Raw genomic sequence first — 144,179 nt, 5'->3', positions numbered from 1 at the left:
ATCATATATGTGAATTATGCACCGCCATGGAGCCATGCATCATATATGTGAATTATTTCATGCCATCTTTTTTTCATTACGTATTCCATTTGTCGACAATCTGTGTATATTGAACTACTCTTCATGTGTATCAGCCATTTGAGCCGGTTATGGAAAAATCTGGAGTGAAAATAAGGTCTTCAGAGCAGGCAATGGTACCTGTTGAAGCATATATCTCGATGGTTACAGGGAGCTCCTCAGAGGAGAATTCAGAGACAGATGACCAGTCCTATATCCCACCTGAGGTGTATGCTCTAAGTTGCAATGTTTATATTTCTCATATGATGCATATGGTGTCTTGCATTGCTTAGTTTATACATCATATGCAAAATATTGAATTCTATCTGCTTAGTTTAGAGATCATACATGCGAGTGCCAGCTGCTTAGTATATGAATCAATTATGTCAATTATATCATGCCATCTTGTATACTTAGACAACATGTATGTGAATTATTTCATCCCAACCTATTTTAGAAAGACATCATATAGTTTTGTCATGTCATCCTGTTTAGGTACTCATCATATGTTGAATTATGCCATTATATCCTGTTAAGTTATCCATCATATATCTGAAACTGTGTCATGCTATCCTGTTTAGTTAGGCATCATATATGTGAAATTGTGTCATGCTGTCCTGTTTGGTTAGACAACATATATGTGAATTACCACATCTGTCTATCATACAACATTTGTACGTTCAATTTCTTTTCTTGTTTATCAGCCATTTGAATTGGAGGGGGTGATGGCAGTATCTAAGGGAGCAAAAACCCGTTCTTCACAAAAGATAGTGCTACCTGTCGATGCAGATAGAACCATGGTTGTACTGGCCCACAAACTAGCCCCACCACACATAATCGAGACTCTTCCAGATTGCACACTTACACCTTTGGGCAGAGAACCAGCTACAACCCATCTAACCGCAACCCCAGTGGATAGTAACCCACTTATAGTTGATAAAGCACCATGTCCACCACAGAGTACCCCCACACGAGCAGTTTGTAAAGCTACTGCAGTGCCCAAAGCATGAAGACCACCACAGCTAACCCAAACTCCACATTTAAAGCAGAAGAGCAACTGTTCTCAGGCCAGATTTCGTAGCTATGGTCCATACTCCTTTGCTGTTGCATCACTGTATTTACTCATACCAACTGCTTTAGAATTTGAAGGATCCAATTGAAACTCCAATGGCGCAACAGGTATGTTTTAAACCTATTTCTTTAACTGGATTGTTGTTCTAACTTCTTGGTCTATGTTGATTTCACTTTAAGTTGTATAAACAATTATGTTCTTATGTGATGCACATTACAAGTGCTGCCAATGTTGTGTAGTTTCTCACACTTATATTCTGTCTATGCTGTTGTGTCTTAAAAATATATGAGTTAAACTGTGTCTCTATCTTGATTAGGGAACATAAACTAGAATGATATGGACAATATAGTGACCATAGTACATAGATATATGTTTGTTTCATGTTGTTATCCTGTCCACCTTACTACTGAACCGGTTTACCAAAATGAGTTTGGTATACTACAAGCTAAACCTGTGATGTGTCTGCTTGTTTCTCTTGTAGTATGCAAACAGAATATTGGAGAAGAGCACCCCACTATGCAATGGTAGAGAAAGTAATGCAGATAAGGTTCAAGATAGTGAGATAACCCTGTTGGTCTCCAAGAACGGTGATAAAAACGATCTTGTAGACAGTGAGAAAACCCCACAGTCCTGCGTTGATGTAGTGTTCGAGTTACTGGCCAGTATCGCTGGCACAAGCTCTTCGAACTCGCTGCCTGAATCACTTCGGCTTCTTCAGTCTCAGCTACAAGCTGAAAGGCATCAGTCAGTTGTGCTGCGGCAAGAAGCCAAAGGACTGAGGAAGTCCCTGCAGAATTCAGATGCGTACTTTCTTGTGCAACAGCAAGCGCTGGAGGATTTAAGCGCCAAACAAGAGAAAGTTAATAAGCTTGCTAAGCATCTTGCCAGCATTATGGGTACCCAGGATATTGTTTCTTGAACTCTTCTGAAGTGGTTTCAGTTCTGGACTTGTTTTGCTGCGACATTTATATGCTGCTGTGTTCCCTATATTTGCATTGGTGGTGAACTTTGATGCCTAGTGGATGTAATATGTGTAATAGCCGTGATAGCCTAGCATAAGTTGCTTGCTTATTTATTTCCTTGTTGTCTTGTTTATTTGTTTGCTTGTAGTCAGTGCAGTTCTTTTTCCGCGGTTTGCTGGTGGTTGCAATAACCTATTTTTTAAAACTAGGGTACAATAACCATGGGCTAATATTTACTGTAGTGACACTGGGCCTCCTACGGGCCGTAGAAACAGTGGGCCTTCTACGGGCCGTAGAAACAGTAGGCCTTCTACGGGCCGTAGAAACATTGGGCCTTCTACGGGCCGTAGAAACAATGGGCCTTCTACGGGCCATATCATCAATGGGCCTTATACGGGCCGTATGATCGATTGGCCAAACATGGGCCAATAACAGGCCGCATTATGGTCGTAAACGGGCTAGAGTTGGAATCGTCTGTTCATGGGCCGACCATAACGGGCCATCGTTAATAGGCTGTATTTGATGATGCTATGAAAATGGCCCAATGTATTAACGGACCACAAACGGGCCGACTATAACCACAGGCTGAATTTGGCCCACAAGCAGAAAATGACAGTAACGGGCCGTAAGTAAATGAATGCTCGAAATGAGCCCAAGAATAAATGGGCTCTGAGAAGGCCGAAAGATAACATGGGCTGGAAACGGCCCAACTGAATAACGGGCCCTTAATGGGTATAAAGTGATACACTATTCATTACGGGCCAGTTTCACCACGGGCCGTTAATGGGTCTAAAGTGATACACTGTTCATTGCGGGCCAGTTTCACCACAGGCCGTTAATAGTCCAAGAGTTACATAGAGCCTCATATGGGCCGAAAGATGTCATGGGCCATACATGGGCCAGAAGTGAAAACGGGCTGGAATCATATTGGATGGCCCAGATGCGCTACTGGGCCTAATTCAGATAGGGCGTAACGGGCCTTGGGTTAGCGGGCTGTAAATGGGCTATATGCGAACAAGCCGTTAACAAGCTTTTCATGGGCCGGCCCATCACCTTTTGACCAAGTCAAACGGGCCGGCCTTTTCACAGGAATGGGCCTCTGTTGGGCCGTGCCACGTGTCGACGTATCATAGGCGCCTTCTGTCCAATGAGTGGACGACATCTGTCCCAACAACGACCCGACACGTGTTTCCTCCAGCCAATGATGATTTTACACGTGGAAAATCCCCATTGGTCGGGGCTGTTAACGGGTTAACGGATCCAAAACCCGACCCGATAGCTTAACGGCGTTCCGTTACGGTGGATGCCACGTGTCAGTCACCCTTGACAAAAGCACTTCTGTGACGCGCGATTTATCGTCATGGAAGTGGACACTTCCATGATGATAATTTTGGTAATGTCATGGAACACTTCTACGACAGCACAGGTATGACTATCTTGATTCTGTCATAAACTTGTCATGGATGTACATGCATGACAAAAAACGCGACCTACAGTGACAAACACGTATCATCACGGAAGTGTATTTTTTTTGTAGTGATGCCTTTCTTGATCCGCGGCGCTGAAGCGCCATGTGCCAAAGGTCTGCTCAACCCCGGCGATGACGCGCATCACGGTGTCGTCCATCGCGTTGCCAGGGAGCGCCTTGGCCTCAACGGGCCGTGGCGCTTGCTTGTTTTCCTCGTCGACGAGGTTGATGGCAGAGGCGGTACTTTGGTGGGTTGGCATGCTTGGAAAAGGTGGATGTGCTATAGGCTGCGCTTGTTGCCCCCGTGTGTCGTGGGCCGCCTATGCGCAATAGAGCAGGGTGGTGGGAAACAGGTGAGGAAATGACGAGAAACAGTGGTGTGTTCATAAAACGACATCAATTAATGGAAACTTAGCATAGAAGGAACATCTAGCTAGCACAAGAAGTAGATGATGATCAGATGAACACGGACCACACTAGGGAACCTGTTTGTGATGAATTCATCAATCCCAAATGGTTGAATACTAGCAAGCGTTTGCCCATAACACACACGGCCTATTCCATCACAAACAGGTCGGATGGACCAACTGTATGCCACGTATCGCACATTGTCAAAAAGTAATGCGGTAGACCTTCTTTAACATGTGTTAAAAAATAAAAAAAATAAAAACATCCTATCAGTTAATTTAACATCAACACAACTTCCCATCGAGTCACCCATTTGATGGCTGCTCCAGCCTGAGCACACCTAACTTGATAGTTTTCTTACATGAGCTACTAGTGGAACAGCTAGTCCTTGCTGGTAGGAATGCCTCTTGGCATCCTTATGGCGTATCCGGATGACCTCCCGTCCCACAATGGCCAAAAGATGTTTTGTAGATAGAGCATATCACATACGTCATATTAGAAGTAATGGTCTGTGTTAATATCTATCTTCACAAACATTTCTGATTACAGATCTGTTTGCCATGTATCACACACATGTTGTTATATTGAACTGTTTCCGTTCTCTTGCCTAATCACAAACAATTCATCCGAGTGAACCGTATGATGTACATCGCACACACCTTGATCGGGATGACCGTTTCTTTTGTGTTGCCTAATCACAAACAGTTCATCCAACTGAACCATATGATGTACATCGCACACACCTTCATCTGGCCGCCTGTTTCTTTTATTCCTCCTCATCGCAAACAATTAATTGAGCTAAACCGCATGCCCTGCATCGCACACGCAACTAAAATCTGAACCGTGTTTGATGAATCCTCCATCGCAAACATTTTGCACCTTTTTTGACAGGTTTTTTACACCACTGTTTGCGATTATGGCATCGCACACAGTTTCATCGATGGGTCTCTGATCGTAATGTCGTGTTAGCAGCATCCTACAGCAGTGGATCCCTCAGCAGGGGCGCGGCAAGGAGGTCCGGCGGGGCACGGCCGGCAATGGGACCTCCAGCAAGCGAGAGAGCAGAGGCGGGCGGCGAGGCGCCGGATGAAGGGCGGCAGCACGCAGAATGGCTCAGGGGCGGTCGCTGGACATGTCCGGCCATCGGCGGACATGTCCGGCGGCGCGAGGAGGAAGGGGCTAGGGTTTTACCCGAGATTTGTGGAGGGGGTGGCTTATTTATAGGTAGAGGAAGCTAGGAGAGGGATATTGAGGTGTGGTTTTCGCCCACATGATCGTGATCCAATGGCGTAGAGCATGGAGGGGGTTTAGATGGGCTAGTGGGCTGTTGAGGAGTTTTTTGGGCTGCAAGGAGAAAGAGTTCCGACGGTTAACGCGATTAACCATTGGGCAATCAAACGAACTCCAAATGGAAAGAAATTGGACAAGCAGTCTACCGGTGATGTACCAAGGCCACATGTCAACTCTCGTCCCATTCTGACAACGTTTTTATCCCGCTCACAAAACAAGATCTGGGAGGTGCGGTGGGTGAGAGTGAGAGTGTCGAATTCTGAAATGGACAACGAAGAATGAAACCGGATTCAAGATTTGAAAACATGAGGATGCAATGCATATGATGACCTGGAAAAATGCAACACACAAGCAAAAGACATGGCAATGACAGCGAATAAACGGAAGACACCGGGTGCAACGGTCTCGGGGCATTACAACTCTCCTCCACTAACAGAAGATCTCGTCCCGAGATCTTAGGAATGAGATGGAAGAGAAAGAGGATAAGGTAAAACAAGAGCGCAAGAGAGAAGATGAAAAAAGTCAAGAGCACTCAGGTAGAAAATAGGAACGACGATTGAGGGAGTCCTGGACTAGGGGGTGTCCAGATAGCCGAACTATCATCATCAGCCGGACTCCAAGACTATGAAGATACAAGATTGAAGACTTCGTCCCGTGTCCAGATGGAACTTTCCTTGGCGTGGAAGGCAAGCTTGGCGATACGGATATGTAGATCTCCTACCATTGTAACCGACTCTGTGTAACCCTAGCCCTCTCCGGTGTCTATATAAACCGGATGGTTTTAGTCCGTAGGACGAACAACAATCATACCATAGGCTAGCTTCTAGGGTTTAGCCTCCTTGATCTCGTGGTAGATCTACTCTTGTAATACCCACATCATCAATATCAATCAAGCAGGACGTAGGGTTTTACCTCCATCAAGAGGGCCCGAACCTGGGTAAAACATCGTGTCCCTTGTCTCCTGTTACCATCCGCCTAGACGCACAGTTCGGGACCCCCTACCCGAGATTCGCCGGTTTTGACACCGACATTGGTGCTTTCATTGAGAGTTCCTCTGTGCCGTCGCAATCAGGAGGGATGCCTTTTCCTGTCTTTAAAGACGGCGCCGTCGCCAAGGGAGGTTTGGCCACCGGCCAAACTATCCGGCGAGGTGTTTTTCTTATGACCGCCTGTTCGGCCACCGCTCCGACAATGACCTCTCAGGTCATCAAAAGCGATCTTCACGTCAACTCGGAATTCGCCGAGCAGCTAGATCCGATGGAGCTCTCCTTCGTAAATGAGCTCTTGGATCGCATCGCCGCCCTGGGAGTCGCTACAGACTACGATCAGATTGGGCTTAAAACCGATCTGAGGGAAATTAACTCTCCCCAGGCTACCCACCACGTCGCTGTGGTAGAGGAACAACGCGGCGACTCTTCTTCTATGTTAAAGACCAGTTATGTCCGGATTCCCGATCCCTCCATGCCGGATTCCCGCGGAGGGACGGACGCCAATCAAGTACTGAACCTAAAGTCAGGCATCGGACCAGATTTGTTGGATAACATCCGGCAATCCAAGCTTCCAAATCCGGAAACTTCTCCGCCTTTGAGCCTCAGATTGGGCGGGGTTCTGAATTTAATTCCGCCCGCCCACCCAAACATAAGCGATTTATCTCAAATACGGCAAGAGCCCGATGAAACAGTACATCATTACTGGTCCAGATTCCTCCTGGTTATGGACGGGATAAAGGACTGCCGTGAGGAAAGCGCAATCTCAATTTTTTGCAACAATTGCACGGACAAGGGAATCATGAACGCCATAAGTCATCGCGAAGTTACACGCTTCGCCGACCTGGTGACCATAGTACAAAAATACTGTGCGAGGGAGAGTGCCTGGAAAACCGAAACTAGGTTTTGGGACAATTCGGCCCTGAACATAACCCTAGTTCGAAATAAAAGGGTGCGTCATACTCAAGCACCTGGGTCAAAAACCAAAAAGCAAAACCCCCCTAAAGGGCAAGGAACCGTACTGGAGGGATGGCTCAACGGACCCTGTAAAATCTATAGTACAGAGGGCGCCACTCCAACACATAGCCTTCGAGCATGTTGGATACTACGGCAGGTGGCCAAAAGTGGCGAAGATTTTCTAGCCCCGGGTAACCAGCCCAACAGTACCAGTACGGTATTAACAGTCTTCGAGACTTTCACATCAAATAATATGTGGAAACGGACAATCCACAGCCTCGCCGAAGTCTACCAAGTAGCAACAACAAATCCATGGAGTGACACGGCTACCACCTTCAATGCCAGCGACGAACCTAAATTCCGAACAGCCCGAGCACCAGCCGCATTGGTCCTCAGTCCGATAGTGGACGGCTTTCGTCTTAGCAAGGTACTCATGGATGGCGGCAGCGGATTAAACCTCATCTACAAGGAAACCCTCCAAAAGATGGAAATAGACTGGAGCCGCATTGAGCGAAGCAGCACAACCTTTAGAGGAATAATCCCTAGTCGCGGAAGTACGCTGCAGAGGAAAAATCACACTAGATGTAGTGTACGGCTCACCGGACAATTACAGGTCCGAGGAGGTCACGTTCCAAGTGGCCCTGTTCGGCAGCGGATATCACGCCTTGTTAGGGTGAGAGGTATTTCAATTTTCCAAGCTATACCCCATTAGGGGTACATGAAGCTTAAAATGCCCGGGCCCAATGGAATCATCACTCTTTTTAGTGATCCAGATATAGCACTAGCCCTAGAGGCACTATCCGAAGCCCTAGCGGCAGAGGAACTCACTGCGCTGCGCTCCATGGTGAATAGGGACGATGTGATACTCGATAGGAGATCTAAGTCCACCTCTTTTAAACCAGCTGACGAAATAGTCAAATTCCAGGTCCATCCAACGGACCCCACAAAGACGGCCTCCATTGGGGCACAATTAAACCCTGATGTAGAAGCCGCACTACGAGAATTCCTTCGGGAAAATTGGGACATTTTTGCCTGGCACCCTTCAGATATGCCAGGATCCCACGCAGGCTGGCAGAACACAGCCTAAATATCCTAAAAGGATTCAAGCCAGTCAAACAGGCTCTTCGGCAATTTTCTGAACCCAAAAGACAGGCAATGGGAGAGGAGCTAGCCAAACTCTTAGAAGCCGGATTCATCAGAGATTTAAAACATCTGGACTGGCTAGCAAACCTGGTAATGGTACCAAAAAAGGACAAATCATGGCGCCTCTGTGTCGATTTCAAAGACCTTCACAAGGCCTGTCCAAAGGATCCTTCCCCCCTCCCCCGCATCGACCAAATCATTGATGCTGCCGCAGGGCACGATTCATTGTGCTTCCTCGACGCATACTCCGGATACCACCAAATCAAGATGGCGGAAACAGACCAGGCCGCAACGGCATTCATTACTCCATATGAACCATTCTGCTTCAACACAATGCCCTTTAGACTCAAAAACGCCGGCGCAACATATCAGCGCATGATTCAGACATGTCTGGCTACCCAGATAGGCAAAACAGTGGAGGCATACGTAGACGATGTGGTCGTTAAGAATAAACACGTCGAAACTCTAGCAGACGATTTGAGGCTTACATTCGACAACCTCCGAGCATATGAAATTAAGCTCAACCCGGAAAAATGTGTTTTCGGCATACCAGCCGGAAAGCTCTTGGGCTTCATTGTATCCGGTAGAGGAATTCAAGCAAACCCAGCCAAGATCCGAGCTCTGTCACAATTGGATATCCCAAAAGACCTCAAACAAATACAAAAACTAACTGGATGCGTGGCGGCTCTAAGCCGCTTCATCTCCCGTTTGGGAGAAAAGGCACGGCCCCTCTATCGCCTCCTCCGACGCACCGAACACTTCGAATGGACGGATGCTGCCACAGCCGGACTCGAAGAAATTAAGGCCATATTGGCAACAAATCCGGTCCTGGCCGCGCCCAACCTGGGCGAACCGATGTTCTTATATATCGCGGCAACACATCAAGTTGTCAGCGCGGTACTCGTCGTCGAACGAGAAATAGAAGGGCACAAATTCCCTCTTCAAAAACCAGTGTACTAAGTATCCACTGTCTTAACTCCCTGCAAGTCCCGGTACCCACATTATCAAAAGATAGCGTACGCGGTGTTCATGGCATCCCGAAAGCTGCGACACTACTTTCAAGAGTGTTCCATAACAGTGGCCTCCGAAGTACCTCTCAACAACATTATAAACAACCGTGACGCGATGGGCAGGATTGCAAAATGGGCCATTGAGCTCTTACCATTTGACATAACCTACAAACCACGGCGAGCTATAAAGTCACAAGTTTTGGCTGACTTCGTCGCCGAATGGACCGAAGCCGAACTCCCTAAAGAGTACGGCGCATACTCCAATTGGATCATGCATTTCGACGGCTCCACAATGTTGGCCGGCTTGGGGGCTGGCGTCGTCTTGACATCCCTAACCGGAGACACAATCCAATACGTACTTCAAATAATGTACACGGACTCCAACAACGCAGCCGAATACGAGGCCCTTCTACATGGTCTCCGGATGGCAATCTCCATGGGTATTCAACGCCTAGAGGTGCGTGGGGATTCAAACCTTGCAATATCCCAAGTAAATGGAGACTTTGACGCCAAGGATCCGAAAATGGCAGCCTACCGTAATGCCGTCCTAAAAATGTCAGCTCGGTTCGAAGGACTCGAATTCCACCATGTAGCCCGGGATAATAACCAGGCAGCAGACGTGTTGGCACGCATCGGCACAAAACGCAACACCGTCCCTCCAAACATCTTCCTGGAGCGGCTCTTTAAGCCATCCGTATTATGGGAAGAGGAGTCTGGAAATAACAACCCGGAACCAACTGCACCACCCAACACGGAACATTCTGACACAATCAGTGGCTCATCCAATGAAATAACACCTTCATCCCACGAAATAATGGCAGTAATTGCCCCGTGGACAGAACCATTCCTAGCCTACTTAATTAGGCAGGAACTTCCCGAAGACCAAAATGAGGCCCGCTGCATAGTTCGGCGATCTAAACCCTACAAGGTCCATGAGGGAGAACTTTATAAGAAAAGCTCAACCGGAGTCCTTCAAAGGTGTATCTCCAAAGAGGAAGGGCGAAATCTCCTGGCTGAAATTCACGCCGGACTCGGCGGGCACCACACCGCAGCCCGGGCCCTTGTAGGCAAGGCCTTCCGTACAGGATTTTATTGGCCGACAGCCCGGGCAGATGCTCAGGACTTAGTCCAACAATGCATCGGTTGCCAGCTCTTTGCTAATCAAAGCCACATGCCACCCACCGCCCTCAAAACTATGCCCATCACTTGGCCGTTCGCGGTCTGGGGGCTTGACATGGTTGGACCCCTTAAAGGGGGAACCCACAAGCAAAAATACTTATTGGTCATCATGGACAAATTCAGCAAATGGATAGAGGCCAAGCCAGTTAAAACGGCAGAATCCGGACCCGTGATAGAATTCATATCCGGGGTAGTACATCGTTTTGGCGTCCCCAATAGCATCATCACTGATAACGGCACGAATTTCACGGTCGACGAGGTTAAACTCTGGTGCAAAAACATGGGCATCAAGCTCGACTACGCTTCAGTCTATCACCCTCAAACTAACGGTCATGTCGTACGAGCAAATGGTCTAATCATGAGCGGCATTAAACCCAGATTAGTGCGGTCCCTCATGGAATCTAACACGCACTGGGTAGAGGAGCTCGACTCCGTACTCTGGGGGCTGCGGACCACGCCAAACCGCACTACCGGATTCACACCATTTTTTATGGTATACGGCGCAGAGGCAGTTTTGCCCTACGATATAATTCATGACTCACCTCGCATGCGCATGTACGAAGAAAGAGAAGCCGAGTTGGATCGGCAGGGAAGTTTGGACGCCTTAGAGGAGGAGCGTGACGTGGCAAAATCCCGTTCCGCATTCTATCAGCAGCAGGCTCGAAGATATCAAAGCAGAGAAGTACGGGCCAAAACTTACAATGTTGGCGAGCTAGTTCTACGCCTGCCGGACAAGAAAAAGGACAAACTTAAGCCCAAATGGGAAGGTCCCTTCATCATCGACCAAGTCCTTACCGGTGGTGCATACCGTCTACGCAACGCATCTGACAACCGACTCGAGCCGAACCCATGGAACGCATCCCGTCTCCGAAGATTCTACGCCTAGCGCCGGACTCAGAGTCCGTCTCCTTCCTCCGTCCACCTTTCATATTTTTTCGCTATCTTTTGTTTCCCTCCTTTTTCCTCCCTCTTTCAGTAAAAGCCTTTGAGGGCTGATCTACGCATTGTTCGCACACACTTTATGTGCTACTCGCACTCGTTATACCCGGGGGCTTCTTTAACAGAAGCTTATTTATACGGGCTTCATGCCCAACACATGTGTCATACTTCCGCATGTACCTTTTACTCACCATTATATGCATCGATATGACTTAAGTTTTGGCCAAGCTGGGTTGCCTGGCTCCTGTGCTTACCCCTACATTCCTGATTGTTCGGCTAGGCGATAAAGGGAGCACCTCTGCGATTGTTACTGCCGGGTCAGCTGGATGTGTACCTCAGACTAGGTGAAGCCGAAGGCTAGCGTTCTTAAGGGAATATTCGGTCGGTGACTTGAAAGATGATTTATTACTTATTTATTTATCTGCCCCCGGATGCTTTTTCTGCTCTTTTCGCAGTCCGGACATGCACTTTAGGGCATGCCTCCCAGGGAAAGGAACCCCTAACGGAACTATTCTCCCTGTAAGATGTTTCTTACTAACCATGTAATATAACATAGCTAGTTGGGCACTTGTCTGATAAAGCACTTATGACCCCTACGCCTGGTCTCCATGCATGCCCCGGTTTTTGTATAACCGTGAGGGTATTCAGACACACTCCGGACTGTTGGGTCCCGAGGTTGAAGCGAAAAGGTCCGCAAAGACAAACGATCTACAATCCGGCTAGAAGGCATTTTACATGTCATTTTAAATTACATCGCCAAACTGACTGATTGTACTCCTCTTCAATCACATCTAACAGGCTGTCTAGTTTACAGTCCCGTTGGGAATATTTCGCGGCCAACTCTACTTGGCCGTACATCAGGCTCACAGGGATCTCCTTCCCATCGGGCCCCACAGGTCCGACCTCGGCCATGTGGTTTGGATCAGCCTTCATGTACCGCGTCTTCACCATGGCCCAGGCCTCCCTGGCACCTTGACGGCAGGCCGATATCTTCCACAGACGGAAGCGCTGCCGTACTCCCTGAAGCTTCTCAACAAGCCCTCCAAGACCCTTGGGTAGGGAGACGGACGGCCATAAGGCATGAACGACGCCGCTCATCGACTGCCGGACATGTTCGTGCAGTTGCAGCAGCTCGGGAAGAAGGTCACCCGTGGAACCAGGCATTTCCTCCGCCGGACGACCCATGAGCACACCTACAAACACATTTCTATCAATCGACATCCTGGCCGAACTCTTCTTTTCAAAAGAGTTTGCTCAAGCACTTACTGTAAATTCCGCGACGAAGCCGCCGATTCTCCTTTACGGAGTCAGACAACTAGACCCGAACATCTTTTAGTTCTTCGCCCAGTTGGGTGTTGGCATCTTGGAGTTTGTTCCTCTCCTGCTGCACCCTCATAAGCACCTTCTCGCCGGCCTTCAGCTGGCGCAGCAGATGTTGCTTGTCCGGATCTAGTCCGGCACCCTCTGCAATATTATTGTCAGACTAAACACACACGCTGCACTTCATAAACTACTTATCTTTTCGAAATATGTATTACCAGAGGGGGTCTCTGTGGCTCCCCCGGTGGCGGCTAGTGCGGCCTCAAGTTGGGCCTTGCATTCTTGAAGCTCCTGGGACAGGTGGGTATTCTTCTCTGTAAGATCCTGCATAACAAATGATCCTTAAATCAGTTAGTTTAACTATTTTAAGTCTCGAGGCTACTGGCATATATAACTATTAAAATTCCTCACCCGTATGTCTTTCACATACTGCTCCGTGGCTCTGGTTAAACCATCTTAAGCAGCACGGAGGTGTGCGTCTCCCGCATTAAAGGCATTCAATGCCTCTGGGGAGAAACACGCGTCACGAAGAACTGTCCGACGGCGCCTGTGATTCATGGCACTCTCCACCTCAGACCTGGTGGTGGACAGCCTGTCGGCATCCTCCGTTGGAGGAGCATCCGGCTCGTGCCTTGCGCTCGCCTCCCCCTCCGGACCAAGTGTTGGAGCCTGGCTGGCGGAGGCTGGGTTGGCAACCTCTCTGGGCACAGTCCGGCGAGCGCTTTTTCTCCTGGAAGAATCATGAGCATTAATATACCTCCCAGGAGTCTTTCCCTTAAAGACAATGGTGCGCCATACCGTTGCGGCGACGTTTCGATTCGCGCCGCACTCCTCTTCCGCCTGCTGGGCCGCGCTGACCCTGGTTGGTCAGTCGCCGCGGGCTCGGCTTCCCGCTGCAAAGGCACCTCCTGCGAAGCACCGTTGGTGTACGGTGGTCAGAAATAAGCATTAAAAAAGTAATGGTGTCAGGACTTCGGTCGTACTCACCTGGGAAGCCGGAGATAAACCGGGGTAGTCAGCCGTAATGGCGACTAGAGCATTGTCTATGCTGAGTTGGTGGAACACCCCGTCAATCAGTTCCACCTTTATGTCCGGATCCTCTCTAGAGGCCGGATCAAGGGATCTTCCCGGATCCTCGGGTTGTGGAGTCGGGCTTTTTATGCCCTCCACATCCCGGCGCAGTTCTTGCGTCGAAATCATAAAGTAAGACACTTAACTTTGAAAGCACGAATCGGATATATAAATGCCCGCTTACCCAGCTCCGAGGGTTATTCATGGAGAATCCATTCAATGGACTCGTGCGGAGGAAGTCCTCCTTCTCCCCCTTGTACAAGCCGGACATGATCTTCACCAGATCGGCGGTCGATCCCGGCCCCTTGCGGCCATGACGGGTGGCGTCATTCTCCCTATTGAAATCCCACATGGGGTGGCCCCTATATTGGAGTGGCTGCACCCCTCGCATAATGCATGTGGCCATGACTCCAATCATGGTCAATCCGGAATGGGCCAGTAACCTTATCCAGCCCATCAGATATTGGACGCTCCTATCATCTTCCCGTTGAGGGCTCCGCGGGCGCCAACTCAGGCGTTTCTTCAGAGGAGCATTGCTAAACTCCGGGAGGCCGATCCGAACTGGATCCGGCAGCGGGGCGTCTTCCATATAGAACCATTCCGAAGGCCAGTCTTCGGACGCCTTCTTCGGGGTTCCGGATAGATATCCGGTCCCGGCGATGCGCCATATTTCAGCTCCGCCCACTTGTATATCGACCCCTCGTAAGAACGGGGTATGAGGCAAAACAATCTCTTCCACAACGCAAAATAGGGCTTGATGCCCAAGAACAGCTCGCAAAGAGCTACAAAGCCCGCGATGTGCAAGATGGAGGCACGTGTGAGGTGGTGAAGTTGGAGTCCATAGAACTCCAGGAGCCCCCGGAGAAACGGATGTATGGGAAATCCGAGTCCCCTTATTAGGTAGGGGACGAAGCATACCCGCTCTCCTTTGGAGGGATTGGGGACGCTCTCCGCCTACTTCCCACCCTTGTAGGTGGCCAGTCCGGCTCGAATCGGAACCATAAAGGCTGGGGGAAGGTATCCCTCTGCTTGGAGCATCACTAACTCACTATGCGGGACTGAACATCTCCTCCAATCTCCTGGCTGAGGACTGGGAGCGCGAGAGGAGGAGCCGCGTCGACTGTCCATGTTGGAATGGATTTTTGTCAGATGCGCTTTGATGATTACTTGCGGAAGGAGGATGGTGTGATTCAGATCTGGACCCTCGCCTCTCTTATAGGCAGCTTATTCGCGCAGCTAGGGGGTAAAACGTAAAAATACCCTGGCTTTTCGCATTCATACGACACGTGGAAGAGGGCCATTATTGGACGTAGAAGCCAAGGAGCGCAACATTTATAAGGAAACCGGACACTATCTGGCAAACACATGGAATATGGAGGAGAACCCGCCTTGCAAACGCCAAAGACAATATACGCGCCAGACTCGTCGTCATTGAAGCCTGGTTCAGGGGCTACTGAGGGAGTCCTGGACTAGGGGGTGTCCGGATAGCCGAACTATCATCATCAGCCGGACTCCAAGACTATGAAGATACAAGATTGAAGACTTCGTCCCGTGTCTGGATGGGACTTTCCTTGGCGTGGAAGGCAAGCTTGGCAATACATATATGTAGATCTCCTACCATTGTAACCGACTCTGTGTAACCCTAGCCCTCTCCGGTGTCTATATAAACCGGATGGTTTTAGTCCGTAGGACGAACAACAATCATACCATAGGCTAGCTTCTAGGGTTTAGCCTCCTTGATCTCATGGTAGATCTACTCTTGTAATACCCACATCATCAATATCAATCAAGCAGGACGTAGGGTTTTACCTCCATCAAGAGGGACCGAACCTGGGTAAAACATCGTGTCCCTTGTCTCCTGTTACCATCCGCCTAGATGCATAGTTCGGGACCCCCTACCCGAGATCCACCGGTTTTGACACCGACAACAATTATGACGAGAATCAAAAGCTCTAGGAATAAGATGGACTCCAAAGCCACTCCGGTTAGAACAAGATAGAAATGGAATAAGAACGAAAGAATTGTGATAGCATCCCGGTAGAACATGGAATGGAATAGAACATGAACTTGACAAGATGGAACGATACTTGACAAGAGGAAGAACACAATGTGTCGTGGAATAGTCACGTCAGATGTCCTAGTGAAAGGACTTAGTCGTGGAGCCATCGCAACTAGGAAGCTTAAAGGGGTTAATCGGGACAAAGGACACGAGGTTTATACTAGTTCGGCCCCTTGCGGTGAAGGTAAAAGCCTATGATCCAGTTTTGAGTGGGATTGCTTATGTCTCGATTACCAGGGAGCGAAATCGCTTGACCTAGCTTTCGATCTTATCTTACCTGCCTTGAACCGCCGCCCAGTCGTCCCTTTATATACAGAGGTTGACGCTTAGCGGCTCTCAGAGTCCCGGACGGCTCATAAACAGTGTCCGGCTCGGTATCTACCTTATTCTTGTCTTACAATACAAGTCATGTACATATGGCGGTTTATCTCTACGGGCCTTAAGTCGCCTCTGGGCCTTGGGCCCTTAACTGAACCGCCATCTTCAACCTTGTTCTTGGGCTTCAAGAATACTTGTAGGTATAACCCGGCCCCTCCTGGGCGGGTCATACCAATAGTTATATCCCCAACATTAGGCCCCAGATTGATTTGAACTGGTTCATGTCAATCTTCAACACTTAAGAAAAAATCTTCTGCTCTTTTCTTATGAATTTTTTGTAACCCGCCATGACGTCATCCTTTGGATTTGCGGTAACCCGCCATGACGTCACCTGCCATAAATACACATTTTGTCCAACGGATCTCAACAGATCTTTATCTTAATGAGCTTTCTGAAAATCGAGGCGTCCTCATAGCTGGATAACTTATGTTTTCGGCCTCCTCATTTTTTGAACCCTTTTAGCGGTCTTTCCTTATAAGTAGACCCGACCAGGTCTTTCTTCATTCTTCCCCGTTGTCTTCTTCTTCCTCTCGCACCCGAACTGTCGCTCGAGCTCGACCGCTGCTGCAGCGCACCTCGTCTCCGTCAACCTTGGCCGCTGCATCAACCTGAATCTGACCAGAGAACGGCGGCGCCCCTCCGCAACAGATCTGCCGCTGGAAGTTTTCCCTTTTCTGCATCTTAGATCCATGCTAGGGTTTGCGAGTTCTTATGTATAGTATGCAGTTCATCTCGGTTTCTTCGTGTTTCTTCTACTGCGGCCCCTTTTGAAGAGCAGCATAGAACTCATGTGGTAGCTGTTTCACATCCATTTTAGGCACTAGCAGATCCTTTTTCTTTGCAAAGAAGCCTCATTAGAATGCATGAAGTCCTCTGTATCATGTTTTTAGGTCTAGAAATTTTTCTTTTCTGAACAACCATTTGATCCAAAATAGTAGCTGTAGTTTGTGAAACTTGTTTATGCAACACTTAGGCAAAAATATGTATCTGTTAGATCCACCTAGTCATGGTGACTCTTATCACCGGCTTAAAAGGGCAATGCTCAATTGATAGCCTTGACCACCCATGGCGGTTTAAACAACTTTATCTGCTTATGGAGCCCATGGCGGCTTAAATAATTTTGACATAATTATCCTTAAACCATTAGGCCCCTTCATAAGCCGCCATCTTGAATATGCACTGTAATATTTTCCCCTCCGGCTTAAATTTGAACCGGTAATTTTTATTATATATTAGGATTTCATCACAATGGCACTGAAAGCACCCACTTCCTGCAACTGGGTCAAATCCATTATCACAGACAGCACACTTGACGATTTTGTGAAGACCGGCTATCTGCCGAAGAAGGAGATCAAGTCCTATCGTGCTCCTAAACCGAGGAGGAATTTCCTCAGCCCAAAACGGGGGAGGTTATTGTTTTCACAGATCACATGAACCGGGGTTTCTCTCCACCCGGCTCGAAATTCTTCAGAGATGTGTTGCACTTCTTTGACCTCCACCCTCAAGACATCGGACCCAATTCCGTGTCAAACATCTGCAATTTCCAAGTGTTCAGTGAAGTATATCTTGGAGAAGAATCCAACATCCTAATCTTCAGAGAGCTTTTCTATTTGAACCGCCAGAATGAATGCGCCAACGGCCAGAGCTTGAGCTGCAAATAAACATAACACGACCTCGCCATGAACTTGGCATAAGCCGGCCGCCCAAACATGGCGTGATACGGGCTTCTGATTTTGACCACCTCAAAGGTTAGCTTCTCCGCCCTAGAATCATGTTCATCTCCAAAGGCCACTTCCAGCTCAATCTTACCCACTAGGTATGCCGACTTACCAGGAACCACTCCATGAAATACAGTGTTGGAAGTCTTGAGATTTTTGTCAGTCAAACCCATGCGGTGAAAGGTCTCATAATAAAGGATATTGATGTTGCTGCCTCCGTCCATGAGCACTTTAGTGCACTTGTATCCACCAACCTGAGGTGCTACCACCAAGGCCAAGTGACTTGGATTATCAACCCAGTGAGGGTGATCCTCCCTACTCCATAAAATAGGTTGCTCAGACCATCTCAAATAACAAGGAACTGCCGGCTCGACAACGTTCATAGCCCTCTTATGAAGCTTCTGGTCTTGTTTACACAAACTGGTGGTGAACACATGATATTGCCCACAATTCAACTGCTTTGGATGGCTCTGGTATCCACCCTCCTGATGCTGCTAACCACCCTGGCCAGATTGCTGGTTATAACCACCTTGATTATCCTGAGAATTGTGAAATTGGGATTTGAACCACCGCCCGGGCCATGAAAGCCGCTGCCACCTGAGCCGTCGCCCTGCCCATGATTACCGTCGAACATGTTGGAATTCTTGAAAGCCTTCATGCTCGTACAGTCCTTTCATAGATGAGTGGCTGGCTTCTGCTAAGTGCCACACCTTGGACAGGGCTCATTCAGTAACTACTCAAGCGTTGGGCTTGAGCCGCCGGACCGGGAGGTGGTCTCCCCTTACGTTGTTGATTGTTACCCTGCGCATTGGTGTTAGCCACAAACTCCAAGCTACCATCAGCCTTACGTTTATTATCTCCTTGATTTGCCGGGTTATGCTGAGGGCCCTTGTTGTTGCCATTTTTCTTTCCCTTCCATGTCTTTTCATCATCAGACTCAGGATCCTTGGTACAGTCAGAGTCGGTGTACTTGACCAGAGCTGCCATCAACATACCCATATAATTGCAATCGCGCTTGAGCCGCCCAAGCTTCATCTTCAGAGGCTGAAAACGGCAATTTTTCTCCACATTAAGACCGCAGAGCCGGCATCCATCTTCTCAGACGAATGTATTATGGCCTTGACCTGGCGCACCCAATAGGTTGTGGACTTGCCCTCCTCCTGCTTGCAACTAGTCAAATCCACAGTTGACATGGGCTGCTTGCATGTATCCTTGAAGTTCTGAATGAACCGGGCTTTTAACTCTGCCCATGAACTGATGGAATTAGGCGGTAGCCCCTTCAACCAAGTGCGGGCGGTGCCATCCAACATCATGGTGAAGAACTTGGCCATCTCGACGTCACTGACCTCCAGTAACTCCATAGCCATCTCGTAGTTTCCAATCCATGCCCCCGGCTGTAAGTCGGCCGTATAATTAGGCACCTTCCTATGTCCTTTGAAATCCTTGGGAAAGCGCTTGTTACACAGAGCCGGCACCAGACAGGGGACACCTCCGGTCCTGGTGGCCACGCCTGCTTCAATAGAAGTCGTCGGATAAACCGGAAAAGGCTGGTAAGCCGTCAGCTGAGACGCTTGCTCAGCCGCCTGCTGAGACACCCGCTCAGCCTCTTGACGTATTCTGTCCTGATCCACGAAGTTAAAGGCTCCATTGCGCGCCGGGTCATGCCCGCCTGGCTGGTTACGATGCCGGGCGTTGCTTGAAACGGCCGCTGAGTCCATGTGCCTGCTATAACTCGGGCTTCGGCTTGGACGAGGGGTTGAATGAATCCTGTCCCGATTATACGAATATGCCTCCTATTGTGCTAAAGCCGTCTGAAGAAGTTCTCTGACCCTGCGGGTTTCAACCGCCGACGGAGAGTTGCCCTCCACCGGGAGAGCCGCCAGGCGTGTCGCCGCAGCGATCATGTTCTCCAACGGGTTAAAATAATGACTCGGAGGTGTCGGTACATACTGAGGTGGAGCAGTATTCATACGGGGGGGGCATCACCTGTGGTTGAATCGGTGTTCCAACCCCGGGTGCTGCAACCCGGTCTATCTCCGGTGGGTTACTGGGCCCTGCACCATGTGTATGGAAGAGGTTTCGAGGATCATAAACCAGAGGGAGCCGAGACTGAGTCTTCTGGTATCTTCTCCTCATGACCTCATTGGATGTGTTCTAATCCATCGTGAGCCTGAAAGTTTGTGCCTGAATAAGCTGAGCCTGAGCGTCCAGAGCCGCCCGCTCTTCTTCCGCTGCCAGATGTTCCTTAGCCTGCACTATATCTAGTTTCAACTGTGCCACTTCCGCATCATGTTGAGCTTGATCCGCCGGGTTGACCGCGATGGTTAACAGATCGATCATCTTATCTGTGATATCCATTAGCTACTGAGCCGACGAGCGCATAGGGCCTCCTGCCCCGGCTGCTGCTGACCCGGAGGTTATTGATGCCGCAGTTGTGGAGTCTTGGATAGGTTGTGGGCCGACCATGAAGATTCTGACCCTGCTCAGCGGTTCAAGGAGATCCGGAATACTGTTGCCATCGAAACAGCCCCCAAGCCCGCCGTCTTGTAGTTGGTACAACGAATCCGTCTCGCCTGTGGACGACTCACCATTAGAATAGATGGCCGTGTCACCGCCAGATGCAGATCCTTCAGAGGGTTCTCCGTGGATGCATCCCACGAAGGCACGCTTCACGGTAGGCAGAGCCCGGGCGGGTCTCACACGCTGAGCCGTCTCGACGAGGTCGGTGCAGATGTTCGGCTCAGGGCCCGACTCACCGATCTTGCCGATGAAGACATGGATTCCGCCGAAAGGGACCCGGTACCCGCAGTCAATTGAGCCGGCGTCGGGGCCCCAGCCAGCATCATTGATGTAGATCTTACCGCGATGACTCTTGGTCCTCCGGCCCACAGCGTATCCCTTGAGCCCTTTGAAGCTACCCTTCAAAAACTCAAATCCACCATGCGCTGGCCCCACGGTGGGCACCAACTGTCATGGAATAGTCACGTCAAATGTCCTAGTGAAAGGACTTAGTCGTGGTGCCATCGCAACTAGGAAGCTTAAAAGGGTTAATTGGGACAAAGGACACGAGGTTTATACTGGTTCGGCCCCTTGCGGTGAAGGTAAAAGCCTACGATCCAGTTTTGAGTGGGATTGCTTACATCTCAATTACCAGGGAGCGAAATCGCTTGACCTAGCTTTCTATCTGACCTTACCTGCATTGAACCGTCGCCGGGTCATCCCTTTATATATAGAGGTCGATGCCCAGTAGCTCTTAGAGTCCCGGCCGACTCATAAATAGTGTTCGGCTCGGTCTCTAACATATTCTTGTCTTACAATACAAGTCATGTACATATGGCGGTTTACCTCTACGGTCCTTAAGTCACTTCTGGGCCTTGGGCCCTTAACTGAACCGCCATCTTAAACCTTGGTCTTGGGCTTCAAGAATACTTGTTGTAGCGACCAGACCTCAAACACACTGATCTCTGTGCATCAGTGTCATCCCTGGATCGGTAATGCTGACACGCACAGTACTCGAAGGATTTATAACAGAGTAGCAATCACACACTTACTACATCGAATGTCTCAAAAGAGAACTTATTACAATAAATATGTCTTAAGGCCATCTAAAAACAATAACAGCGGAAGGCTTGGAAGATAAAGTGAGTCCATCAACTCCAACGGCATCACTGAGTGAAAGATCACGACCTAAGGCACCTTACTCGTCGTCTAAAAAGTGTGCAACATGAACGTTGCAGCCCGAAAACGGGTCAGCACATGGAATATGCTGGCAATGTAACACATAGAGAGTAATGAACAGAATAATGCTATCACTACATGCATATAAGGCTGGTGGAAGGCCCTATGGTTACTGTTTTGCATAAAGCCAATCTTTTCCTACAACAAAGGAATGAATTTTATTTAACTATCATGGTGGTTGTTAAACATTGAGAAGGTAATCCCCCTCTCAGTCCCAATTAAGCATCAATTAAACCCACAAATTATATTAAGAGTGATGAGATCCACATGATAATCCAAGAACTAGATACTCAAAACGTCCATAACCGGGGACACGACTAACCATGATTAGTTTGTACTGCATAGGTTTGCGCACTTTTCCCCACAAGACTCGAATACATCCATGATCAAAGAAACAAGACACAGTCTTTCTGAAACAATAACTCTTTACTCCGAGTGGACAGTTACACCTACTTTCCCCTACATCTGCTAGCCCACCACTGAAAGAGGTCTTGCAACATACTCAACTATGCTAGAGCCCATAATAGCTTGTGGCTGCACATGGAAGTTTCTAGCATGAATAATCTTATGATCCCTTTGAGCCTGGGTGGCGGTCCATAGGAGAATCACATGGTACCCCGGGGTTTCCAAAAATACAGGCAACACTAGGTTCCCCAGGTGCCTCAATCCACCCAGATGTGAATTAAAGTAGCCATCTTAAGTTAACCATTAATTAACAACACTCACATCTATCAATGGACACACTCACCCAATCCACGTCTACAAGCATAGCATAGAAATGTAAGCAAATGTAGAAGTAACTCCCAAAGGTTTGATAATAAACAGGACAATAGGTACTACCTCATCTACTTCCCAAAACCCACATGTTAAACAGATCCTAGTCATGCAATAGTTTGAGGATTGATCTAATGCAATAAACTGGGTAGTAAAGAGGTATGATCAAAGTGTTACTTGCCTTGCTAATGATCCGCGAAACCTAGAGACTCGTAGTAGCACGCTTCACACTCCGGGTACTCTATCGCAAACAAACAAGCATACAATAAGCAGTCAACTACAAGCACGGGTAAAACTCAAATAAGAGATCTAACTAGAAAGTTCAACTTAAGAACTCCGGTTTGCGAAAAGAATCAAATCAAACGAAGCAACAAAACTCAAACTGCGAAAGAAACAGGCTTCGTTTACTAATCTGGACTGAAGTCAAATTTTACAGTAGCAAAAACTTGTTCGAGTTGGTTAAACGGAGAGAGGGTTTCGAGACGAAACACTAGGTGCTTGAAACGCCTGATTCCGATAAACGAGCGAAAAGATAAACTAAAACGAAAATCAGGGCAAAAATCACGATAAAAAATAATCGCAGAAAAACCATGGAAAAAGAGAAACTGACGAACAGGCTAACGAACGAACGTTCGCTGTCTGTGGCTAAACGGTGAACAACATTCGTTAAAACGAACGAACGAGTGGATGCTTGCTAAATAAATAAACCGGAAAAACCGACCGATCTAAAAAAATAAAACTAGTTTATTTTCGAAAAAAACAAATCGGTTTTTCTCAAAAAAGCGACGAACAGCGGCGGCGGCTTCGGGTACCTCCGGCGAGGTCCGGCGGGCGGCGAGGCTCCGGCGCGGCGTCGGTGGGGTGGGGCGGCGATGCGAGGCGGCGGTGCAGCGCGGGCGACGGTGCTAGCGGTGGCTGCTGCGGCTCGGGGTGGGCGGAAGTGGCGGCGGGGCGGCGGTACTTAAAGGGGACGGGGGGTCCGACTTGGGGAAGGGGGCACCCCCGGGCGATGGCGGCGGCGCTGGCCTGAACTCCGGCCACAGTCTGGCTCGGCGACACTCGGGCGAGGCAGCGCGGGCATGTGGGCCGGCTGGGCCTTCGACCCATTTCGGTCCGCGGGAAAACTTTTTTTTTAAATAATTCCGTCGAAACTTAAATAAATCATAGAAAAATAAATAAAAATCTGAAAATGCCAAAACAAATTTTCACCGTCTAAATAAAATATTTAGAACAAGATGAACATTTTCTTTGCCCTAAAATGCAATTTTGAAAACGTGCAATTTTTCTAATTCGAATAGAATTGCAATAAAAACCAAATAAAATAATTAAATTGATTTTAATATTTTCCCTCTAATATTTCATTTATTTTGGAGAAGTCGTTTTATCTCCTCTCATTTATTTTGAAATAATAGGAAAGAAAAAATACTAAACCAAATGATCCCCTTTTCAAAATTTGAGAAAAACTCAAATATGAAAATAACGAAATCCCTAACTCTCTCTGTGGGTCCTTGATTTGCGTAGAATTTCTAGGATCAAGGCAAAATGCAATAAAATATGATATGCAATGATGATCTAATGTATAACATTCGAAATTGAAATTTTGGGATGTTACAAACCTACCCCCCTTAAGATGAATCTCGCCCTCGAGATTCGGGCTGGCTTGAAAATAGGTGAGGGTGATCCTTCCGTAGGTCTTCCTCTCGCTCCCAGGTTGCTTCATCTTCGATATGGTGGCTCCACTGAACCTTGCAGAAGTTGATAACCTTGCTGCGTGTAACTCGGCTGGCAAACTCGAGAATCTTGACTGGTTTCTCCTCGTAGGTCAGATCGCTATCCAACTGAATCGCTTCTAGTGGCACTGTATCTCTTAGTGGAATATCAGCCATCTCTGCGTGGCACTTCTTCAACTGGGAAACATGGAACACATCATGAACTCCTGACAATCCTTCAGGCAACTCCAGCTTGTAAGCAACTTCTCCCATATGTTCCAAAACTTTGTATGGTCCCACAAAATGTGGCGCTAACTTTCCCTTAACTCCAAAATGTTTAACTCCTCGAAGTGGGGACACTCAAAGGTAAACTCTATCTCCGACTTCGTAAACTGTCTCCTTGCGTTTAGAATCCACATAACTCTTCTGCCTGGATTGGGATACTTTGAGTCTATCATGAATCAACTTGACCTTCTTCTCAGACTCTTTAATCAAATCTGGCCCAAACAACTAACAGTCTCCAACTTCATCCCGCAACAACGGTGTCCTACACCTCCTTCCGTACAAAGCTTCGAAAGGGGCCATCTTCAAACTGGATTGATAGCTATTGTTGTAAGAGAACTCTGCATAAGGCAAATTGTCATCCCAACTAGATCCATAATCTAGCGCACAAGCTCTCAACATGTCCTCCAGAATCTGATTGACTCTCTCGGTCTGTCCATCTGTCTGTGGATGAAAGGTTGTACTGAACTCTAGCCTGGTACCCAAAGTTTCGTGCAACTAATTCCAGAACTTTGAGGTAAACTGGGCTCCTCTATCTGATATAATGGTCCTCGGAACTCCATGCAGACATACGATCTTGGTCATATATATCTTTGCCAACTTAGCACTGGTATAAGTGGTCTTCACTGGGATGAAATGAGCTACTTTTGTCAAATGATCGACTACAACCCATATCGAGTCATAGCCTGAACGAGTCTTGGGCAATCCGGTGATAAAATCCATGCCTAGCTTATCCCACTTCCATTCGGGTATCAGCAATGGCTGTAACAAACCTGCTGGCTTCTGATGCTCTTCCTTTACTCTCTGACATACATCACAAACTGCTACATACTCCGCAATATCCTTCTTCATTCCGGTCCACCAGAAACTGTCCTTCAAATACAGATACATCTTGGTATTTCCTGGGTGAATCAAATACGGCGAATCATGGGCCTCCTACAAAATCAACTTCCTGATCTCCGGGTCATTAGGCACATAAATGCAGTCTTCAAACCATAAGGTATCGTGTTCATCCTCACGAAATCCCTTAGCTTTTCCTTTAATCATCCTTTCCTTTATCTCAGCAATCTCCTTGTCAGTCTTCTGAGCTTCTCTGATCTTTTCCATCAAAGTAGACTGAATCTCCAATGCTGCTACATAGCCTCTCGGAACTATCTCCAAACATAGCTCGCGAAGATCCTCGGCTAACTCCTTGGGTAACTCTCCGGTCATGAGGGTGTTGACATGGCTCTTGCGGCTCAACGCATAAGCTACTATGTTAGCCTTTCCAGGATGATAGTGTAATCTCATATCATAATCCTTAATGAGATCTAACCATCTCCTTTGCCTGAGATTCAACTCCTTCTGCGTGAAGATATACTTCAAACCCTTGTGATCCGTGTACACCTCACAATGGTTTCCGATGAGAAAGTGTCTCCATGTCTTCAATGCATGCACTACGGCTGCTAACTCCAAATCATGTGTAGCATAGTTCAGCTCACGGGGTTTAAGCTATCGTGAGGCATGAGAAACAACTCTTCCCTCCTGCATAAGCACTGCTCCAAGTCCTCGTCGTGAAGCGTCGCAATATACTTCATAATCCTTGCACTGATCTGGAAGAATCAACACTGGTGATGTAACCAAACGTTTCTTCAACTCCTGGAAACTGGCCTCACATTCCTCAGTCCATTTGAATTTGGTGTCCTTCTTCAACAACTCCGTCATGGGTTTTGCAATCTTCGAGAAATTTTCAATGAAACTCCAGTAGTATCCAGCGAGTCCCAGAAAACTCAGGATCTCTCCAACTGACGTGGGTGCTTCCCAGTTTGTCACATTGACAACTTTGGTGGGGTCTATAGCTATTCCTTCTCCGGATATAACATGTCCGAGGAATCCAACTTCCTTCAACCAAAACTCACACTTGCTGAACTTGGCATATAACTTATGTTCTCTGAGCTTCCCAAGTACCAAACGCAAATGCTCCTTATGCTCCTCTTCATTCTTCGAGTAGACTAGAATATCATCAATGAACACCACAACAAACTTACCCAAGAACTCCATAAACACCTTGTTCATCATGTTCATAAAATAGACAGGTGCGTTAATCAGACCAAATGACATAACGATATACTCATATAGCCCGTACCTTGTGGTAAAAGCTATCTTAGGTATATCCTGCTCTCGAATCTTCAACTGGTGGTATCCTGATCGCAGATCGATCTTGGAAAATACTTTAGCTCCTTGCAACTGGTCAAATAAATCATTGATCATCGGTAATGGGTACTTGTTCTTGATTTTCACATCATTCAACCCTCGATAATCAACAACCATCCTCAACGATCCATCCTTCTTCTCCATTAGAAGTACTGGTGATCCCCAATGTGACAAACTTGGGCGAATATAGCCTTTTCCAGTAACTCCTTAATATGCTTCTTAATTTCCTCCAAATCCATTGCGGGCATCCTGTACGGTCTCTTAGATATTGGCCCTATGCCTAGCAAAAGCTCAATCAAAAAATCAATGTCTCTATCTGGTGGCATGCCTGGCAACTCCTCTGGAAATACATCAGGGAAATCCTTCACCACTGGTACTTCCTCCTGTACAACTCCTGATAAGGAATTCACTTGAGTCCTCTTCGACTCATGCCGGGATACATACTTTATCCTTCTTCCTTCTGGGGTGGTGAGCAAAATCGACTTACTGGCGCAATCGATGTTTCCTCCATACATCGATAGCCAATCCATACCCAAAGTCACATCCAAACCTTGTGACTCCAAAATTATCAGGTCTAAGGGGAAAACATGCCTACCTATGGTCAATGGCACCTGAAAACATCCTTGACTTGCCATATACTCCGCTTCTGGCGAGCTTACTAACATAGGTGTTCTAAGAACTTTGGTGGGCAGTTAATACTTATCCACAAATCCCCTTGATATGTATGAATGCGATGCACCAGTATCAAAAAGAACGATTGCAGTAAATGACTTAACCAAAAACATACCTATTACTACATCTGGCTACGCTTCAACCTCCTCCATGTTAACGTGGTTCAACTGTCCCCTGTTGAAAGGGTTCGGCTTCTTCCTAGAGCTTCCATTGCCATTTCCATTTTAGCTTCAAGACATTCATTGGCATAAGGTCCAATCTTCTGGCACTTGTAGGAAGTAATGTGGCTCAAATCCTTCATAGCCGGTGTTGCTGGGTTGGAACGGTTCTGTCCATTGCTTCCTCCATTACCATTTCCATTCCTGGGGCCACTATGGTTGTGCGAACTTCCTCCATTGTGGTTGTGACCTCCATGGTTATGCTGAAAAGGTCCTCCCGAGTTCGGGGTAAAACGAGGCCTCTGCTGAGCTCCAGAATTGTACTTCCCTTGTCCATACTTCCTTTTGAGGTTGTCAATCTGCTACTGCTTCTCTTCAATCATGAGAGCTCTATCTACCAACTCCTGGTAGTCGTTGAAGGTTGCCACCATCAACTGCATGCTCAGCTCATAATTCAGTCCTTCCAGAAACTTCTCCTGCTTAGCTGCATCCGTAGCAACGTTGTTTGGGGCATAACATGCTAGCTTACTAAAATCATCCACATACTGGCCAACTGTACGTCCTCCTTGGCGCAAGTTGCAAAACTCACACTTCTTCATGTCCATAGCTCCTGCTGAAACATGGGTAGTACGGAAAGCCTGCTGAAAATGGTCCCATGTGACAGTGTCGATGGGGTAAGTGGATGTGAAATTCTCCCACCATGATGTTGCGGGTCCATCAGGATGATGTGCGGCAAACCGCACTCTCTTAGCATCTGTGCATCCTGCAGTAGTCAACTCCCTTCCAATCTTGCGGAGCCAATCAACTGCAACTATTGGCTCGGTGCTACTAGAGAACACCGGCGGATTGAGCCTCAGGAAACGAGCTAAGTGATCAACAGGTGGTGGTGGTGGTGGGTTGTTGTTGTTATTGTTCTCCTGATTCTGATTCTGTACTAGTATCTGCATAAGTGCATTCTGCTGCTGGATCAACTGAGTGAGCTCCAGTGGGAAAGCAAATCCATTGTCGCGTCTCGGAGGCATCTGAGGGTTTTAGAAAAGATGAGAATATAGAATAGAATGAGGTCTAGAGAGAAAACACTACCCATATGCACATGAGACAAACACAATCATATCACTTCAATCAATTCAAACAAGGGCATACAACGGTCTAACTATCGTTACAAAAGTTCTCGGACTATACTATATACATGGGGGAATACTACTACTGTTATGGTGGTCGACTAGAAAAATTGATCGGTTGAAGACTCCATGATATCTGCTCCAGCTTCATCAACAAAGTCATCATCACTATTGTCAGGGTCCGAGTCGGTGTCGTCGATCATGATGTAGTTCTCCGGACAGGTGGAATCATCGTTTTCTCCTCCTGGCGCGGGGTATCCCATGAACACTCCGAGCTTCTCTATCAGGTCGTCATTCTTCTCCAATAATGTTGTAATTTCCTCCTCATATCCATCACGTGTAGTCTTGAGTTCTTCTTCTAGCTATGTGATCCTGGTCATTGCCTTCTTCAGATCTATCATGCCTGCGCACATCTGGTTTTCCTGGCGACGAATGTGCTGGTTTAACTCCTGGATGAAAGCTGCAATAGATCTATCCTTCCTGGTGCTGATCATCTCCCATTGCTCATCTCGGCGCCCACAAATCTGGTAGATAGTATCCTTGAGATCCTTGTGGTAAACTTCTCCAATGCGTCCCATGCTGATGTGGGCTACCATGCTCTTTCCCAAACTCCAGGTTGGTGCATCAAAGTTAAACTCTATGGGCTCAGTGACGGGCATGAACGTCCTTCCTAGAACTTGAACTTGAATCATCCAGCGCTCCTCTTCTGGTAAAGTGGCGATGTAGGTCCCAGTGAAGCTTGGTACTCCGATGTTCAGGTATCTAGTAACTTCCTTCAAGTGGCGTCCAAAAGGGGTATCTTCATCCGCTTGCGTGAACTTGTTCCTTGCATCCGCCATCCTAAAGAGTAGAAAGGGAGAGAGGTAAGAAATGAGAAGAGAGTAGTGATCTAGGGTTTTAGCTTAGTTGTCGTGTCCTACAGTCAGCGTGTGCTCTGATACCATCTTGTAGCGACCAGACCTCAAACAGTCTGATCTCTGTGCATCAGTGTCATCCCTGGATCGGTAATGTAGACACGCACAGTACTCGAAGGATTTATAACAGAGTAGAAATCACACACTTATTACATCGAATGTCTCAAAAGAGAACTTATTACAATAAATATGGCTTAAGGCCATATAAAAATGATAACAACGAAGAGCTTGGAAGATAAAGTGAGTCCATCAACTCCAACGGTATCACTCAGTGAAAGATCATGACCTAAGGCACCTTACTCGTCATCTGAAAAGTCTGCAACATGAACGTTGCAGCCCGAAAATGGGTCAGCACATGGAATATGCTGGCAATGTAACACATAGAGAGTAATGAACAGAATAATGTATCACTACATGCATATAAGGCTGGTGGAAAGCTCCATGGTTACTGTTTTGCATGAAGCCAAAATTTCCCTACAACAAAGGAATGAATTTTATTTAACTATCATGGTGGTTGTTAAACATTGAGAAGGTAATCCCCCTCTCAATCCCAATTAAGCATCAATTAAACCCAACAAATTATATTAAGAGTGATGAGATCCACATAATAATCCAAGAACTAGATACTCAAAACGTCCATAACCAGGGACACGGCTAACCATGATTAGTTTGTACACTCTGCAGAGGTTTGCACACTTTTCCCCACAAGACTCGAATACATCCATGATCGGAGAAACGAGACACAGTCTTTCTGAAACAATAACTCTTTACTCCGAGTGGACAGTTACACCTACTTTCCCCTACATCTGCTAGCCCACCACTGAAAGAGGTCTTGCAACGTACTCAACTATGCTAGAGCCCATAATAGCTTGTGGATGCACACGAAAGTTTCTAGCGTGAATAATCTTATGATCCCTTTGTGCGTGGGTGGCGGTCCATAGGAGAATCACACGGTACCCCGGGGTTTCCAAAAATACAGGCAACACTAGGTTCCACAGGTGCCTCAATCCACCCAGATGTGAATTAAAGTAGCCACCTTAAGTTAACCATTAATTAACAACACTCACATCTGTCAATGGATACACTCACCCAATCCACGTCTACAAGCATAGCATAGCAATACAAGCAAACATAGAAGTAACTCCCAAAGGTTTGATAATAAATAGGACAATAGGTACTGCCTCATCTACTTCCCAAAACCCACATGTTAAACAGATCCTAGTCATGCAATAGTTTGAGGATTGATCTAATGCAATAAAACTGGGTAGTAAAGAGGTATGATCAAAGTGTTACTTGCCTTGCTGATGATCCGCGAAACCTAGAGACTCGTAGTAGCACGCTTCGCACTCCGGGTACTCTATCGCAAACAAACAAGCATACAATAAGCACTCAACTACAAGCACGGGTAAAACTCAAATAAGAGATCTAACTAGAAAGTTCAACTTAAGAACCCTGGTTTGACAAAAAGAATCAAGTCAAATGAAGCAACGTAACTCAAACTGTGAAAGAAACAGGCTTCGTTTACTAATCTGGACTTAAGTCAAATTTTACAGTAGCAAAAACTTGTTCAAGTTGGTTAAACGGAGAGAGGGTTTCGAGATGAAACTCTAGGCGCTTGAATCACCTGATTCCGATAAACTAAAATGAAAATCAGGGCAGAAATCGCGATCGAAAATAATCGCGGAAAAACCCTGGAAAAAGAAAAGCTGACGAACAGGCTAACGAACGAACGTTCGCTGTCTGCGGCTAAACGGTGAATAGCGTTCGTTAAAACGGACGAACGAGCGGACGCTCGATAAATAAATAAACCGGAAAAACCGACTGATCTAAAGAAACAAAACTAGTTTTTTTCAAAAAAACCGAATCGGTTTTTCTCAAAAAAACGACGAACGGTGGCGTCGGCTTCGGGTACCTCCGGCGAGGTCCGGCGGGCGGCGGGGCTCCAGCGGGGCGTCGGTGGGGTGGGGCGGCGGTGACGCAACGACGAGAGGCGGCGGTGCGGCGGCGGTGCGGGCGGCGGCTGCTCCGGCTCGGGGTGGGGCGGAAGTGGCGGTGGGGTGGCGGTAATTAAAGGGGATAGGGGTCGTCCGACTTGGGGGAGGGGGCACCCCCGTGTGGTGGCGGCGACGCTGGCCCGGACTCCGTCCGGTGTCCGGCTCGGCCACGCTCGGGCGAGGCGGCGCGGGCAGGTGGGTCGGCTGGGCCTTCGGCCTAGTTCGGTCCGCGAGGAAACTTTTTTTAAAAAATAATTCCACCGAAACTTAAATAAATCGTAGAAAAATAAATAAAAGTCTAAAAACGCCAAAACAAATTTTCACCGTCTAAATAAAATATTTAGAACAAGGTGAACATTTTCTTGGAACTAAACTACAATTTTGAAAATGTGCAATTTTGTAATTCAAATAAAATTGCAATAAAAACCAAATAATTAAATTGATTTTAATATTTTTCATCTAATATTTCATTTATTTTGGAGAAGTCATTTAATCTCCTCTCATATGTTTTATTTTGAAATGTTAGGAAAGAAAAAATACTAAACCAATTGATCCCCTTTTCAAAATTTGAGAAAAACTCAAATATGAAAATAACGAAATCCCCAACTCTCTCGGTGGGTCCTTGAGTTGCATAGAATTTCTAGGATCATGACAAAATGCAATAAAATATGATATGCAAGTATGATCTAATGTATAACATTCCAAATTGAAAATTTGGGATGTTACACTTGTAGGTATAACCCGGCCCCTCCGAGGCGGGTCATACCAATAGTTATATCCCCAACACAATGCCTCCGGAAGAATTGAAAAAGCGGAATGAAAAGAACGAAGAAGAAGATGACAAATTCTTCCATGAATGAATTTGAAAACATCCTTAGAAGGAAGGATTGAACGGAGTTGTTGGAAATTCAACAACGAAAAGAATAAGCTTGTTGTGGACTTATTGAGAACACAACAAAATTAGGAGGTGATATTATGCCACAACCAAATGCATGAATAGCTAAGAAGAACAGACATGCAAAACTCCACTTCAAAGGAATACGGAGAGTTAATTGCACTTCAGGATGCAAGAAGAAAAGAAATCTTGTGCTTCTCCAATAGGAATCTTGATGAACACTTGAAGAATGAATTAAATCATTACAAACCACCATGAAGAACTCACGTAACAAAAGGGTGGTGAGATAGAATTGGAGGATGAAAAGAATAAGATTAAAGCCTTGCGATGATTTAGACGGGGGTTCCGATGGGACGACCGAGGAAACTTTGAACTTCGGAAAAGAAAAGATGAAAACACTTTGAACCAAGAATGTGATATCATGAAAAAAAACTCTAAAAAGAAGAGATTACTCCACTTGATGAAAGTAGAATAAGAATTATGTTATGCTTATCCTCCACCAATTAAATTGATGAGAAGAAATGGATTGCATACAACTTATTCACGTAGGAAAAGATTAAGGGGAGATATAGCGCAAAACTTGGGAATGTCTTCATGAACCACCGGTATGATTTGGAAAGAACGAATTAATTGATATGATAACAAAGGAAAAGGAATGTTGAATGAACCATCGTAAGAATTTGAAAATGAAAGAAGAAAGAGAATGACTCTCTAGAAAGCATTACAAACGCACGAAGATACTTGAAGGAATTTAGATACAAGAGAACAAAGAGATCGTGAACTAATTAATGAATACTTGATAGACGCACCGGGGTAATTGGAGAACGAAAGCTGGAATGTGAGAATGAATAATTCTTCTGGAATGATGGCCTCCGGTGAAACAAAACAGGAAACAACTCCTGGCATACTCTGGATGGGTAAGAAAAAGAATTACTGACAACCGAATTTGAGAGGATAACATGAAGCTAGAACCACGAATCTTCGAGAGAATGGACAAGATTTAGAGGAAACTCTTATTCAGTCTTCAAATGTTGAGAAGGACGACAAGGAACACCACCAAAATTCTTGAGATACTCCGGGAGAATGAAAGCGATGAGGTTGAGCCAGCAATGAAAATGATTTGAAATCGATCTTGGAGAGGCATCTGACTGATGAAATTCATTCTTACGTCAAACTTCAAAAAGAATTTGATAATAACTCCGGGAAAATTAGAAGAGTCAGGTAAGATCCTGGGAAAAGACCTGTGGGTTAGGGCCCACTGAAAAGAAACACCGTTGGAAAGGATTGTTTGAATGAGAAATGACACACCGGAACGATTGAAAGACTCGAATGAGGTGACACCCTAGAATTAATTTGAACACAAACACGAATCTTCTGAGATGTCTTCGGAACTCCAAAATGATTAAATGGCGAGAGGCGAACAAGCAAAGGGAAATACTTGAGCAATGTGAAAGTATATGATCAACACCGAATACTTGAATTGAAACCATCGGAAAACAAAACGAGATGAACAATGATGAACTAGACGAGAATTCACCAGTTGAGACAATTGAGTAAAGGCTGAAGAGGCTCCGCACAAATGAAACTGATTCTTGAATAGAGGCTCAGACTCTGGGAAGAAAAGGGGTGGGAGGGCAGGTAAAACAAAGGCAACTTGGATCGGGGAACCGACGAATAACTTGAAGAGAAAAGCACCGATTGAAATAATTGAGGAAGGAATGCAAAGACTTCGCACAGTAGGTTGGATACTCGATTACGGACTCCGGCTCCGAGAAGAAAAATGGTGGGCGGGTGGGAAAAAGAGACAACTTCACATGGGGGAACAACGTTGTTGAGAAAAAATTCAGGATTGATCTCGCGAAAGACGACGAGGGTCGAATGACTCAAAAAGAAGTGCGCCAGATAAAAGAGCTGACATCACAATGATCGGAAAACTAACTGCGTGATCCTAAAAAAAATTGAAGGGGAAGAGGAGTAATTCAAATCACCTACGTCATGATTTCTCACGAGAGTGACGAAGGGGCTGAGGAGTAAAAAGAAATCCTACTCTCTGATATAACTAGATTCCGAAAAAGTTGTTTATTCTAGGCTCGACAACGGCCAACTACGATCAATCAAGGGGGCTCCTATGGTCGGTTGAGGCTCTGATACCAACTTGTCATGCCCAATATGCGACCCTATCCTAAAGGAACTCGAAGGTCCCACCAAGGATAGAACCGCATATTGAAACACTTTTGCAAGGTGGATATCATTACATCGTACCATTACATAATAGATAGGGATACATACACAGGGCATACGAATGCCACAAGAATACATCAAACATCATACATAAGAACAACATCTGACTACAGATGAAACACAAACAGAAGCTCAAACGACATCCACCCTGCTAGCCCAGGCTACCGATCAGGAACCTAACCCAAGATCAACGAAGAAGAAGAAGAACTCCAAGACAAGTAAACATAGCTTCCACATCATGATCATCGCATTACCTGTACCTGCAACTATTGTTGTAGTAATCTGTGAGCCATGGGGACTCAGCAATCCCATTACCATGGGTATCAAGACTAGCAAAGCTTAATAGGTAAGGAAGGGGTAAAGTGGTGGGGTTGTAGCAAGCGACTAAGCATTGTATGGTGGCTAACTTACGAGTACAAGAGTAAGATGAGAAACTATGCAAACAGTCACAAACTAGTAATGATCAAGAAGTGATCCTGAACTACTTACGTTCAAACATAAACCAACCTTGTTCTCTTCTCGAATGCACCCGAAAAGAGACAGTCACGGTTACGCACGCGGTTGGTGTATTTTAATAGAGTTTAGTTCGAGTCCACTACAACCGGATATTAACAAATTCCCATCTGCCACATAACCGTGGGAACGACTCTTGAAAGTTTAAACCCTGCAGGGGTATCCCAACTTAGTGAAGGAAATATGCCCTAGAGGCAATAATAAAGTTGTTATTTGTATTTACTTATATCATTATAAATGTTTATTATTCATGCTAGAATTGTATTAACCGTAAACTTAGTACATGTGTGAATACATAGACAAACAGAGTGTCCCTAGTATGCCTCTACTTGACTAGCTCGTTAATCAAAGATGGTTAAGTTTCCTAGAAATAGACATGTATTGTCATCTTCTATATCTAAATAGGAGCCCCCCATTACCTGATTTTCCTACGCTCTCGTGCGTCCACGTCACTACAATTATTTCAGTCGTTGGATTGTGTATGTATGGTTCAGATTTGCGGTTGATTCCCCCGTGCTTCTTGCCCCTTCGTTTTACTCCTCCTTCCTCGACCTGCGGAAGCAGAAGTGGAAGCGAACATGCAATGGAATCACTCAATCCCTCCTCATTAACTGGTCGCCCGTCTCTCCCGTTCCCCGTGTCTATCTCCCCAAACGACACCCAAGCGGCGATGGACGCATCCGAAATCAGCTACGAAGGCGATGGCGGGCAGGGGAAGGAGCCCAAGGCAATTGATCTGAAGGATGGGTGGAACTTCAAACAGAAGGGCATCATCTACAAGCTCATCAACATCCTTGAGCGGAAGCTGGAGCTGCAGTTCAGCTTTACACGTAAGTGTCGTCCATCCCGCCTCCCTCCAACCATGCATAGGGTAGGCCGGCCCGATTTGATCTGATTTGTTGCTGGTCTAGGGTTCTGCCCCTGTTTGTCTCTTTTTCTCATGCAGCAAAAATCTGGAGCCTCGTCATGGCCGCCAATATCCATCTACGGGTACAAGATACATCTTCCTCCCTTGCCAGTTGCTCAATATTCTAGCCTAATAATACGTTTATTAATGCCCAATCCACAGACTCTTGCTTCAAGGGGCAATTACCTCACTCATCTTGATCTGCCATCTCCTTTTTCTCTGTCAGGTTTGATGAAGATTTGGATAACTAGCTAGATTTATGTGAAAATTCTGTACACTTCGCCCAAGGTTGTTTGTCGGCAGGCCATTTGCTACAGATGTAACCAAATTAATTTACCATGTATGTTCTACACATTTTCATTTAATGGTTTTTATGTCATATGGAGCAATGATTTCCTTGTGATATGAATGCTTATGATGCGATTGTGTCAGTTTGTAAATGAGCATCACGAATAATGGGCATAGTTGAATGAAAGTTTCAGGTATGAGGTGCTACATGTTTTTTGGCGATACTGCTCTATGTCTTATGTAGATTCACTATATTGCTATGTTTATGCCAAGTGAATATTCAGTCTGCCTTGATTAATCTTAAGATGCAACATGTGCTTTATGATCCAACTAGGGATTGGACAAGATCTTTTTTTATTGGTGATGGTTTTTCTCAGTTTTGTGAAGATGTGAAATATTTAGCATGCGTTTTTCGTAGTTACAATTTCAAGCAATGCAATATCTAGCAGTCCCATTCAGAGAACTACTTTCCCCTTGAAAAAGAGCCATTGTATTTGATAGGTAAGATTAGACACAGTTTAGCATCTAGTAGATGTGAACCCTATTTCACTTTTGCCAAATGTCTTTGGAGTTTCAGTCATTCATGTTCATTAACCCTTTTTATCTCCATATAGGGCCATATCTGTCAACATGTTCAACTTATGAAACCGGCATCCTAACATTCTTCTTTATTAATGAAAATTGTGAAGCCTATGTTGAAGAATTGCCACCGACCGCATGTGTATGAATTGTCGCCGACTTCAAGTTTACTGGTGGTCATCTCAAGATCTCACCCATGGAGCACCATCAGTTTTCTATATCGCTGATCACCTATGCCTTAGGAATTCCAGTTTATGTATTCTCACCGTATTAGTTCTCACACTGGATATTCAACTTATGGTCTATCTTCCTTCATGATTAAACATTCCTAGACCGTATGTGACAGTTTATACAATCATATGCTGTTCTGAATTAACTCCTGTGTATAGGAACGTGGATCATGGGAGAATGCAGCAGAACTGAAAAATAAGTAGTAGCATACTTACACTTAGCCACCACTTACCAGCTTAAACCTGAATGTTTAAATATTTTTTGCAGTTTCACAAGGCACATACGTACTATATGCAGTTTAACATGGTTGTCATACTTCATTATTGGCCGTGAAGGTCACAACTACGTACAACTGATAAATGAACTTGCTGGGTAATATAGATCTTCCATTTAACAAAAAATGTTGAATTTAAATGGAAACTGAATATGGTCCACATTTTACATTACTTATTATTATATGCTTTTCTAGATTTTTTTAGGTCTACGTTTGATGACTGTGCTAAATATTGCTTACCATTTTTGTCCTTCTTTTGGTATCTCACACATGTAATCTTAAAGGACTGGAATGACACCATGTCATACCCGTTTCACCACAATAGCATTCACTGTGGAGTATATAGAATAGTAACTCTTTGTTAGATCGTATTGGTCTTTGTCCTTGCACACTAACGTGCTAAATATTGCTGCCGTTCACAAGCTTGAGCTATCCATTTTGATGCTATGTACTCTCACATGTTATTTGATCTTTAAATAAAATTCATAGCATACTTTACCGTAGCAACGCGCGGGGTATCACCTAGTTTGGTGAACGGGGTCACATCATTAGAGAATGATGTGATGGACAAGACCCATCTGTTAGCTTAGCATAATGATCGTTTAGTTTTTCTGCTATTGCTTTCTTAATGACTTATACATGTTCTTTAGACTATGAGATTATGCAACTCCCGGATACCGGAGGAACACCTTGTGTGCTATAAAACGTCATAATGTAACAGGGTGATTATAAAGATGCTCTACTGGTGTCTCCGATGGTATTTGTTGAGTTGGCATAGATCGAGATTAGGATTTGTCACTCCGAGTATCGGAGAGGTATCTCTGGACCCTCTCGGTAATGCACATCAATATGAGCCTTGCAAGCAATGTGACTAATGAGTTAGTCACGGGATGATGCATTACGGAACGAGTAAAGAGACTTGCCAGTAACGAGATTGAACTAGGTATGATGATACTGACGATCGAATCTCGGGCAAGTAACATACCGCTGACAAAGGGAACAACGTATGTTGTTATGCGGTTTGACCGATAAAGATCTTTGTAGAATATGTAGGAACCAATACGAGCATCTAGGTTCCACTATTGTTTATTGATCGGAGATGTGTCTCTGTCATGTCTACATAGTTCTCAAACCCGTAGGGTCCGCACGATTAACTTTCGATTTTGTATTATGAGTTATGTGATTTGATGAACCGAAGTTTGGTCGGAGTCCCGGATGAGATCACGGACATGACGAGGAGTCTCAAAATGGTCTAGAGGTAAAGATTCATATGTTGGAAGGTTACATTCGGACACCAGAATGGTTCGGGTCATTTCGGATAAGTTTCGGAGTACCAGGGGTTACCGGAACCCCCCCCCCCCCGGGGAGGTTAATGGGCCCTCATGGGCCTTAGTGGGGAAGGGAGAGGGCCGGCCAGGAGGTGGCGCATGCCTCCCCATGCCAATCCGAATTGGACAAGGGGTGTGGGCGGCGCCCCCTCCTTCCTTCTCTCCTCTTCCTCCTTCCCTCCTCCTAGTTGAAATAGGAAGGGGGACGAATCCTACTTGGACCGAGAGTACAAGTAGGACTCCCCCCTTGGCGCGCCCCCTCTAGGGCTTGCCTCCTCTTCCCCCTCCTTTATATACGTGGGAGGGGGCACCCCAAAGGCACACCAAGTCTTCTCTTAGCCGTGTGCGGTGCCCCCCTCCACAGTTACACACCTCGGTAATATCGTCATACTGCTTAGGTGAAGCCCTACGCCGGTAACATCATCATCACCGTCGCCACGCTGTCGTGCTGATGGAACTCTCCCTCGACCTCAACTAGATCAAGAGCTCGAGGGACGTCATCGTGTTGAACGTGTGCTGAACACGGATGTGCTGTACATTCAGTACTTGGATCGGTTGGATCGTGAAGACGTTTGACTACATCAACCGTGTTACTAAACGCTTCCGCTTTCGGTCTACAAGGGTACGTGGACACACTTTCCCGTCTCGTTGCTATGCATCTCCTAGATAGATCTTGCGTGATCATAGGTAAATTTTTTGAAATATTGCATTCCCCAGCAGTGGCATCCGAGCCAGGTCTATGCGTAGATGTTATATGCACGAGTCGAACACAATGAGTTGTGGGCGATAATAGTCATACTGCTTACCAGCAACATCTTACTTAGGTTCGGCGGTATTGTTGGATGAAGCGGCCCAGACCGACATTACATGACCACGTTCATGAGACAGGTTCTACCGATGTGCTTCTCACACAGGTGGCTAGCGGGTGTCTGTTTTGTCGGTGTTCTGGGAACGGGGGTCCCCGGACTTGCCTACCCACGGCCTGCAGCGTGGCTCAAGTGGAGGCCCAGTACGACCCATCTTCATCAACACAAGACTCAAGACCCTCACGAGGGGCCAAGCCTCGCGGGGCGGACGACACAAGGCTTCCTCAAGAGCAGCCCTGCCAAGCAGGCTCGCGAGGAGGCGGAGAGATCAAGGCAGGGTACCTTGCGAGGTGCTCGTGATGCAAGCCATGATGATCGAGACCAGGCGGGCGCCAGGCGGGCGCCGGCCTGCGCAGTGTCCTTGTTTCCTCTTTGGTGCAAAGGGGGCAAGCACAGGCGTGGAGTACCGAGGCATCAGACAAAGGTTGCCGTTTCAGTGCAACGAGACCAAGACCAGCGGAGCAGCAGGATGGAGGTCACCATGGAGCCCAAGACGGCGTCATCACCAGTGCTTTTGGCAGCCGAAGACCAACTTTAGTCAGGATAACTTTTACTAGCTGTTCCCCTTCAAAATGGCCGTTGTTGGTGCCCTTCCCGCTCAATATTTGGGAAGAGGACCAGGGCCTCTATAAATAGAGCTAGCCACCACAGAGTAGGGCATCGGTTCAAGACCTAGGAAAGACAGAGAGAGAGGCGATCGAACTCACCCAAGCAGTTCATCGCACCATCTCAAGAACACCTCTCGCGAGGCTGTTCTTCCCTCGTACTATTCATCATCAGCCCCTGAGGCAATCCACCACACCACACACTGGAGTAGGGTATTACACCACAACGGTGGCCCAAACTAGTATAAATCTTGTGTCCCTCGTGTTGTTCATCGTTTTTAGCCTAGATCTCACGAGACGATCGGACGTAGGTCAGTAGGGGAGAGATCTTCGTGCGCACCCCAGAGTTCGAACCTTAAGGGTCTGCCAGAACCCAACATCCGACATTTGGCGTGCCAGGTAGGGGTGCGTCGGAATCTTTCTTTCGCCGCTTCGCGGTCGATCTTTCATCGTGTCCATGGCTGATGCTCGTCGGGCTCGCGCCGAGCGTCGGGCTTCCCTCACCGCCCGCGTCGCCCAGACATCCCCCGTCGGTGGGTGTCTCCACCGTTCCCCGTCGCCTGCCGCCAATGCCGCCACCGGCCCGGCGGGAAACAAGCAGCAGGCCTCGTCGCTGCATTCTTTGGTGCGGCAAGAAGGACGCACCGCCACCCCGTCGCTGACTCCAGCTGGTTCGTCCTCCCACGCCCGTCGCGCCCCCGTGGACGCGCACGCCGCATTGCTCCTGGTGCGTGAGCTCCTCCACTACCGCCCCATTGACAATCTCTACGAGGAGTGGCTCGCTCGCATCACCGAGCTCGTCAGCGCCGTAGGGGGCTCCCCTGCGCCATCCCTCTCGCTGCCTCGCCCTCCATCCTGCGCAGGAGGCGCAGATCAGGAGGTGCCTCCGCCACCTCCTCCCCAAGAAGGCACCCTGGCTCCAATGCGCGTGACCCCAGGACAAGACCCACCGTGTCCGGCGCCCGCGCGACAAGAAAGGAGCTGCCAAGAAATCCCTCGTCCCAAAGAAGGTGCACACATGCTCCAGGCACCGGCACACCATGACCGCATCCCTACACCAGCACGTCAAGACCCCGCACTGCTTTAGGCAACGACGCATGGGAATCTCCATGAGCAAGCCCTGTATCAGCAGAGAGCTCCGGTGGCTACCGCAGGCTGCTGCGCCTTCACCACCGAGCTGTGAAGTGTCGCCTGGCTGGGCAAGTTCAAACCCGACCTACCTCCCCACTATGACGGTACTGCAGGCCCCGCGGAGTTCCTGCAGCTCTACGAGTTGTAGATCAAAGCTACCAATGGGGACGAAAAGGTCATGGCGAACTGGTTTCCCATGGAGGTCAAGGACGGTGCCCGCACCTGGCTCCTGAACCTGCCTCCCGGCATGATCTCCTCCTGGGACGAGATGCTCACTCGCTTCATCGCCAACTTCCAGGGCACTCACGACCGTCCACCGACTGTGGGTGACCTGCGCCGCATCAAGCAGCAGCCTGGAAAGACCTTGCAAAAGTACATCCAGCGCTTCAACAATGCTCGCCTCAAGATCCCCAGGGTGACTGAGGAGGCCATCATTTCTGCGTTCTCTGATGGCGTCTGCGACGTCAAGATGAAGGAGGAGCTGGCGATCCATGAAGACCTGTGTACATCTCTGGAGCTGTTCAATCTGGCGACCAAGTGCGCAAGGGCTGAGGAAGGGCGCCTCTCCCTTCTTGAGCTCCCAGCAGCAGACCCAAAAGAGAAAAAAGCCAAGGCCAAAGATGTGAAGCACAAGGGAGTAGTTGTTCTCGCAGCAGAGCCGGACACAAAGCGCGGCAGGGACCAGCCAGATTCGTCCAAAGGCAGCCGATACTGTGTGTATCACGATCTCCACACCCACAACACCAACGAATGCCAAGAACTCAGGGTCGTGCGAGAAGGCCGTGTTGATCGGCGCCCCGAGCGCAACGATCGGGGCTATGGCCGAGGCGGAGGAAGAGGTGGAGTATGATGGGAAGAACGTGGCCCACGCCAAGGGTGGCGTGACCGGCCTTGCGAGGACCGCTGGCATGACCAACCTCGCGAGGGAGCTTGGAAAGACCAGCCACGTGAGGATCGCCCGCAAGGCAACGCAGGGCTCCGTCCTCTACCGCCACCCCCAAGAAGGAATGAAGACCATCATCAGGACGAGGGGGCTGGGGGCTTCCAGGAGCCTCGTGCAATCGCTTGCATCTTGGGCGGCGCCCAGGCCCCAGCCTCTCAGCGCATCTTCAAGCAGTTTGCTCGCGAGGTGAATGCAGTCCTCCCCAAGCTTGAGGCCACGCGCCCTCTCAGGTGGTCTGCGTGTGCCATCATGTTCAGCTCAGCGGATCAGCTCAAGTGCGCGGCAACGGCCGGCGTCCTACCGATGCTCTGCTCCCCAGTCATCAGCAATGTGCAAGTCACCAGGACCCTCATCAACGGCGGGGCAGGGCTCAACGTCTTGTCCGTTGAGACGTTCAACAATCTCCAAGTGCCATATGATCAGCTTCAGCCAACCAAGCCCTTCTCAGGAGTCACTATTGGTTCCACTGTGCCGATAGGGCAGGTCCGCCTCCCTGTCACTTTTGGACAGCGCAACAACTACTGCACCAAGCTCATTGACTTCGACGTCGCTCACATTCGCCTGTCATACAATGCCATCCTCGGGTACCCAGCCCTGGCTAAGTTCATGGCAGTAACTCACCATGGCTACAACGTCCTCAAGATGCTAGGAAGTGGCGGGGTCATCACGGACCCCTGTGAAGAGAAGGACGCGGTGTGCTCCCTCGAGCGCGCCTTCCAAGCCACGTCAATCGAAGACCCAGACAGCAAGAATGGAAACCTCCCTGGAGCAGCTCCCAAGAAGAAGAAGAAGACATCACTTGGCTCAAGGCCTCAGGAGGAAGGCCCCACCGGAGGCGTCGCATCCGGGCCTGCGCCCATCCAAGGGGCGCCACCCTCCATCACATAGGAAGGCGCGCCCGGCGCCCTCCTCGGGCAGGGCTTGGGGGCTCTCTCCTAGGGAGCCACCGACTTTGCCAGGATCACGAGGGAGGCCCTCGGGCACCATTTGGAGGCGTGCTTCACTGCATGTTTCCCTCAGGAAGACGTAAGGCAAGGAGGGACCGACCCTCAGGAGTTCATCACCAAGGTCGCTCAGGAATTACAAGAACCAAGAGTTATGTGCGGCAACCGCTGCCTGCCCAGAGTAGCTCCCCATCCAGGCGAGGATGGCAGGCTGCGTGTCTGCATCGACTACCCAGGGCTCAATCGAGTCGCATCTCAGGAGTGCTTCTGGCCTTCTCGCGTGGGGCGTTGCGCAGGTCCACCGCACAACTATGTTCGCATGCCCTTCAGCTTGCCGAACGCGGCTGCAGCCCACCAGCGCTTGATGAGAAGCATTCTTGAAGCTCAGGTGGCCAAGCATCATGCGTTTCAGGAGGAGATGGAGATGGACCTCACCGAGCCTCCCGGACCTCGCGAGCCTCCCTAGGCTCAGAGCCTCGAGGGCTCGTGAGGATAGGCTTCTTCACCTTGCATCGTCAGCTACTCCGACACCCGCTCTACAATGGTATCAGGTGACCTCTTTCAAGTTTCAGTTCAGCTGGGAGCGCCCTCAGGGCCACATCATTCCCAGGTCATGTGGGTCCGTCCCTGCGGCATGTATCCGTTTTGCTTCTGTCTTCAGCTTACCTTGTTGGGGCCGCCCCTCGGGCTGCATCATCCCCAAGCCGATCGGGCCAGGCCCAGCAGCACTTGCTTTTCTCTGCATCTATCTAAGTTGATTTTCTTCTTCATGCCTAACCTACTCATGATCATCATCTGCTGCCTACCGCGGGCCTCTCTGCTATCATGCAAAGTGCTTGCACATTAAAAGGGGGGCGCCTGAGCATCGCGACTCATGGGCTCTTACTGGCTCTCCAGCCCTCACCCCCTGGCCTTGACCCACGGCATCGCGACCTGTCATACCAGCGACGTCTGAGCTAGCTCGAGGGCCGGGACCTGAGGACATAGAGCATTTGCATTCTAACCACCTTGCAGGAACATACCACCGATAAAGGCCCAGAGCCAGGCGCAACCCGCCTCGAGGTAGGCGCCCGTGGGTCCCACGCTGGCTCACGGGTGCCCAGATACACCTCTCCTAGCCCTACCGTGTCGGCCACGTATCAGGGCGGGGCTGTACACGCCCCGGGGGCTCCTCCTGGAGGGGATCCCCTTCCCACGCACCAGTGGAAGCACCATGCTCCATGCTGGCTGACGACACTGCCGAGGAGCAGCTATGCCCGTACGCATACGGAAGCGCTATGCTCCGCGCTGGTGATAAACAACTGAGGGCAGCCCATGGCTGTGTCAACCTCAGGGAGCCCAGAGCTCGGTGTCTGGCTTCATCGCAACGCCTCCCCTCAGGAGTGCCGCGCGAGGGGGCTGGACACAGGGGCTGCTCCCGGGTTACGCCCGAGCACACGCCACCTAGCCAGGTCCCTCGAACCTGGTCGTCGCACGTCCCTCCCCGAGAAGAGCCAAGGTATGAAGACCCGTTTGAGCATCAAGGGGGACTCCTGAGCATCGCGACTCAAGAGCCTAACTGGTCACGTAGCCCCTCACTCCTTAGTTCCGAAAGGCTAACGGCGGTTGAGGTATGCGCGGGGCCGGGCCCTGCCGACGTAGAACGGCCAATCCTCTCTTCCGCCCACTCCCTATTTGTTGTTCGCGCGTCATGGGGGACTCCTGAGCATCGCGACTCATGAGACTAACTTGTCACGTAGCCCCTCACTCCTTAGTTCCCTCCTGGTGATCCGGTCGGTGCTAACGGCGGCTGAGGTATGCGTGGGGCCGGGCTCTGCCGACGTAGAACACAAGCAAATAGGAAGGAAATCGCGAAATCTAGCAAATCCAGAAGCAAATATTACAGACCATAAATTGTTCTCACGATACCAGACACAAATTTAAACGCCTCCATGAGGCATGGTGCATGTTGCAGGAATCAAAGCAGGAAAAAGGCCGCGAGAAGATCACCCCTGGGCCACGCCACCCCTCGTGGTAGAGTCGCGCCTGGCAGCCCCGCCTCCTGGAGCTGCGGGGCCGGCAGCGCCTCACTTGGGCGCGGTGTTGAAGGCGCGGAACTTCGACAGCAAGGCCTCCGCTCGACCCTTGACGGCTTCAGCAGCAGCGGCGGAGCGCTTGGCGTCCACGAGCTCCATCAAATCATCAAGGTTGGCATCGGGGTTGCGGAGGTAGACGTGGCTGAGGATCTATGTCAGTGCTGCAGAGGAGAGGACACGAGCGTCGACTTCAGCCATGGGGCCGATGCCGACCACGACTTCTTCAAGTGCCTCGATGAGGAAGGGAACCAGCTTAGCGGGGCCTTCCTTGTCCCCGGCCAGCGGTTTCTCCAGCCCCCGTCATAGAGCGTCTTCAGCGCTATGCGGGCCCTGTCCTCGTAGAGCGCGAAGGCCGCATGGTCTTCGACCAGGATCTTTGCCTCGGCGTCCAGTTCGACCCTCTCCACCTTCAGCGCCTGCTCCAGCGTCTTCAGCTGGTCGTGGTCGGCTGACAGTTTGACGCCGCGCTCCTTGACAGCAGCCTCCCGAGCTCTCATCTCCTCCTCCTTCACCTGGCGGTCACGAACCTCCTTGGCAAGCTTAGCACGCCGCTCTCCCAGCTCGCCCTCCAGCTTCTTGCAGCGGCCCTTGACGGTTGAGGCATCCTTCAGCGCTGCGTCACGAGCGGCCATGGCCTGGGAGCTGGCCTGCTTCCCCTCCTCAGAAGCCATCACCGCCTGGCTCAACGCCGCTCGGACGGAGGCATTAGAGCGAACCCAGTCGGAGACCAACTCCAAGCGCCTGGCCACCAGGCGGGGATCCGCGTTCTGGAGATCCTCCCGTCGCCGATTCAGCTCGTCAGCAGCACGATCCAAGGCAATGGAAGAGGTAGTAGAGACGGGAGCCGACGGAGTAGGAGGAGAAGACAACAGCGTAATCACAACCTGGGAGGCAGGGACCTCCTGAGTCTTGGCAACCTCGGCGACAACGTCAAGCTCGGGCGCCTCCAGAGTCAACGGAGCCACGAGGGCTGACTCCTCACCGGAGCGTTCCTGCTGGCCTCGCGAAGATGATCGGGCGGGGGACGCGGCCACAGCCGACGAGCCCGTTTCAGGCAGGGTCACCGCCTCCCTTCAGCCTCTTCGCTGCAGGTAGCAACCTACCCAATGGAAAATGCCAGGCTCTCACTGCAAAGGATAAGGGCGAGGCGAAGTTCGGATACTTACTTGTTGACCGCCGCGGGATCCCACGAACTCCGTCCAAGCTTGAAGCCCGAAAATCTCCTGCGGGACTCAGCCTCGGGAGGCCCGGCCGTAGAAGAAGGCGTGCTTGAAGAGCTAAGGTTGGCCTCGGCCGACGCGCGGGCTGGTGAAGCCCCTCGGGAGATCAGCCCAGACCTGTCCTTCCTCGGGACCAGGGGCGCGTCCTCCCCTCCCCGCCTAGCGCCGGCCTCGTCGCCGTCAGGCATGGAGCGGAGAGTGCTCGCCCTACACCGGGGAGAAGTCTCCCCCGTCCCCTCGAAGGTCACCTTGGAGTCGCGATCCTCGTCCTCGTCGTTGTCTCCCTTCTCTTCTCCGCTGGACTCGCCGGAGGACACGTTCACAGTCGTCGTTGCTGCCTGGCCCTCAGGATCCTCCGCCGGCACCAGGCCGACCCCGTCGAAGGTGGGCATGGATTCCACCACCAGCTTCCAGTCGTCGCGAAGGAACAAAGGCACCGGGGAATCCACCGAGCCAGCCACTTCCTCTCCAACCAAGAAGCGGAGGGACGCGGTCAGATCCTTGTCGCTCAGGGTGTCCAAGGTCAGGCGGAGAACGACGTCCGCATCGGCAAGCCTCCACAGCGGACGCGAGTGCGCCTGAAGAGGGGCCACCCGGTGCGATAGGAACTCCCTTAGGAGCGAGGCCCCGGTCATCTTCACCGCCCTCAGGCTGCCCGGCCTCAGGTCGGTGTTCATCTTCTCCAGTATCGGCTTCGCCCGTCGGTCATCAAGCTTCGTGCAGGACCACGCCTCAACAGCTTCTGGCTGCTTGGTAGGCAGCTCCAGTAGGGGGTTGTGGCACCCGGCATCCACCATAACCCACTTACTCCGGAAGCCATCGACCCTCTTCCCGACCTTCGAGATGGCGTTGGACTTGGAGTATGTGACAAAGCTTGCGCACACCGAGATGTTGCCGCTAGAGACCCGGAGGGAGAAGAAGTGGCGCAGGAAGGCCACGGAGGGCACCACCCTGACGTGCGCCTCATAGTAGTAGGCAAACATTGACAGGAGAAGAATGGAGTTGGGATGGATGTTTAGAGCATGCAACCGATACTGGCGAAGGACAGCAAGGAAGAACTCGGAGAAAGGAGGGACCAGACCAGCGATAACAGCGCCATTAAGATGGGGTAGAAGGTGCTCCCCTTGTCTTCCGGCCGGGCAGAGCCAAGCCGGAGCACAGTCTCCCCCATCTCGTTGATTTGCGACGCCGCCATTTGGCGTGTGAGGGCGAGATTCTTCTCTGTCACATTGGGGGAGACTAGGGCCGGCGAGTACCAGGCCGATGCAGCCCCAGCCGGAGTCTTGCAGGGAGCCATCGTTCGCCGGAGGAAAAGAATGCGGCAGATCTGGAGATCTTGGAGGCAGGAAGGCGAAGAGCAAGAAAGGGGATCTGGAGCAAGGAGGACGAGAGTAATGAGGTAAGGCTAACCTAGAGCCAGCCTTTTGTCAATCGAGCGATTGCCGAGGCAGCATGGGCAAGCGGAGACGCGCACGTCCAATCAACTGCCATGCGGCTCCCAAGGCCGCAGGCTGATGGGGCCTGCGGCGCTCCGCACTTGCCCCTTCGCTTCTCCGCTAAGCCAAGTCCGAGCGCGCCTTGGGCCCGGGGGCTACTATCGGCGTTCTGGGAACGAGGTTACCCAGACTTGCCTGCCTGCAGCCTGCGGTGTGGCTCAAGTGGAGGCCCAGTACGGCCCATCTTCATCGGCACAAGACTCAAGACGCTCGCGAGGGGCCAAGCCTCGCGGGGCGGACAACACAAGGCTTCCTTAGGAGCAGCCCTGCCAAGCAGGCTCGTGAGGAGGCGGAGAGGTCAAGGCAGGGTGCCTCGCGAGGTGCTCATGATGCAAGCCATGACGATCGAGACCAGGCGGGCGCCGGCCTACATAGTGTCCTTGTTTCCTCTTTGGTGCAAAGGGGGCAAGCACAGGCGTGGAGTACCGAGGCATCAGGCAAAGGTTGCCGTTTCAGTGCAACAAGACCAAGACCAACAGAGCGGCAGGACGGAGGTCACCATGGAGCCCAAGAAAGCGTCATCACCAGTGCTTTTGGCAGCCGAAGACCAACTTTAGTCAGGATAACTTTTACTAGTTGTTCCCCTTCAAAATGGCCGTTGTTGGCGCCCTTCCCGCTAAATATTTGGGAAGAGCACCATGGCCTCTATAATTAGAGCTAGCCACCACAGAGTAGGGCATCGGTTCAAGACCTAGGAAAGATAGAGAGAGAGAGGCGATCGAACTCACCCAAGCAGTTCATCACACCAGCTCAAGAACACCTCTCGCGAGGCTGTTCTTCCCTCGTACTATTCATCATCAGCCCCTGAGGCAATCCACCACACCACACACTGGAGTAGGGTATTACACCACAACGGTGGCCCGAACCAGTATAAATCTTGTGTCCCTCGTGTTGTTCATCGTTTTTAGCCTAGATCTCACGAGACGATCGGACATAGGTCAGTAGGGGAGATATCTTCCTGCGCACCCCAGTGTTCAAACCTTAAGGGTCTGCTGGAACCCAACATCCGACATGTTTCTCCAACTTTAGTTGAATCGAGTTTGACTACGCCCGGTCCTTGTTAAAGGTTAAAACAGCACACTTGACGAAAAATCGTTGTGGTTTTGATGCGTAGGTAAGAACGGTTCTTGCTAGAAGCCCATAGCAGCCATGTAAAACTTGCAACAACAAAGTAGAGGACGTCTAACTTGTTTTTGCAGGGCATGTTGTGATGTGATATGGTCAAGACATGATGAGATATAAACTGTTGTATGAGATGATCATGTTTTGTAAAGTTATCGGCAACTGGCAGGAGCCATATGGTTGTCGCTTTATTGTATGAAATGCAATCGCCATGTGATGTCTACTACACAACCTTCTTCCTGTAGACGTTGTTGGGCCTCCAAGTGCAAAGGTCTGTAGGACAGTACCAAATTTCCCTCAAGTGGATGACCTAAGGTTTATCAATCCGTTGGAGCCATAGGATGAAGATGGTCTCTCTCAAACAACCTTGCAACCAAATAGCAAAGAGTCTATTGTGTCCCCAACACACCCGATACAATGGTAAATTGTATAGGTGCACTAGTTCGGTGAAGAGATGGTGATACAACTGCAATATGGATGGTAGATATAGGTTTTTGTAATCTGAAAATATAAAAATAGCAAGGTAACTAATGATGAAAGCGAACACAAACGGTATTGCAATGCTTTGAAACAAGGCCTAGGGTTTATACTTTCACTAGTGCAAGTTCTCTCAACAATAATAACATAATTAGATCATATAACAATCCCTCAACATGCAACAAAGAGTCACTCCAAAGTTACTAATAGCGGAGAACAAACGAAGAGATTATTGTAGGGTATGAAACCACCTCAAAGTTATTCTTTCCGATCAATCCATTGGGCTATTCCTATAAGTGTCACAAACAGCCCTAGAGTTCGTAGTAAAATAACACCTTAAGACACAAATCAACCAAAACCCTAATGCCACCCAGATACTCCAATGTCACCTCAAGTATCCGCGGGTATGATTATACAATATGCATCATACAATCCCAGATTCATCTATTCAACCAACACAAAGAACTTCAAAGAGTGCCCCAAAGTTTCTACCGGAGAGTCAAGACGAAAATGTGTGACAACCCCTATGCATAAGTTCACAAGGTCACTGAACCCGCAAGTTGATCACCAAAACATACATCAAGTGGATCACATGAATATCCCATTGTCACCACAGATAAGCACATGCAAGACATACATCAAGTGTTCTCAAATCCTTAAAGACTCAATCTGATAAGATAACTTCAAAGGAAAAACTCAATCCATTACAAGAAGGTAGAGGGGGAGAAACATCATAAGATCCAACTATAATAGCAAAGCTTGCGGTACATCAAGATCGTGCCATATCAAGAACACGAGAGAGAGAGAGAGAGAGAGAGAGATAGAATGATCAAACACATAGTACATACCCTCAGCCCTGAGGATGAACTACTCCCTCCTCATCATGGAGAGCGCTGGGATGATGAAGATGGCCACCGGCGAAGGATCCCCCTCTGGCAGGGTGCCAGAACAGGGTCCCGATTGATTTTTGGTGGCTACAGAGGCTTGCAGTGGCGGAACTCCTGATCTAGGTTTCTTTTCGGGGGTTTCTGTATTTATAGTAATTTTTGTCGTCGGTCTCATGTTAGGGGGGTCTCCGAGTCATCCACATGGCAGGGGGCGCGCCCTCCACCCTTGTGGATAGCTCAGGACTCTTCTAGCCCAACTCTTTTACTTCGGGGGCTTCTTTTGGTCGATAAAAATCATCAAAAATTGGCATGTCAATTGGACTCCATTTGGTATTTCTTTTCTGTAAAACTCAAAAACAAGGAAAAAAACAGAAACTGGCACTGGGCTCTAGGTTAATAGGTTAGTCCAAAAAATTATATAAAATAGCATATAAATGCACATAAAATATCCAAGATTGATAATATAATAGCATGGAACAATCAAAAATAGATACGTTGGAGACGTATCACCATGTAATTGCTTTACTTTATCACTAAGCGGTAGCGATAGTCGTGGAAGCAATAGTTGGCGAGACGACAATGATGCTATTATGGAGATCAAGGTGTCAAGTCGGTGACGATGGTGATCATGATGGTGCTTTGGAGATGGAGATCAAAGGCACAAGATGATGATGGCCATATCATATCACTTATTTTGATTGCATGATGATGGCAGTAGCATTATAAGATGATCCCTCGCTAAATTTCAAGGTACAAGTGTTCTCCCCGAGTATGCTCCATTGCTACAGTTCGTCGTGCTGAGACACCATGTGATGATCGGGTGTGATAAGCTCTAAGTTCACATACAAAGGGTGCAAGGCAGTTTTGCACATGCAGAATACTCGGGTTAAATTTGACGAGCCTAGCATATGCAGATATGGCCTCTGAACATTGAGACCGAAAGGTCGAACGTGAATCATATAGTAGATATGATCAACATAGTGATGTCACCATTGAAAACTACTCCATCTTACGAGATGATCGAACATGGTTTAGTTGATATGGATCACGTGATCATTTAGATGACTAGAGGGATGTCTATCTAAGTGGGAGTTCTTTAGTAATATGATTAATTGAACTTTAATTTAGCATGAACTTAGTACCTCATAGTATTTTGCATGTCTATGTTGTTGTAGATCAATGGCCCGAGCTACCGTTCCCTTGAATTTTAATGCGTTCCTAGAGAAAGCTAAGTTGAAAGATGATGGTAGCAACTACACGGACTGGGTCCGTAACTTGAGGATTATCCTCATTGCTGCACAAACGAATTACGTCCTGGAAGCACCGCTAGGTGCAAGACCCGCTGCAGGAGCAACTCCGGACATTATGAACGTCTGGCAGAGCAAAGCTGATGACTACTCGATAGTTCAGTGTGCCATGCTTTACGGCTTAGAATCGGGACTTCAACAACGTTTTGAACGTCATGGAGCATATGAGATGTTCCAGGAGTTGAAGTTAATATTTCAAGCAAATGCCCGAATTGAGAGATATGAAGTCTCAAATAAGTTCTATAGCTGCAAGATGGAGGATAATAGTTCTGTCAGTGAACATATACTCAGAAGGTCTAGGTACCACAACCACTTGACTCAACTGGGAGTTAATCTTCCTGATGATAGTGTCATTGGCAAAGTTCTTCAATCACTGCCACCAAGCTACAAAAGCTTCATGATGAACTATAATATGCAAAGGATGGATAAGACAATTCTCGAGCTCTTCGCAATGCTAAAAGTTGCGGAGGTAGAAATCAAGAAGGAGCATCAAGTGTTGATGGTTAACAAAACCACTAGTTTTAAGAAGAAGGGAAAATGGAAGAAGGGGACATCAAGAAGAACGGCAAGCAAGTTTGCTGCTCAAGTGAAGAAGCCCAAGTCTGGACCTAAGCGTGAGACTGAGTGCTTCTATTACAAAGGGACTGGTCACTGGAAGCGGAACTGCCCCAAGTATTTGGCGGATAAGAAGGATGGCAAAGTCAAAGGTATATTTGATATACATGTTATTGATGTGTACCTTACTAATGCTCGTAGTAGCGTCTGGGTATTTGATATTGGTTCTGTTGCTCATATTTGCAACTCGAAATAGTGGCTACGGATTAAACGAAGATTGTCTAAGGACGAGGTGATGATGCGCGTGGGAAATGGTTCCAAAGTCGATGTGATCGCGGTCGACATGCTACCTCTACATCTACCGTCGGGATTAGTTTTAGACCTGAATAATTATTATTTAGTGCCAGCGTTGAGCATGAACATTATATCCGGATCTTGTTTGATGCGATATGGTTATTCGTTTAAATTAGACAATAATGGTTGTTCTATTTATATGAGTAATATCTTTTATGGTCATGCACCCTTGATGAGTGGTACATTTTTGTTGGATCTCGAAAGTAGTGATACACATATTCATAATATTGAAGCCAAAAGATGCAAGGTTAATAATGATAGTGCAACTTATTTGTGGCACTGCTGTTTAGGTCATATTGGTGTAAAGCGCATGAAGAAACTCCATACTGATGGGCTTTTGGAATCACTTGATTATGAATCACTTGATGCTTGCGAACCATGCCTCATGGGCAAGATGACTAAGACTCTGTTCTCCGGAACAATGGAACGAGCAACTGACTTGTTGGAAATAATACATACTGATGTATGCGGTCCGATGATTGTTGAGGCTCGCGGCGGGTATCATTATTTTCTGATCTTCACAGATCATTTGAGCAGATATGGGTATATCTACTTGATGAAACATAAGTCTGAAACATTTGAAAAGTTCAAAGAATTTCAGACTGAAGTGGAAAATCATCATAACAATAAAATAAATTTCTACGATATGATCGTGGAGGTGAATATTTGAGTTATGAGTTTGGTCTTCATTTGAAACAATGTGGAATAGTTTCACAACTCACGCCACCTGGAACACCACAGCGTAATGGTGTGTTCAAACGTCGTAATCGTACTTTATTAGATATGGTGCGATCTATGATGTCTCTTACTGATTTACCGCTATTGTTTTGGGGTCATGCTTTAGAGACGGCTGCATTCATGTTAAATAGGGCACCATCTAAATCTGTTGAGACGACACCATATGAACTATGGTTTGGCAAGAAACCCAAGTTGTCATTTCTTAAAGTTTGGGGTTGCGATGCTTATGTGAAAAAGCTTCAACCTGATAAGCTTGAACCCAAATCGGAGAAATGTGTCTTCATAGGATACCCAATGGGGACAGTTGGGTACACCTTCTATCGTAGATCCGAAGGCAATATATTCGTTGCTAAGAATGGATCCTTTCTAGAGAAGGAGTTTCTCTCAAAAGAAGTGAGTGGGAGGAAAGTAGAACTTGATGAGGTAATTGTACCTGCTCCGAATTGGAAAGTAGTACATCACAGATCAGTTCCAGTGATTCCTACACCAATCAGTGAGGAAGCTAATGATGATGATCATGAAACTTTGGATCAAGTTACTACTAAACCTCGTAGGTCAAACAGAGTAAGATCCGCACTAGAGTGGTACGGTAATTCTGTTCTAGAAGTCATGTTACTTGACCATGACGAATGTACGAACTATGAGGAAGCGATGATGAGCCAAGATTCCGCGAAATGGCTTGAGGCCATGAAATCTGAGATGGGATCCATGTATGAGAACAAAGTATATGGACTTTGGTTGACTTGCCCGATGATCGGCAAGCCATAGAAAATAAATGGATCTTCAAGAAGAAGACTGACACTGACATTAATGTTACTGTCTACAAGCTCGACTTGTTGCGAAAGGTTTTTGACAAGTTCAAGGAGTTGACTATGATGAGACCTTCTCACCCGTAGCGATGCTTAAGTCAGTCTGAATCATGTTAGCAATTGCCTTTTTTTATGATTATGAAATTTGGCAAATGGATGTAGAAATTGCATTCCTTAATGGATATCTTAAGAAGAGTTGTATATGATGCAACAGGAAAGTTTTATTGATCCAAAAGGTGTTAACAAAGTGTGCAGGCTCCAGTGATCCATTTATGGACTGGTGCAAGCCTCTCGGAGTTGGAACATACGCTTTGATAGTGTGATCAAAGCATATGGTTTTATACAGACTTTTGGAGAAGACTGTATTTACAAGAAAGTGAGTGGGAGCTCTGTAGCATTTTTAATATTATACGTGGATGACATATTGTTGATTGGAAATAATACAGAAATTCTGGATAGCATAAAAGGATACTTGAAGAAGAATTTTTCAATGAAAGACCTCGGTGAAGCTGCTTATATATTGGGCATCAAGATCTATAGATATAGATCAGGATGCTTAATTGGACTTTCTGCTACCTCTTGAGCATGTGTTGGTTTTCCCTTGAAGAGGAAAGGGTGATGCAGCAAAGTAGCATAAGTATTTCCCTCTGTTTTTGAGAACCAAGGTATAAATCCAATAGGAGGCTACACTCAAATCCCTCATACCTGCACAAACAAATAAGAACCTTGCAACCAATGCGATAAAGGGGTTGTCAATCCCTTCACGGCCACTGGCAAAAGTGAGATCTGATAGAGATAATAAGATAAATATTTTTGGTATCTTTACGATATAGATTGGAAAGTAAAGATTGCAAAATAAAATAGATAGGAAACTTATATGATGGAAAATAGACCCGGGAGCCATAGGTTTCACTAGTGGCTTCTCTCAAGATAGCATAAGTATTACGGCGGGTGAACAAATTACTATCGAGCAATTGATAGAAAAGTGCATAGTTATGAGAATATCTAGGCATGATCATGTATATAGGCATCATGTCCGCGACAAGTAGATCGAAACGATTCTGCATCTACTACTATTACTCCACACATCGACCACTATCCAGCATGCATCTAGAGTATTAAGTTCATAAGAATAGAGTAATGAATTAGGAAATATGACATGATGTAGAGGGATAAACTCAAGCAATATGATATAAACCCCATCTTTTTATCCTCGATGGCAACAATACAATAAGTGCCTTGCTGCTCCTGCTGTCACTGGGAAAGGACACCGCAAGAGTGAACCCAAAGCTAAGCACTTCTCCCATTGCAAGAAAGACCAATATAGTAGGCCAAACCAAACTGATAATTCGAAGAGACTTGCAAAGATAATAAATCATACATAAAAGAATTCAGAGGAGATTCAAATATTGTTCATAGATAATCTTGATCATAAACCTACAATTCATCAGATCTCGACAAACACACCGCAAAAAGAATTACACCGAATAGATCTCCAAGAAGATCAAGGAGAACTTTGTATTGAGATCCAAAGAGAGAGAAGAAGCCATCTACTCACACATCATCGAAGAGGCTATGGTGTTGATGTAGAAGCCCTCCATGATAAATTCCCCCTCCGGCAGAGCGCCGGAAAAGGCCCCAAGATCGGATCTCACGGGTACAGAAGGTTGGGGCGGTGGAAATATGGTTTTGTAGTGCTCTCGAATGTTTTCAGGGTATATGAGTATATATAGGCGAAAGAAGTCGGTCAGGGGATCCACGAGGGGCCCACGAGGGTGGGGCACACCTCCCTGCCTCGTGGCCGCCTTGTTGCTTCCTTGACATCCACTCCAAGTCTCCTGGATTGCGTTTGTTACAAAAACGATTCACCCGAAGGTGTCATTCCGTTTGGACTCCGTTTGATATTCCTTTTCTGCGAAACACTGAAATAGGCAAAAAAACAACAATTTTGACTGGGCCTCCGGTTAATAGGTTAGTCCGAAAAATAGTATAAATTGTATAATAAATCCCATTAAACATCCAAAACAGATAATATAATAGCATGGAACAATAAAAAATTATAGATACGTTGGAGACGTATCAAGCATCCCCAAGCTTAATTCCTGCTCGTCCTCGAGTAAGTAAATGATAAAAACAGATTTTTTGATGTGGAATGCTACCTAGCATAATTCTCAATGTAATTTTCTTTATTGTGGCATGAATATTCAGATGCGAAACATTCAAGACAAAAGTTTAATATTGACATAAGAGTAATAATACTAAATACTTCAAGCATACTAACAAAGTAATCATGTCTTCTCAAAATAACATGGCCAAAGAAAGTTATCCCTACAAAATCATATAGTCTGGCTATGCTCCATCTTCATCACACAAAATATTTAAATCATCCACAACCCCGGTTTTAGCCAAGCAATTGTTTCATACTTTAGTATTCTCAAACTTTTTCAATCTTCACGCAATACATGAGCGTGAGCCATGGACATAGCACTATAGGTGGAATAGGATGGTGGTTGTGGAGAAGACAAAAAAGGAGAAGATAGTCTCACATCAACTAGGCGTATCAACGGTCTATGGAGATGCCCATTAATAGATATCAATGTGAGTGAGTAGGGATTGCCATGCAAAGGATGCACTAGAGCTATAAGTGTATGAAAGCTCATCAAAAGAAACTAAGTGGGTGTGCATCCAACTTGCTTGCTCACGAAGACCTAGGGCAATTTGAGGAAGCCCATCATTGGAATATACAAGCCAAGTTCTATAATGAAAAATACCCACTAGTATATGAAAGTGACAACATAGGAGACTCTCTATCATGAAGATCATGGTGCTACTTTGAAGCACAAGTGTGGTAAATGGATAGTAGCATTGCCCCTTCTCTCTTTTTCTCTCATTTATTTATTTATTATGTTATTTTTTTGGTGGGCTTCTTTGGCCTCTTTTTTTATTTGGGCTTCTTTGGCCTCTTTTATTTTTCATAAAGTCCAGAGACTCATCCCAACTTGTGAGGGAATCATTGCTTCCATCATCCTTTCCTCACATGGGACAATGCTCTAATAATGAAGATCATCACACTTTTATCTACTTACAACTCAAGAATCTTAGAACAAAATATGACGCTATGTGGATGCCTCTGGCGGTGTACCGAGATAATGAATCTAGAGTGACATGTATGAAAGAATATGAATGGTGGCTTTGCCACAAATACGATGTCAACTACATGATCATGCAAAGCAATATGACAATGGTGGAGCGTGTCATAATAAACGAAACGGTGGAAAGTTGCATGGCAATATATCTAGGAATGGCTATGGAAATGCCATAATAGGTAGGTATGGTGGCTGTTTTGAGGAAGGTAAATGGTGGGTGTAATGTACGGGCGAAAGTTGCTCGGCACAAGAGAGGCTATCAATGGTGGAAGGTAAGAGTGCTTATAATCCATGGACTCAACATTAGTCATGAAGAACTCACATACTTATTGCAAAAATCTACAAGTTATCAAAACAAAGTACTACACACATGCTCCTAGGGGAATGGTTGGCAGGAGTTAACCATCGTGTGATCCCGACCTCCACACATAAGGAAGACAATCAATAAATAAATCATGCTCCAACTTCATCACATAACGGTTCACCATACATGCATGCTACGGGAATCACAAACTTTTAACACAAGTATTCCTCAAATTCACAACTACTCAACTAGCATGACCCTAATATTACCATCCTCATATCTCAAACCAATCATCAAGTATCAAACTTCTCTTCGTATTCAATGCACTTTATATGATAGTTTTTGTTATACCTATCTTGGATGCTCATCATATTAGGACTAAAATTTTAACCAAAGCAATTACCATGCTGTTCTAAAGGACTCTCAAAATAATATAAGTGAAGCATGAGAGATCAATAATTTCTATAAAATAAAACCACCGCCGTGCTCTAAAAAGATATAAGTGAAGTACTAGAGCAAAATTATCTAGCTCAAAAGATATAAGTGAAGCAGATAGAGTATTCTAATAATTTACGATTCATGTGTGTCTCTACCAAAAGGTGTGTACAGCAAGGATTATTGTGGTAAAATAAAAATCAAAGACTCAAATCATACAAGACGCTCCAAGCAAAACACATATGATGTGGTGAATAAAAATATAGCATTAAGTAAAGTTACCGATGGACGAAGACGAAAGAGGGGATGCCTTCCAGGGCATCCCCAAGCTTAGCCTTTTGGTTTTACTTGAATTTTAACTTGTGGTGCCTTGGTAATCCCCAAGATTATGCACTTGCCACTCCTTATTCCATAATCCATCAAATCTTTACCCAAAAGCTTGAAAACTTCACAACACAAAACTCAACAGAAAATCTCATGAGCTCCGTTAGCGAAATAAAACAAACCTCCACTTTAAGTTACTGTAATAAACTCATTATTTATTTATATTGTTGTTAAACCTAATGTATTCCAACTTCTCTATGGTTCTTACCCCGGATACTAGACATAGATTCATCAAAATAAGAAAACAACACACGAAAAACAGAATCTGTCGAGAACAGAACAGTCTGTAGCAATCTGTAACTTTCGAATACTTCTGGAACCCCAAAAATTCTACCAAAATAGTAAGTCCTATATAATTTGTTTATTAATCCTCTGCAAAAAGAATCAACTAAAAGTCACGTTTCTGTGATTTATTAAAATTATTCTCGTGTGTGCAAAAGTTTCTGTTTTTCAGCAACATCAGATTAACTATCACCCAAGAAGATCCTATAGGTTTTACTTGGCACAGACACTAATTAAAACATAAAACCACATCTAACCAGAGGCTATATGAATTATTTATTACTAAACAGGAACAACAATCAAAGGACGAAAATAAAATTGGGTTGCCTCCCAACAAGCGCTATCGTTTAACGCCACTAGCTAGACATAAAAGCGAGAATAGATCTAAGTATTGGCATCTTTGGTATTCAATTCATAGGTGGCTCTCATAATAGATTCATAAGATAATTTGATTTTCTTACTAGGAAAGTGTTCCATGACTTTCCTTAATGGAAATTGGAATCTAATATTTCCTTCTTTCATATCAATAATTGCACCAATCGTTCTAAGGAAAGGTCTACCAAGAATAATAGGACATGAAGGATTGCAATCTATATCAAGAACAATAAAATCTACGGGCACATAATTCCTATTTGCAACAATAAGAACATCATTAGTCCTTCCCATAGGTTTCTTAATGGTGGAATCCGCAAGGTGCAAGTTTAAAGAGCGATCATCAAATTCACGGAAACCTAACACATCACACAAAGTTTTTGGAATCGTGGAAACACTAGCACCCAAATCACACAAAGCATAGCATTCATGATCTTTAATTTTAATTTTCTTAGTAGCTTCCCACTCATCATAAAGGTTTCTAGGGATAGAAACTTCTAATTCAAGTTTTTCTTCATAAGATTGCATTAAAGCATCAAAAATATGTTTAGTAAAAGCTTTATTTTGACTATAAGCATGAGGAGAATTTAACACGGATTGCAACAAGGAAATACAATCTATTAAATAAAAATTATCATAATTAAATTTATTGAAATCCAAAATAGTGGGTTCATTGCTACGTAAAGTTCTGACCTCTTCAATCCCACTTTTACCAATTTTTGCATCAAGATCTAAAAACTCCGAATCATTGGGACGCCTCTTAACTAAAGTTGACTCATCTCTAGTCCTATCATTATCAAGATTCATATTGCAAAACAAAGATTTAATAGGAGACACATCAATCACTTTTAGATCTTCATCCCTATTATCATGAAAACTATAAGAACCCGCTTTTACAAAGCAATCTTTTTTGCATGCATTCTAGCGGTTCTTTCTTTGCACTCGCCAATGGAAATTCTCATGGCTTTGAGGGACTCATTGATATCATGCTTAGGTGGAATAGATCTAAGTTTCAAAGAATCAACATCAAGAGAAATTCTATCCACGTTCCTAGCCAACTCATCAATCTTAGGCAATTTTTCTTCAAGCAAAGCATTGAAATTCTTTTGAGAAATCATAAACTCTTTAACACTAATCTCAAAATCAGAGGGCAACTTATTAAATTTCCATAAGAGTTGTTGTAGGAATTACCATAATTATTAGAGGAATTACTAGGGACGGCCTAGGATTAAAGTTTCCTCTATAAGCGTTGTTACCAAAATGGTTCCTACCAACAAAATTCACATCCATAGATTCATTATGATTCTCAATCAAGTGGATAAAGGCATATCATTAGGATCAGAGGAAACACTCTTATTAGCAAACAATTTCATAAGTTCATCCATCTTTCCACTCAAAACATTAATCTCTTCTATTGCATGAACCTTTTTACTAGTAGATCTTTCGGTGTGCCATTGAGAATAATTAATCATAATATTATCTAGAAGTTTAGTAGCTTCTCCTAAAGTGATTTCCATAAAAGTGCCTCCCGCGGCCGAATCTAAAAGATTTCTAGAAGCAAAATTCAATCCGGCATAAATTTTTTGTATAATCATCCATAAATTCAAACCATGTGTAGGGCAATTACATATCATTAATTTCATTCTCTCCCAAGCTTGTGCAACATGTTCATGATCAAGTTGCTTAAAATTCATAATATCGTTTCTAAGAGAGATGATCTTAGCGGGAGGAAAATACTTAGAGATAAAAGCATCTTTGCACTTATTCCATGAATCAATACTATTTTTAGGCAAAGACGAAAACCAAGTTTTAGCACGATCTCTAAGTGAAAACAGAAATAGCTTCAATTTAACAATATCATTATCCACATCTCTCTTCTTTTGCATATCGCACAAATCAAGAAAAGTTGTATACATGTGTAGCGGCATCTTCACTAGGAAGGCCAGAGAATTGATCTTTCATGACAAGATTCAACAAAGCAACATTAATTTCGCAAGATACATAATCGGTAATTGGAGCAACCGGAGTGCTAAGAAAATCATTGTTGCTGGTATTGGAAAAATCACACAATTTAGTATTATCTTGAGCCATCGTGACAAACAATCCAAGACACAAGCACAGAAGAGGCAAGCAAAAAAGAGGCGAACAGGAAAAAGAGGGCGAATAAAACGGCAAGGGTGAAGTGGGGGGAGGAAAACGAGAGGCAAATGGCAAATAATGTAATGCGAGGGATAAGAGTTTGTGATGGGTACTTGGTATTTCTTGACTTGTGCGTAGACTCCCTGGCAACGGCGCCAGAAATCCTTCTTGCTACCTATTGAGCATGCGTTGGCTTTCCCTTGAAGAGGAAAGGGTGATGCAGCAAAGTAGCATAAGTATTTCCCTCAGTTTTTGAGAACCAAGGTATCAATCCAGTAGGAGGCTACACGCAAACCCCTCGTACCTGCACAAACAAATAAGAACCTTGCGACCAACGCAATAAAGGGGTTGTCAAACCCTTCACGGCCACTTGCAAAAGTGAGATCTGATAGAGATAATAACGTAAATATTTTTGGTATTTTTATGATATAGATTGGAAAGTAAAGATTGCAAAATAAAATAGATCGGAAACTTATATGATGAAAAATAGACCCGGGGCCATAGGTTTCACTAGTGGCTTCTCTCAAGATAGCATAAGTATTACGGTGGGTGAACAAATTACTGTCTAGCAATTGATAGAAAAGTGCATAGTTATGAGAATATCTAGGCATGATCATTTATATAGGCATCACGTCCGCGACAAGTAGATCGAAATGATTCTGCATCTACTACTATTACTCCACACATCAACCACTATCCAGCATGCATCTAGAGTATTAAGTTCATAAGAACAGAGTAATGCATAGGCAAGATGACATGATGTAGAGGGATAAACTCAAGCAATATGATATAAACCCCATCTTTTTATCCTCGATGGCAACAATACAATACGTGCCTTGCTGCCCCTGCTGTCACTGGGAAAGGACACCGCAAGATTGAACCCAAAGCTAAGCACTTCTCCCATTGCAAGAAAGACCAATCTAGTAGGCCAAACCAAACTGATAATTCCAAGAGAGTTGCAAAGATAACAAATCATACATAAAAGAATTAAGAGGAGATTCAAATATTGTTCATAGATAATCTTGATCATAAACCCATAATTCATTGGATCTCGACAAACACACCGCAAAAAGAATTACATCAAATAAATCTCTAAGAAGATCGAGGAGAACTTTGTATTGAGAACCAAAGAGAGAGAAGAAGCCATCTAGCTAATAACTATGGACCCGAAGTTCTGAGGTAAACTACTCACACATCATCGGAGAGGCTATGGTGTTGATGTAGAAGCCCTCCGTGATCAATTCCCCCTTCGGCGGAGCACCGGAAAAGGCCCGAAGATGGGATCTCACGGGTACAGAAGGTTGCGGCGGTGGAAATAGGGTTTCTTCGTGCTCTCGGATGTTTTCAGGGTATATGAGTATATATAGGCGAAAGAAGTCGGTCAGGGGAGCCACGAGGGGCCCACGAGGGTGGGGGCGTGCCTACCGCCCCTAGGCGTGCCTCCCTACCTCGTGGCCGCCTTGCTGCTTCATTGACGTCCACTCCAAGTCTCCTGGATTGCGTTTGTTCCAAAAACGACTCTCCCAAAGGTTTCATTCCGTTTGGACTACGTTTGATATTCCTTTTCTACGAAACACTGTAATAGGCAAAAAACATCAATTTGGACTGGGCCTCCGGTTAATAGGTTAGTCCCAAAAATAGTATAAAAGTGTATAATAAAGCCCATTAAACATCCAAAACAGGTAATATAATAGCATGGAACAATCAAAAATTATTGATACATTGGAGACGTATCACTTTCACAAAGCACATACCTTGATGAAGTTCTGAAGAAGTTCAAAATGGATCAGCCAAAGAAAGGGTTCTTGCCTTATTTACAAGGTGTGAAGTTGAGTCAGATCAATACCCGACCACTGCAGAAGATAGAGAGAAAATGAAAGTCATTCCCTATGCCTCAGCCATATGTTCTATCATGTATGCAATGTTGTGTAGCAGACCTGATGTGTGCCTTGCTATTAGTTTAGCAGGGAGGTACCAAAGTAATCCAGGAGTGGATCACTTGACAGCGGTCAAGAACATCCTAAAATACCTGAAAAGGACTAAGGATATGTTTCTTGTTTATGGTGGTGACAAAGAGCTCATTGTAAATGGTTACGTCGATGCAAGCTTTGACACTGATCCGGATTACTCTAAGTCACAAACTGGATATGTATTTAAATTGAATGGTGGAGCTATCAGTTGGTGCAGTTCCAAGTAGAGCATCGTGGCAGGATCTACATGTGAAGTGGAGTAAATAGCTGCTTCGGAAGCAGCAAATTAAGGAGTCTGAATGAAGGAGTTCATATTTGATCTAGGTGTAATACCAAGTACATCGGGTCCAATGAATATCTTTTGTGACAATATTGGTGCAATTGCCTTGGCAAAGGAATCCAGATTTCACAAGAGAACCAAGCACATCAAGAGACGCTTCAATTCCATCCGCGATCAAGTCAAGGAGGGAGACATAGAGATTTGCAAGATACACACGGATCTAAATGTTGCAGACCCGTTGACTATGACTCTCTCACGAGCAAAACATGATCAACACCAAGACTCCATGGGTGTTACAATCAATACTATGTAATCTATATTAGTGACTCTAGTGCAAGTGGGAGACTGAAGGAAATATGCCCTAGAGGCAATAATAAAGTTGTTATTTATATTTCCTTATATCATGATAAATGTTTATTATTCATGTTAGAATTGTATTAACCGGAAACATAGTACATGTGTGAATACATAGACAAACAGAGTGTCCCTAGTATGCCTCTACTTGACTAGCTCATTAATCAAGGATGCATGGTTAAGTTTCCTAGCCATAAACATGTATTGTCATTTGATGAACAAGATCACATCATTAGAGAATGATGTGATGAACAAGACCCATCTGTTAGCTTAGCATAATGATCATTTAGTTTTGTTGCTATTGCTTTCTTCATAACTTATACATGTTCCTATGACTATGAGATTGTGCAATTCCCGAATACCGGAGGAACACCTTGTGTGCTATCAAACATCACAACATAACTGGGTGATTATAAAGATGCTCCACAGGTGTCTCCGATGGTATTTGTTGAGTTGGCATAGATCAAGATTAGGATTTGTCACTCCGAGTATCGGAGAGGTATCTCTGGGCCCTCTCGGTAATGCACATCAATATGAGCCTTGCAAGACTAATGAGTTACAGGATGATGCATTACGGAATGAGTAAAGAGACTTGCCAGTAACGAGATTTAAGTAGGTATGATGATACCGATGATCGAATCTCGGGCAAGTAACATACTGATGACAAAGGGAACAACGTATGTTGTTATGTGCTTTGACCGATAAAGATCTTCGTAGAATATGTAGGAACCAATATGAGCATCCAAGTTTTGCTATTGGTTATTGACCGGAGATGTGTCTCGGTCATGTCTACATAGTTCTCGAACCCGCAGGGTCCGCACGCTTAACATTCAATGATGATTTGTATTATGACTTAAGTGATTTGATGAACCAAAGTTTGTCGGAGTCCCGGATGAGATCACGGACATGACGAGGAGTCTCGAAATGGTCGAGAGGTAAATATTCATATATTGGAAGGTTACATTCAGACACCGGAATGGTTCGGGTTGTTTCGGATAAGCTTCGGAGTACCGGGGGTTACCGGACCCCCCCCCCCCCGGGAGGTTAATAGGCCACCATGGCCTTAGTGGAGAAGAGAGAGGGCCGGCCAGGAAGTGGCACACGCCCCCCTTGCCAATCCGAATAGGACAAGGGGTGGGGGCGGCTCCCCCCTCCTTCCTTCTCTCCTCTTCCTCCTTCCCTCCTTCTCTTAGTTGAAATAGGAAGGGGGGGGGGGTGTGAATCCTACTTGGACCGAGAGTCCAAGTAGGACTCCCCCCTTGGTGCACCCCCTCTAGGTCCGGCCTCCTCTTCCCCCATCCTTTATATACGTGGGAGGGGGGCACCCCAGAGGCACACCAACTCTTCTCTTAGCCGTGTGTCGTGCCCCCCTCCACAGTTACACACCTCAGTCATATCGTCATAGTGCTTAGGCGAAGCCCTGCACCGGTGAAATCATCATCACCGTCGCCACGCCGTCGTGCTGATGGAACTCTCCCTCGGCCTCAACTAGATCAAGAGCTCGAGGGATGTCATCGTGCTGAACGTGTGCTGAACACGGAGGTGGCCTACATTTGGTACTTGGATCAGTTGGATCGTGAAGACGTTCGACTACATCAACCACGTTACTAAAGGCTTCCGCTTTCGGTCTACGAGGGTACATGGACACACTCTCCCGTCTCGTTGCTATGCATCTCCTAGATAGATCTTGCGTGATCGTAGGTAATTTTTTTTGAAATACTGCGTTCCCCAACACTTAGCCCATGACAAGCTCAAGATCCACGGAGACAATCCTCCATCGCGGGACCCTCCGATCAGACTTGAAATCCCGATGGACAAGACATTTCGACAATGGTAAAACAAAACCAGCAAGACCACCCGGTGCATCGATACCCCGATAGGAGCCGCGTGTATCTTGTTCTCAGGACAACACTGTCTATGAAAATAAACCACCACTTTAAGGTACTGTAATTAACTCATTATTTATTTATTTTTGTGTTAAACCTACTGTATTCCAACTTCTCTATGGTTCATACCCCCCGATACTACTCGCAGATTCATCAAAATAAGCAAACAACACAAGAAAAACAGAATCTGTAAAAAATAGAATAGTCTGTAGCAATCTGTAATGTTCGAATACTTATGGAACTCTAAAACTTCTACCAAATTAGGAAGACCAGGGTAATTTGTATATTAATCTTCTGAAAAAGAATCAGGGTAAGAGTTCTTATCTGTGATTTATGAAAATTATTCTCGTGAGTGCAAATTTTCTTTCTTTTTTAGCAAGATCAAACAACTATAATCCAAGAAGATCCTAAAGGCTTTACTTGGCACAAAACACTAATTAAAACATAAAAACAAGATAATAACAGTAGAATGATGAATTATTTACAACTAAACAGTAGCAAAAAGCAAAGAACAAAAATAAAATTGGGTTGCCACCCAACAAGCGCTATCGTTTAACGCCGCTAGCTAGGTATAAAAGCAAGAATAGATCTAGGTATTGTCATCTTTGGTATGCAATCCATAAGTGGCTCCCATAATAGATTGATAAGGCAATTTAATTTTCTTCCTAGGAAAGTGTTCCATGCCTTTCCTTAATGGTAATGGGAATCTAATATTTCCTTCTTTCATGTCAATAATTGCACCGATCGTTCTAAGGAAAGGTCTACCAAGAATAATAGGACATGTAGGATTGCAATCTATATCAAGAACAATGAAATCTATGGGCACATAATTTCTATTTGCAACAATAAGAACATCATTACTCCTTCCCATAGGTTTCTTAATGGTGGATTTCGTGAGATGCAAATTTAAAGAACCATCATCAAATTCACGGAAACCTAGCACATCACACAAAGTTTTTGCAATCGTGGAAATACTAGCACCCAAATCACATAAAGCATAGCATTCATAATCTTTAATCTTAATTTTAATAGTAGGTTCCCACTCATCATAAAGTTTTCTAGGGATAGAAACTTCTAGTTCAAGCTTTTCTTCATGGGATTGCATTAAAGCATCAATGAATGTTTAGTCAAAGCTTTATTTTGATTATAAGCATGAGGAGAATTTAACACGAATTGCAACAAGGAAATACAATCTATCAAAGAGCAATTATCATAATTAAATTACTTGAGATCCAAAATAGTGGGTTCATTGCTATGTAAAGTTTTGACCTCTTCAATCCCAATTTTATTAATTTTTGCATCAAGATCTAAAAACTCTGAATCATTGGGACGCCTTTTAACAAAAGTTGACTCATCTCCAGTCCCATCTTTATCAAGATTCATATTGGAAAACAAATATTTAATAGGAATCTCATCAATCACTTTTAGATCTTCATCATTATTGTCATGAAAACTAGAAGAACATGCTTTCACAAAGCAATCTTTTTTAGCACGCATCCTAGCGGTTCTTTCCTTTCACTCATCAATGGAAATTCTCATGGCTTTGAGAGACTCTTTGATGTCATGCTTAGGTGGAATAGATCTAAGTTTCAAAGAATCAACATCAAGGGAAATTCTATCCATGTTCCTAGACAACTCATCAATTTTAGGCAATTTTTCTTCAAGTAAAGCATTGAAATTCTTTTGCAAATTCATAAATTCTTTAATACTAATCTCAAAATTAGAGGGCATTTTATTAAAATTTCCATAAGAGTTGTTGTAGGAATTACCATAATTGTTAGAGGAATTACTAGGAAATGGCCTAGAATTAAAATTTCCTCTATACGCGTTGTTACCAAAATTGTTCCTACCAACAAAATTCACATCCGTAGATTCCTTATTATTCTTAATTAAAGTGGACAAAGGAATATCATTAAGATCCGAAGAAACACTTTTATTAGCAAACAATTTCATAAGTTCATCCAACTTTCCACTCAAAACATTAATCTCTTCAATAGCATGAACTTTTTTACTAGTGGATCTTTTGGTGTGCCATTGAGAATAATTAACCATAATATTGTCTAGGAGTTTAGTAGCTTCTCCTAAAGTGGTTTCCATAAAAGTGCCTCCTGTGGCCGAATCTAAAAGATTTCTAGAAGCAAAATTCAATCCGGCATAAAAATTTTGTGTAATCATCCACAAATTCAAACCATGTGTAGGGTAATTACATATCATTAATTTCATCCTCTCCCAAGCTTGTGCAACATGCTCATGATCAAGTTGCTTAAAATTCATAATATCGTTTTCTAAGAGAGATGATCTTAGCGGGAGGATAATACTTAGAGATAAAAGCATCTTTGCACTTATTCCATGAATCAACACTATTTTTAGGCAAAGAAGAGAACCAAGTTTTAGCACGATCTCTAGGCAAAAACGAAAACAGCTTCAATTTAACAATATCATTATCCACATCTTTCTTCTTTTGCATATCACACAAATCAATAAAGTTATTTAGATGGGTAGCGGCATCTTCACTAGGAAGGCCAGAAAATTGATCTTTCATAACAAGATTCAACAAAGCGGTATTAATTTCACAAGATTCAGCATCGGTTGTAAGAGCAATCGGAGTGCTAATAAAATCATTGTTGTTGGTATTGGAAAAGTCACACAATTTAGTATTATCTTGAGCCATCCTGACAAACAATCAATCCAACACACAAGCACACAAGAAGCAAGCGAACGGAGATGAATGGAAGAGGGCGAAGAAAAGGCAAAGGTTTTCGAAAATTGTTTTAGAAGTGGGGGAGAGGAAAATGAGAGGCGAATGGCAAATAATGTAATGCGAGGGAGAAGAGTTTATGATGGGTACTTGGTATGTCTTGACTTGGCGTATATCTCCCCGGCAACGGCGCCAGAAATCCTTCTTGCTACCTCTTGAGCATGCGTTGGTTTTCCCTTGAAGAGGAAAGGGTGATGCAGCAAAGTAGCATAAGTATTCCCCTTAGTTTTTGAGAACCAAGGTATCAATATAGTAGGAGACAATGCACAAGTCGCCTAGTACCTGCACAAACAACCAAGAATTTTGCAACCAACACGATAAAGGGGTTGTCAATCCCTTCACGATCACTCACAAAAGTGATATCTAATAGAGATAGTCAAGTAAATATTTTTGGTATTTTTGTTGTATAGATTGGAAAGTAAAGATTACAAAATAGTAAACGAGATGCGATGTAAATAAAAGAGATACAATATAATAAGAAAGAGACCCGGGGGCCATAGGTTTCACTTGTGGCTTCTCTCTAGATAGCATGTATTACGGTGGGTGAACAAATTACTGCCGAAGAATTGATAGAAAAGCGCATAATTATGAAAATATATATCTAAGGAAATGATCATGAATATAGGCATCATGTCCGTGTCAAGTAGACTGAAACGATTCTGCATCTACTACTATTACTCCACACATCAACTGCTATCCAGCATGCATCTAGAGTATTAAGTTCATAAGAACAGAGTAACGCATTAAGCAAGATGACATGATGTAGAGGGATAAACTCAAACAATATGATATAAACCCCATCTTTTTATCCTTGATGGCAACAATACAATAAGTGCCTTGCTGCCCCTACTATCACTGGGAAAGGACACCGCAAGATTGAACCCAAAGCTAAGCACTTCTCCCATTGCAAGAAAGATCAATCTAGTAGGCCAAACTAAACTGATAATTCAAAGAGACTTGCAAAGATATCAAATCATGCATATAAGAATTGAGAGAAGAACCAAATAATATTCATAGATAATATTGTTCATAAATCCACAATTCATCGGATCTCAGCCAATACACCATAAAAGAGTATTACATCGAATAGATCTCCAAGAACATCGAGGAGAACTTTGTATTGAGAATCAAAGAGAGAGAAGAAGCCATCTAATAACTATGGACCCAAAGATCTGTGGTAAACTACTCACGCTTCATCGGAGAGGCTATGGTATTGATGTAGAAGCCCTCCATGATCGACTCCAGCTCTGGCAGATCGCCAAAAAAGGCCCCAAGATGGGATCTCACGGGTACAGAAGGTTGTGGCGGTGGAAAAGTGGTTTCGTGGCTCCCCCTGATGTTTCTAGGGTATAAGAGTATATATAGGCGAAAGAAGTACGTCGGTAGAGCTACAAGGGCCCACGAGGGTGGGGGTGCGCCTACCCCCTGGGCGCGCCCTCCTGCCTCGTGGACGCCTTGTTGCGTCTCCAACTTCATTTCCAAGTCTTCTGGTTTGCTTTCGGTCCAAGAAAGATCACCGCGAAGGTTTCATTCTGTTTGGACTCCGTTTGGTATTCTTTTCTGCAAAACTCTAAAATAGGCAAAAAAACAAAAACTGGCACTGGGCCTCCGGTTAATAGGTTAGTCCCAAAAGTAATATAAAAGAGCATATTAAAGCCCATTAAACGTCCAAAACAGATAATATAATAGCATGGAACAATCAAAAATTATAGATACGTTGGAGACTTATCAGCGAGGCGCACGACAAAGGGCGGCAGCGCGTGGATTGGCTCGGGGGTGGTGGCTGGACGTGTCCGGCCATTGGCGAACATGTCCGGCAGTGCAAGAAGGAAGGGTCTAGGGTTTTACCCGAGATTTGTCGAGGGGGAGGCTTATTTATAGGTAGAGGAAGCTAGGAGAGGGATATTGAGGTGCGGTTTTCGCCCACAAGATCGTGATCCAACGACGAAGAGCATGGAGGGGGTTTAGATGGGCTAGTGGGCTGTTGAGGAGGGGTGTTGGTGTAGGATCAAAAGTATGTCTAGAGGGGGGTGATTAGACTACTTGACCAAATAAAAATCTAGCCTTTTCCAATTTTAAGTCTTGGCAGATTTTAGCAACTTAACACTGGTCAAGCAACCAACCTACATATGCAAGACTAAGAGTATAGTAGCAGAATATAAAACATTTCACATGAAGGTAAATAGAGGAGTTTAGAGGGAGCAAATGCAATGTAGACACGGAGATTTTTGGCGTGGTTCCGATAGGTGGTGCTATCGTACATCCACGTTGGTGGAGACTTCAACCCACGAAGGGTAACGGTTGCGCGAGTCCATGGAGGGCTCCACCCACGAAGGGTCCACGAAGAAGCAACCTTGTCTATCCCACCATGGCCATCACCCACGAAGGACTTGCCTCACTAGGGTAGATCTTGATGAAGTAGGCGATCTCCATGCCCATACAAACTCCTTGGTTCAACTCCACAATCTTGACGGAGGCTCCCAAGTGACACCTAACCAATCTAGGAGACACCACTCTCCAAAAGGTAATAGATGGTGTGTTGATGATGAACTCCTTGCTCATGTGCTTCAAATGATAGTCTCCCCAACACTCAACTCTCTCTCACATATTTGGATTTGGTGGAAAGATGATTTGAGTGGAAAGCAACTTGGGGAAGGCTAGAGATGAAGATTCATATGGTAGGAATGGAATATCTTGGTCTCAACACATGAGTAGGTGGTTCTTTCTCAAAAAAAATATGCTGGAAATGTAGGCATGTTCTAATGGCTATCTCCACGAATGAAGAGTGGGTGCAGGGCCATAAATAGCCTCCACATAAAATCTAACTGTCACACACAAATCACCAAACTCGGTGGGACCAAATCATGAAACTTGGTCTAACCGATTCAGTTCAAAATGTGAACGTTAGGATTTTCGGTGGGACCGACATGTCAACTCGGTGGGACCGATTTCATTAGGGTTAGGGCGTAACGTAATTTTGGTGAGACCGATTACACAAACTCGGTGGGACCGATTTTGGTAATAAGCTAACAGAGAGTTGGTCAGGCAAACTCCGTGGGACCGATTCGCTCATCTCGGTTAGACCGAAACGTTACGAAAGGGAAACAAAGAGTTTGCGTTGCAAACTCGGTGGGACCGATCGCTCATCTCAGTTGGACCGAAACGTTACAAGGGAAATAGAGAGTTTGCAATCCCATCTCGGTGAGATCGAGATCCCTATCGGTGAGACCGAAGTGACTAGGGTTTTGTGGCAGTGGCGATGACAACTGAACTCGGTGGCGCCGGATAGGAAGTTTCAGTGGGGCTGAGTTTCACTTCTGGTTTGGGACATATGTGGATATGAAAAAGTGGTTGAGGGTTTTTGGAGCATATCACTAAGCATTTTGAGCAAGTAACCCATTAAGCAACACCTCATCCCGTTTTAATAGTATTGGCGTTTCCTATGGACTCAATGTGATCTTGGATCACTAAAAGCAAAATGTAGAGTCTTGAGCTTGAGCCAATATGTGTCCTTAGCATTTTGAGGGGTCCACATTCCTAATCGATGACATGCCAATCATTGAGCTTTCCTGGAATATTTATCTTGAAATAGCATTAGCTGAATGAGATATATGTTGTTAGGAATTACCAAAACCACCCAGGGATAGTTGCACTTTAGATCTCCCCCTTTTTGGTAATTGATGACAACATATTGATCAAAGCTTCAACAAATGATAATAAGATTGAAGTACATTGTCGCTTGAGAAGTATGTGATAAGCAAGAGCTCCCCCTAAATTGATGCATTATTAAAAATTTGCTTTTGAATGCAAATGCACAATCGATTAATATCATGGGTCACTCTTCCATGTCACATACATCTTGGTGGAGCGCTCAAAACGATAGAAATGAAAAGCATGCGCTCATCACCAAGCAAAGTGAATGATCATATTAAAGATATAAGAGATAATATCATCCAAGCAAGCATTAAAGTAGTATATGATCAAACACATGATCAAACAAGTATCTCACACGGACATAGAGTATCAACCAAGCACACAAAAAGTTCAACCAAAAGCAAGAGAAACAAAGAGGCAAAACACTCTCTCTCGAAGCCTATGATCTATACACTTCTCCCCTTTGGCAACAAGTTACCAAAAAGTCTGAAAATACATAGTGCTATGCGTCTCTCAGGCTTGGTCTTCGGGAGGTGGTGTAGAGAGAACTCCAAGGACGAAGGCATCTATTGATGTAGTTGGAGCCGGTGGAGTGGCTGCTAGAGGTGGCACTGAAGCTGTAGCTGTTGGTGCTGACAATGTAGCTCTAGCATCTCGTATTGGCACTGCAGCAGACCTCTGACCTCTAGACACTCACTGAAAAGCATCAGTAGTAGCCTTCCCCTTCTTCTCTTCTGCTTCCTCCTGGAGCTGATCAACTGCTGTTTGTATCTCAGTAACCTTCATATCAAGATCATACAATTTTGTCTCTATGATCCTCTCCAAACTCTCCTGATTCTGAGGCAGGGTGGCCAATCCCTTCTCAATCCTCAAAGTAGCTTGAATCATATATCCAAGGTGATCGTGTTTGCTCTTCAGGAAAACTTGAGATGCTTCCTCAACACTTGGCATCCTTGCAGCTTTCTCTGCCTTAGCTTTAGCTCTCTTCTCTTGTGCTTGAGCTGATGAAGGTTCATTCTCCTTCATGACAACTTCATTATCTTCAAACTCAAGGAGCAAGAGCAAATGCTCTTTGTCCAACAAGTATGTTCCTGTGCCCATCTTAGAATTGATGAGCTCCTGAATATGTGGAGCATACCCACAACTCCTCTTTTGGTCAGCAGTTGTCCTCTTGATTGTCTCTACAATCACCCTCATGACTTTAAACTTTTGAGGGACATCAAAGATTTGCAACATGTTGATGGAATGTCCTCTGACCATCTTTTGATCTCCTGAGTTGGGTAGTAATGTGTGCCTTAGGATGGGGTTGATGGTAGGCAAACCAGACAACAAATAATGTACAGACCCAAGCTTGTGTGTTTCCAAAGCTTTATCAAGGATCTCTTTGTACATGTTAGCCATAGTGTTGTGGTCTTTCTTCTTCTTGGCATACACATCCAAGTCATCCTCATGTTCTTCTAGAGCATTGATAAATCCAGCCCATTCTTCAACAGTAGATTGGTACCTTGTATCTTCAGCTATCCATACTATCTTCCCATCTGGATAGAAGTGAGCAGTGGAATAAAACTGTATGATTAGCTCATCATTCCATTTTGTGAGCTTCTGCCCAACAAACTTATCTGCTCCACATGCTTTGAAGATGTCATATACTCCTGGGAAGTGGTCTTCATTCTCCTTGATGAATTCTCAATCATCCCATCTCATGTCACAAACAATTGGCTTATTTTCAAGCAGAATGGTCTCATAGAAGTCTTGCTATTCCTTTGTATGAAACCTAACTGCAGTCCTCCTCCTCACAACATAGGGATCAGACTATCTCCACAATCTCAGTCTAGCATCTTTTCTAATGTGCATGTCCTCAGCCATTGGATGAGCATCATTGTGGTCTGGAATCTTGGGTTTCAGCTTTCTCAAAACAAGAGTCTCATCATCCTCTTCTTTAGCTTGAGGCACTGGGGCCTTGTTTTTCTCTTCTGCAGGAATGTTTCTAGTATTCCTCTTAGGCTTAGTGGGCTTCTAAGCTTGAGCTTTTGCTTTGGGAGCAGTCTTGGGCTTTGATGGAGCAGCCCCTGACTTGATAGCATCTCCCATAAGCTTCTGAGCTTTGGGTGCTGGTGCAGCATCCTCTTCTTCTTCTTCTGAATCCCTAACCATAGTTGACTTTCCAAGAACTTTTGCAGTAGTGCTTCTTGCCCTCTTCTTTTTCTTGTCATCTCCTGCTGCTTCACCATCATCCGATTCTATGGTGAATTTCATTGTCTCTCCTGTTGGAACCTTCCTTGGCTTTGACATTGGGATTCTCTTGGCAGGTGCCTTCTTGTTCAACCCTGGCTTTGTTGTAGTAGCTGTGCCAAACTCCTTCTTCAGCACTTTCTTCTTTGAGGTGGCCTCATCCTCAACAGCCACATAGTCCTCATCCTCTAAATCTGAGGTCTCTTCTTCCTAGCTCTAGTGGCTAACTTGGGCAAGTTACTAGGTGTGCTCTTGCTGCCCTCATCATAGCTGCTTGAGGGATCTGAACCCTCACTCAGTTGCACTTGTTCCTCTGATTTGTTCTGACTGTCACTCTGGTCAGACATCTTAGCAAACTCACTGACAGAAGACCCTGTGAATAGATGTAAATGAGGTAGAGTGGATGAGCATCACAAAGTGCAGAGTTTTTACAAAACAGATGACTTAAAAACTTAGTTTTAGTTCTCCACAGGAAGCATCTCGGGGCTACCGATTTGTCAAACTCGATGATACCGAAGCAACTTTTGGAGGCTAAACTAGTGAAATCGGTCAGACCGAGTCACAGTTCGGTGCCACCAAGATTGCTAGGGTTTCATAGAGAGTTGAACTCGGTCACACCGATTTGCAATTTTCGGTCGGACCGAAAATGCATGTGCAATGGCCTAAGCCAAATCGGTGAGACCGATTTCTCCAACTCGGTCGGTCCGAGATGAGTTTGGCGGAGACCTAACCCAAAATTTTCAAATCAAATCTAAACTAAGGGATGTTTTCTGTGGATAGATTGTTTGCATCCATGGTAAAGATCGTGGCAAAGCAATGTGCTATGAATTGGAGTTAAGGAATTAGCACATAGAGTCGAACCCATACCCTAGTTCGGTGGAGGTTCGCTACGGCGATAACGGCATAGCAGATTCCCGTTAACGGTGATGGAAACCAGCGGCGGGAGGTCGCTGGCGGCAAGGAGACGATCTGGAGACCCGAGGCGGCAGAGAAGGACACACGCGGGCTGAGAGGTTTTGAAGAAATTTCCAAAACTCTCACCTGTGGGTTTATATATCCCGACCCTATCAGTGTGACTGAGTGGAACAACTCGGTGGCACCGAGATGCAGAATCGCAAGCAGTTACTGCAACTCGGTGTGACCGAAAAGTTCAAATCGGTTGCACCGAGATTGAAAACCTAGATCAACTTAGTGAGCTCTGTGTGACCGAAGTGGATGACTCGGTCATACCGAAATGCACAAAGAGGTTTTGGAAGTTTAAGTCTATGACGAATTGGGGACTCCGAGTGCTCCTCACACAAAGTGGTTCGAAACTGACTTGATCAAACTTTGTGATGTAGCATGAATAGAGTTTGAGACGAGAAGAGCATAGATAGCTAGAGGGTGTTATTAGGCATTCTTGTCCATCCATTTGGCAAAAGAGAAAAAGCCAAACAATCAAAACAACAAATGGATGTCCTCGGATGAGTAAAATATGCAACCAACATGCTCACACAATAAAATGGCAAATGAAATATGTGACAAAGCATGCACAAACACTCTAGCATCTATCAAGCAATTGGCGATGACTAGGTCATCTATATATGAGTATATTGACTTAGGAGTAAAATGAGAACATTTGATCATAGTTCATACTCATGGTTTAAGCATAAGTGGGTTTACCACTTTTACATAAAGCATTGTTTTGTTCACATCATTAGAGTTGCGTTAGCTCAATTGATTAGAGTAAAGCTCCCACTAGATGTGATATCCCCCCTAAGAGGGATGAACTAACCCTGGGTTTTGTCGATGATGACTTCATGTAGGTGCTGAATATGTGGACGCTCAAAGTTGATGTATCTCATTTGGAGCAATCCATTGGAGTGAGTTGCACTTTCAATACCTACACGGGTTAGTCCCACAAGGAACAAACAAGGATATCCATAGGCATAGAGTGATGTACACATAGATGATGTCCATGAAAGCATTAGGTTACCTTGTCCCTTGTCTTACCAACAAGAGGGTTTGTGACTCCTTGAACTAGTACAAGATGTGGAATTTGTTTGCACTTGTCATTGCCAAAGGATATGAGTGAAGTATGTTGGCGGAGTCGCCCTCAAGAACTCTCTAGTTCTACTTCTTTGGGATCCACATCATCTTGATGGGAATCCGTGGAGTTGTAGCCGTACTTGATGAAGTAGAACTTTATGTAGTCTTGGGAACCCACTTGACCAAGGCCTTGGGACCTTCTTCAAATGCATCTATCTCCTCTTGAATCTTGTCCTTGCCTTTTTGCTTGTGGTCTTGTGGTGCAAGATCATCTTGAGCTTGTGTTCCTTGGAAAGAAGTAGGATCATACTTCTCTTGTTAAGGAACAAACTTCGTCCTGAGGTATTGATCTTCTTCCCACTCAACTCAAAAAGCATTGAACTTTAGTTCAAAACCAACGCCTTGATTCTTCCGGTGTCTTCCTTGCTTGCGTACAATTTCCTAAAATTGCTTACTTCCGGCAAGGCTCTTGTAAACACCTTTCTCTATAATTCCCTTCAATAAGCCATTTTCTTGCTCAGGTGTAACTTGGCTAAGAGAATCATTAGTGGAATCAAGAGAACTACTAGAAGCAACAATATTGGATTTAGCATGATTATTGTTACTACTGGATGAAGAACCTTTCTTACTTTTGTTGCTAGATTTTACTTGTGGCATGTAAGTAGACAAGAGTAAACGCTTGGCAATGTAAGAAGAACTTTTCTTGCAAAGATCATCATTGATTGCTTTAAGAACTCATGCTCTTGCTCAAGGTTGAGCTTTTCAAAGCATAACTTCTCATGAGTATTTAAAAGTTCTCGATGATCTTCCAAGGTAGTTTCATGAGCTAACTTAAGAGTGTTTAGTTCTTTAGTTAGACGCTCAATCTCCTTCTTATCATCATCATTCGTTTTATCTTGATTATCATGATTAATAGCAAGGTTATCATAGTTTTCATCACTAAAGTTGTCAACAAGTAAATCATCATCTCCTAGCAAATCATCTTCATCACTATTGAAATCAACATACTAGGGGTGTGATACCTTTGGGACTTTAGCCATGAAGCATCTTCCAATTCCTTCATTTGGTGAGTCAAGTATATCGTCGGAGTTGGTTGACACAAGTGCTAGACCGGCAACGCCTTCATCTTGAGTATATTCGAAGTCGGAGTGATAACTTCTTTCGGAGTGATGGTCGGAGTCGGAGCCGGATACCCATTCGCCAACGTGAGCTTGATGTATTCGTTTTGTATAGCTCTTAGATGACTTGTCCTTACTTTCCGAATCCTTGATTCTCCGAGAGGTTCTTCGTTCATAACGATCATCTCTACTCCTTCTCTCTCTTGGTGGTGATTCTTCTCTTCTACTTCTTCTCTTATGAGAATCTTCTGTTCTTCTGTAGGGAGCCATGCACTCATTGGAGTAGTGTCCGGGTCTTCCACAATTGTAGAAATTACGTTCACGACTTGAAGATATCTTGTCATTATAGGACCTTGACTTGGAACTTCTTTACTTGCTTCTACTTTTGTAGAACTTGTTGAAATTCTTCACCATTAGGCTCAATTATTCATTGGAGGCTTGTTTCTCACTCGATGATGTGGGAGCATCACATGAGGCTTTGTAAGCACCACTTGACTTGTTGTGAAGCTCTTCCTTATCCTTGAGTGACATCTCATGAGCAACAATTCTTCCAATGACTTTCGTTGGCTTGAGATCTTTGTAATTGGGAATCATTTAAATCAATGTGCACATGGTATCATATTTTCCATCCAAGGCTCTTAGGATCTTCTTGATGATGAATCTATCACTCATCTCTTCACTTCCTAAGCCGGCAATCTCATTTGTTATGAGAGCAAGCCTAGAGTACATTTCAGCGACACCTTCACCATCCTTCATTTTGAACTTGTCAAGTTGACTTTGAAGCACATCCAATTTGGATTCCTTGACGGAGTCGATACCTTCGTGCATATCAACCAAAGTATCTCAAATTTCCTTTGCATTCTCAAGACGGCTGATTTTGTTGAATTCTTCGGGGCACAATCCGTTGAAGAGAATATCACAAGCTTGAGCATTGTATTGCAGCATCTTCAACTCTTCCACGGTAGCTTCACGGTTCGGTTCTCTCCCATCAAAGAATTCACCTTGCAAGCCAATACACACAATAGCCCAAACAGCGGGGTTATGTCCAAGAATATGCATTTTCATCTTATGTTTCCAACTAGCAAAATTAGTACCATCAAAGTAAGGACCTCTACCGTGGTAATTCCCTCTCTAGACGCCATACTCTCGTAGGTTGTGAAACCAAGTCTATGATCACCAAAAGCTATGGAAATCAAGGCAAATGGAGACCACAGCTTTGATTCCACTTGTAGGATTGAAAGTATGTCTGGGGGTGATTAGACTACTTGACCAAATAAAAATCTAGCCTTTTCCCAATTTTAAGTCTGGGCAGATTTTAGCAACTTAGCACTAGTCAAGCAACCAACCTACACATGCAAGTCTAAGAGTATAGCAGTGGAATATAAAAGATTGCACATGAAGGTAAAGGGAGGAGTTTATAGGGAGCAAACACAATGTAGACACGGAGATTTTTGGCGTGGTTCTGATAGGTGGTGCTATCATACATCCACGTTGGTGGAGACTTAAACCCACGAAGGGTAATGATAATCCCCAAGTGCAGGGAATCATCATAGAAATTTCCAAAGGTGGAAGTGATAAGTATGGAGTGTAGAACCCACAAGGAGCTAAAGGTAAGATCAATATTCTCTCAAGTCCTATCTGCCACTGATACGACTCTACGTACACCGAATGTTTGCTTCCAACTAGATACGAGAAATAAAACTACGTTGTGGGTATGAAGAGGATAACTTTGCATGATATCGGAGAGCTAAAATATAAAAGTAGGTGTTGTTATCATAAAGTTAGAATATATTACTAAATATTATAAATAGCGAGTGTGCAATAATGATGGATCAATGTGCAGATTTATCCTAGGCAATTGTTAACAAGACCGGTAGTCGTCATTGCAATTTCATATGAGGGAGAGGCATAAGCTAACATACTTTCTCTTCTTGGATCATATGCACTTATGATTGGAACTCTAGCAAGCATCCACAACTACTAAAGATCATTAAGGTAAAACCCAACCATAGCATTAAAGCATCAAGTCTCCTTTATCCCATACGCCACCACCCCCTTACTCGGGTTTATGCTTCTGTCACTCAAGCAACCCACTATAAGAGAATCATGAACGTATCACAACACCCTACAGTGGGAATCCCTCACGCTTGCGCAACACGGAGGTCACAATAGGACAGCACCAAAATAAAACATACAACTCGTACCAATCTAGATCATCAATCAACCCAAAGACAAAAGATATCTACTCAAAAAATCATAGGATGGCAACACATCATTGGATCATAATATGTGGCATAAAGCACCATGTTCAAGTAGGGATTACAAAGGGGTGCAAGAGAGTGGATCGCGTAAAAGAGATGAGGATGGTGATGATGATGGTGATGTTGATGAAGACAATCACCGCGGTGATGATTCCCCTCCCGATGGCACTCCAGCGCCACCGAGAGAGAGGAGGAGGGGTCCTCCCCCTTGTGCTTCCTCCTCCGTGGCCTCCCCCTGGATGGGGAGAGGTTCTCCCTCTGGTCCTTGGCCTTCATGGCGATGATGGCCCCTCCGGAATCCTCCTCCATGGCCTCCGGTGATAATGGCCCCCTCCGGCAGGGTGCCAGAGAGGGCCTAGATTGATTTCTAGTGGCTACAAAGGCTTGCGGCGGCGGAACTTCCGATCTAGGTTATTTTCTGGAGGTTTCTGTATTTATAGGAATTTTTGGCGTCGGTCTCACGTCAGGGGGGTCTCTGAATCGTCCACGAGATAGGGACCCACTCCTAGGGGTGGGCGCGTCCCCCACCCTCGTGGACAGCCCGGACTCTTCTGGCCCAACTCTTTTACTCCAGGGGCTTCTTTTGGTCCATAAAAAATCATTAAAAATTGTCACGTCAATTGGACTCTGTTTGGTATTCCTTTTCTGTAAAACTCAAAAACAAGGAAAAAACAGAAACTGGCATTGGGCTCTTGGTAAATGGGTTAGTCCCAACAATCATATAAAATAGCATATAAATTCACATAAAACATCTACGATGGATAATATAATAGCATGAATACTTCATAAATTATAGATACGTTGGAGACGTATCAGGTAACAGTTGTGTGAGTCCACGGAGGGCTCCACCCATGAAGGGTCCACAAAGAAGCAACCTTGTCTATCCCACCATGGCCATCGCCCATGAAGGACTTGCCTCACCAGGGTAGATCTTCATGAAGTATGCGATCTCCTTGCCCGTACAAACTCCTTGGTTCAACTCCACAATCTTGACGGAGGCTCCCAAGTGACACCTAACCAATCTAGGAGACACCACTCTACAAAAGATAATAGATGGTGTGTTGATGATGAACTCCTTGCTCTTGTGCTTAAAATGATAGTAACCCCAACACTCAACTCTCTCTCACAGATTTGGATTTGGTGGAAAGATTATTTGAGTGGAAAGCAACTTGGGGAAGGCTAGAGATCAAGATTCATATGGTAGGAATGGAATATCTTGGTATCAACACATGAGTAGGTGGTTCTTTCTCAAAAAATATATGCTGGAAATGTAGGCATGTTCTGATGGCTCTCTCCATGAATGAAGAGTGGGTGGAGGGCCATAAATAGCCTCCACATAAAATCTAACTGTCACACACAAATCACCAAACTCGGTGGGACCGAATCATGAAACTTGGTCTAACCGATTCAGTTCAAAATGTGAACGTTAGGATTTTCGGTGGGACCGACATGTCAACTCGGTGGGACCGATTTCATTAGGATTAGGGCATAATGTAATCTCGGTGAGACCGATTACACAAACTCGGTGGGACCGATTTTGGTAATAAGCTAACAGAGAGTTGGTCAGGCAAACTCGGTGGGACCGATTCACGCATATCGGTTGGACCGAAACGTTACTAAAGGGAAACAGAGAGTTTGTATTACAAACTCGGTGGGACCGATCGCTCATCTCGGTTGGACGAAACGTTATGAAGGGAAACAGAGAGTTTGCAATCCCATCTTGGTGAGACCGAGATCCATATCGGTGAGACCGAAGTGACTAGGGTTTTGTGGTAGTGGCTATGACAACTGAACTCGGTGGCGCCAGATAGAAAGTTTCGGTGGCGCTGAGTTTGACTTTTGGTTTGGGACATATGTGGATATGAAAAAGTGGTTGAGGGTTTTTGGAGCATATCACTAAGCATTTTGAGCAAGTAACCCATTAAGCAACACCTCATCCCCTTTTAATTGTATTGGCTTTTCCTATGGACTCAATGTGATCTTGGATCACTAAAAGCAAAATGTAGAGTCTTGAGCTTGAGCCAATATGTGTCCTTAGCATTTTGAGGGGTCCACATTCCTAATCCATTCCATGCAAATCATTGAGCTTTCTTGAAATATTTGTCTTGAAATAGCATTAGCTCACTGAGTTATATGTTGTTAGGAATTACCAAAACCACCCAGGGATAGTTGCACTTTCAGTTGGGATGCAAGGAGAAAGAGGTTTGACGGTTAACGCGGTTAACTATTGGGGCATCAAACGACCTCCAAATGGAACGAAATTTGATAGGCGGTAAACCGGTGATGTACCAAGGCCACATGTCAACTCTCGACCCATTCCAAGAATGTTTTTATCCCACTCACAAAACAAGATCTGGGAGGTCCTGCGGGTGCGAGTGAAAGTGTCGGATTCCAAAACGGACAACGTAGAAAAAGACCGGGTGCAAGTTTTGAAAACATGAGGATGCAATGCACATGATGACATGGCAAAATGCAACACGCAAGAAAAAGACATGGCAATGATGCCGAATAAACGGAACACGCCTGGCGCAATGGTCTCGAGGCGTTACATGCCCCGTTTCCTTCTCCCTCTCTCTCTCCTTCCCCCTTTCCCCCTTTGGTAAAAGGAAGGGGGGCCGAATCCCAATAGGAGCCCAAGTAGGACTCCTCCTACTTGGGGCGCGCCTAGGGCCGGCCTCCTCCCCTCTCCCTCCTTTATATACGGGGTGGGGGCACCTCTAACACACGTCAATTGTTCCAAGCCGTGTGCGGCACCCCCCTCCACAGTTTACGCCTCCGGTCATATTCACGTAGTGCTTAGGCGAAGCCCTGCGCGGATCACTTCACCATCACCGTCACCACGCCGTCATGCTGACGGAACTCTCCCTTGACACTTTGCTGGATTAAGAGTTCGAGGTACGTCATCGAGCTGAACATGTGCGGAACTCGGAGGTGCCATACGTTTGGTGCTTGATTGGTTGGATCGAGAAGACGTTCGACTACATCAACCGCGTTAAGTAAACGCTTCCGCTTTTGGTCCACGAGGGTACGTGGACACACTCTCCCCCTCTCGTTGCTATGCATCTCCTAGATAGATCTTGCGTGAGCGTAGGAATTTTTTGAAATTGCATGCTACGTTCCCCAATAGTGCCATCCGAGCCAGGTCTATGCGTAGATGATATGCATGAGTAGAACACAAAGAGTTGTGGGCGATGATAGTCATACTGCTTACCACCAACATCTTATTTTGATTCGGCGGTATTGTTGGATGAAGCGGCCCGGACCAACCTTACATGACCACGTTCATGAGACCGGTTCCACCGACAGACATGCAACTTGTTTTGTATAAAGGTGGCTAGCAGGTGTCTGGTTCTCCAAATTTAGTTGAATCAAATTTGACTACGGCAGGTCCTTGTTGAAGGTTAAAACATCAAACTTGACGAAACATCATTGTGGTTTTGATGCGTAGGTAAGAACTGTTCTTACTAGAAGCCCGTAGCAGCCACGTAAAACTTGCAACAACAAAGTAGAGGACGTCTAACTTGTTTTGCAGGGCATGTTGTGATGTGATATGGTCAAGAATGATGTGATATACGTTATTGTATGAGATGGTCATGTTTTGTAGAAGTTATCGACAACTGGCAGGAGCCTTATGGTTGTCACTTTATTGTATGAAATGCAATCACCATGTAATTGCTTTACTTTATCACTATGCATTAGCGATAGTTGTAGAAGCAATAGTTGGCAAGACAACAATGACGCTACGATTGAGATCAAGGTGTCAAGCCGATGACGACGGAGATCATGACAGTGCTTTGGAGATCGAGATTAAAGGCACAAGATGATGATGGCCATATTATGTCACATATTTTGATTGCATGTGATGTTTATCTTTTATGCATCTTATTTTTCTTAGTATGGCGGTAGCATTATAAGATGACCCCTCACTAAAATTTCAAGGTATAAGTGTTCTCCCTTAGTATGCACCATTGCGACAGTTCGTCGTGCCGATACATCACGAGATGATCGGGTGTGATAAGCTCTATGTTCACATACAAACGGGTGCAAGACAGTGTTGCACGTGCGGAATACTCGGGTTAAACTTGACGAGCCTAGCATGTACAGACATGGCCTCGAAACACTGGAGACCGAAAAGTCGAACGTGAATCATATAGTAGATATGATCAACATATAGATGGTCACCATTGAAAACTACTCCATATCATGTGATGATCGGACATGGTTTAGTTGATATGGATCACGTGATCATTTAGATGACCCGAGGGATGTCTATCTAAGTGGGAGTTCTTAAGTAATATGATTAACTGAACTTAATTTATCATGAACTTAGTCCTGATAGTTTTTGTATATCTATGTTGTAGATCAATGGCCCGTGCTACAGTTCCCTTGAATCTTAATGCATTCCTAGAGAAAGCTAAGTTAAAAGATGATGGTAGCTACTACACGGACTGGGTCCGTAACTTGAGGATTATCCTCATTGTTGCATGATACGTCTCCAACATATCAATAATTTTTGATTGTTCCATGCTATTATATTACCTGTTTTGGATGTTTATGGGCTTTACTATACACTTTTATATCATTTTTGGGACTAACCTATTAACTGGAGGCCCAGCCCAAATTGCTGTTTTTTGCCTATTTCAGTGTTTCGCAAAAAAAGGAATATCAAATCAAGTCCAAATGGAGTGAAACCTTTGGGAGAGTTATTTTTGGAACAAATGCAATCTAGGAGACTTGGAGTGGACGTCAAGAAGCAGACGAGGAAGCCACGAGGCAGGGAGGTGTGTCCTAGGGGGTGGGCGCGCCCCCACCCTCGTGGGCCCCTCGTGGATCCCCTGACCGACTTTCTTCGCCTAGATATACTTACGTACCCCGAAAACATCCAGGAGCACCACGAAAACTTTTTACACCGCCGCAACCTTCTGTTCCCGTGAGATCCCATCTTGGAGCATTTTACAGTGCTCTGTCGGAGGGGGAATCGATCACGGAGGGCTTCTACATCAACGTCAATGCCTCTCTGATGAGTTGTGAGTAGTTTACCACAGACCTTTGGGTCCATAGTTATTAGCTACATGGGTTCTTCTCTCTCTTTGAATCTCAATACAATGTTCTCCTCGATCTTCTTGGAGATCTATTCGATGTAACTCTTTTTGCGGTGTGTTTGTCGAGATCCGATGAATTGTGGGTTTATGATCAAGTTTATCTATAAGAAATATTTGAATCTCCTCTAAATTCTTTTATGTATGATTGGTTATCTTTGCAAGTCTCTTCAAATTATCAGTTTGGTTTGGCCTACTAGATTGATCTTTCTTGCAATGGGAGAAGTGCTTAGCTTTGGGTTTAATCTTGCGGTGTCCTTTCCCAGTGACAGCAGGGGCAGCAAGGCACGTATTGTATTGTTGTCATTGAGGATAACAAGATGGGGTTTATATCATATTGCTTGAGTTTATACCTCTACATCATGTCAGCTTGCCTAATGCGTTACTCTGTTCTTATGAACGTAATACTCTAGATGCATGCTGGATAGCGGTCGATGAGTGGAGGAATAGTAGTAGATGCAGAATCGCTTCGGTCTACTTGTCGCGGACGTGATGCCTATATACATGATCATGCCTAGATATTCTCATAACTATGCACTTTTCTATCAATTGCTCGACAGTAATTTGTTCACCCACCGTAATACTCATGCTATCTTGAGAGAAGCCACTAGTGAAACCTATGGCCCCTGGGTCTATTTTCCATTATATAAGTTTTCGATCTACTTTATTTTGCAATCTTTACTTTTCAATCTATATCATAAAAATACCAAAAATATTTATCTTATCTTATTATCTCTATCAGATCTCACTTTCGCAAGTGGCCGTGAAGGGATTGATAACCCCTTTATCGCGTTAATTGCGAGGTTCTTGTTTTGTTTGTGTAGGTATGTGGGACTTGCGTGTAGCCTTCTACTGGATTGATACCTTGGTTCTCAAAACTGAGGGAAATACTTACGCTACTTTGCTGCATCACCCTTTCCTCTTCAAGGGAAAACCAACGCAGTGCTCAGGAGGTAGCAAGAAGGATTTCTGGCGCCGTTGCCGGGGAGGTCTTCGCACAAGTCAAGGCATACCAAGTACCCATCACAAACTCTTCTCCCTTGCATTACATTATTTTCCATTTGCATCCCGTTTTCCTCTCCCCCACTTCACCCTTGCCATTTTATTCGCCCTCTCTTTCCCGTTCGCCTCTTTTTCGCTTGCTTCTTGTGTCGCCCTGTGTTAGATTGTTCGTCGTCATGGCTAGTCCTTTGTCTCCCGAGTTTGAAGTTCTTAACTTCAAGCAAAGACAAGGAGAAAACTTAAAAGATGCTTGGTATAGTATGATGGAATCTTATCTTAACTGCACCTTAGAGGTGAATTTTAGAATTTTACTTCGCAATTTTTATGTTGGACTAAATATGTCCCATAGACAACTCTTGGATTGCGTTGCCAAAGGAAATTTTGTCAAAATTGATGAGAGGGAATAGTAGGAACACTATCTCAAAAAAAGGGGCCACATCATACCCAGGAAGAGACACATGTTTTTGAAAATATTTGCAAAGTAACAATTTTTTTTTACAAAAGTCTCTTGAAACTCTTGAGAGTATTAGCGGAAATCTTCACCACATGAATATGTTGATTACCCTTTGCAATAAGTGGTTCGATTCTTTAGATCTAAAATTTCTGAATATAAAGGGAAACATAAAGAACCCCCCGGATTCAAGCATGACTCCGCTAAAAAATTAAAAACCAAATATGTCGATACTTAGATCTATTCTCGCTTTTATGCCTAGCTAGGGGCGTTAAACGATAGCGCTTGTTGGGAGGCAACCCAATTTTATTTTTGTTTATTGATTTTTGTTCCTGTTTAGTAATAAATAATTCATCTAGCCTCTGTTTAGATGTAGTTTTATGTTTTAATTAGTGTTTGTGCCAAGTAGAACCTATAGGATCATCTTGGGTGATAGTGATCTTGCTGAAAAACAGAAACTTTTGCGCACACGAGAATAATTTCAATAAATCACAGAAACGTTATTTTTAGTTGATTCTATTTTATTTAGATTAATAGACAAATTTCCTAGGACTTCCTACTTTTGTAGGATTTTTAGAGTTCCAGAAGTATTCGAAAGTTACAGATTGCTATAGAATGTTCTATTTTTGACAGATTCTATGTTTCGTGTGTTGTTTGCTTATTTTGATGAATCTATGGCTAGTATAGGGGGGTATGAACCATAGAGAAGTTGGAATACAGTAGGTTTAACACCAATATAAATAAATAATGAGTTCATTACAGTACCTTAAAGTAGTGGTTTGCTTTCTTGCACTGACGGAGCTCATGAGATTTCCTGTTGAGTTTTGTGTTGTGAAGTTTTCAAGTTTTGGGTAAAGATTTGATGGATTTTGGAATAAGGAGTGGAAAGAGCCTAAGCTTGGGGATGCCCAAGGCATCCCAAGGTAAATTCAAGGACAACCAAAAGCCTAAGCTTGGGGATGCCCCGGAAGGCATCCCCTCTTTCGTCTTCGTCTATCGGTAACTTTACTTGGAGCTATATTTTTATTCACCACATGATATGTGCTTTGCTTCGAGCGTCTTGTATGATATGAGTCTTTGCTTTTTAGTTTACGACAATCATCCTTGCTGTACACACCTTTTGGGATAGACACACATGATTTGGAATTTATTAGAATACTCTATGTGCTTCACTTGTATCTTTTGAGCTAGACAATCTTGCTCTAGTGCTTTACTTATATCTTTTTAGAGCACGGCGGTGGTTTTATTTTGTAGAAATTATTGATCTATCATGCTTCACTTATATTATTTTGAGAGTCTTTTAGAACAGCATGGTATTTGATTTGGTTATAAAATTGGTCCTAATATGATGGGCATTCAAGTTGGGTATAATAAAAACTATCATAAAAAGTGCATTGAACACTATGATCAATTTGATGCTTGATAATTGTTTTGAGATATAAAGGTGGTAATGTTAGAGTCATGCTAGTTGGGTAATTAGAAGATTGAGAAATACTTGTGTTAAAGTTGGCAAGTCCCGTCGCATGCATGTATGGTAAAAGTTGTGTAACAAATTTGTAGCATGGGGTGCTCTTTTGATTGCCTTCCTTATGAGTGGAGGTCGGGATCGCGCGATGGTTAACTCCTACCAACCCTTCCTCTAGGAGCATGCGTAGTAGTACTTTGCTTCGAGGGCTAATAAACTTTTGCAATAAGTATATGAGTTCTTTATGACTAATGCGAGTCCATGGATTATACGCACTCTTACCCTTCCATCATTGCTAGCCTCTACGGTACCGCGCATTGCCCTTTCTCACCTTGAGAGTTGGTGCAAACTTCACCGGTGCATCCAAACCCCGTGATACGATACGCTCTATCACACATAAACGTCCTTATATCTTCCTCAAAACAGTCACCATACCTACCTATTATGGCATTTCCATAGCCATTCCGAGATATATTGCCATGCAACTTTCCAATGTTTCATTTATTATGACACGTTTCACCATTATCATATTGCCTTGCATGATCATGTAGTTGACATCGTATTTGTGGCAAAGCCACCATACATAATTTTTCATACATGTCACTCTTGATTCATTGCCCATCCTGGTACACCGCCGGAGGCACTCATATAGAGTCATATTTTGTTCTAGTATCGAGTTGTAATCCATGAGTTGTAAGTAAATAGAAGTTGGATGATCATCATTATTAGAGCATTGTCCCTTGAAAAGAAAGGCCAAAAAAAGAGAAAGACCAAAAAAAAGAGAAAGGCCAAAAAAAGGAAGGCCCAAAAAAGGGGGGCGGGATGTTACTATCCTTTTCCACACTTGTGCTTCAAAGTAGCACCATGACCTTTATGATAGAGAGTCTCTTATTTTGTCACTTTCATATACTAGTGGGAATTTTTCATTATAGAACTTGGCTTGTATATTCCAATGATGGGCTTCCTCAAAATGCCCTAAGGTCTTCATGAGCAAGCAAGTTGGATGCACACCCACTTAGTTTCTTTTGTTGAGCTTTCATACATTTATAACTCTAGTGCATCTGTTGCATGGCAATCCCTACTCCTCATGTTGACATCAATTGATGGGCATCTCCATAGCCCGTTGATTATCCTCATCAATGTGAGACTTTCTCCTTTTTTGTCTTCTCCACACAACCTCCATCATCATATTCTATTCCACCCATAGTGCTATATCCATGGCTTACGCTCATGTATTGCGTGAGAGTTAAAAAAAGCTGAAGCGTGTTAAAAAGTATGAACCAATTGCTTGGCTGAAACCGGGGTTGTGCACGATGGGAGTATTTTGTGTGATGAAAATGAAACATAGCCTAACTATATGATTTTGTAGGGATAAGCTTTCTTTGGCTATGTTAGTTTGGTAAGACATGATTACTTGTTAGTATGCTTGAAGTATTACTATTTTTATGTTAATATGAACTTTTATCTTGAATCATTTGGATCTCAACATTCATGCCACAATAAAGAAAATTACATTGAGAAATATGCTAGGTAGCATTCCACATCAAAAATTCTGTTTTTATCATTTACCTACTCGAGGACGAGTAGAAATTAAGCTTGGGGATGCTTGATACGTCTCCAACGTATCTATAATTTTTTATTGTTTCATGCTATTATTTTACCTGTTTTGGATGTTTATGGGCTTTACTATACACTTTTATATCATTTTTGGGACTAACCTATTAACCAAAGGCCCAACCCAATTTTTTGTTTTTTACCTATTTCAGTGTTTCGCAGAAAAGGAATATCAAATGGAGTCCAAACGGAATGAAACCTTTGGCAGAGTTATTTTGGAACAAACGCAATCCAGGAGACTTGGACTGGACGTCAAGAAGCAGACGAGGAAGCCATGAGGTAGGGCAGCGCGCCTAAGGGGGGTGGGCGTGCCCCCCACCCTCGTGGGCCCCTCGTGGCTCCCCTGACCGACTTCCTTCGCCTATATATACTTACGTACCCCGTAAATATCCAAGAGCACCACGAAACCCTATTTCCACCGCCGCAACCTTCTGTTCTCGTGAGATCCCATCTCGGAGCCTTTTCCCGCGCTCTGCTGGAGGGGGAATCGATCATGGAGGGCTTCTACATCAACGCCAATGCCTCTCCGATGAGTTGTGAGTAGTTTACCACAGACCTTCGGGTCCATAGTTATTAGCTAGATGGCTTCTTCTCTCTCTTTGAATCTCAATACAATGTTCTCCTCGATCTTCTAGGAGATCTATTTGATGAAACTCTTTTTGCAGTGTGTTTGTCGAGATCCGATGAATTGTGGGTTTATGATCAAGTTTATCTATGAGAAATATTTGAATCTCCTCTGAATTATTTTATGTATGATTGGTTATCTTTGCAAGTCTCTTCGAATTATCAGTTTGGTTTGGCCTACTAGATTGATCTTTCTTTCAATGGGAGAAGTGCTTAGCTTTGGGTTCAATCTTATGGTGTCCTTTCCCAGTGACAGCAGGGGCAGCAAGGCACATATTGTATTGTTGCCATCAAGGATAAAAAGATGGGGTTTATATCATATTGCTTGAGTTTATACCTCTACATCATGTCATCTTGCCTAATGCGTTACTCTGTTCTTATGAACTTAATACTCTAGATGCATGCTGGATAGCGGTCGATGTGTGGAGTAATAGTAGTAGATATGATCATGCCTAGATATTCTCATAACTATGCACTTTTCTATCAATTGCTCGACAGTAATTTATTCACCCACCATAATACTTATGCTATCTTGAGAGAAGCCACTAGTGAAACCTATGGCCCCTGGGTATATTTTCCATCATATAAGTTTTCGATCTACTTTATTGTGCAATGTTTACTTTTCAATCTACATCATAGAAATACCAAAAATATTTATCTTATGTTATTATCTCTATCAGATCTCACTATCGCATGTGGCCGTGAAGGGATTGACAACCCCTTTATCGCATTGCGAGGTTCTTGTTTTGTTTGTGTAGGTACGAGGGACTTCCACGTAGCCTCCTACTAGATTGATACCTTGGTTCTCAAAACTGAGGGAAATACTTACGCTACTTTTCTACATCACCCTTCCTCTTCAAGGGAAAACCAACGCAGTGCTCAAGAGGTAGCACTGCATAGAAGAATTATGTCCTTGATGCACCGCTAGGTGAAAAAAAATACCTCGCGCTAATGTAGACGCTTTGAACGTGTGGCAGACTAGGTATGATGACTACTCTATAGTTCAGTGTGCCATGCTCTACGGCTTAGAATTGGGTCTTCAAAGACGTTTTAAACGTCATGGACCATATGAGATGTTCCAGGAGTTGAAGTTGATATTTCAAGCAAATGCCCGAGTTGAGAGATATGAAGTCTCCAACAAGTTTTATAGCTGCAAGATAGAGGAGAACAGTTCTGTCAGTGAACACATACTCAGAATGTCTGGGTATCATAACCACTTGACTCGGCTGGGAGTTAATATTCCAACTGATAGTGTTATTGACAGAGTTCTTTAATCACTGCTACCAAGCTACAAAGGCTTCGTGATGAACTATACTATGCAAGGGATGGATAGACAATTCCCGAGCTCTTCGCTATGCTCAAAGGTGCGGAGGTAGAAATCAAGAAAGAGCATCAAGTGTTAATGGTTAACAAGACCACTAGTTTCAAGAAAAAGGGCAAGCGAAAGAAGGGGAACTTCAAGAAGAATGGCAAGCAAGTTTTCACTCCCAGGAAGAAGCCCAAATCTGGACCCAAGCCTGAAACTAAGTGTTTCTACTGCAAAGGGACTGGTCAATGGAAGCAGAAGTGCCCCAAGTATTTGGCGGATAAGAAGGATGGCAAAGTGAACAAAGGTATATTTGATATACATGTTATGGATGTGTACCTTACTAATGCTCGTAGTAGCGCCTGGGCATTTGATACTGGTTCTGTTGCTCATATTTCCAACTTGAAATAGGGGCTACAGATTAAATGAAGATTGGCTAAGGACGAGGTGACAATGCGCGTCAGGAATGGTTCCAAGGTCGATGTGATCATTGTCGGCACGCTAGATCTACATCTACCTTCGGGATTAGATTTAGACATGAATAATTGTTATTTGGTGCTAGCGTTGAGCATGAACATTATATCTGGATCTTGTTTGATGCGAGATGGTTATTCAATAAAATCAGAGAATAATGGTTGTTCTATTTATATGAGTAATATCTTTTATGGTCATGCACCCTTGAAGAGTGGTCTATTTTTATTGAGTCTCGATCGCGGTGATACTCATATTCATAATATTGATGCCAAAAGATGCAAAGTTGATAATGATAGTGCAACCTATTTGTGGCACTACCGTTTAGGTCATATTGGTGCTAAGCGCATGAAGAAACTCCATGCGGATGGACTTTTGGAATCACTTGATTATGAATCATTTGATGCTTGTGAACCGTGCCTCATGGGCAAGATGACTAAGACTCCGTTCTCCGGAACAATGGAGCGAGCCACTGACTTATTGGAAATAATTCATACCGGTGTATGCGGTTCGATGAGTGTTGAGGCTCACGATGGGTATCATTATTTTCTGACCTTCACAGATGATTCAAGCTGATATGGGTATATCTACTTAATGAAACACAAGTCTAAAACATTTGAAAAGTTCAAAGAATTGCAGAGTGAAGTGGAGAATCATCGGAACATGAAAATAAAGTTTCTACGATCTGATCGCGGAGGCGAATATTTGAGTTACGAGTTTGTCCTTCATTTAAAACAATGTATAGTAGTTTCACAACTCATGCCACCTGGAACACCATATCATAATGGTGTGTCCGAATGTCTTAACCGTACTTTATTGGATATGGTGCGATCTATGATGTCTCTTACCGATTTACCACTATCATTTTGGGGTTATGCATTAGAGACAACTGCATTCACGTTAAATAGGGCACCATCTAAATCCGTTGAGACGACATCGTATGAACTATGGTTTGGCAAGAAACCTAAGTTGTCGTTTCTTAATGTTTGGGGTTGTGATGCTTATGTGAAAAAGCTTCAGCCTGATAAGCTCAAACCCAAATCAGAGAAGTGTGTCTTCATGGGATACCCAAAAGAAACTGTTGGGTAAACCTTCTACCACATATCCGAAGGCAAGATCTTTGTTGCTAAGAATGGATCCTTTCTAGAGAAGGTGTTTCTCTCGAAAGAAGTGAGTGGGAGGAAGGTAGAACTTGATGAGGTAATTATACCTTCTCTCGAATTGGAAAGTAGTTCATCATAGAAAACATTTCCCATGATGCCTACACCAATTAGTGAGGAAGCTAATGATGATGATCATGAAACTTCAGATCATGTTACTACCGAACCTCGTAGGTCAACCAGAGTATGTTCTGTACCAGAGTGGTACGGTAATCATGATCTGGAAGTCATGTTACTAGACCATGATGAACCTATGAACTATGAGGAAGCGATGATGAGCCCAAATTCCGCAAAATGGCTTGAGGCCATGAAATCTGAGATGAGATCCATGTATGAGAACAAAGTGTGGACTTTGGTTGACTTGCCCGATGATCGGCAAGCCATAGAGAATAAATGGATCTTCATGAAGAAGACTGAAGCTGATGGTAATGTTAGTGTCTATAAAGCTCGACTTATTGCGAAAGATTTTCGACAGGTTCAAGGAGTTGACTACGATGAGACCTTCTCACCCATAGCGATGCTTATGTCTGTCTGAATCATGTTAGCAATTGTCGCATTTTATGATTATGAAATCTGGCAAATGGACGTCAAAACTGCATTCTTTAATGGATTTCTTAAAGAAGAGTTGTATATGATGTAATCAGAAGGTTTTGTCAATCCTAAAGGTGCTAACAAAGTGTGCAAGCTCCAGCGATCGATTTATGGATTGGTGCAAGCATCTCGGAGTTGGAATATACGCTTTGATGAGGTGATCAAAGAATATGGTTTTATACAGACTTTTGGAGAAACCTGTATTTACAAGAAAGTGAGTGGGAGCTCTGTAACATTTCTAATATTATATGTGGATGACATATTGTTGATTGGAAATGATATAGAATTTTTGGATAGCATAAAAGGATACTTGAATAAGAGTTTTTCAATGAAAGACCTCGATAAAGCTGCTTATATATTGGGCAACAAGATCTATAGAGATAGATCAAGACGCTTAATTGGACTTTCACAAAGCACATACCTTGATAAAGTTTTGGAGAAGTTCAAAATGGATCAGTCAAAGAAATGGATCTTGCCTCTGTTACAAGGTGTGAAGTTGAGTCGGACACAATGCCCGACCACTGCAGAAGATAGAGAGAAAATGAAAGTCATTCCCTATGCCTCAGCCATAGGTTCTATCATGTATGCAATGCTGTGTACCAGATCTAATGTGTGACTTGCTATAAGTCTAGCAGGGAGGTACCAAAGTAAACTAGGAGTGGATCACTGGATAGCGGTCAAGAACAACCTGAAGTACCTAAAAAGGACAAAGGATATGTTTCTCGTTTATGGAGGTGACAAAGAGCTCGTCGTAAATGGTTACATCGATGCTAGCTTTGACACTGAGTTGGATGACTCTAAGTCACAAACCGGGCACGTATTTATATTTAATGGTGCAGCTGTCAGTTGGTGTAGTTCAAAGCAAAGCTTCGTGGCGGGATCTACGTGTGAAGCGGAGTACATAGCGGCTTCGGAAGCAAGAAATGAAGGAGTCTGGATGAAGGAGTTCATATCCGATCTAGGTGTAATACCTAGTGCCTCGGGTCCAATGAAAATCTTTTGTGACAATACTGGAGCAATTGCCATGGCGAAGGAATCCAGATTTCACAAGAGAACCAAACACACCAAGAGATGCTTTAACTCCATCCGTGATCAAGTCAAGGAGGGAGACACAGAGCTTTGCAAAATACATACGGATCTGAATGTTGCAGACCCGTTGACTAAACCTCTTCCATGAGCAAAACATGATCAGCACCAAGACTCCATGGGTGCTAGAATCATTACAATGTAATCTAGATTATTGACTCTAGTGCAAGTGGGTGACTGAAGGAAATATGCGCTAGAGACAATAATAAAGTTGTTATTTATATTTCTTTATATCGTCATAAATGTTTATTATTCATGCTAGAATTGTATTAACCGGAAACTTGATACATTTGTGAATACATAGACAAAACACAGTATCCCTAGTAAGCCTCTACTAGACTAGCTCATTAACCAAAGATGGTTAAGTTTCCTAACCATAGACATGGGTTGTCATTTGATGAATGGGATAACATCATTAGGAGAATGATGTGATGGACAAGACCCATCCGTTAGCTTAGCATAATGATTGTTAAGTTTTATTGCTATTGCTTTCTTCATGACTTATACATATTCCTTTGACTATGAGATTATGCAACTCTCGAATACGGGAGGAATACCTTGTGTGTTATCAAACGTCGCAACGTAACTAGGTGATTATAAAGAGGCTCTAGAGGTATCTCCGAAGGTGTTTGTTGGGTTGGCATAGATCGAGATTACGATTTGTCACTCCGAGTATCAGAGAGGTATCTCTGGGCCCTCTCTGTAATGCACATCATGATAAGCCTTGCAAGCAATGTGATTAATGAGTTAGTTGCGGGATGATGCATTACGAAACGAGTAAAGAGAATTGCCGGTAATGATATTGAACTAGGTATGAAGATACCGACGATCGAATCTCGGGCAAGTAACATACTGATGACAAAGGGAATGACGTATGTTGTCATTGCGATTTAACCGATAAAGATCTTCGTAGAATATGTAGGAACCAATATGAGCATCCAGGTTCCGCTATTGGTTATTGACCGGAGAGGTGTCTTGGTCATGTCTACATAGTTCTCGAACCCGTAGGGTCTGCGCGCTTAACATTCAATGACGATTTGTATTATATGAGTTATGTGATTTGGTGACCGAATGTTGTTCAGAGTCCCGGATGAGTTCACGGACATGACGAGGAGTCTCGAAATGGTCGAGAGGTAAATATTGATATATTGGATGATAGTATTCGGACACCAGAAGTGTTTCGGAGTGTATCGGGTACATATCGGAGTACCGGGGGGGGGGGTTACCGGAACCCCCCGGGGGAAGATATGGGCCTTATGGACCATAGGAGGGAGGTACACCAGCCCACATAGGGGTGGCGCACCCACCACAAGGTAGGATTCCGAATTGGACTAGGGGAGGGCGCGGCGCCCCCCCCCCTTTCCTTCTCCCTCTCTCTCCTTTCCCCTTTCCAATCCAGTAAAAGGAAGGGGGGCCGAATCCTACTAGGAGCCCAAGTAGGACTCATCCTACTTGGGGCGCGCCTAGGGCCAGCCTCCTCCCCTCTCCCTCCTTTATATACGGGGGTGGGGGCACCTCTCACACACATCAATTGTTCCAAGCCGTGTGCGCCCCCCCCCTCCACAGTTTACGCCTCCGGTCATATTCACGTAGTGTTTAGGCGAAGCCCTGCGCTGATCACTTCACCATCACCATCACCATGCCGTCATGTTAACGAAACTCTCCATTGACACTTTGCTGGATCAAGAGTTCAAGGGACGTCATCGAGCTGAACGTGTGCAGAACTCGGAGGTGTCGTATGTTCGGTGCTTGATCAGTTGGGTCAGCCAGGCGGACATGCTAGAGTTGGATCGAGAAGACTTTCCCAATGGGAGGCGGGCCCAAATGTGTTGGTGTGAAAAAAATAGCTCACAGAAATAAACATAATTAAACATTAATTAAATGTACATGGCCAGTCAACTGCCGGTCAAAGTCCACTTAAACCTAATTAACCATTAATTAAAACATAAAAAAGTATGCGCCCGCGCGCTGCCCTAGACATCGTCGGCCTTGCCCTTGCCCTTGACATCGACGTCTCTATCTTCATTGCCTCCGGTGAGGTCGATGAAGACGGGAGCAGGGCCAGCCCATCCGAAAGCCGCCTGGTACACTGCCAGCGCAACCTCCTCCAGCGTCTGCTGGGGCGGCGGCATTGCGGCTCGCAACGCGCGCTCCTCCTCCTCCTCCTCCTCCTCCTCAAGCCATAGCGCCTCCGCCTCACGTTGCAACATCTGCTCATAGCACATCTACCGCTCATCATCCGCCTCCTCCTGGGCGAGCCAGTGCGTCTTCCAGCGTTCAAGGTGGTCCGCCTCCTGCGCTGGCGTCGCGGCATAGTGGACAGGAGGTGCACTCACCCACTCGCGGTACTGGCAGGTCCACGTGTAGGCCTCCTTCGGCCAAGTGGGTGGAGGCAGGGAGCACTTCCGCGTCGGCTCCGGCTTGGGCTCGAGGGGCGGCGGCGGTGGCGGAGGTGGGACAAAGAGTGGGGTGTGGACGGAGTCCCTCGCCACCAACAAGGCAAGGGCTTGCTCCAGCCTATCCCAGTGTGCTTCCTCCTCGAGCCGGCTAGCCTCCAGTGCATGCTGCAAGGCCTCCTCGAGGGAGGCTTGGTACTCCGCCTCCGCCTCCATTTCCTCCGGCTCTACCTGCGGGGGCGGTGGGACGACATCGACGCCTACACGTCGTTGCTCCTCGTGTTTGAGGGCAAACCAAGCCTCCCAGTTGGGAGAGCCGGCGGCGTACTCGGGCGTCCAACGCTGCTCCAACGTGAGCTGCGTCCGGCGCCTACACACCTCCTCGTCGTGCACCCGCTGGGTCCATGGAACCGCCGGCACCGGGATCCGGTGCAGATCCAGGTGCTAGTGGTGCGGCAGTGTGACGTCGGGGTAGGGCAGCGGCTGCCTATACTCCCAATGCCACCCGCGCTTGGTGCATTGGCATGTGCAGATGCCGGCAAATTGAGCGGAAATGCACCAGTGTCGGAGGAGGAAGGGGAGGAGGAGCACAGGAGGATGAGGCGCCGGGGGTGCCCTTGTGAAAGTGTGTTATATTAACTAAAGGCGGGGTGAATAGGCGATTTTTAAAAATTCGTCATTGAGGAAATTCAAGGTGAGGAATTTCCTAAGTCACGAATAACTAGCGGCGGAATAAGTACTTAGATGCAAGCGTAACAGATTAGTAACGGGGTCATCATGATGAAATGAAAACAAGCACAGAGTACAGGAAGCTTATAAACAGGATAAGTAGGCTGAAGACAAAGTGACCGAAGAATTAGGATTGAGGAAATTGAGAAAGTCTTCAGTCAAAGTCTTCAAACAGTAACGATCAAGTGCATCAACACAAGATTGAGAAAATGAAAGGGTTGAGCAAATAGAACCAGTAGCTTGGTGAAGACGATGATTTGGTAGACCAGTTCCAACTGCTGTGATAGTTGTACGTCTGGTTGGAGCGGCTAGGTATTTAAACCTAAGGACACACAGTCCCGGACACACAGTCGTCACCGTATTATCCTTGAGCTAAGATCACACAGACCTCGCCCAATCACTCGTGGTAAGTCTTCAGGTGACTTCCAAACCTTCACAGACTCGATCACTCGGCGATCCACAATTTCCTCTTGGATGCTCCAGACCATGACGCCTAACCGTCTGGAGGATACCCAATCCTCAAAGGTAACAAGCGTCGGTTCCACACAGGAGCAATCTCTTCAGTGATGCTCAATCACTTTGGGTTTGTAGGGTTTGGGTTTGGGTTTTCCTCACTTGATGATTTTCGCTCAAAGTCCTCGGAGGATGGGATGCTCTCAATGACAAGTGTCAGTTTCTTTTGAAGCAGCCAACCAACTAGTGGTTGTAGGGGTAGCTATTTATAGCGTAGGGAGCAGCCTGACATGATAAGACATAAATGCCCTTCAATGGTATGACTGTTAGGTGGGTAGATATTTTGGGACAGCTGGCGCGGAACACAGCAATGCACAAATATTTGATATCAAATTCCTCATGGCTATAATGTTCCTCACTTGTAGGCGCTGGCGAATTCCTAACTCCTCAATCAGAACAAATTCCTCAGAGACCAGAAGATCTTTGTATCTGTCACTAAAGGAATTTACTGAACTGTATGAGGTTTCCAATGGCTTCACTCGAAAGGATTGGGTAGGTGTAGGATTTTGAGATGAGCATCACTTGAAAACTTTTCCTTAGTTTTACCTCGACCCCCTTTAACAATACGGTGTTTCCTATGACTCAAGAAAGATAAAATGAAACTACGAAAACAAAAGTCTCCACGCTTCATAATCCTTGCATGAATACCAAGTCTTCAAGGTCGCACCAATTTGCTCACTTTCAAAGTCTTCAAGAAAACCAAAGTCTTCAGCTGAAGAAATTCTTTTTTAGGGGTCGACTTTCATCGTAAATATCAAACTCCTCATAGACTTATAGACCTGTGTATACTCACAAACTCATTAGTCCCTTAACCTATAAGTCCTCAATACACCAAAATCACTAAGGGGCACTAGATGCACTTACAATCTCCCCCCTTTTCGTGATTGATGACAATATAGGTTAAGTTTTCAACGGGGATAAACATATGAAGTGTAAATACTAATATTGAGGAATTTGATTACAAGATATAGAAGAACTCCCCCTGAAGATGTGCATATTTGAGGAATTTTCTTTGAATAGCAAATGCACATTGTAGAGTAGAATCATGGAGATCTCCCCCTATATCTTGTAGTTAATACACGCATTTAGCATATGATATGAAGAATTTGAAATGCATGATGAAATATGGTGTCTCATGAAATTCAGCATGCGTCCATTAACATACTTGAGGAAATAGCATGCAGAAAACAGAGCAAAAGTATCAGACCACCATAGGACTTAAGTTTACAACTCGATCAACAAACACTTCAGAAGAGCGAGAGTTGTAACTTAACAAAAAAATGCCCATATATATGACCCGCTTGAAGACTAACTCAAATTTCTCCCCCTTTGTAATCGAATGACCAAAAGGGACGAAAAATGAGGACTAACGCCAATGAAGAATATCATCAAGATGTCGATGGAGGAGCACCGACGTTGTTTGGGTTGTCCGTTGGAGTAGGGCCTGCCGTGGTGACGTTCAAGTCTTCAGCTTCATCCATCTCGCGCGATGAGGAATATGAGCTGGCGACCAAGTGAGGAACTTTGACCTTCTTGAATTTCTTCGAAGGTGTCCGAGACCAGTCAAAGTCCTGTTGAAATTCCATGTCCTTGAGTTCTTCAGAACTGTAGAGATTAGACAGAATGGCCCAAGTGCGGTCAAAGACTTCATGCAAGTAGTAGTGGTTCTTCTTCAAAGTATTTTGAGTGACTATCATGTTCTGAAGAATTGCACCAAACTAACACTTGACCCACTTGTGATTTCTACCAACTTTCTGATGTAGGCTGAGGAGAAGCTCACGGTCAGTCATCACACGTGGAGCAGTGGCTTGAGGATATTGCTTTGAAGCATTTGCGGCAGTATCATGTGTTGCAGAGTCATCATTGGTGCAATATGATGTAGCTTTATGAAATTGTCCATCCAATGGACGAGTGCCTTCATCAATGACAGCAGCTTTACCCTTCTCATCAGCAGAGGAAATAGTCCTTTTGAGGACTTCAATGGGGGGCAAATAGCTGAGATGATTTTGAAAGTCAGCCTTATAATGAATTGAAGACCTTGATTTGATGAATTTCATGATCCAGGGAGCATAAGGCTTCAACTCAAGAGGTGACAGAGCAGCATTGGCCAAAGTCCCCATGAAGTAATCGTGATAGTTGATAGGAATACCATGAATGACATTGAACAGCAGAATCTTCATTATGCCAACAACCTCTTCTTCATCAGAGTTGTGGCCCTGAATCGGACTGAGGGTTTTGGTCAATATGTGATAGATAGTCCTTGGCACATAAAGCAATTCCTTCATGAGAAAAGTGGTCCTTGGAGCTTGGCCAGGCTTCAAAGGCTTCATCAGCACTTGCATCAGATGATTTGAAAGTTCTGGTTCTGCATAAATGAGCCTTGCACCTTTAGTGGGAGGGCTGACTGCGATGACATGAAGCAATTCAGAGGCTGGAGCCTTGTAATAAGTATTCTCAGTCATCCAGTCGCGCACCCATGAATTCACATCTTCAACATTTCTTGTCATGTGGAGTGTGGCATAGAACTGAAGAATGAGTTCTTCATTCCAGTTGCAGATGTCAGTGCAGAAGTTGACAAGCCCAGCGTCATGAAGAACACTGAGGACTGGGGTGAAGCATGTAAGAGACTCCATATCCACATGAGGAATTTGCTCATGGTCAAATTTTTTGTCCTTATCAAACAGCAGTGAGGAATAGAAATTCATCTGACTGGCAGTCCAGCAATGCTTGCGACGCGGTCGAGCAGAGTCATAGGGATTGTAGTCAGAGAAGAAATGATGCTCAACAAAGAAGTCATCAGCCTTGAATTTATGCTTCTTGGTGTGAGGATTTTGTGGCTTGGGCTGAAGATTTGCAGTTGAAGTCTTTGCAGCCTATTGATGCACAACCTCTGGAGCCACATGCTGAGGAATTTGAGTAGTAGTTTCATCAACAGCAGCCTTGGCTTCCATTTCTTTAGCACTAGCGGCTGGAACTTCTTCTGGAATAGACAGAAGTGAAGCTTGATGTCCTTCAGAGCCCGTATGAATTTCTTCAGTTCGGACAGGGGATTGAGGAAGTTGATGGAGAGGGGTTGTCAATGGTGAATTGGGGTGCTGACTTTCCCAAAGTCATCATTCTGAATCTGAGTTGTTGACCCAATATCCACATCCTCATCTTCTTCATCAATTTCTTCAAGGCCTGCCTCTTCAGCTGTGAACTGGGGCATGGGCGATGATACTAGCGGAGTAGAAGGGATATTATCCATTTCAATTTCTTTATCCAACTGCTCTGATGAAGCAACAGAAGGATTTTCTTCATCACTGTTATCTGGAATGACATATTCCTCACCAAAGGGAACGATCTCCTTTGATGGCATGCTTGATATTGGAATATCATCAATTGGGTTCTTGAATGAGCTCGCCAAAATCTTCACTTTCTTAGGAGATGAAGACTCTGAGGTTATAGATGCTTTCCTTTTCTTCACGACTGCTCTCTCCGTAGCTTTGGTCTTCTTTGCTTCTGATGCAGAAGGAAGGTTGATACTTTTCATCTGTGATGACTTTGCGGGAGGAGCAGATGAAATTGGTTCAATTTCTTCAGGCGCAACTGATGCAGTTGCCCTAGCGTGATCAGATTCCTCAGGCACAGTAGCAGATGATTCAACTGGCCTGGTTTGTTCTTCAGGCGCAACAGTGGAGGTTGCCCTGGCGGTTTCTTCATAGGCTGGAATTTCTTCAGTAGCCCTGGTGCTTTCATTTTCTTCAACAGTCTAATTTTCATCAGTTGTGCTTGCATGCTCTTCAGTAGGCTAATCATATGTCTTAGCCTGAGGAGTTTCCTTTTCTGATGAAGCTGCAACATTTTGCGCAAATCCTTTCGCCAGTTTGACGAATCTGACTTTGGCGCCTAGCCAATCTGCACGATATGCGTCAAATTCATCATTGAGTGCTTTGATCTCAATCTGCATAGTCACAAGTTCATCAGGAAACATCTTCACAACATTTTTCTTCAGAAAATGCTCCTTCTTGTACTGAGCTTTCTTCACTTGCCTGGCCTTCTCGAATTTCCATTTTTCTTCGCCAATAAAGGTCGTCAACATATGACTTTGGCCAGAACTGAGGTTGAAATCAGGCAGAGGTGTGTTGGGATCCTTGTGCCATAGATCAATATACTCAAGGAACAACTTTGGATCCAGCAGAAGTGGCACTTCACTGCCTTTGGCTCTAGCGGCCCTTGCTTGTCGATCTCTGATGATTTCAGCTAATTCTTCATCATCAGCTTCGTCTTCACTTGACGGAACTTGAAAGGCAACCTGCTTCTTGTGAGGACTTGGCCTTGTGCCTCGTCCAGCAATGGCCTTTTTCTTCAGCAAGGTTGGACCAGTTGAAGACTGAGGCGAAGATGAGGAACTTGCAGATGCTCCTGAAGCAATAGAGATTCCAGTGGTCCTTTGGCAGGAAGCAAAATGCGCAAGTGCCGAGGACTTTGTAGCAGTTGCTGAGGATTTTGCAGAGGGGGCTGGAGCGGCTGTTGAAGAAGTAGCCTGAGGAACAGGCCGTGAGGGCATAGAAGAGCTTGGCCGTGAGGGCATTGCAGCTGAGGAACTTGGCTTGACAGCAGGTTTCTTCGGCATTGCCTTCTTGGGCTTGCTAATAGAGGCCTCAGCAGCGACAGCAGCAGAATCTTCATTGAATTTCTTCACTGCTTCTGTTGCCATTTTGGCCAACTTAGATTGGTGCTTGGCCCATTCTTTTGGTAAATCCTCACCATGCTTGATGCTAGTGGGATCAGCTTCTTGGCCTAGTGCCAATGGAGGTCTTGGGCATGGAGGTTTAACCATGAATTTCTTCATGTACTTGGGAGTAACATAGCGATACTCCCTCCATTCTCTAGCCCATCTCCTCTCAATCTTCTGAATGCACACTTTGCGCTCATTCTTAGTCTCCTTGCCATGAGTTGCTGCATCAGGAGTACAGTACCCCGCATAGATATCGCCAGGGATTTCAAAAGAAGTATTCACTTCTGGTCTCTTTCCTCCATTCTAAGGTCTTTTGCCATCAGCCATTTTCTTCACTTGAGGCAGTACAAAAGATACACTTCCGTGATGATACGTGTTTGTCACAGTAGGTCACATTTTTTGTCATGCATGTACATCCATGACGATTTTATGACAGAATCAAGATAGTCATACATGTGCTGTCGTAGAAGTGTTCCATGACATTACCAAAATTATCATCACGGAAGTGTCCACTTCCATGACGATAAATCACGCGTCATAGAAGTGCTTTCATCAAGGGTGACCGACACGTGGCATCCATCGTAACGGAACGCCATTAAGCTATCGGGTCCGGTTCCATTAACAGCCTGGACCAATGGGGATTTTCCACGTGTAAAATCATCATTGGCCGCAGGAAACACGTGTTGCCTCACCGTTGGGACAGATGTCGTCCACTCATTGGACAGGAGGCACCTATGATAGGTCGACACGTGGCACTGTCCAACAGTGGCCCATTCTAGTGAAAAAGGTCGGCCCAGTAAAAATTAGCAGGTCGGCCCATATAAGGCCTACTTGTGCCAGGTCCATTTAAGCCCACGGCCCATACGAGATGTGCCAATTTGGCCCGTCAACGGCCCATTAAAGATTTGACACCATTGCAGCCCATCGTCAGTTCGAGCCCGTTAACAACACGCTATATATTTGGGCTCAATATCGGCCCGATGAGATTTCGGCCTGTTAACGGCCCACTCAATGGATGGGCCAATTTTCAGGATGTACATCTTTCAGACTTTTAGCGACCCATTTAAATGTTGGGCTAATTTCCGACCCGGTGTGTCTTTCAGCCTATTGACGGCCCATAAATCTGATGGGCCATTTGTAGTCGGACCTGAGTTTCGGCCTTTTAGCAGCCCATTTAAGTGTTGGGCCAATTTCCGGCCCGGTGTCACTTTCAGCCTGTTGACGACCCATAAATCAGTTGGGCCATTTGTAGTCGGACCTGAGTTTTGGCCTTTTAGTGACCCATTTAAGTGTTGGGACAATTCCCGGCCCTGTGTGCCTTTCGGCCTGTTAACGGACCATAAATGAGTTGGGCCATTTGTAGTCGGACCTTAGTTTTGGCCTTTTAACAGCCCATGCCCTTCATGGTCCAATACCATTCCGGTTTCTCTTTCGGCCTGCTAAAGGCCCACAACATAGTTAGGCCATCTACAATACGACATGACTTTCGGTCTCTTAGCGGCCCATGCTCTTCATGTTCCAGTACAAGCCCGATGTCTCTTTCAGCCTGCTAAAGGCCTACATTATAGTTGGGCCATATGTAGCCCAAACTTAGTAACGGTCTGTTAACGGCCCGTGAAATAAATTGGGCCCACCTGTTGCCCGCTTCGATGTCGGCCTGTTAACGACCCGGGAGGTAAGAGGGCCGGCCATTAACTTTCGGCCTAGTAACGGCCCAATAACTTAATGGGCCCACTAAAGTTCGTACATGTCTTTAGGCCAAATTAGATAATTTGAGCCCATTACGACCAGCAACTATACACAGGACCAAAACCGATCAAGCAAAGGTACGGCATACAGGGAATAACGTTGCACATCCAGCATATATTACAGGAAATTACATCCACTGGGCAATCAAAGATTGATGCCAGTGCAAATAAATGAGCAGAACCTAACCATCTACAACATCACAATCTGCAACCTCGGCACAAATGACGCCCATAAGCATGTGGGCAAGTTCTTGCTGCTTTGCTACACTGTCTCTGAAAACATTGATCAGGTGTTGTGTCGCACGGCTCTACACCTCTGATTCATCCACCATTTCCATTATTGCTTCAGCCATTAATTGGTTCACAAACATACATTTATTCCATTGCATTCGAGAAAGAGGATACTGAACAGATTCAGATGGCAATTTTGGCAGGCTTGTATTATTGATAGTGGAGAGTGTCTCGACCACTGCATCATAACATAAATTAGGACGGGAACCAAACAGATTAATCATGAGTTATTGCCATATTCCCTGGCGTAGATTTACTGGAAAGAAACAATGGGGTTGCCTTGCTGTTTTCAGAGTTTGTCTTCTTATCTTCAGCACCCTACACAAAATTAACACACTAGCATTGCTATCATTGGCCAAGTCAGATAATAGTAAAGCAACATTGACACAACAAACGTTTGGGCAACTAGCCTACACCGAATTAACACAATATGGCACAGCTATCATCAGCCAGGTAAGGTAATACGAAAGCAACATTGACACAATGAATGAATGGGGAACCAGAGAAGCCCTACAATTTAGTAATGTGCGTGATATGAGATAGTACACTCATGCAGCTCAGTATGCAAAACCACCAGGCAGTTTTCCTTACAAAAATCAACATTGGCGCCTTTAACATTTTGCTACAACTAATTTTAGATCAGATAAAGGTTAGATTCACGCCAATTAACAAAATACATGCTGATGTAAAAATTAGTGATATACAACAGGTACTTACATCAGCATTGGAGCACAGAGAATTCCCGCAAGATATTTTCCTCGAATACGATCCCAATGGAGGAAGTCTTCTATCGTTTAACCTTATTTTCTAAAAGAGAGATGGGTAAGAAACATGTAGAAAATATGATCAGAATGCTATAAAATTTCATGATGCGAGGATACGCACATGCTTCTTAGAATTTAGTTGACATTCTTTTGTTGGACTGGAGCAGACTAGTTCTTTGGCCCTGGAATCTGCTTATTATCAGTGGGAGTTGGGTTTCTCTGTGCTGGAGCAGTATCTATGAAAACTGGAGTTGGTTTATTATCTCCTGGTGTTTGGATCTTTTTCAAAGGCCTGGTTTGTAACCCTTTAGATTCTAACATAGCCGTCTTCCCCTTACATGCCTTGTATAGAAGAATGGTGCTTTAATTATAAAACATGCTATAGCAGAGAGATGGGATAGGTATTGAAGAATAGAAAGGCATGACATATTGACATGTATTCCCTTCATCCGGAAATAAATGGATGGGTCTAGGCGTATTTCAGTTCTAGATACATCCAGTTTTATCCATTTCTACGACACGTAATCCGGACGAAGGGAGTATGATGTAAGACCTAGGGATACGACAGGACAACACAGTAAAAAAACACTGAAAACCTATTGCAGAACCAAAGTATTCAAACCCACTGATATGAGATAGTACACTCATGCAGCTTAGGATGTAAAACTACCAGGCAGCTTTCCTTACAAAAATCAACATTGTGGCCTTTAATCATACATTTTGCTACAACTAAATTTAGATCAGATAAAGGTTGGATTCACGCCGATTAACAAAATACATGCTGATGTAAAAATATAGTGATATACAACAAGTACTTACATCTGCATTGGAGCACAGAGAATTCCTGTAAGAATCTTTCCTCACATACGATACCAGTGCAGAAATTCTTCTATCTGCTAAGCTTATTTTCTAAAAGAGAGATGGGTAAGAAACATGTAGAAAATAGGATCAACATGCTATAAAATTTCATGATGCAAGGATATGCACACGCTTCTTAGAATGGATATTTTTGCTGGACTGGAGCGGACTAGTTCTTTGGCCACTGAAATCTGCTTATTATCAGTAGGAGTTGGGTTTCTCTGTGCTGGAGCAGTATCTATAAAAAGTGGAGTTGGTTTATTATCTCCTGGCATTTGGATCTTTTGCAAAGGCCTTGTTTGTAACCCTTTAGATTCTAACATAGTCGTCTTCCCCTTGCATGCCTTGTATAGAAGAATGATGCTTTAATTATAAAACATGCTACAACAGAGAGATCGAATAGGTACTGAAGAATAGAAAGGCATGACATATTGACATGTATTCCCTCTATCCGGAAAAAAATGGATGGGTCTAGGCGTATTTCAGTTCTAGATACATCCTTTTTTTATCCATTTTGGCAACATGTAATCCGGACGGTGGGAGTATGGTGTAAGAGCTAGGGATACGATAGGACAACACAGCAAAAAAACACTAGTTGAATGTAAAAATGTATGCTAGAGGAATACGTACAAAAATAACTATGGCAACATACATGTGTATGATTGGGAAACTAAGATGGCATTGCAACAGAGCACTAGAACAGCACTTCTGTCAGGACCCCGACTCAATGTCACATCGATCTAGCCTGTAACACCTCATATCACTTTGCGGCCTCACGCACGGTATCCCCACGGGTGTCGCCTTACCTTTTCCTGGGACCGTTTGCGCCTTTTGGCTCACGTATATGATAGTGTCGCTAGCATCCATATGATAAGGAGCCCGGGCTGACATGACTAGTCGTAAACCCAAAGTGGCACAGACTTATAGGGACAGGCATCCATGACCCAGCATCGAACGTGTCGGTCATCAGCAAGTGGGTCCGGGCTGTAGCACTGGGCTAGCAGGACTCTGGTAAACCGGGCTGTAGCGGGCTGACAGGCCTCCGGTACTCAATGCGTGACATTTCCCCGAAGGGACAGACACAGGAACGAAGAAGGACACATGCCGGTCAGCCTAAGTGTTCCGGAGCAGTAGCAAGCTACCATGGCTCAGTGGAGACACTAGGAGACATTTCCCGGTAAGAGAGGCTACTAAGAGTAAACAACTAGATAGTCAGATCCCACACATACCAAGCATTTCAATCATACACACAATATGCTCGATATGTGCAAATACAACAAGGCATCACAACATGACTCTACGACACAAGTACTTTATTTAAGGCTCAGAGAGCCATACATAACATACACATAAGTACGGGTCACACGACCCAGCATTCAAGTCATACAGTCATACAAACCAGCAGCGGAAGTAACTTGTCTGAGTACAGACAACTAGTAAAATAAAAGAGGCTTGGAAAGCCTAGCTATACTACGTGGTCCTTCACAAGCTCAGGATCACCACCTGGGCCTTAGCCTACTCATTGATGTCAACGTCTATGAAGAACCCATCAGAAGGGGTTGCAGCGTCTTCTGTAAAAATGTAAATTATAGCAACATGAGTACAAAGGTACTCAGCAAGACTTACATCAGATCCTACATACATGCACATTATCAAGAAGGGTTGGAGGAGTTATTGCAGCAAGCCAGCTTTGACTCTTGGCTAGGCTATCCTACGAGACTCCAACTTGAAATGGTTTTGCGCACACGAGTCCACTACTCACCACTTCAATACACTACCGAGGATCCACCTCCGTCTTCCTACGGAAGAGCCATCCTCGGCACTCACACTTATCTTGAGGCTTTTATTAGTTTCCATTTACTTGTCTATGAACTGTATAGGCAACCAAGTAGTCCTTTACCGCGGACGCGGCTATTCGAATAGATCGTGATAACCCTGCAGGGGTGTACTTCTTCATACACGCTCTCACCACTTACCGTCGTTTACACGACATGTACTCGGCAACCTTCAAGCGGAAGCCCAACGTGGGTGTCGGCCACGACCTACCTAATCACCTAAGTCTCTAATCCAGGTTTATCGCCTATACAGGTTCCATCCGCAGGGAGTCCGGCCGAGGTTTCCCATACGGCCCCGAACGATGTGTATAGGGTTCCCGAGATACCTAACGGGTATTCGGTACACCGTGGCACGTACCTACCGCATCACAGGCCACCCCTACGGTCAGCGCTATCCACGCCCTCCAGTAGGCTACAAACACCAGAAACTACTTGCAACTCCTGGACAGAGAACTAGGGTGAATAAGAAGCCGAGAGGGTCCATTGGTTTCGGGCCCAATGTATGGTAGTAGCTGATCACACATACAGATCTCAGTGCTTAAGGTCGGCTTCAATGAAACAACCCACCATGTACTCCTACATGGCCTCTCATCGATACCTTTACCAAATCGTGTTCACCACATCACTCTCATTACCGACATGATCATTTCACTCTAGCCCATCACCCAGATGAACCAGACCTGACACGACTCTAAGCATAGCAGGCATAGCAAGGTAGGAACAACACATACATATGGCTCAATCAATTCCTACACATGCTAGTGGGTTTCATCTAGTTACTGTGGCAATGACAGGTCATGCAGAGGAAATGGGTTCAACTACTGCAGCACACAGCAGTTTGAAATGCGTTGTCTTAATGTAGTAAAAGAGAGCGAGAGCGAGAACATGGGATTGTATCGATATGATCAAATGGTTGGTTGCTTGCCTGATGGTTCGATGCACTGATATGGTTCTTCGCTAGGGTAATCACGGTACTCCTCGGAGGCAGAACCTGCCGCAAAGAACACCGATACACAGCCATCACCAAACAATGTGCGACAATATGATGCATGCAAGAAACATGGCAATATGAGTGTGTTGGGCTAATGCAACTAAGACCAGAAGGGTTTGAACCAATTTGAACCAAAGATTTAAATTTTAAACTCATACATGGCCCTTTAAAGTGTTTTATCTTGTTCTGCATTAAACATCAAGTTAGCTTGCTTAAACATGCATGAAACTAGTACAGATGGATAGATTGGATTTTTCTGATCATTTTTCATATATAACTTGTTTGATTTGGAGTTACAGATTAAAAGTTATGAATTTTTGAAGTTTAAACTATATTCTGGAATTTCCTATATTAGAATAAATCCAGAAATTAATTTATTGCATCAGCCATGCGTCAGAATGACGTCAGGGTCAACGGAGACATCCAGGTCAAACCTGACTGTGGGTCCAGGGTGTCAGGGTAATTAGTTTAGTTAAAGTTTAATTAAAACTAAACCTATTTAGTTAACAGGGCTAGGCCCCACCTGTCATTGACTCATCGGAGTCAACCAGGGCCCACCATGGTCGAAGTCAACGTCGGCTGCACCGGCGTCTAGCCGCCGGCGAGCCCGACGCGGCAGCGGAAGTGGTTTTGGCCGTTTCGGCAACCAAACGAGCCGCGGAGGGTGGCTATGGGTAGCTGGGAACATGCCGCAGCTTCTGGTGGAGTCGGTTGGGGTCGGGGCGGCCGGAATCGGCGCCGACGACGACTTTGGCGGCCACCGGAGTTCGGCCGAAGGCGAACTTGGGGCTAGAGGGGTCGGTGAGGTGCGGGGAGTAGTTGGTTAGGTGCTACGTGACGTGGTGAGCACGATGGACACAAAGTGGTGGCCGGAGGGTGACCGGGAGCACGTCGGCGACGAGCTCCGTGGCGGTGGGTGCGGTTGAGCTCCGGGAGGTCACTACATAGCTCGGGGGCAAGAAAAGAAGGGAGGGGAAGATGGTTAAGCTCACAGGGAGTTCGACGAAACACTTAGTGCGGCCGGGGACGGGCCGGAGCGACGACGGCGTTGAAGGGGATCTCCGGCGACGGCGGTTTGGTCGAGGTCAATGCGGTGGACTCGGGCCTTGCGAGCGCTCGGGGCTCGGCTTGCTCGAAGGAGAGGAGGGTGGCGGAGCTCCTGGACACGGCGGCACGGTGTGGGGTTGGCGGAGGGCGTGGCTATGGCGAGGGGGTGGCGGCGATGGCGTCGGCCATGGCGTGGGAGAGCGAGGGAGAGGAGTTGGGGGAGAATGCAGGTGTCCTGGGGGTTCACGGCTCGACGTGGAGTTAATCCAGCCAGCAATGAGGCGAGGAGGTGAAGCAGGGCGACGGCCAGCTGCGTGGCACATGCTGCGGCCGCCGTCGGGCACCTGCCTGCCTGCCTGGCCGGCAAGCAGCTCGCTGGCGCGGCGCTGGGCTGGGCCGGCAGGTGGGCCGGGTGCTGGGCGCCAGGTAAGTTTTCTGTTATTCCCTGTTTTCTGTTTTTTAATTCCTCTGCAACTTTGTTGAATTATTAAAAATACTTAGGCAACTCCTAAAATCACCAAAGTACTCCTGGTCCATAGTTGGATTATTTCCAACATGAAACATTTTAGTTTGGAGATATTTGAGCATTTGAAATATTTTATATAATTTTAAATGCCCAAATTCAAATATCTATGATTTAATTCAAAGACCCTAAGATGACCTAGGAAAATGTGCATCACTTCTGGCAGAGGTTCTGAACCAAGACAAAAATGATGGGCATTTTAGAAGGGCATTTCAGGTTCATTGAAAAAGTTTTTAGTAAACCCTAGTTGGTTTCAGAGGGGGCTGGGGGTTCTGTCATCCCCATTTCAGGTTTCTGATGAAAGAATAGACATGATGCAACACTCTAATGCATGAACTAGCTAGGGTGTGACAACTCACCCCCACTCAAAAGAATCTCGTCCCGAGATTTATGTTCCTCCGAAAATAAGGCGGGATACTCGAGTCGAAGACGATCCTCCCTTTCCCAAGTTGCTCCATCCTCAGAATTGTGCGACCATTGAACTTTGAGAAACTTGATATTATGATGTCGAGTGGTACGCTCGGCCTGATTGAGGATACGAATGGGGTACTCTCGATACGTGAGATTATCTTGGAGATCAAGCGTTTCGTGGTCCACTCCACGGATAGGATCCGAGAAGCAACGCCTGAGTTGAGAAACGTGGAAGACATCGTGGACTCTGGAGAGATGTGGAGGTAGTTCCAACTGGTAGGCAACTTCTCCTCGTTTAGCGAGGATACGAAAAGGTCCAATGTAACGGGGAGCCAATTTGCCTTTGATACCGAAACGATGGGTTCCCTTCAGAGGAGTAACCCGAAGGTAAGCCTTCTCGTCAACCTCGAAAGTCATAGCCTTATGTTTTCGGTCATATTGACTCTTTTGACGAGATTGGGCTGTTTTCAACTTTTCACGAACGATGCGAACTTGCTCTTCTGCTTCCTGGATCATATCCGGGCCAAAGAATTGTCGTTCCCCGGTTTCTAACCAATTAAGGGGTGTTCGACACCGTCGTCCATAGAGAACTTCAAAAGGGGCTTTACCCAAGCTAGATTGATAGCTGTTGTTGTAAGCAAATTCGGCAAATGGAAGGCATTTCTCCCACTCCATTCCGAATGAGATAACAGAAGCTCGAAGCATGTCTTCTAGAATCTGGTTGACACGTTCTACTTGACCACTTGATTGAGGGTGAAAAGCGGTGCTAAAGGAAAGGCGGGTTCCCATAGCATTTTGGAAACTTTCCCAAAATCGAGAGGTGAAAAGACTTCCTCGATCCGAGTTAATTTCCAATGGAACACCATGGAGAGACACTATTCGGGAGATGTATAAGTCTGCCAATTGACTAGCGGTTATACTCTCACGAACAGGTAAGAAATGGGCTACCTTGGAAAGACGATCGACAACGACGAAGATAGCATTATTCCCTCTGTTGGTCCTGGGAAAACCGGTGATGAAGTCCATACCAATTTTATCCCATTTCCATTTAGGAATAGCTAGGGGTTGAAGGGTGCCAGCAGGCCGTTGATGCTCTGCTTTTACACGACGGCAGACGTCGCAGTTAGCAATATACTGAGCAATTTCTCTCTTCATCCTAGTCCACCAGAACCTCTGGTGTAGGTCCTGATACATCTTAGTGCTACTGGGATGAATAGTGAGAGGAGATTCATGAGCTTCCTTAAGGATCAATCGCCTCAGGTTTCGTACCTTGGGAACCACTAGCCGATTCCCGAAGTATACGACCCCTTGATCATCAATGGAGAAACAATTCGCAACTCCTTTCTTGATGTTTCTCTTGATGCAGGAATTTCCCGGATCTACCTTCTGTGCTTTGATGATTTGATCCATAAGGGTAGGTTTCGCCACCATGGTGGAAAGGAATCCTTGAGGAACAATGTGAAGGTTAAGCTTCCGAAATTCCTCATGGAGAAGCGGTTGACTTTGTTGTAACATCAGGTTGTTACAATAAGATTTACGACTTAGCGCATCAGCCATGACGTTGGCTTTCCCTGGGGTGTAAGTTATTCCTAAGTCGAAATCTGTGATCAACTCGACCCAACGTCTTTGCCTGAGATTCAAATCCGGTTGGGTGAAGATGTACTTCAGACTTTGATGATCAGTGAATATCTCGCAACGATTACCAAGGAGGTAATGTCGCCAGGTTTTAAGTGCATAGACTAGAGCTGCAAGCTCTAGATCATGAGTAGGATAATTCTCCTCATGTGGGTGCAATTGCCGTGAAGCGTAAGCAATTATGTGTCGATCTTGCATGAGAATACAGCCTAGTCCTTGTCGCGAGGCGTCGCAGTAGATAACAAAGTCCTTAGAGAAATCTGGCGGTACCAATACGGGAGCAGATGTCAGGCGTCTTTTCAGTTCCTAAAAGCTGTTCTCACATTATGGACTCCATTCGAACTTTTTATCTTTCTTGAGGAGTTCGGTTAGAGGTTTTGCAACTTTGGAGAAATTTTCGACAAAGCGACGGCAATAGCTCGCTAAGCCCAGAAAACTCCGAACTTGCTTGACCGATTCAGGTGGAGTCCAATTAAGGACGGCTTGAACTCGCTCAGGGTTAACAACAATACCTTTACCAGATATTACATGACCCAGATAGGTCACTTCTGACAACCAAAATTCACATTTAGAAAATTTGGCATAAAGACGATGCTCTCGAAGTTTCTTCAACACTAGCCTTACATGTTCGGCATGTTCTTCCTCGTTCTTGGAGTAGATGAGTATATCATCGAGGTAAACCACGACGAATTTATCCAAATACTCCATGAAGATTGAGTTCATTAACCGAGAAAAGGTGGCCAGAGCATTGGTTAAACCGATGGACATGACGGTGTACTCGTATTGGCCATAACGAGTAACAAAGGCTGTTTTAGGAATGTCCCAGTTCCTGATTTTGATTTGATGGTAGCCCAACCTCAAATCCATTTTGGAGAAGACTGAGGATCCAGCGAGCTGATCATACAGGTCGTTGATCCTGGGGAGCGGATATTTGTTCTTGATTGTGACCAAATTGACAGGTCAATAATCTACAACCATCCGGTCCGTACCATCCTTCTTCTTGACGAAGAGTACGGGGCAAGCCCACGGAGATGAACTAGGTCGGATGAAACCCTTTTTCAAGGATTCATCGAGTTGTTTCTTAAGCTCGGCTAGTTCTAGTGGTGCCATCTTATAGGGTCTTCTAGCAATCGGGACGGTTCCTGGAATGAGATCTATTACGAACTCAACATCCCTGTCAGGTGGAACACCTGGCAATTCCTCTGGGAAGACATCCGGGAAGTCACGGACTACCAGAACGTCCTCAAGGTCTGGCAAAGGGCTGGCTTAAGAGAATATAACTGTCGCTTGGCTATTCGGGTCAAGACATTGACTATCTTCCCCGAAGGATGGGTGAGTTGAACAATCCTAGAGAAGCAATCAATTTTGGCATGATGGGCTGACATCCAGTCCATACCCAAGATGATATTAATATCTAAAGATTTGAGGGCTATCAAAGATGCGAGAAAAACAAGTCTGTCGACTTGAATTTCATTTCCATGGCTTACTCTAGAAGTTTGCCATTTGGATCCCGGAGTTTGAATTACCATAGAGGTGGGCATCTCACAGAATGTGGTGTTATGCAGACGAGCATAGCTCTCGGATATAAATGAATGAGATGCTCCTGTATCGAAAAGAACAGATGCCGGGTGGCAATTAACAAGGAGCGTACCGAGAACGACGTTGGGATCCTCTTGAGCTTCTTCGGCAGAGATACAGTTGACATGGCCACGTGCAGCGGTGGCCGGCTTGGCGTAGAACACTTTCCCTGTCGGCTTGCCACGGCCAACAGCTTTATCAGATTGGTTGGGATTGGTTTGGGGGCACTCGTGCATATAGTGGCCCGATTCCCCACACTTGAAACAAGTCACAAAACTGGTGCGTGGAGGAGCATTCTTGGTTGGACCACCATAGGGCTTGGCTGGTGCAAACTGTTGAACGGGGCGAGGCGCCTGGAAGGATGGCCTCGGTGTGAACCTGGGTGGCAGGGCAGTGTTAGGCACCCACACGCGGCGCTTCTGAGGACCAGCACCGGATGAGGAACCCATGTCACGGCCATGCTTGCGTGTTGTGTCGAAATCAGTCTGACCAGTCTCTGCACTGATGGCCTTGTTAACAAGCTTCTGAAAAGATGTGCACTCATGCAGACGGAGGTCGCGGCGAAGCTCAGGACTAAGTCCCTTACGGAACCTTGCTTGCTTCTTGGCATCAGTAGAAACTTCCTCAGTTGCATACCATGCGAGGTTACCGAACTCCCTGCTGTAAGCATCCACAGAGAGTCAGCCTTGAGTGAAACTGCAAAATTCCTCACGTTTACGGTCCATGAGACCCTCCGGAATGTGATGTTCACGGAAAGCCTCGCTGAATTCAGCCCAAGTAGTGACATGATCCGTTGGGCGCATAGCTCCATAATTCTCCCACCAGAGACTGGCGGGGCCTTCAAGATGATATGCAGCAAAGGTGACCTTGTCAGCCTCAGCTACTAGCGCAGAACGCAGTTTGTGAGAAATACTGCGAAGCCAGTCATCAGCGTCGAGAGGCTTGACGGAGTGGTGGAACGTGGGTGGATGTAACTTGATGAAATCACTGAGTGACACCAAGTTAGTCCTCTGATGGTGTGCTGTGTTCTGTTCAATACGCTCCAACAAACGGTTGGTCTCCCGCTTGTTTCTCTCGGCTTCCAGCATAACTTCGGCTAGGGAAGGAGGGTGAGGCAGGTTTGCATTCCCGACTTCACTGCCTTCGGCCTGCTCTTGGGAAGCAGGGTTATTGCGCGTGTTGACCATCCTAGGTAAACAAGACAATGATTTAGTCAGAATGATAAGATTCCGACATAGAATACAGAATGTAAGGAATAACTCGGAATGCAAGATGATCATCCGTATGACATGGTAGATACAGAAACTGCTTCTTTTATTCCATCGTCATACACACCATACAAGGTTTAGTACAAGACCAAACAAGGTACTATTACGGTGAAAAGAGGATTACATCTCATCAGAGGCATCCCAAGCTCCTATACATTATTTTTCTACACCTCCGGAAGGCGGTACAAACTAGGTCATATCCCACGAGTCACGCAGGACGATAGACGACACAGCTAGTACAAACTAGTGATACTACCACTAACTCAGACCGATCCGTAGTAGTCCTCGTAGAAGTCACCTCCATAGCCTGGAAGCTCAACATGATCATCCGGAAACAGACGATCTCGCGGAGCTTGTGGACCATAGGGGCTAGAATGAGGTCTTGGACCAACAAACGGTGGCCTGCGGGGACCACGAGGTGGGGTGATGCCTCCTACATCACGCCAACCCATCACGTCTGGCAGAGCAGATCTCACAGGATAGAGGTCGCGCATATCCGAATATCCAGCTTGCACAGCCGGTGCAAACCGAGTCAAAGTGGCCCAATGGTCAGCACGGGTATTGAAAAGCTCTAGCCTCAAGGCCCGATTTTCACGGTCCTTATCCTCGAGCATCTCAGCAGTGGTGCGAGTCCGTGAATCCTCCTGAGTGGGGTCAGCATAGATAGCCTGGAGATACCCTTGTGCTCCCGGAAGTGATGCTGGCATATACCGGAAATCAGAGTCCCGAAATAGGCCAGTCCTGACTCGCATGATGGTCATCATAGAGTAGGCGGCATCCTGCACAGCCATCTCAATAGTAACCCCGAGTCCATAGGAGCAGTGAAGGGGCTCGGTGGATCCAGGATAAGATGGAAATATCCTGACAGTGCAAAGATACTGGCTTTGATTAAAGTCTCGAAATTGCTCTTCGACTGTGTACTCAGGATACCAACGGTATCCAGCCTCAGTCATTACCCTGACCAACATGGCAGTATGGCCAGGTACATCTAGGCATCGAGTCAGGCGAACCACTTGATTGAGGTCGCGAGTGGCCATCTGAAAGCACAACCATAATGCAAAGGCATTAGAATTTCTAGCAAAATTTCGACGGCATAATGGCTGTAAATGCTCAAAAGGATTTTGAGACATTTGACAAAGGATTTCATACACACTCAACAACATCATATCAAAGTTCTGGGTCCATCCTAGCAACATAATGTGGTAGTAGAACTGAACTAGGCTTGTATCCATCAAACCTATAAGGTACTACTGATTAGTAACATGTGAACCTGATAGAGAGAAAAGATCCTAATTCCTTAACCCGCGGTGGAAGAATAGACTGACCCAGATCAGAATGTCATAAGATAAAGGAGTAAAAAGAGCCTTACGTTCCAACCCACAAACAATTCCCCTACATATAACTAAAGAATTTCTAGACTCAACATCGACCAGTTTGGCTTGGAGAACCTATAGGCAGTCCGGCTCTGATGCCAACGCTGTCAGGACCCCGACTCAATGTCACATCGATCTAGCCTGTAACACCTCATATCACTTTGCGGCCTCACGCACGGTATCCCCACGGGTGTCGCCTTACCTTTTCCCGGGACCGTTTGCGCCTTTTGGCTCACGTATATGATAGTGTCGCTAGCATCCATATGATAAGGAGCCCGGGCTGACATGACTAGTCGTAAACCCAAAGTGGCACAGACTTACAGGGACAAGCATCCATGACCCAGCATCGAACGTGTCGGTCATCAGCAAGTGGGTCCGGGCTATAGCACTGGGCTAGCAGGACTCCGGTAAACCGGGCTGTAGCGGGCTGACAGGCCTCCGGTACTCAATGCGTGACATTTCCCCGAAGGGACAGACACAGGAACAAAGAAGGACACATGCCAGTCAGCCTAAGTGTTCCGGAGCAGTAGCAAGCTACCATGGCTCAGTGGAGACACTAGGAGACATTTCCCGGTAAGAGAGGCTACTAAGAGTAAACAACTAGATAGTCAGATCCCACACATACCAAGCATTTCAATCATAGATACAATATGCTCGATATGTGCAAATACAACAAGACATCACAACATGACTCTACGACACAAGTACTTTATTTAAGGCTTAGAGAGCCATACATAACATACACATAAGTACGGGTCACACGACCCAGCATTCAAGTCATACAGTCATACAAACCAGCAGTGGGAGTAACTTGTCTGAGTACAGACAACTAGTAAAATAAAAGAGGCTTGGAAAGCCTAGCTATACTACGTGGTCCTTCACAAGCTCAGGATCACCACCTGGGCCTTAGCCTACTCATTGATGTCAACGTCTACGAAGAACCCATCAGAAGGGGTTGCAGCGTCTTCTGTAAAAATGTAAATTATAGCAACATGAGTACAAAGGTACTCAGCAAGACTTACATCAGATCCTACATACATGCACATTATCAAGAAGGGTTGGAGGAGTTATTGCAGCAAGCCAGCTTTGACTCTTGGCTAGGCTATCCTACGAGACTCCAACTTGAAATGGTTTTGCGCACACGAGTCCACTACTCACCACTTCAATACACTACCGAGGATCCACCTCCGTCTTCCTACGGAAGAGCCATCCTCGGCACTCACACTTATCTTGAGGCTTTTAGTAGTTTCCATTTACTTCTCTATGAACTGTATAGGCAACCAAGTAGTCCTTTACCACGGACGCGGCTATTCGAATAGATCATGATAACCCTGCAGGCGTGTACTTCTTCATACACGCTCTCACCACTTACCGTCGTTTACACGACATGTACTCGGCAACCTTCAAGCGGAAGCCCAACGTTGGTGTCGGCCACGACCTACCTAATCACCTAAGTCTCTAATCCAGGTTTATCGCCTATCCAGGTTCCATCCGCAGGGAGTGCGGCCGAGGTTTCCCATACGGCCCCGAACGATGTGTACAGGGTTCCCGAGATACCTAACGGGTATTCGGTACACCGTGCCATGTACCTACCGCATCACAGCCCACCCCTACGGTCAGCGCTGTCCACGGCCTCCAGTAGGCTACAAACACCAGAAACTACTTGCAACTCCTGGACAGAGAACTAGGATGAATAAGAAGCCGAGAGGGTCCATTGGTTTCGGGCCCAATGTATGGTAGTAGCTGATTCTTAAATCACACATACAGATCTCAGTGCTTAAGGTCGGTTTCAATGAAACAACCCACCATGTACTCCTACATGGCCTCTCATCGATACCTTTACCAAATCGTGTTCACCACATCACTCTCATTACCGACATGATCATTTCACTCTAGCCCATCACCCAGATGAACCAGACCTGACACGACTCTAAGCATAGCAGGCATAGCAAGGTAGGAACAACACATACATATGGCTCAATCAATTCCTACACATGCTAGTGGGTTTCATCTAGTTACTGTGGCAATGACAGGTCATGAAGAGGAAATGGGTTCAACTACCGCAGCACACAGCAGTTTGAAACGCGTTTTCTTAATGCAGTAAAAGAGAGCAAGAGCGAGAACATGGGATTGTATCGATATGATCAAATGGTTGGTTGCTTGCCTGATGGTTCGATGCACTGATATGGTTCTTTGCTAGGGTAATCACGGTACTCCTCGGAGGCAGAACCTGCCGCAAAGAACACCGATACACATCCATCACCAAACAATGTGCGACAATATGATGCATGCATGAAACATGGCAATATGAGTGTGTTGGGCTAATGCAACTAAGACCAGAAGGGTTTGAACCAATTTGAACCAAAGATTCAAATTTCAAACTCATACATGGCCCTTTAAAGTGTTTTATCTTGTTCTGCATTAAACATCAAGTTAGCTTGCTTAAACATGCATGAAACTAGTACAGATGGATAGATTGGATTTTTTTGATCATTTTTCATATATAACTTGTTTGATTTGGAGTTACAGATTAAAAGTTATGAATTTTTGAAGTTTAAACTATATTCTGGAATTTCCTATATTAGAATAAATCCAAAAATTAATTTATTGCGTCAGCCATGCGTCGGAATGACGTCAGGGTCAACGGAGACGTCCAGTTCAAACCTGACTGTGGGTCCAGGGTGTCAGGGTAATTAGTTTAGTTAAGTTTAATTAAAACTAAACCTATTTAGTTAACAGGGCTGGGCCCCACCTGTCATTCACTCATCGGAGTCAACCAGGGCCCACCGTGGTCGAAGTCAACGTCGGCTGCACCGGCGTCTAGCCACCGGCGAGCCCGATGCGGCGGCGGAAGTGGTTTTGGCCGTTTCGGCAACCAAACGAGTCGCGGAGGGTGGCTATGGGTAGCTGGGAACATGCTGCATCTTCTGGTGGAGTCGGTTGGGGTCGGGGCGGCCGGAATCAGCGCCGGCGACGACTTTGGCGGCCACCGGAGTTCGGCCAAAGGCGAACTTGAGGCTAGAGGGGTCGGTGAGGTGCGGGGAGCAGTTGGTTAGGTGCTACGTGACGTGGTGAGCACGATGGACACCAAGTGGTGGCCGGAGGGTGACCGGGAGCACGTTGGTGACGAGCTCCGCGGCGGTGGGTGCGGTTGAGCTCCGGGAGGTCACTACATAGCTCGGGGGCAAGAAAAGAAGGGAGGGGAAGATGGTTAAGCTCACAGGGAGTTCGACGAAACACTTGGTGCGGCCGGGGACGGGCCGGAGCGACGACGGCGTTGAAGGGGATCTCCGGCGACGGCGGTTCGGTCGAGGTCGATGCGGTGGACTCGGGCCTTGCGAGCGCTCGGGGCTCAGCTTGCTCGAAGGAGAGGAGGGTGGCGGAGCTCCTGGACACGGCGGCACGGCGTGGGGTTGGCGGAGGGCGTGGCTACGGCGAGGGGGTGGCGGCGATGGCGTCGGCCATGGCGTGGGAGAGCGAGGGAGAGGAGTTGGGGGAGAATGGAGGTGTCCTGGGGGTTCACGGCTCGACGTGGAGTTCATCCAGCCAGCAACGAGGCGAGGAGGTGAAGCAGGGCGACGGCCAGCTGCGTGGCGCATGCTGCGGCCGCCGTCGGGCACCTGCCTACCTGCCTGGCCGGCAAGCAGCTCGCTGGCGCGGCGCTGGGCTGGGCCGGCAGGTGGGCCGGGTGCTGGGCACCAGGTAAGTTTTCTGTTATTCCCTGTTTTCTGTTTTTTAATTCCTGTGCAACTTTGTTGAATTATTAAAAATACTTAGGCAACTCCTAAAATCACCAAACTACTCCTGGTCCATAGTTGGATTATTTCCAACATGAAACATTTTAGTTTGGAGATATTTGAGCATTTGAAATATTTTATATAATTTTAAATGCCCAAATTCAAATATCTATGATTTAATTCAAAGACCCTAAGATGACCTAGGAAAATGTGCATCACTTCTGGCAGAGGTTCTGAATCAAGACAAAAATGATGGGCATTTTAGAAGGGCATTTCAGGTTCATTGAAAAAGTTTTTAGTAAACCCTAGTTGGTTTCAGAGGGGGCTGGGGGTTCTGTCATCCCCATTTCAGGTTTCTGATGAAAGAATAGACATGATGCAACACTCTAATGCATGAACTAGCTAGGGTGTGACAACTTTAATGTAAAAAAACATGGTATGGTAGACAGATGAAGTACACACTGATGAATAACAATGTATAAGATATTCAGAAGCATGATGTCCAAATTAAGCAGATGGCATTGCGATAGAGTAGAATGACAGTACTTGAATTTGAAAACATGTTATCATGAATGGAATAGGTACTGAAAAACAGTAAGGCATGACATATTTACATGCATGATCAGCATGCTAAGCACATGGCATTGCAACAGAGTAGATACACTCCAGGACATTATATGAATGTTGTACCCATATCACAGGCCAAGTTAGAGCATGGACCTTGTGGGGTGAATAGGATTCATCATCTTTCTGCAAGTCTTCTGAAGAACTGCCTTTACATGTTCCATCATATTGGGTATCATTGACATCAAGTTTATTGGCCTTTACATTGCTCCGTGAGGTTCTTGTCGATATATCAGTGTGTGCAATTATATCTAACATGCATGGAAGACAACTAGTAGTTATATGTATGTAATGAGTGCCTGTAGGAGATGACATAAATAGTAGGACTGGGGTTAACTAGCAGCAACATGTCTCATAAACTAAAGGGAGAACACACATGAAAGCTACAGAATATGTATCGTTTGTACTCGAGATTAACTAGATGGCACACAAAAGTATTAAAGAACAACATAGGTAATACTAGAAGTGGTATAATACTATAATCACCAGCCTGTGGGATAGCATTGGCTGATGGATGATAACTATGGAATATCGTTACCTAAAGAACAAGTATCTTAGCTAAACTATGGAACACCGTTAACTCCTGAACAAGACCCGTAAGAGATCAGCATGAATATACAATGAAGTGTGATGATCTATTTTCCATGCTTAGATGAATAACAAAGTCATAAATGTTGCACACAAGTAAGATGAGGGTACAACCTATCTGGCTGCCATCCATAGGAGTGAGCATCATGTGCTGACTTGTCAATGGCCCTGCAGTTGTTGTGGCTGTCCATATCGAGCACGCGCATTCGATGCACGGAACTGTTGAGTGGGGACTATAGCTCCCTTCTGGTGTATGCTTCTCTTGTTGGAGCAGTTGCGATAAGTCGGAAGACGGTGTGTCTGAAGATGCAGATAACGCATAATGTTAAGAGCGACATATCTCTTTGATCTGAAGAAATACACTAAGAGATCAACAGCAAGGTACAAGAGTGGTCACACGTTTGTTGAGTTAAGACTAAATTGGGGTCACACGATTTTATTTTATTTTGGTACTGTCTGATCTATGCCAGATGGCTTGATGGCCGTCTTGTGCCTCCCGGCTGACACTGTTCGGAATCTTCCCCGAAGAGCCAGTGACCAACGGCAGAGCAGCCTGCCTCCGCCATCCATGGCCCCGGCCAAAACCCCGCTCCCCGCCCCACCGCACTGTCGTGGTTGCGCCGCCCCCGGGCCAATCCAAAAAGACTCCCCGTCATCCAGATCCGGTGGCAGCAGTACCTTCAACCCACGCAACTCTAAAATATAGCCATCTAAGCGCTGCTTCCGCGGCGAACTTGCGGCCCCGCACCCTTACGTTAGACACCAGCCAACCGGCAGCCTAGGAGCTCCGCCGCCTCGAGGGGTGCTGCTTCCCATTGGGAATCGATTGGCCCAGAATAAAAATTCAGACAACTGACACCTAAATAAAGTGATTTGAGATGAGGGAGCGACCTATATGGCGGCATGGTGAAGTAGGTAGGTCCAGCTGTCGAGTCGGTGAGGCCGGCGCGATTGCGGTGGCGACCGGCGGCAGGGAAACAGCGATGTCGCGATGGTTGACGGCTACCGGGAAGCAGCGCCGGGACTCTGGACGGATCCAAAGTTGGAGCCGCTCCAGCGCCGTGAACAATGACGGTGGTGAATCGGCTCCGATACGGTTCACGCGGTCGTCATTGAGGCAGCTCTAGAAGCACGGAGTAAGAGGCACACGGCCCAGTGCACGACGGCAAATGGACAGCGTCTCCGGCATTAGGGAGGAGGGCGGCTGTCAAATTGGTGCGGTGGGGGGCGCCATGGAGGAGGGGCTGAGGTTTCGCGGCTCGGGAGAAGGGAGATTCCCGGGGAGAAGGTGCTTTGGCGCCCACGTGGTATGAATGGGGGGGCGGGGGAGGGGGGAAATTGGGAGGGGACTAGAACCATGTCTTACGGACGCATTTGTCTGAAATGTGAGGGGGAGTTACAGTTCTACCCCTGCCTTTAGGCTTCTTGGCTTGGGTTTGTGTACTGAGGGTCGGGGATAGTAGAGTAATTTTGCTTCTCCCCAAATAGTGGGCGAGAGCGATTTCGGGCGAGGAGGGCGTGTTTTGAACTATAGTGGGCGCGAGCAATTTCGGGCGAGGAGAGCGTGTTTTGAAATAGTGGACGCGAGCTATTTCGAGCGATGAGAGCATGTTTTGCCGACCATGGTTTATGAATTATTCGGCACATGTCATTTCGACCAAGGAGAAGGCGCGCTTGGATGAAGTTACGAACCAACCATTGATGTACAACGGGCCAATTGATGTGTGTCCCACATAGGACGGTAATTTCGCGTCTCCCATTTATTTGCTCGAGCGAATTCCACCGAGCAGAGGATGTTTAACGGTTCGTCCAAATTTTGGGAGAACGAGCATCCACGTCTACCTTACCAAGTCGATTCGAATCAAATTTTGAAATATTAGCTTGCCACTTCTTTTTTAGATGGAGAGATGATGCTCGGGAGTAATGTGTTTTTACATGCTCGTTGCTAGCGATTTACTATATGACAAATAGTTGACCCACTCAAAAACGTGAATCAAACCCAAAAATAAATATCTTGATTCAGTGAAATAGCTCGTTCACAAGGTCAAAATAGTGAACTAAATCCAAAATTGAACACCTCAATCGAGTAGCATGTTGTACAGTAATATAGTACTCCATGAACATGTTGAAAGTCAAATTAATGAAGTTGTTTGATATACGCATATATCCGTTCATGTGTGGATTGCAGACAACATGTTCTCCAATTTAAATATTTGAATGGAAGTTTAAATCAAAACATGGTTCATATCAGTCTTTGATGCATAAAGCGCGACCTCCCCCTCTCCAGGACTCCGGTTCTCTCTCTCTCTCTCTCTCTCTCTCTCTCTCTCTCTCTCTCTCTCTCTCTCTCTCTCTCTCTTCGACAATCTTCAATTCTGTCGCACGCATCCGACACAAAAACCTTGTTGGTCCCTCTCCCTTTCTCTCCATCTCTCTCTCTTTGTGTGTGGGGGGGGTCTTTCTAGTTCGCATGCATATATACACCATCTATAGGTCTCTCTCGCACACTATGTATGATACTCTAGCTAGTCCAAGCTAGATATCTTGGGTGCACTCATCGTACGCACACAAATTCCTTTGCTCGTTGCCCGTAACTCTCTCACACACCACTCTGTCGTCTCGGAGCTCTTCCCCCCTCTCTCAAACTCTCCATCCACCTGGGTCACACATACACATGCATATCTCACTAGCACTCGATAGGCCCATCTAAAACTCTATCTCTATCCCTCGTTCTCTCTCCATCTCACACACGCACACACACAATCTCATGACTAGCTAGCCAAGTATGATGGTCTCTCAATCAATTGTAGGCACGCGCACTAGCTAATCTTAGTCTCCATCACAAACATGTGCATGGTCTATCTTGATTTCTCTCGGGGCATCTTTCTATCGCGCACGCACCTCCCTCGATCTCCCACCCATATAGTCCCCTCACGATCTCGAGGGGATCTCTCTATCACAAACACACCCTTTCTCCCTCCCCATGCGTCCATGTCCTCCATGTGTCCCTCTCGACCTTCATTCCTTATTGGCCAGACCTCTATTGGACATGTGCTACAGGGGTGTCTCTCTCCGTTGCAAACAATCACACACTAGCTATCTTCGTGAATCTCCTCGCCTCGCTTTTCTATCTCGGAGATGCATGCATGATATGTTTGCATAAGAAACGAAAAAACACACTCTCTCTCTAATTTATCGTTTGTTGTCACTTTCTCTTTCACACACATACTCTTTTGCACACTTACTCATTCTCCTTCACTCGCACTTGATCTGTCTCGACTTAGGCACTCTCCTCGGTCCATAGCATATAGATTTATTGAAAAGTCAAACATCACAAAGTTTGACCATGTACGTGGAGAAAAAAATTACATCTAGAACGGCAAACATATACCATGAGATGTAGTTTTGTATGATGTATCTTTGGTATTGTAGATATAAATAACATTTGCGTAAACCTGATCAAAGTTTCCAAAGTTTGACTTCTAAAAAATTTACATGCACTGCATTATCGAGCGGATGGAATATCTCTTTCCCCCTCTCTGCTATCTGACACACCACTCAGCCTTATCGGGGCTCCTCAATCTCTCTCAAACTTTATTGGTCAGTTTGGTTCATGACCTGACCCTCATGCCTTGAAGGCCAGTACTGCCTGGTGTGGACGTGAGATGTAAAATATTTCTGCCTGGCCAGGCTTGTGTGGTGCTGAAGTGTTTGGTTCGTGCCTGGGCCACGCAAAGCATCAACGTCCCATCAATCAATCCATGCAGCAATTATTTAATGCTAATATCCATCCATGGTGCTGTTAGCCTCGTTGCTGCACGACCAGGCACGGCCAGGCGTTCGACATTGTTCGCCTGGGCTAGGCTACTTGCAGTGTGTTGAGTCCAGCCAGGCTAATTAAAGTGCAAGGGAATCCAGGCCAGGCGGGCTTTCTTTTTCACAGGGTAGCAACCAAACAAGCGTGCATGAAATCCAGCCACAACCCCAGGCCAGGCAAAAGATGCTCAGGACGCAAGCCAAACTGACCTTATATCTCCCTGGTTCACACATACACATGTCTTGCTCGCGCTATACTATAGACCCATCCAACACTCTCCGCCCTTGTTCTCTCTCCATGTGACATGCACCCCCCTAAGTACCATAATCCCTCACTCCATCATATCCGCAAGCACCCCCCTCCTAAGTATGATTATCTCTTACTAGCCATCAGGAACACACATATTGTCTCCTTCCATCCATACGTCTATCTCGATATCTCTCAGGGCATCTTCTATCGCGCACACACCTTGTCACTCGATCTCCCACCCATGTAGTCCCATCATGATCTCCAGGGGATCTCTCTATGACAAACATACACTTTCTCCTCCCCATGTCTGCATTTTCTCTGTATGTCTCTCTCAACCTCTCTCTCTTGTTTGTCAGACCCCTATTGGCCACGTGCTAGGGGTCTTGGTCTCTCAGTTCCAAACAACCACACACTATCTCCTCACCTTGCCTCCGTTGTCAAAGATGCATGTGTGATATGTTTGCATAAGACACGCATGCTTTTTCTCTACTTTTGTTGTGTGTTGTCGATGTCTCTTTCACACATGCACACACACACTTCTCTCTCTCTCTCTCTCTCTCTCTCTCCCTGGTTAGGGACTCTGTCACGTCCATAAGTATATGGATGTTTTGAAAAGTCAAACCTCAGAAAAGTTTGACCAGGTATATGTGGAGAAAAACATTTACGTCTGGAACGATCATTAGATTCATCACAACATGTACTTATTTCATACTATCATTTATCTTTGGTATTGTAGATATAAGTAATTTCTTTATAAACTTGGTCAAAGTTTCAAAAGTCTGACTTTAAAAAAATGTTGGAACTACATTATCGAACGGAGGGAGTAGCTCTTTCTCTCTCTCTGCTATCTCTCACAGGCCTCCCCTCTCACTCGAACTCTCTATACCGACGGATTATATGCTCACTGTGTCAGCGTATAGCTCCATATATTGTTTAGTTGACCGGTCAACCAGTCTACATGCTGCCTTGTCAGCTCGTGTTCTGTATCGTCGTGTGCTGGCCCATGTGGAAGTGGGTGAAAATAAGTAAACTAGAGGCCCATCTGACACGCGGTGAAGTAAACAAAGTTGAAATCCCTCGGGGTAGCACCCCGCACGCTAGTAAATTGAGGGCGCATTGAGGAGACACTTCTTGCGCGTGAAGGACACACTCACACACAATTCACCACTGCGCGGCGGCATGCACAGAAGGACGCACTCGCGCACACCCAACACACAACACACACCAGCACACGTGTACACTAGCGTCGCCGCCGGTTGAGATGGACGGCGAGGCAGCCAACAAGCGGAGGCGGCTTGAGCCAAAACCGCATCCGGCAAGCCTGGACTTCATCAGCAGCCTCCCCGATGACATGTTGCTCGTCATCATCGGCCTCCTCCCCACCAAATCTGTCGTGCAGACCGCCCTACTCTCCCGGCGGTGGCGCCCCCACTGGTGCCGCGTCCCCCTCAACCTCGCCGTCGACAGCTGCCTCTGGGGATTGCAAACGCATGGCCGCAGTCTCCAAGATCCTTTCATCGCACCATGGGCCAGCCAGATGCCTTGACATCCGCATGTTCAGTACCAACTGCAAGGTCCAACCCAAGTTCGATGAGTGGTTCTTATCCCCCACCCTAGATCAGCTCGAGGAGCTCAGCTTTGAAACTAGACGATGTCGCTCTCTGCCGCCATCCGCGCTCCACCTCATGCCAACGCTGCGGCGCGCCAGCTTCAGCTCCTGCTATCTTCCCCATATTAATGATGCGCCCGCCCTTCTTCTCCCTCAACTCAAGCAGCTCGACCTCTTCGACGTTGTCATCTCGAAGAAGGCTATGGAGCACCTCCTCTGCAGCTGTACTGCACTCGAGTACCTTCGTCTTGAGCAGATCCACGGGCTCATTAGCCTCCACATCGCCTCGGCGAATCTCCGATGGATTTATGTGTCTTGCTGACCCTGCAACAAGACATCAATTGGGAAGAGTTCACTCCAGTTGTTCCACCTTATGGTCATTGAGAGTGCGCCTTTCCTTGAGAGATTGCTTGTATTGGATCTAGAAGGTCCAACAAAAATCAGGGTCGTTGACGCGCCGAAATTGACAGCGTTGGTGTACTCGTCTGCCAAATTCTCCAAACTCTTTATTGGACCCATAATCGTTCAGGTACATCGCTCATCTTCTTCTCCGTCTTCTTGAAATTCACATTTTTAAATTTCTTCTTGATGTATTTATGACTGTCTTCTAGAAAATGATTCCCACAAGGTTGACCCAGTCCATGCGCACAGTGAAGATCTTGGCACTAAAATCTATCGGCCCCAATCTGGATCAAGTTGTTGGATTCCTTACATGCTTTCCGTGCACAGAGAAGCTACTCATCAAGGTGAAACTTCTTTCCTATTAGTAAATGATAATCACAATGTAGCTCAATTTTTTCGTAATTTTCCCAAATTAAGATGACAAGTGTAGTGTTCAAAATTGTATCTACGCACTGCACTGAAAGAAATGTTTTTAGTATTTTTTCTCATGTGATCACCTGCATCGTTTTTATGCTCTACTACTATAGTAGCCTAGGCTAGTCATAGTGGAAAGTAACTTAGACTACTCCAGTAACTCTATGGTTACCCTAAGAGCAAGTACTACCTCCGTCCTGGTTTACTCTTCCAATTTTGTAGTATCAAAATTTGACCATAGATTTAACTGACAAAATGTTAATGCATGTCACTAAGAACTCTATCGTTGGATTCATATTTGAACATAATTTCAAATGGTGTAATTTTTAGTGACATGCATTGGCATTTTCTTAGGTAAATCTATGGTCAAAATTGTATACTAAATACGAGGTAGTATTCCCTCCGTCCCAAAATTCTTGTCTTACATCTGTTTAGATACAGATGTATCTAACACTAAAATGTAACTAGATACATATGTATTTAGACAAATTTAAGACAAGAATTTTGGGACGGAGGGAGTACAAAAGTGGTCTATGTAGGCCAAAACATGTGCCAAATTCACTTGTAATGCATTTGGCATTGATGCCCCTCCATTGCTCACCTGGTGCCCCAATCTGGATCACCTACTTTGCTCCGGTGCCAAATCAACTCACGCAATGAAAAAACACTGCGTGGGAGAGAGAGAGGACTCAGGCAATAAAAAACACTTGTTTGGGAGAGTGAGAGGCTGGTGTAGTTGGTTTGATTGATTTGTTTATACATGTGGGTCTGTGTTCACAGCGGTGCCAACTCTCTCACATCGCGAGAGCGGTGCCAAAATCTTTTGATTTGACATCGATGCGTATTATGTGGCATACTTTTGTGACATATGGCATCGGCCACATAGTGGAAGGCAACAAATGCCCAAGCTCTTCACGTGCTCCTAGTTAAATGAGAGGAAACAGAAAGAGAGAGAGAGAGAGAGAGAGAGAGAGAGAGAGAGAGAGAGAGTGAAAAAATATCACTAGCCAGCCAACCCTATTGTATGAGCGAATTATATTGGTACCTCTTGATGACACGGCAATCTTATACAGCCAGCTGCTCTAATATGTTCTCTTCTTTTGCAGATAAAAAAAGACCCGAAAGTGAAAAATGTGTTGCACTATAACAATCTCATCGAATGCCTTGATCTCCATATTACAGAAATTGATTTGATCAACTACCGAGGCAGCACATATGAGATTAAATTGGCCAGGTTCTTTGTTCTGGAGGCAAGTGTGCTCAAGGTAATGAGGTTTGGCGTTCTCTAGCGCAACAATGAATGGCGTGTTGATCACCGAAAGCGTCTAAGCCTAAATGACAAAGTCTCCATAGAAGCTGAATTTGTTTTTGAAACATAAAGTGGCCAGAGACTCGAAAACTTATTTGCCCATTAGTGACTTGTCAGGGCGGTGGATATTAGTTTGTACGATACTGCTACATCCACCTAAAGTAACGAAAGTTCTTACGTAAACTTCCTAGAAATTCCCTCTTCGTAGGTGCAGCATTACTCCTAACATTTGTAATATCAGTTTGAAACTTGTAATATTGCCTTGTCCTATTCCTGCATTTTCAAAATCCTGCGAATCAAACAGGTCCTGAGTTGGTGATGATGTTGTGCCTCCCATCTTTCACCAATAGCCGTCGGATCTAGATCTGACACATACAAACCAAACTTCTCCATTTTGGCAAAAAGATGCTCGCACTTGTTCCCTATTTACAAACAACTCCTTGTCTCTCAAAATCAGCCTTATCTCCTCCCCACCACATCTAGAAGGCCATGGAAAAATCTGGCGTGATGGCCACTGCCGACGCCGTCCACCCCTAATCTTGGTGTTCCGTGCAATGCATGGGCATCTACGCATGGGAAATTATGTCGAACAGGGCTAGTCATAAGCAGGCTAGCTCTACAGCCATGATGATAGTGACTGCAGATGGTGAGGCTGACTGTGGTATGCCGAACACGGCGCCTATACTAAGGTGTCATCTCCGGCACAGGGTCTTGTCACTTCACTGTGAGGAGCAGCCAGTAATAATTTGAACAACGGGTAGTATAGTGCTAGTACTCTACTACATTGGTAGTACTACTACTAGTACTAGTAGCACCACGTCTGGATTTAGGAGTACTACCACGTCCATCTGGATTTTAGTATTTGACTAGCAATATGTAGCAATTCATGTCACAAAAAATGTACTACTCCCTCTGTAAATAAATACATGGTGTATTGTTTTATTCCTATCGGCGAGAGAACTTAATGTCTTTTTGCTAACTAATAGGATTACATGCAATGAACTAAACACTGCATGTCATGTTTGGTAGTCTCAAGTCATTGAAAGCATGCACGGCCCACATCTCTCGTTGGTTGATATGTCACGAAATAAGAAACGAGAAGGGAGTTAATGCACCGTGCCTAAGTGTTTTGGGATTATTTGGTTTTCGTAAGGTGACTTACACAACATTTTTGTTTACATGCATTAACATTTTATTAGTTAAATCAAAGGTCGAAACTTGGCGCAAAATGCAAAGGGGACCAATAAACCAATAAACATCAAACTTCTCTCGTTTGGCCCCAACTAGAGGTCCGGTGAGATGACTATACTGCACCGGCACGGAGGGGGACACAGCTTCATTGACTTACTGCAACTGCATTTGGGTGAATGACATGTGGGCCCAAGGGGTGGCTGGCCCACCTATCATACAACTAAAGGCAGGTGCAGTAGAGGGCCAAGGAGTAGTACAAAATCCTACGCACCTACGCACGCTAACCAAGGGCAAGAGTGATCACTTGAATCGCAAGATCAGTTGACTAGAAGCTAAGCTAGACTCATGGAGGCGATGAGCGCGAGCATCAGCCGGCTGTGCCAGATGGTCCATGATGCCGGCCTGCGGCCCGGCACCGAGGAACATCTCCAGGTATTGCTTGAGGCCGCCAGGGCAAGGGGCAGCTTGGACGACAGCTTGGTCTCCTTGTTCGACGAGGTCCTCGTCGGTTTCCTCGACAAGTTCACCGTCGTCAAGAAGCTCACAGACGACTTTGACGTACGCCTCCAGCTGACGCGCCCAGGCTCTGTGATGCCCGCCACCCTCAACGCCCACTATGGTGACAACCTCTTCGATGCACAGGTGGCCCTGCGACTACCCGCCATCGCGCCGGAGAATGTCCACCTCGAGGTCACGCTCGCCGCGCAGCGCCTGGCACAGCAAGACACCATCGACATAATCACCCACGTCTACGCGCAAATCATCCACAAGGACTACTTCATGGAAGAGGAGGACGATAGGATGTTGGCCTTCTTCGACTGCAAGGCAACCTTGGATGGCATTGTTCAGAAGCACGTTGAGCTCGCCACCAACGCCGCTGCTCCTCACACGTCGGTTGGTGACCCGGCGCACTAGGGCGTGAGGATGTCGTTGATGGATCCATATGTATTTTTATCTTTCCGTCAAATCCATGTAGTAGTATATGGTACTACTAGTAATTATCTTACCTTTCGCATCAACTTCATAATTTTCGTACGTACTCCATGCATGAACGGCGCCAGAACCAAACTTCTCATTACTCTAGGAAAAATCGTTATTTTCTATCTATTGGTCGCGCCATGGAGCAGAACCAAATTTTACAAGTTACGAGTTCAAAAGGAAAAGCTTGTTGTGTTCACGTCGCACCCCGACACGGTTGGTCCGGCACGCCGCTCAAGGGGGAATGCGTGCGGTGTTGCATTTTCACTTACAAGTGGGACCACAGTTGAGCAAACCGACTATCGGCAAACCCCCAGCCCGCCCACCACGCGATGGTTGAGAAAACAGGAGGGAGAAGAGATGGCTGTAGCATGGACTCCAAGAAAATTGGTGTCGGGTGGGACTCATGTGGGTGGCGTGTGTCATACTCCTAGACGTGAATGCTAGTTATGGCCCATGCCACCCCACTAAATCGAGCCTATATCGAGGTACGTAGAACAAATTTCCTGGAGTCCATGCTCAGCCCTCTCTATCTCTCTTCTCAACCAGCCAGCGGACGCGCGGAGCCCATCGTTTGTTGGCTCACATGCAGTCCCACATGTCAGTGAAAATGCAAGAGGACCCACTGAGCCTACACATCTTTCACCTCGACGTGCTGGTGATGAAAAACAAATCCAATAAAGATCTTCGGTGGCCGCTTTTGGAGTTACTCAAGAGTAGTAAGATTCTATTTATAGTTTAACCCAAGATACACATCATGTGGCTTTAACTACCACTCTATTTTCTTGCATGACACGACCTGGATGCTGGATGTCCCACGTGTCGGCAAAAGGAGGAAGAACCCAACCAAATCTTCGGTTGTGCTCTCAGATTAGACTAGTTGTGCTAACTTAAAAAAATTATTGTGTACTCCCTCCGTTCCAAAATACTTGACTTCCATTTGTCCAAAAATGGATGTACCTATATAAAAAACATGTCTAGATATATCTATATTTTGACAAATAGAAGGCATGTATTGTGCAACGGAGGGAGTAGAATGGATGCAAGTTTTGGTATTGGGAAGAATAGTACATCGATATATTCATAGAGCGCAATTTAGTAGATGTTCTAGCACTTTTAGCTAGCATAGGGGCTAGAGATGAGACTAGTGCACTTGTTGATACTCCTACTAGAATAGAGGCTCGACATGAGACTAGATGCGAGGAAGCAATGTCTACTTCTTTACACTCGAAGAAGAAAGAAGCACGCAAGATCGAGCCTCCGCAGATCAACAATGAATGCATCAAGAAGGCACTAATCCAACTTACAGGAGCAATTATGGAAGTTGGATATCTTCTAGTAAAATGTATTCTTGTGGTTCTTGTTTTGTTTGGTCTTGCTTTTCTAGTCAAAATTATCGTTGGAGTTCATGCAAAATGGAGGTCCGTTTGGCGTCGTGCGTTGGAGTTGGCCTTACAAGTGGGACCGCAGTTGAGGAAACCGACTATCGACAAACCCCCACCTCGCCCGCCGTGCAATGGCTGAAGTTAGAGAAACGACGAGGTTGAAGAGATTGCTCTAGCACGGACTCCAAGAAATATGGTGTCAGATGGATGTCGTGGTGGTGGCGTGTGCCGTACTGCTAGACGTGAATGCTTGTTCTGGCCCATACCACCCAACTACTCCTACTACTTATATAGTACTCCTACTAGTAGTATCGAGGATTCGAGGTGCTGGTTATGTACAGCGAACACATTAACATGTGGCTACAGTAAAAACACCCGCCCGACGCGCGAAGCATGTGAAGTTAGTACAACTAGTGTAGTACTATTGTTGATTGGCCTCATCTGACAACCTATTGCAATGCATGTACAATTATGTATTCGGAAAATTATTTTTTGCCTCATCGCACCACTCACTCAGAGAAGCGACTCGAAAGCCATTCAAAAATTTAGTAAGTTTATCACGGGCATATCATTTTAATATATACAACAGGTCATCAACCCACATCGACAAAGATGATACATTATAAATACTAAAGTTTTCATCACACAACAAATAACAAGCAATGAAATGAACTTCAACTCAACCATTCCTCGACGTTGGAAACGCTTGCTTTGAACCACAATTGATTCTCTGGGACGGGCCATCCATTGTCGATCTCGAGACCAAAGCAGGACCGATCATCCAGGCTGAAGCGGCCTACTATATCAGTACTAGGGTAGGGAACCACCCAAATGTCCGAGATATAGACACAGTTGCTTCTCATAAATGGTAGTAACATTGTGTCAACAGCAGTTGGATCGCCTTTCACCATCATTGGATAGTTTTTTCCAAGGAAGAGCGAGTTTTCTCCAAGACTATCAATTCTGTACCAGGGAGAAGGTGTTGGCGCTAGCACACTAGTATCCATCCCGAATACCATGCAACGGGTGTTGGAATAGGTCCGTAGAGTGCGACCATGGGTGACTACACCTGCTTCCTTAGTAATAACATCATTAGTGGGCTGTATACACACAAGAAGAGGTGATCCATCGGAATTAGTTGCCAGGCGCCACAGAGTATATGGGCGCTGCTCGTGATCATCACCATCGTCATCTCCCCCTTGGTTATAAAAATTTTCAAGTGTAGGTGGTGGAATGTTCACAGGACCTTGGAAACACAAGAAGAAGGTTAATTAGTAAAGGGAAACAATGCATGTGGATGAAACAATTATAATTACGGTGGAAGACAAACGTACCGAAACTACGAGGATCCCATGCAAAAACAGTGACATGAGTGGTGGAAGCAAACACAAGGCCCTCGTATTGAATTGCATCACAGTACTCATCCGTGTACAGAAACTGATTTTTGAGCAATATCCATCCAGTCGAACCACGAAGGATGGCAACAAGCTTGTTGAAGATAGCAACAACTTCATAGTTCTTGTAATTCCAAGAGCGGTTGGGAACTCGACAAATTGCTATCTTCCATAGAAGACAGTCATCATGATCATATTTGAACGTGCGTACAATACCGGTGTGCCCAACCTCTGGGCAGTCTGCTGAGATTTTTGGAAGTGGAACCCGGTCACGAGTGTACACATTCACAAGTTCCCACTCGCAGTTGGACCCAATGTAAACAACCCAATCTCCATTTGTGCCTGCCCAAGCCTTACCCTCAAGCGATGGCATCTTAACATCATACGTATCATTATCAAGTGGCGTCAACTTGCACAAGGCGAGGCCTCCGTCGTCCACGCGCCAGTCATCAGGGTCACGATGAAGAAGATAGGGGAGATCAAACCGCTCCTTGACTCTTGGGTTCCTTGTAATGATATTATCAGTTGAGTCGAGGATGGTCTTGAACGAACCTACCATGCTAGCCGAGGTGATGACGTCCCACCGATCAATGAGTTCCTCCACCATGTCATCTTTCAGATCAGGGCAAGAATAACGGGGTCGTTTCCGGCCTGTTCCCTCCATGGAGAAGACAATCGAACAATGGCAGAAGGAAGGGTGAAGGGCTGAAGGAAAATGGAGGAGGGAGAGGAAGAGCATCCGATAGCAGTTCCAAACCGAGAGGGAATGGCGAAGAGTCAATGGACAGTTGCCAGTTTGCCACGGCTCACGAAGAGGAACCCCGTCCTACACGTGCGTTCGGAAATACTAGTAGAAAAGGACTCGTTGTCGTCTCACTGATATGTTGGAACGGGATGATAACCCACAAGTGTAGGAGATCGCAAGAGCTTTCGAGGGTAAAGTACTCAACCCAAATTTATTGTTTCGACACAAGGGGAGCCAAAGAATATTCTTGAGTATTAGCAGTTGAGTTGTCAATTCAACCACACATGGATAACTTAGTATCTGCAGCATAGTATTTAGTAGCAAAGTAGTATGATAATAAAGGTAACAGTAGCAAAAGTAATATTTTTGGGTTTTGTAGTAATTGTAACAATAGCAATAGAAAAGTAAATAAGTGAAGAACAATATGTGAAAAGCTCGTAGGCAATGGATCAATGATGGATAATTATGTCGGATGCGATTCCTCATGTAATAGCTATAACATAGGGTGACACAGAACTAGCTCCAGTTCATCAATGTAATGTAGGCATGTATTCCGTAAATAGTCATACATGCTTATGGAAAAGAACTTGCATGACATCTTTTGTCCTCCCCTCCCGTGGCAGCGGGGTCCTAGAGGAAACTAAGGGATATTAAGGCCTCCTTTTAATAGAGAACCGGAACAAAGCATTAACACATAGTGAATACATGAACTCCTCAAACTACGGTCATCACCGAGAAGTATCTCGATTATTGTCACTTCAGGGTTGTCGGATCATAACACATAATAGGTGACTATAGACTTGCAAGATAGGATCAAGAACACACATATATTCATGAAAACATAATAGATTCAGATCTGAAATCATGGCACTCGGGCCCTAGTGACAAGCATTAAGCATAGCAAAGTCATAACAACATCAATCTCAGAACATAGTGGATACTAGGGATCAAACCCTAACAAAACTAACTTGATTACATGGTAAATCTCATCCAACCCATCATTGTCCAGCAAGCCTACGATGGAATTACTCACGCACGGCGGTGAGCATCATGAAATTGGTGATGGAGGATGGTTGATGATGACGACGGCAAAGAATCCCCTTCTCCGGAGCCCCGAACGGACTCCAGATCAGCCCTCCTGAGAGAGATTAGGGCTTGGCGGCGGCTCCGTATCGTAAAACGCGATGAAACTTTCTCTTTGATTTTTTTCTCCGCGAGACGAAATATATGGAGTTGGAGTTGAGGTCGGTGGAGCCTCAGGGGGCCCACGAGACAGGGGGTGCGCCCAGGGGGGCGTGCCCCCCACCCTCGTGGACAGGGTGTGGCCCCCCTGGTCTTGATTCTTTCGCTAGTATTTTTTATATTTTCCAAAAAATGCCTCCGTGGATTTTCAGGACATTTCGAGAACTTTGGCTTTCTACACATAAAACAACATCATGGCAGTTCTGCTGAAAACAGCGTCAGTCCGGGTTAGTTTCATTGAAATCATGCAAGTTAGAGTCCAAAAGAAGGGCAAAATTGTTTGGAAAAGTAGATACGTTGGAGACGTATCAACTCCCTCAAGCTTAAACCTTTGCTTGTCCTCAAGCAATTCAATTGATAAACTGAAAGTGATAAAGAAAAACTTTTACAAACTCTATTTGCTCTTGTTGTTGTAAACATGCAAAGCCATCATTCCGGTTTCAGCAAATATTATGAACTAACCATACTCATAATAACACCCAGGTCTCACAATTACTCATATCAATAGCATAATCAGCTAGCGAGCCATAATAATAAAACTCGGATGACAACACTTTCTCAAAACAATCAGAACATGATATAACAAAATGGTATCTCGCTAGCCCTTTCTGAGACCGCAAAACATAAATGCAGAGCACCTTTAAAGATCAAGGACTGACTAAACATTGTAATTCATGGTAAAAGAGATCCAGTCAAGTCATACCCAATATAAACCAACAATAATGAATGCAAATGAAAGTGTGCTCTCCAGCGGGTGCTTTTTATAAGAAGGGTGATGACTCAACATAAAAGTAAATAGATAGGCCCTTCGCAGAGGGAAGCAGGGATTTGTAGAGGTGCTAGAGCTTGATTTTAAAATAGAGATTGAATAACATTTTGAGCGGCATACTTTTGCTGTCAACGCAACAACTATGAGATGGCTATATGTTCCATACTACATGCATTATAGGTAGTTCCCAAACTGAATGGTAAAGGTTTATACTCCCCCAACCACCAACAAGCATCAATCCATAGCTTGCTCGAAACAACGAGTGCCTCCAACTAACAACAGTCTTGGGGGAGTTTTGTTTAATTATTTTGATTTTATTTGATCTTTTTGGATCATGGAACCCGGCATCCCGGTTACCGGCCCTTTCTTGTGAATGAGGAGCAGATTCCACTCCTCTTGAGAATAACCCACCTAGCATGGAAGATATAGGCAGCCCTAGTTGAAACATGAGCTGCTCGAGCATACAAAACAGAATTTCATTTGAAGGTTTGGATTATGGCACATACAAATTTACTTGGAACGGCAGGTAAATACCGCATATAGGAAGGTATGGTGGACTCATATGGAACAACTTTGGGGTTTAAGGAGTTTGGATGCACAAGCAGTATTCCCGCTTAGTACGGGTGAAGGCTAGCAAAGAATGGGAAGCGACCAACTGAGAGAGCGACAACAGTCATAAACATGCATTAAAATTAATTTACACCGAGTACAAGCATGAGTAGGATATAATCTACCATGAACATAAATATCATGAAGGCTATGTTGATTTGTTTCAACTACATGCGTGAACATGTGCCAAGTCGAGTCACTCAATTCATTCAAAGGAGGATACCATCCCATCATACCACATCATAATCATCCTAATAGCATGTTGGCACGCAAGGTAAACCATTATAACTCATAGCTAATCAAGCATGACAGAAGCAACTATAATCTCTAAATGTCATTGCAAATATGTTTACTTCATAATAAGTTGAATCAGGAATGATGAACTCATCATATTTACAAAAACAAGAGAGGTCGAGTTCATACCAGCTTTTCTCATCTCAATAAGTCCATCATATATCGTCATTATTGCCTTTCAGTTGCACGACCGAACGATGTGTATAATAATAATAGTGCACGTGCATTGGACTAAGCTGGAATCTGCAAGCATTCAACTCAAGAGAGAAGACAGGGTAATATGGGCTCTAAATTAGATAAACAATCATGCATATGAGAGCCACTAAACATTTTCAATATGGTCTTCTCGACCCCCAAAGGAAAGAAAAGAAAAGAAAACTATTTACACGGGAAAGCTCCCAAGAAGCAAGAAGAAGAACTAGAAATCTTTTTGGGTTTTCATTTTAATTCTACTACAAAAACGGAAATTAAACTAACTGATTTTTTTGGTTTTTCTTAAGGTTTATCGAACACACAAGAAGAAAGCAAAAAAGAAAATTAAACTAACATGGATAATACAATGAAAGAGTATGAGCACCGACGACTAGTGTGTGAACATGAATGTAAAGTCGGTGAGAAATACGTACTCCCCCAAGCTTAGGCTTTTGGCCTAAGTTGGTCTGGTACCAAGTACCGCTGCTACTCTCCCCGGTGTACTAGGAGGTGTCATCAGGATACCACTGGTTGGCTATCTCCGGATCCCACTAGAAAGATGATGCACGATAAGGGTCCAATGCAGGTTCCGGCTCAGGTTCAGGTTCTGGAGTGGATGCTTGGGCTCGAAGAGCGTACACCGCCTCCGGTGTAACAAGAAAATTATCTGCAATCAAATCAAACAACAGAGGTGCAGGCAAAATAATAGTCTCATTGTGTTTCTTATTAAATTAAGGTTATACAAGAGCATCTTTTGTTTGTTGTCAACAATAAACGTATGGGCTACCATGCTCTTTTAATCTAAAATGTAAAGAGGTAATTTTGTCTCCTCTTTCTCATGGTGCCTAATAGGTATCTAAAAATGTCTAGCAAGACATGAAGCATAGATACCTCCAAATATGGGGCCTTTTGTACGATTCAGGCTTAGCCGTTTAGCGACAACGGCACCCATACTAAAACTATTATCTCCGAGCAAGGCATGTTGAAGAATGATAATATCAGGAACACTAAAGTTTCCACTATTTCCACGACCAATCAAGCATCTACTAGCAAATATGGCAAAGTAGTGTAAAACAGGAAAGTGTATGCTAGAGATTTTCGCCTCGGAGCCCTTCTTTGGCTCCTCTACAGTGATAGTGTTAACAAAGCCATCCACATCTTTACGATGGGGTTCCTCTAATTCTCCCTCATAGGGTATCCTACATACCGCGCAAAAATTATGTAAAGACATTTCTCTGAATTCATCATATAAATGAAATGATACTGAAGGCGGTGACTTCTTAGGATAATAATAAAAAAATTGCACGAAAGTATTGGTGAGTAAGAGATACTGATCGATCCGGTCGTGGAGGAAACCGGTGAGGCCTGCATTCTCGATCAAAGAATAAAAATCTTCATGAATTTCAGCTTCTTTCAAGAAATCATCGCAAGGCCATTCACATGGCCGTACTTCCGCTAAGCGAGGAAGATTATACTTGGCTTTTTCCTTCTCTTTAGCTTGTTTTTCCTGAGAGCCTTGGCTAGAAGAGCCCCTCAAAAGTTTCCTTAACATTTTCTGATTTTTTTGAAATTTTAGTAACTTCAAAATAAAAGTGAATAAAACTAAACAAGATTGGTAGCAACTACTCCTACAAGTGCCTAGAGCCTATATTATACATTAGAATTGCTTGGGACCTCATAAATTCAACATGCAAGCTCAAGAACATGGTCACCTATGCAGCAAAAATTTGCAATGAATAAAGCACTAGAACAAAAACTAATTGGACCAATGGAGGAGTCACATACCAAGCAACAATCTCCCAAAGCAGTTTTGTGAATGGAGCTTTGAGCAAGGAGATCGAAAATCGCAGCAAAACGAGCTAGAACTCGTGCTTGAGCTGGATGCGGATTTTTTTGGGTAGAAGATGGAGTGTGTCGGTGCTGGCATGAGTGGAGGGGGCCACCAGGAGCCCATGAGACAGGGGGGCGTGCCCAAGGGGGTGGGCGCGCCCTCCACTCTCGTGGCCTGGTGCTTGCCCCTCCTGCAGTGATTTCAGTGCCTAAAATCCTCAAATATTCCATAAAAAATCATACTAAATTTGCAGGGCATTTGGAGCACTTTTATTTTCGGGGTATTTTTTTAATGCACAGATAATTCAGAAAACAGACGGATAATACTATTTTTGCTTTATTTATTCTAAATAACAGAAAATAAAAAAAGGGTACAAAAGGTTGTGCCCTCTAGTTTCATCCATCTCGTGATCATCAAAATGAATCCACTAACAAGGTTGATCAAGTCTTGTTAACAAACTCATTCTAAATAACACGGAACCGGAGAAATTTCGAATAACACTAAGTTACCTCAACGGGGATATGAAAATCCCCAACTATAAGAATATCATACTTTTTCTTGACAGTAGGGGGAGGAAATAAAAAACCTCCAATAATGATAGTTGGAACTTTTCCAATAGAATTGATGCTATGAACATGAGATTGTTTCCTCGGAAAGTGTACCGTATGCTCATTACCATTAACATGAAAAGTGACATTGCCTTTGTTGCAATCAATAACAGCCCCTGCAGTGTTCAAAAAGGGTCTACCAAGGATAATCGACATACTATCATCCTCGGGAATATCAAGAATAACAAAGTCCGTTAAGATAGTGACATTTGCAACCACAACAGGCACATCCTCACAAATACCGACAGGTATAGCAGTTGATTTATCAGCCATTTGCAAAGATATTTCAGTAGGTGTCAACTTATTCAATTCAAGTCTACGATATAAAGAGAGAGGCATAACACTAACACCGGCTCCAAGATCACATAAAGCAGTTCTAACATAATTTATTTTAATGGAGCATGGTATAGTTGGTACCCCCGTGTCTCCAAGTTTCTTTGGTATTCCACCCTTAAAAGTGTAATTAGCAAGCATGGTGGAAATTCAGCTTCCGGTATCTTTCTTTTGTTTGTAATGATATCCTTCATATACTTAGCATAAGGATTTACTTTGAGCATATCAGTTAAGCGCATACGTAAGAAGATAGGTCTAATCATTTCAGCAAAGCGCTCAAAATCCTCATCATCCTTTGTCTTGGATGATTTAGGAGGAAAGGGCACGAGTTTCTGAACCCATGGTTCTCTTTCTCTACCATGCTTCCTAGCAACAAAATCTCTCTTATCATAACGCTGATTCTTTGATTGTGGGTTATCAAGATCAACAACAGGTTCAATCTCTACATCATTGTTTTTGCTAGGTTGAGTGTCAACATGAACATTATCATTGACATTATCACTAGGTTCATGTTCATCACCTGATTGTGTTTTAGCATCAGAGATAGAAATATCATTGGGATTCTCAATTGTGTCTACAACAGGTTCACTAGAAGCATGCAAAGTCCTATCGTTTTTCTTTTTCTTCTTTTTAGAAGAACTAGGTGCCTCTAAATTGTTTCTCTAAGAATCTTGCTTGATTCTCTTAGGGTGGCCTTCAAGATACAAAGGTTCCTGAGTCATTCTACCGGTTCTAGTAGCCACTCTAACAACATAGTCATTTTTATTATTTAATTCATCAAGCAAATCATTTTGAGCTTTAAGTACTTGCTCAGCTTGAGTAGCAACCATAGAAGTCTATTTGCTAATGAGTTTAAGTTCACCTTTAACTCTAGCCATATTATCGCTCACCCATCCTATCTCGAAAGCATTATTCTTTAACTCTCTACCTACATAAGCATTAAAACTTTCTTGTCTAGCCATAAATTCATCAAATTCATCTAAGCATGGGCTATGAAATTTAGTAGAGCGAATTTCAACTTTACTACCTGTGTCGGGTTATCAAGAAAATGTGGTTCTTCAACAGGTGGTATATTAAGACCATGTATTTCTTCAATAGGTGGTAAATTCTTAACATCTTAAGCTTTTATAACTTTTTCTTTCATTGATTTATTTGCCTCTTACATATCTTCGGGACTGAGAAATAAAACACCTCTCTTCTTCGAAGTGGGTTTAGGAATAGGCTCAGGAGTTGGCTTAATTGGTTCAAGAATTCGCTCAGGAAGAGTACAATTATTTTCATTAGTCAGCATATTATTCAGTAGTAGTTCAGCTTCGTCGACTGTTCTTTTCCTGAAAACACAACCAGCACAACTATCCAAGTAGTCCTTGGAAGAATCGGTTAGTCCACTATAAAAGATATCAAGTATTTCATTTTTCTTGAGAGGATGATCAGGCAAAGCATTACGTAACCGGATAAGCCTCCCCCAACCTTGTGGGAGACTCTCTTCTTTGATTTGCACAAAATTATATATTTCCCGCAAGGCAGCTTGTTTCTTATGAGCAGGGAAATATTTAGCAGAGAAGTAATAAATCATATCCCGGGGACTACGCACACAACCAGGAGCAAGAGAATTATACCAAGTCTTAGCATCACCCTTTAATGAGAACGGAAATACCTTAAGGATATAATAATAGCGAGATTTATCATCGTGAGTAAACAGGGTAGCTATATCATTCAACTTGGTAAGATGTGCCACAACAGTTTTAGATTCAAGGCCATAAAAAGGATCGGATTCAACTAAAGTAATAATATCAGGATCAACAGAGAATTCATAATCCTTATCAGTAACACAGATAGGCGAAGTAGCAAAAGCAGGGTCAGGTTTCATTCTAGCATTAAGAGACTGCTGCTTCCATTTAGCTAATAATTTCTTAAGATCATATCTATCATTGCAATCAAAGATAGCTCTAGCAGATTCTTCATTCATAACATAACCCTCAGGAACAACAAGCAATTCATAATCGTTGGGAGAATTTTCATCATCACTATCATCAATAATAGCATCTTCAATAATTTCATTCCCCCTAACCCTAGCAAGTTGTTCATCAAGAAATTCACCTAATAGCAAAGTAGTATCACGCACAGAAGTAGTTTCAGCATAAGTATCATGCATAGCAGAAGTGGCATCATCAATAACATGCGACATATTAGAATTCATAGCAGTAGCAGGTTTAGGTGTCGCAAGCTTACTAATAACAGAAAGAGAATCTAGTGCAGAGCTAGATGGCAGTTCCTTACCTCCCCTCGTAGTTGAGGGCAAAATCTTGGTTCTGTCGTCTTTCAAGTTCTTCATAGTGATCAACAGATA

Source organism: Triticum aestivum, chromosome 7B, assembly GCF_018294505.1.
Source record: "Triticum aestivum cultivar Chinese Spring chromosome 7B, IWGSC CS RefSeq v2.1, whole genome shotgun sequence".
In the NCBI taxonomy this organism is placed as follows: Eukaryota; Viridiplantae; Streptophyta; class Magnoliopsida; order Poales; family Poaceae; genus Triticum; species Triticum aestivum.
The sequence above is the reverse complement of the archived record's forward strand: the minus strand, read 5'-3'. Positions refer to the sequence as shown.